The sequence below is a fragment of the Chrysemys picta genome, chromosome 4 (genome assembly GCF_011386835.1).
Source record: "Chrysemys picta bellii isolate R12L10 chromosome 4, ASM1138683v2, whole genome shotgun sequence".
Lineage (NCBI taxonomy): Eukaryota > Metazoa > Chordata > Testudines > Emydidae > Chrysemys > Chrysemys picta.
This window is the reverse complement of record NC_088794.1, coordinates 7951269-8052581: the sequence shown is the minus strand read 5'-3', so window position 1 is coordinate 8052581 and position 101313 is coordinate 7951269. Positions and strand designations below refer to the sequence as shown.

Here is a 101313-nt window from a genome sequence, read left to right as displayed (position 1 = left end):
CTGCATTGCTGGTGTAGGTCTTCTTCAGATATAGGGAGGAGTTTTGGAATATCATACAACATCCCAAATATACTGCTGTGTTCCTTGAGCTGCATGAAACATTATTCAACTGACTGTATTGCACAATCTAGCACCTGGTTAAAGAATTCAACTTTGAATTCTTGTTTGGGGTCTCTTACGGGCTTATCCCATGCCTCGTAATCCAAATGTCTTCTTCTTCGGTGACTCTTGTATTCTTGAATGGGTGGGAAAATAGCTTCAGTGTGAAGTTCCTCTGCCAACTTCTGTGCACTCTTCAGAACGTTTTGAAATCCCTCATCTGACCGGTAAGACTGTATGTATGACTTTGCTTTGTCCAGTTGTTCCATTGCTCCAGATAGATCAAGGTCAACACCTTGGAGTCTCTTGCGTACAACATTTATTTCAAACAGTATATCATGCCACAACACTAAGCCACGCAGAAATGTGAAGTTATGTATGTTTCTGGTGATGCCATTTCCCTCTGCCACTGTTCTCCCAAGAACAGTTCCTGTCATAGCATTATCCTCCATAATGGCAACTATGGCATCATCTAGCTTCCCAATTTGGTGTTTGATAGGCTTTATCGCTTCCACTTGACTTTCCCATCGTGTGGCACTCAGTGGTTTCAGTGTCAGAGAGGATGTTCCCAGATGTTCCTTCAAAATTTGCCATCGATGAGTTGATGCAGCGAAAAATACATAGATGCTTTGAATTACATTAAAAAATTCAGCAGCCTCACTAGAAGCTGATGCTGCATCACTGACCACCAAGTTCAATGAATGAGAACTGCATGGGACAAAAAAAGCTCGAGGGTTTAACTCTCGGATCCGTGTCTGCGCTCCTCTCTTCTTTCCTTTCATGTTGGCACCATTATCGTAGCCCTGACCTCTCATATCAGCTATCGCAATTCCCGTATCTGCCAGCTTTTTAAGAAGCACATTTGTCATACCTGCTCCTGTAGTATCATCAATGTCAATAAATTCCAAAAAATGCTCTCTGACAGCCACCATTGCAGGGACATTTTCACTAGGTTCTGTTGTTGTTACAAAACACACCACTAAAGTCATTTGTTCCGTACAGCTGATGTCGGTGTGCAGTCCAGAATAACAGAGTTATATCTTGCTGACTTCAGATCTGCCACAATCTCCTGTTTGACTTTTGTTGCCAGTAATTGTATGATCTCATTTTGAATTGTTTTTCCAAGGTCGTGGGGTGTGTCCATTTCTTGGGTGGTGACTCTTCTTAGATGTTCCTGGAGTACAGCATCAAACTCAGCCATCAACTCCACAATTTTAAGGAAGTTTCCATTGTTTGGCACATACAGCTGATCTGAAGTGCCACGCAGTGCTAGGTTTTGGGTAGCAAGCATTCTCACAGTGGCAATGAGCCTTTTCAGAACATTTTGCCAGTAAAGAGACTCTGATGCAATCTTCTCTTGAAGCTGATCATCTATGGTGGCCTTTAACCTTAGTCTCATCTCAAGCTCTTTCCACCTATGGAATGCTCTCTCTTGATTTGCTGCCTTCTCATGGCATGCCAGATTTCTAGCCAGATTTTTCCAGTCCTTTGTTCCTGTAGAACCCAATGTGGCTGGAACATTAAACTGGAAGAGTTTGCAACAAAAACAGTATGCAGCATTCTGGGTTTTTGAGTACATAAGCCATGGCCTCTCCACTTTGTCACCATTGGGGATTTCACGCCAGTAATGTGTTGGAAAGAAACTTCTATTTTCATTGTCTTTGGGGAACATGACGTTTTTCACCTGCTGTGGCCCATGCAGTACAAGGAAGTCCCTCAGGCTACTGCTCAAGTGGGTCCACAGTCCTGGATCATCTAGATTTAAGGAACTAAACTCAGCAGCAGCTGTTTCTTGCGCCTCCACCCCACTCTTCTCTGATCTACACTTTTCTTCAGGAATATTACAGGTTTCATCCATTGGAGATGGAGATATGGATGCTGCAGTAGCTGCCAGGTCACCTGCACTCTGACTAACTGGAAGATCAGGCATCTCCTCACCACTCACATCCTCACTGGGGCCGGAAGGCTCACCGTGAACATTTGTGTCTATGTAGCTCAGGAGAGCTCCTTCCTGCTTAGATAGAAAAGCTTCTTTTGCTTTCTTTCTTTTTCTGAATGCTGCCCCAGAGGACAAATAAGCAGGCTGGTAGCAGGACCTGAGTGAGGGAAGATATCAGCGTCTTAAGGGCCTAACTGGCTCCTACTACCTCAATTCACTGCCTGTTCTCCTCAAGTGGGTTCAGGGAAGCAGCAGGAAACAGGAAGCTCCCTCACAAGCTGGTGTGAATCAGTCCAGGCTCCTGGGGGTGCTAGAGAGGTACATAAGAGGCTCCTCCTCCTCTCTCTAGGGTGACCAGATTTTATCGGGACTGTCCTGATATTTAGGCATTTGTCCCATGTCCTGACCGATGTTTGGTCGGGACACAATTCGTCCCAATATTTCGTGGCTTTTTTTGTTTTTTGCTCTACCAGCGGCACTCCGCTTTTTTTTTTTTTTTTGCTCTGCCGGCACCTCCCCCTCCCCCCCCCCCGATGTGTCCCGATATTTTCTTCCTCTCATCTGGTCACCCTCTTCCTGCAGCTCCTGTTGCTTTCTGTTATTCCCTCTCACCTTTTCTCCTGCCTGCCTGTTATGTCTCTTGTGCCCTCCTTCCTCCAGAACAGCACTCCACCATCTCTGTGCATCTAGAGCAGAGAGAATACATATGCACCAGCAGCAGACACAATTTTCTACACTCTGGGTCCTAGTGGCACACTCCCCCCCGCCCCAAGTCTGGCACCTGAGGCAGCCGTCTCAGTTCGCCTCATGGTAAGGCCAGTCCTGCCGTGCCTGGCCCCACGGCTGGGGCTCTGTTCTTGGCCTCACACATGGGGTCTTGGCTCCGCTCCTGGCCCCATGCCCTCCCCCAGCTGTGGCCTCAGACCCCTTACCCCTGTCCGGGTCCCCCCCTCCTGGAGACACAACCCTGTTCCCGGCCTTGGGGTGGGGTGGGCGGCAGATAGGTAAGGGGGCTGGCTTTCAGCACCCCCACTACTAAAAATGTTCCAGTGCTACTGGGTGCCAAGACAGGCAGGCAGTCTGCCTTAGCCCCCCCCACCCCACTGTGCCACTGACCGGGAGCCGCCTGAGGTAAGCCAGTGCCCTAGCCCTGAGCCTCCCCCCCAAACCCAAACCCCCCTCCTGCACCCCAAACCCATCATCCCCATCCCAGAGCCAGCACCCCCAGCCCAGAGCTCTCACCCCCTCCCACCCCCCAACTCCCTGCCCCAGCCCGGAGCCTCCTCCCACACCCTGAACCCCATCATTTCTGGCCCCACTCCAGAGCCTGCACCCCCAGACGGAGCCCTCACCCACTCCCGCACCCCAACTCCCTGCCCCAGCCCAGTAAAAGTGAGTGAGGGTGGGGGAGAGCGAGCCACCGAGGGAGGTAGAATGTAGTGAGCAGGGGCGGGGCCTCAGAGAAGGGGCAGGGCAGGGGTGGGGCTTCAGAGAAGGGGCGGGGCTAGGGTGTTTGGTTTTGTGCAACTAGAAAGTTGGCAACCCTAGGGGGAGGGGTCTCATGCCAGGCTATGGGGGTGGCACCATGCCAACACTGTGGGCACAGGAATGAGTAAAGACCAGATGACTGCAATTTCCCTGGCTTGGGCAGTCCCAGGATGCATCATCCCCAGCACTGGGCCCCAAGTGCTTCCTGATTCAGCCCCTCCTGGAGAGGGAACGGGGGCTCGTGATGCATTTGCTCGGCTTTGGGGCTGCTGGACAGACACATGCTGAGAGGCAGAGGGACACACACACACACACACACACACACACACACACACACACACACACACACTCACCTGTCCTGCTGCTGCTGCTGCCTGGGGGCATGGAGAGAGCAAAACTCCCAAGCTAACCGAAGGAGGCAGCCATAGCTGATCAGACGGCTCCCCTGCCCCAGAAACTAGCTCCTAGCCCATGGCAAACAGCCCTCCTGTCACATGCCCCAGAGGCATCAGGATTTCAACAGAAACGCAGCATCAACAAGGGGGAAACTGAGCCACAAAGAGGGGAAGAGACATGCATTACGAGACAGAGGAAAGGCTAGGAACCCGGACGTCCTGACTCACAGGCTGTCCTCTGGTCTAACCCACAAGCCCCACAGATCCCTGTGGCTAGAACCCAGGAGGGCGGATTCCCCATTGCTTGAACCAGCCTGAGTGTCCACCGTATCCTGGGGACCTGGCAGGGACTCGGCCAGAGGGGCAAGGTGGGTGGGGGCGTTTGACGAGGCAGCCGGCCAGCTTTGAGTCAGAGTCAATGAGCTCATGCTGAGAGGCTGGGCCCAGCCCTAAAGAGGCACTGCCAGACCTGGACCGGGAACTCACTGGTGTGCGGACAAACAGGCAGAGGGAGACGGGTGCAGCTGGGATCCCAGGCCAGGACCCTGCCACCAGGTGAGACAATTCTCCCATGGGGGGTGGGCTCCTTCTCCTGAGGGGTTTGGGCTGCAGGAGGGGGCTCCGAGCTGGGGTGTGTGGCCGAGGGGTTCGGAGTGTGGGAGGGGGCTCTGGGCTGGGGCACAGGGGTTGAGGTGTGGGAGGGGGTTTGGGCTCTGGGCTTGGGGGTGCAGGCTCTGTCGGGGGGGCCAGAAATGAGGGAGGGGGTTCTGGGCTGTGGCAGGGGATGGGGGGGCCTCTGGGATGGGGGTGCAAGGTCTTGGGTGGGGCTGGGGATGAGGAGTTTAGGGTGCAGGAGGAGGTTTGGGGTGTGGCCTCTGGGTGGCTCTGGCAGCTGCAGTTCGAGGGGGCTCTGGGAGGCATTGACCTCAGGTGGTCACTTAGCAGACCCACCAGCGCTGCCCTGGCATTTCCCGGGAATGGAGGAAGTACATGCGGCTCCCAGGAAGCAGTGTTATGTCCCTCCGGCTCCTAGGTGGAGGAGCGACCGGGGAGCACCACCCGCAGGTGCCCCCGAGTGCCGGCTCCGCAGCTCCCATTGGCGACAGCCACCGCGCCCCGGATTCGCACCCACCATGGCTTCCCAGCTAATGGGACCTATAGAGCCGGCACTCGGGGTGGGGGCAACGCACGGAGCCCCCCGGCCGCTCCTCCACCTGGGAGCCGGACATGCTGTCCGCTTCCTGCGAACCGCGAGGAGCTGGGCAGGGAGCCTGCCTTAGCCCCGCTGCGGCCAGCTGGCCTTTTAACGGCTTGGTCAAATGTACTGACCAGAGCTGCCAGGGGCCCTTTTCGAAAACCAGACACCTGGCAACCCTAGTCACAGCTAAACAGGAGGAGCAGATAGTTTAGCACAAGCCATTGACACCTGTGCTAAGGGACCATTCAAGATGAAATGGCCCGTGAGTTGGAGGGTGTTTGAAATGGAGAGAGAGAAATTAGACCTGGGGAGGGGAATTGATTGTGAACCAGAGACTGGGGGGGACTGGCTGGCTCCTGGAGCTGCTGGGGACCCTGGCACCCTGATTTCCCTGCCCAAGGGAAGAGCTGGAAGCACACTGGGACTGCAGCAGCCGAAGCGGGCAGGGCAGGGCCATGTGATTGTTCATGTCTCTGTCCTGTAGGTGCCCCCCATGGCGTGGATCCCAGTCCCACCCTGGGGGAGCCCTCGGTGCCCCATGGCAGAGGAGATGGCACTCGGCGTGTGGAACAGCTGCGCTGGGAAACCCACAGGGGATGAGGCAGAGACTGTGGTGATGAAGCAGGCGGGAACCTGACATCCTCAGACACCTGCCCAGACCCTGTGCCATCCTGGTGCTGGAGGTTCCTGGGGTCTGGAATATAGCAAGGGAATAGGGCTGGGTCTTGGTGGCAGAGCTTCCTGAGAGCTGGGGTATGGTGGGGGGATAGGGCTGTTTCTTGCTGCCAGGGGCTCCCGGAGTTGGGTATAGTGGGGAGGGTGGGGCTGTGTCTTGGTGCGAGAAGTTCCTGGGGGCTGGGATATAATGAGGGGCCCCACAGGGATCAGTTCTTGGCCCTATGCTATGTAAAATTTTTATGAGTAGCCTGGCACCAAACAAACTCCTCCCTGATAAAGTTTGCAGATGACAGATTGGGGGAAGCAGTAAATATAGATGAGGAGACGTCGTCGAGTCAGAGCAATCTGGATTGCCTGGTAAATGGGTTGCAAGCAAATCCTGTGTGTTCGAATACAGCTAAGTCTCCATGTGTAGATCTAGAAACACAGAACGCAGGCTCTGCGGAGACCGTGAGCCAGGCAGAGCGTGCAGGGGCTGGGTGTGGAGCAGGCAGGGCAGCGTGTGGGGTGGGCTGGGAGTGGGGCACAGGGCAGAGTGGAATGCAGGGTGGGCAGGAGGGCATATGGATTGTGCAGACACACCAGGCTCTACACTATATGGGACTAGGAAGAGGGGTGTATGTATATCTCACACACACACACAACACTCTAAAGGGCAGAGGGAGGGTAGCATGGAGTCAGAGGATCTGTGCTCTGTCCCGTCCCGGCCATTAATGTGCCAGACACCCAGGGCTCCTGCTGTACCACCAGGGCAGGCCCCATACCCATCCCGAGGAGGTCTTTGAGCTCCAGCACCCCGTCTCTCAGTAGCGAAGCCAAGAGAGCAGCTTCCCGAGGGAGCGATGCAGCCAGCAGAGTATTCGCATGACGCTGCATAACCTTTTCAAACAAGGCAGCAGCAGTTAGTCACCTAGACGCCAGCATGAGCAAGGCCTTAGGGCGGCATGGACAAGCCAGGCTTCCAAGAGCCCCCACATTGCCCTTCTCTTCTGAGAGCCATCCTGGCTCCCTGGCACACACCTTGTTCCTTTGTCATTTCCCCCCATGGGATCATGGCCCTTCCTCTGCCAGCACAGGGTCTGCCCTTCAAGGGGTTTAGATTCCAGCCAGTTCTGGGCTCAACTCAAACCCTAGCCCTGATCTCCCCCAGCCCAGGGAGGAGAACTCTTTCCCCCGAAGGGGTGGCCAGACCAAGTGGGAAGAGGCCCTGAGGCAGCCAGATGGGTCATAAAAATAGCATTAAAAAATCCCCCTCTCCTCCCCCTCCCCCCCAGCAAAGCAGCTGCTGTCATGCACCCAGCAGTGCCATCGAAGGCACAGGCAAGTGTCAGCTACCTGGCTAGGGCATGTTACCAGTACGGTGATGGATGTGTCATGCCCCCAGCTGTGCCACGCAAGGGCACAGGAAGGCGCAACTGATATTGGAACCACACGTATCATCTCTGGGGAGCAGGGTAGTTCACATGTAAAGCCTGAAAACCTCCAAAAGGCACTACAGTGAGCCAGGCCAGACAGTCTGAAGCACACACTATTCACAGCCCCTTGTAGCAATACAGGGGATGGGTATCTGTGGGAGGTTCTCACACCTTCCTCTTAAGTGGCTAGTACTGGGCACTGCCAGATGGGATACTGGGCTAGATGGCCATTGGCTCCGAGCCAGTCTGGCTGCCCCTATGTCCCTTCTCAAGGACATGCTCTAGCTTGGCCATCAGATACAGGGGTCGACCCGGGAACTGTGGCCTGGGCTGCTCCAGATGGGGCTGTTTTACAGAGTCAAAGCCCAGGAGTCCCACAGAGCATCTACTCTGACCCACTGTAGAGCACAGGCCATTAAATCCAACCCACTTCCCCATGTTGAGCCCAACGGCTTTACTTAGCCCAAAGCATTTCAGTCCTCTGCTGAACCCCCGAGAACCGGGGGGTGGAGGGGTGGGGAAGACAAGTGAAGTGCCCAAGCCCCTTGAAATGGCAGGAAATGCCCACAATCCCAGTGCGTGAGCATGCCAGGCTGCGGTGGAAGGTGAAAAGCACCGTGGCAGGTCAGATGAGACAGTCATAGCCACGAGGGAAGGCTGAGATAGTGGATGGGAGACGGGAGGGTGCAGGAGGCACAAACCACACTGCAGAGGCCGGGGCTGTGCTGGCGGTTTTTCTTTTTTCTTTTTTTTTTAAACACTTTATTCATAGCATTATTCTGAAGAAAGATTACATCGGACCTCTGTACACGTTCTGAACATGCTTCAGTAGGAAAGACAGCTCCATGGGAACACTTCCCCCCCCAGTCCCTACACCCCCTGCTCCCCAACCACACGCTCCCCCCCCAACCCCAGAGAACCGCTGCCGCCCCCAGTCCTGCCACGGAGGGGGGAATGGTGTGCTCCCCTATACAAAATAACCTTTGCATAGATTATGTTCAAAAGAACCTATTTTACAACAAGGGCTGTACATAAAGAGAAAGGTGGGGGGGCTTGTGTGTTGGGGGGGTCCAACCAATCAGAGCCCCAAGAGTCCTTGGAGCTGAGAGTCTGAAATGTACATAATTAAAAAGAGGACAATTTCTCCTGTGTGTGTCTGTGTGTTGGGGGGGCCACTGCACCCCGTGTTCCAGTCTGTCCCCAGCGGCCAGATTTGGCTGCCCCAGCCTGACAACCTGGCTCCTGCATGGAAGAGCAGGAAGGAAATCGAGAAAAACCCCAGGCGGGAGTGGGAGGCCGCGAATTTGGTCGCGTCAGTTAAAAACCAACCCAAGCTAGTTAAAAAGAAAGGGCGAGTTTTTAGAATTCGGGGAGGGGGGGTGGAGCTCCCTCCACTGGGGGGTGGGGGGGGGGGGTGGGAGGATTTGAACCAGCCCTGGATTGGGCAAGAGGATAGAAATAAAAAAGGGGGTGAAACGCCTGGCCCAATCCAGCCAGGGCCTTGGGCTAATCCCATGCCCAGAACCAGGTGGAGCTACGTACAGCACCCGCCTTGGTTGTTGCCCTGCCTGCTCCGTGATGCCAAGGAGGGGAGCCCTGTTCCCTCACAGAATACTTCTTCCCCAGGGCGGAGCAGCAGGGTCACCCCAGGCTGCCGAGGCTTGCAGCTGGGTTAGCTTGTGCCCAGAGCCAAGCGTGTGTCGGGGCCAGGGGAACCGGACAGCTATGCCACCAGCCCCTCCCGCGGTCAAGTAGTGGTTTAACAGTCCAGACGGGGATGGCAGAGATGTGGGACGCCCAGAGTGGCTGTACTGCTGCCCGAGAAGGGCAGGGATGGGGGTGGGTGGGTAGGTGAGCTCCGATCTATCCCAATGGGAAGAGACTCTGGCATCTCCCAGGCTGTGGTCACGTTTTGGGCTTGCGGCCTCTGATACTTAGTGAGGAGGTAACCATGGCGGCAGGAGCAGCAGTGGCCGAGGGGGTGGGGGCTCCAGCCACCCCCCCCGGCGTGGTGCCGGTGGCCGAGCGGGTGTTGCCAGCTGGGGTGGCGGCGGCGCTTCGCAGGATGCGGTCGGCCGAACTGCCCCGTGGGCACTGCCGCCTCCTGCTGCCGGTGGTTCGGCCTGCGTGGCGGCGGCGGCGCTTGGGCCGCCGCTCGCCCTCCTCACCGCTCAACTCTGCTGAGGACTCTGACTCGCCACCTCCGTCGTCCTCCGATGAGCCGGCAGCCCCGGGCGACTTGCCGCCCTCTGACAAGCATCCCCGCTTGCGCCTTTGATGCTCCTGCTCCAGCGGTGGCACCAAGCTGCCAGGGCGCTGGCGGGTGGAGCGGGCCGGGGTCTGCTCGGAGGTGCTGCTCTCCCCTGACGAGATGCCGTCTGGCTCTGGCTTAGGGGCAGCGCTCTGGGATGGGAGCAGGGCCGAGCACTCGCTGCCCGACTCCAGCTTCTCTTCCTGCCGGAGACGGGCCAGCCGGGTGAGGGGGCGGGCCTCCTCGCCATCCGACGAGCTCTCGCTGGGGGCCTGGCCAGGCTCTTCCTTCCTTCTCCACTTCCTCTTGCGGCCAGGTGGGGGCGGCTCCTTCTCGGCGGAGGTGTCACGGTCCGAGGTTGAGCCAGGGCGAGGGGCTGCTGTCTCCACGCGGGGGGAAGCTGGGTTCTTGGGGGGCCGGCCCCGCTTGCGCTTGGGGGGTGACTCAGTGCTGGGAGTGGCGGGGGCCCATTGTGCCTTGGGGGGCCGGCCCCGCCGGCGCTTCTCCAGGGGGGAGTCATTCTCACTGCTCTCTGTCTTGCTCCTGGGCGAGGCTGGCTCAGGGACCTTGGGTTCCAGCTTCTGGGCACGTGGCTTCAGGGTGCTGGGCGGTGGCCGTGCCTCCCCCTTGCATGGCTGCTTCAGGGTCTTGGGTGAGGATGGCTCAGGAGTCTTGAGCTCTGGCTTCCTGACGCGGGGTACATGGGTGCCGGGTGGTGGCTGTGCTTCCCCCTGGCTTGGCTGCTCTGGAGACTTGTTCTTGGGGGGCCGGCCCCGTTTACGCTTGAGGGGCGGCGGGGGCAGGCTGGGGGGCAGCTCCAGCCCAGATCCCTCGTCTCCCCTCTCCTTGGCGGCCCGGCTCTCCAGCTCAATCCTGCGGCGGGCGGGTAGGTCACGGAGCAGCGGCAGCTCCTTGCTGGAGGGGGACAACTCCAGCTCGGAGATGCTGTGGGCTGAACTGCTGCTGGGGCTCACCACGGTGCTGCCGGTGGTGTCCAGCTTGTGGATGCGGTTGCGCCGGCGTCGGATCAGTTCTTTTTCCTCCACCACGGTGACCAGGCGGCCTGGCAGCTTGCGCAAGACCTTGGCAGCCGGGCCGTCCTGGCCCTGGTGGTTCTGCCGGATCTCCACGTCAGCGCTGGTCCGCCGGCGCGGTGTTTTGGCCGGCGATGGGCTGTCCGAGGAGGAGGTCGTCCCTGGCTGCATTTCCCCCAGCCCCAGGGAGGCGGTGTTGGCTGCACTCACTCCGTCTGGGTGCTTGGGCTGGTCTTCCTGGTCCCCCAGCCCCCTCTTGGACACCTCCTTCAGGCTGCTGCTGCACCCAGTGGCTATCTCCAGTGGCTCTGTGGCACCCTGTGCCAGCTCTCGGGGCTGGGGCTCGGCCAGGCTGTTGGAGAGAGGGGAAGGCCGCTCTAGCCCGTTGTGCTCCTTGCTGGGGGGCAGCGTTTTCAGTCGAGGCAGGGAGTTGGCAGCCTCCAAGGACTGGTTCAGGGAGCCCGAGAGAGGCCACGCTGGCTGGGGCTCCACCTCTCCTGGCCCTTTGCCCTCTGTGGTGGAGAAAGGCTCAGCAGTGGGTGGTTCGACCCCCGTCCTAGCAGCGCAGTGGGTAGGTGTCTCCGGGGGGAGCTCTGCTGCGGGCCTATCGGGTGCCAGGCTCTCCGGCTCCTCTAGGGCACGCCTGACTGGCTCTCCCCTCTTCACGGCCACACTGTCCAGCTCCACTGGGCGTTGGGCCAGCTCTCCGGCTACCTCAGCTTTGCCCAAAGATCCCTTGGCTTTTTCAGGTGACTCCTCCCCAGAGGCTGGCGTCTCTGGGCTTGGCACCGGCTTGTGGGGGGCTGGGATCTCCAGGCTGCAGGGAGCTGGTAGGGGAACTTTCTCTGAGGCAGAAGATGGCTCCATGCTCATCTTCGCTCCTGTCGCGAGCTCCATGGATCCCAGCACCTTTTCCCAAGTGGGTGGGGGTTCCACCCTCAGCATGTGCTCAGCAGGTGGCTTCTTTGAGACTAGCTCCCCTGTGGGTGCTGTGCTCTCATGCCCTAGCAGGGCTGGCGCCCCCAAGACCATCCCCATCTCGGTAGCTGGGAGCGTTGGCTGGGGGGTCTCCTCTCCGGCAGGTGCTACCTCAGGTCTTGGCTGGAGGAGCTTCGCACCTGCTGGTGCCTCAGGTCTTAGGTCCTGGTCCCCAGCAGGAGCTGCCTCTGGTCTGAGTGGGGCCAGCCGGGGCACCCTGTCCCCAGGGGCTGGAGCGTCTGTTCTTGGGGGGGCGCTCCGCAGCACCCGCTCCATGGCAGCCAGAGGTTCTGCTCGCTGTGGGGCACCTCGTAGCACCCTGTCCCCGGGGACTGGGGTGTCTGCTCTCTGAGGGATGGCTCGGAGCACCCGCTCTATGGTGGCTGGGGGCTCGGCTCTCTGGGGGGTGCCTCGCAGCACTTTGTCCCCGGTGGCAGGGGGTTCAGGTCTCTGTGGAGAGGTCCGGAACACCCTCTCCCCGATGATGGGGACCTCTGTTCTGTGAGGGATGGGCCGCAGCACCCTCTCGCCAGCCCCGGGGACCTTGGTTCCCGACTCCTCCCTCTTGGCTGCGGCCTTGCGGGTCAAAGCTGGCGTCTCCTCCCACACCAGGTCCCTGCGGATGGCTGCGCCACGCGTGTTCTGGGCCACCAGGGACAGGTGGTCTTCTGCCTCCTCAGCCTCCAGCCTGGCATGGTGGCCCCGCAGGTGGCGCAGGCTGGGGAGCCGGGCGTGGGGCAACTTGGCATCCACTCCATCTGCCTCGCGCAGGGAGAGGCGAGTGCCCCGCAGTCGCTCACTCATGCGTGTGCCAGTGCGCTCTGGGCCCGCACGGCTGGGCACCTTGGCCTTCTTGCTCTTTTTGATGTAGCCTTCCTCGCTGAGCCGACCCTCGTCCTCGTCGTCAGGCAGCTTGAACACCACCTCATCCTTGGCTTGGTCTATGTCCTTCCGGGCGGCCTCCACCTGCTCCTGTAAAGGAGAGAGACAGCGGTCATCTGCCAGGCAACCACAGAGCATCTGGTCTGGGCCAGGGGGAAGGATACTTGGCCAGATGGGCCCATTGGCCTGATCAGGGCAGGATATTGGGCTAGATGGGCCCATGGGTCTGAGCTAGGGTAGCAGGGAGGAGGCAGGGTACAGGGCTTGAGGGTCCTGTGGGTCTCATCCAGGACGGGATATGAGAGGGGTGTTTGTACCTCGATGGTCCCATGAGCGTGATCTGGGGCAGAATACAGGGGGATAGATAATCCTGTGGGTGTGATCTGGCATGGCAGGGGGGATGGGATACCGGGCTAGATGGACCCCTGGAATGTGATCTGGGGCGGCAGGGAGGATGGGATACCTGGCTAGAAGAGCCCCTGGATGTGATCTGGGGTGGCAAGGGGGACAGGATACTGGGCTAGATAGATTTACACAATGCCTCAGTGCCCCATGGTCACCCCCATCTCCCACGCAGCTGGTGCCCCAGTGTCATCTCCATGAAAGGTCATAAGCCCAGGGGAGTGGGGCTCATAACAGCCTGGGAGATGGTTGCTGTGCGGCCACACCACCGAAGCTGCGTTGCATGGGGGAGCCACGCGCTTGAGGTTTGGAGGTGCTGCCGAAGCCAAGGCTGTGGACAAAGCTACTCTGGCCAGCCAGGATGAGATCCCCCACCCGGCCCCAAGCGATGAAGGGGCTAAAGAGGGTTGCATTCACCTCTGCCTGCTTCAGCTCCTCTCGGCTGATGTCCTCCAGAGAGGCCTCCAGGAAGTTCATGGCATAGCGTTCAATGGGGGTGAGCTGCAAAGGCAGGAGATGATGAACAGGAGTTACCAGAGAGATTGGGGAAGTCAGGACTCCTAGGTTCTATCCCCAGCTCTGGGAGGGGAGTGGGGTCTGCTGGACTAGAGCAGCAGGGGGCTGGGGGTCAGGTCTCTTGGGTCCTATTTCACATAAAAGAGCCCTGAAATGGTGGGCACATATGGTTGGCTAAACCCAGAGTGCAGGGTCTGCTGGAAGAGCTTATGAGATTCTGAACCCACCCAACGAGAGCAGGGCTCATTCCCTCCAGTAGGTGGCAGCAAGGACACAGCCACCCGCTGCTCCCCCAGCTGAGATACACTAGGGTTCGCTCTGCTGCAGGGTAGGAGCAAGGGGAGTGACAGGATGCAGGGTGGATCTCTTTCTAGCCAATCTGCCCCCGCCCTGCACCTGCTCCATGAGCGAGGCGATCTCCTGCTCAGCTTTCGACATCTCCTCCTCCTCCTCCTTGCTGGGCCGCTCGTCCGCGTCCAGGGGGATGTTCTCGTTGAACTCGGCCAGCTCTGCCACCTGCTCAGCCTTGGCCTGCGTGGCCGCCCGGATGTCCTCAGGGTCCTCGGCCTTGCACAGCGCCTGCCGGCCAGACACACTTGTCTCAGTGGGTGGGAAGGTGGAGCTGAGGGAAACCCAGCCCTCCCCGTGGCTGGGTGGGGCTTACCTGCTCCAGGATCTGGGTCTGCTTGTTGGCCATGGGATCCTCCTCATCCTCCTGCGCCATGGTGAGGACCTCCCCTTCCTTCTTGGCTGGCTCATCCAAGGGCATTTCGAAGAGCTCCCGGATGGTTTGCTGAGGGGCAGACACACACAGGTTAGGCAGGGATACCCTCAGGTTATACTGAGCTGTGACCTGCTAGAGTGAGGGGCTTTGTAAGAGCAAGAGCAATGTACTCAGCCAGATTTCTGGGATTGGATTATTTTTTTCACACAACGCACAGTCAATCTGTGGAACTCCTTGCCAGAGGATGTTGTGAAGGCCAAGACTGTAATAGGGTTCAAAAAAGAACTAAATAAGTTCATGGAGGATAGGTCCATCAATGGCTATTAGCCAAGATGGGCAGGAATGGTCTCCCTAGCCTCTGTTTGCCAGAAGCTGGGAATGGGTGATGGGATGGAACACTTGATGATTCCCTGTTCTGTTCATTCCCTTTGGGGCACCTGGCATTAGCCGCTGTCAGAAGACAGGATACTGGGCTAGATGGACCTTTGGTCTGACCCAGTATGGCCATTCTTATGTTCTGTTCTGGGCAGGGAGTGGTGTCTGTTGGGTTAGAGCAGGGGGTGCTAGGAGTCAGGACTCCTGGGTTCTCTCCCCAGCTCTGGGAGGGAAGCTGGGTCTGGCAGGTTGGGGGTGCTGGGAATCTCTAATCCTGGGACCCAGCAGGGAGTTTCAAGCTTCCAGCCCATGATGTAGCTGGTCAGCGAGGGCTGCAATGCAGCAGGGAGTGCGACGGCTGCAGCAGGACCAGGTACCTGTTTGAAGTAAGCTGTGGTGAAGTTCCCGCCCTCAATGGCCATGTCTCCCAGCATCCTCTTCTGATTGGCCTTCTTCAGGATGTTCTCCTCCACTGTCCGCTCGCTGATCAGCCTGCAGGGGGAGGCAGAGAGGCAACTTACCCTCTGGGGCAGGGTCAGCCACACAGAGTGGGAGGGGAGGGGACAAGCACTGCACAGGCTCCCTCTGCTGGACAGGAGGAGTCAGAGCAGGTGACACTGGACAAGTGGCTGACCTGTAGATGTGGACATCGCGGGTCTGGCCGATGCGGTGGCAGCGGTCCTGGGCCTGGGCGTCCATGGTGGGGTTCCAGTCGCTGTCGTAGAACACCACAGTGTCAGCGCCCGTCAGGTTCACCCCCACGCCTCCGCTGCGTGTCGACAGGATGAAGCAGAAGATGCGCCTGTCAGCGTTGAAACGCTCCATCAGCGCCTGCCGAGGGGGTGGGGGGGAAGCCACAGTGAGGGGTAGCAGACAGGATATGGGGCTGGTGGGGTCTAGAGGTTCCAGAAGTGGGGCTGGGAGTCAGGACTCCTGGGTTCTGTCCCCAGCTCTGGGAGGATGAATAGCAGGAGAGGCCTGGGGGCTCTGAGGAGTCCCTAGCCTGGCTGCTAAGGGAACCCCCAGGACACATGGGCTCAAGCAGCCGGCGATACCTGTCTCTGCTCCACGCGGGTGCTGCCGTCCAGGCGCAGGTAGATATGCCCATGGTAGTTCAGGAACTGCTCCAGCACGTCCAGCATGCGGGTCATCTGGGTGAAGATGAGGACCCGGTGTGCCCCAGCCTTCAGCTGTCGCAGCAACAGGTCCAGGGTCTGGAGCTTCCCTGCAGGAAGGAACGGGGATGGTGACCAGGCCAGCCAGGCAGGGGTGGGGACCAAGGACAGCCTGGCCTCTCTGATTCTCCCTCAGCCCCTGCCTGAGCAGAGCGTCTCTGCCCAGCCTTCCTGCTTCCCGCCCCTCCCCTGGATCGGCCAGGGGCCTAGCTAGCCATGGCCCCCACTACCCGGTCCACCCACATACCGCAGTCGTACTGGATGAGGCGCAGGTCGGGGAACTGGGTGCGCATGTTGCAGACGATGCGATGCAGGCCGCTGGCGCGGGGCGAGATCTCCCGCCGCAGCGTCTCCTTGAAGATGGCCTGGTGGAGCAGGAGTGACGGGGGCGGATGAGAGGTGTGAATGGTGATGGCAGGTGCCTCCACGGGAGGCATAGCAAAGATGAACCTGCAGATACAACGGGCATGGCTGAGGGTGTGAACAGCCATGGCACAGCAGCAGGCCAGGGGGACAGAGGACGCGCCTCCACCGTTGTCAGCTCCGGGAGGGGAGCGGGATCTGGTGGGTTACAGTGGGGTGGAGAAGGGGCCTGGGAGTCAGGGCTGCTGGGTTCCAGCCCCAGGCCTGGAATGGGGCAGGATGGGCCTGGGTGCCAGGACTCGAGTTCGAACCCCAGCTCCCCAAGGCAGCTGCACAGATCCCCGTTCCTCACAGAGGGGCCCAGCCGCGCCGCCGGGCGGCGTTACCTCTCAATGATGTCTGCCAACTGCTCAACCCTCTGCTGGGGGATCAGGATGGCCTGGGCAATGGCTGAGGCCCGCTGCCAATACGCCTCTAGGTGCTGGGGGTCCCGATGCACCTGTGCCATGTAGCAGTGGCTGTAGCTGGCCCCCCTCCAGCCATCCAGCTCAGGTGCCACTTCCTGCCCCTCTTCCTCCTGCTCCCGAGGGGGGCCGGGAGGGAAGAGGGTGCAGAGGTGCAGCACCTCGGTGCCATAGATGGGGGCCAGGTTGCAGTGCTGCTCGTTGAGGCGGAAGAGCCGGTCCAGGCGCTCCTCCTTCTGCTTCTTCCGCTTCTCTTCAAGTGATTCCTGCCACCAGGACCGCACAGATGAACGGACGTCAGTGCTGGCGATGGGACGCCCCCTGAGTTGCCTTGCACCTGAGATCCTCTCCCCTCCATCCCGGCCAGTCTGGGCTAGCACAGCTCCCACCTCTTCAGAGATCCTCCCTCCCGCCCAGCTGGTCCAGATCCTTCTCCTCCCCCTCTCCTGGTCCAGTCCTATCCCTGCCCCACTGCACTGAGATCCTCCTCCCCATGGACTATCCCAGCCCCTCCCTTTCCCCCAAGCCCAGTCCCAGGCTCCCCGCACATTCACTCACCAGATAGAAGGGTGACCGGGGCGGGGGAGGGGGCTGCCGTCTGTGCCGTGGAGCCCGTGGCGACGGGGGAGGCGGGGTGGGCGTGGTGGAGCGTAGCATTAGTGTCTCGGGTTCCTCCTTGGGCACTGGGCTGGGCGCGGCTGCAGGCCGGGGAGCCAGTGCGGGGCAGACAGCAGCAGCGACGGTGGTGGCAGGGGGGGTGGGAAGAGGGGCAGCCATGGCGGGAGAAAGTGGAGCCGGTGCTGGAGCTGCAGAGGAAAGCCAAGTGGGGTTAGTGTGAGTCTTAGGGCACAACGCCCCATTTGGAAGGCAAAGACGACCTGCTTACCCGACTGCTCCATGCTGGGCACTGGCGCCTGCACCACCCGGATCATGGGTCGCACCAGGGCCTGCAGTGGGGTGGGTGCCCGCACTGGAACCAGTGGCTGAGTGGGCAACCGCACGGGCGGCATGGGTGCCACGGGGAGCTGGGCTCGCTGTGCCATCAGGGCGGCCGGCAGGCTAGGCAGGGTGGTGGCCGTGGTTGGGCGTGGAGGCTGCTGTAGGGCTGGGGTAGGCACCAGGCCGTCCCGTGGGGCCTGCCGCACCACGATCTTCACCACACCAGAGCTGTTCACCATGGAGGAGGGCACTGGGGGTGAGGAAAGCAGGGTTAGAGCTTGGCAGACATCTTCCCCCACACACAAATCACTGGACCCCACTCCCTTCCCAGAGCCGGGGACAAAACCTAATTCCCAGCCCCTTCTGCCCTAACCCACTAGCTCCACCCCGCTCCCAGAACCGGGGCTAGAACCCAGGAATCCGGCCTGCCGCTCACCCTGATCTGCCCCTAGGCCACTGACACTCACCTGGCGTGGCAGCTATGGGGACGCTGATGGCTGATGAAGTGGCAGCTGCCGTGGTGGCAGAGGCTGGGGCGGGCAGGATGGTGGTGGGCTGGGGGCCTGACATGGCCTGCACCCCGCCCTGTGCCTGTGCGCCCTGCTGGGTCATGGCCTGGATGAGAGCCACCTGGGCCGGCTGGCTGATGATGTGGTGCTGACCCCCGGCAGAGACCAGGTGAACTACATTCCCTGCAGGGGAGAAAGCATGAACAGCTGGCACGGGCGAGCTTCCCCACCAGAGCACGCCCACCCCCTCCGTCCCCTGTGCGCCCCCCTGCAGCGACCCGGCCGGGCTGGCATTGGGGCCTTACAGCAGGGTCAGGCTTGGAGTTTTGCTCTCTCCCTCGGGTCAACAGGCGCCTCACGGGCAGAGACGGCTGGAGCTTAGAGGGATCCCACCCTGGGCGTCTGCCCTGCCATCCCCCAGCACTCCCTTATGGTGCCCCTCTGCTCCCTGCCCACCAACGGCCCTCGGTTCCCCACTCCCCACCCCACCGGCATCCCTCCATGCACCACTGCCCATCCCACCCCACAGCGCCACTCTGCTCGCCCCCAATCAGCACCCCACGGCTCCTCTTGACCCAGTGCCTGTCGGTTCCCTGCTCTTCCTCACTGTGCCCCATGGCTGTTCCCCAGCACCCCATTCCCCCAGATCCGTTCTTACCCACCCACCAGGGCCCTTGGCTCTTCCATCTCCTTCCCCAAGTGCTGCCGTCTCTCGTGCCCCCTCCCTCCACCCTGCCTCGTCCGGTCTAAGAACGAGTGTTCAGCAGAGCTCTGGCTGAGTGGAGGGGAAGAGGAGAGAAAGCCGGTGAGCCAGCCAAGCGGCCAGGGCACAGAGACAGTGGGAACAGCAATGGTGGAAGCCGGGGAGCGAGGGTTTGGGGCAGGGAGAGGGCTCTTAGCGGAAGGATCTCACTGTACAGGGACTGATGAGATGCAGCCACCTCTGGGGTGGGGTCTGGGGGCTGTTTATGCAGAGATCCCTCACCAGGATGGCAGGAAGGGATGGGGGAGCAGAGGTGCCTGGGGGCCACATGGGAGGGGAGGGGTTTACCTACTTTGCAGCTGTCGGGGCTGGGCCATGGTGACCTGCCGCACCTGGGTGCCCGTCAGGGTCAGCTTGTTGCCTTGGATCTGGAAGGTGAGGGGCTTGCTGCCGGGGGCGCTCTGCAGGGGCCGGTTGGCCAGCGAGGCCAGTTGTGCGATGCTCACCACCTCGCCCGCTGCAGAGAGGAGACGGGGTCAGTTCCCAGGACACCCGCTGCCTTTCCCCCCACTCCCTGCAGCGCCCCTTGTACTCACAGGGCAGCCGGGCCTGCATGTCCGGGGAGAGCAGCAGCCTCTGTTGTACAGTGCTGGTGGCCGGGAAGTTGTAGCCAGGCAGGGTGCTGGTGGTGGAATGGACTGTCACTGGCTTCATCATGCTCCCCACGGCGCCCGGGTTCAGGGGGTTGGGGGCTAGCCGCACGGCGGGGGCTGGCACCTGGCCGGGCTTGAGGGTGGAGGCAGCAGCAGCGGTGGCAGGGGCCGGCAGCATGGGGGGCTGGGGGGCATTCGGGACCAGCTGGGCTGCAGGCATCAGTGTGGGCAGGACTGTGGGAGGAAAGAGGGGCTGGTTAGAGGGGAGAAGTCAGACAGCCTAGCTACGCCCCCATGGAAGGGAGAGGGGGATACCAGCCCAGCTCCTCCACCCTGGGAAAGGTGGGGCAGGGCCCAAGGAGGTGTTACCTGGCCCAGCCCTGCCCCCCAAAAAGGAGAGGGGAGGGAAATCCTGGCCACACCCCCTCAGTAGGGCATTTCAGCCCTAAGGCAGAGGAAAGGGCCCCACTCCAGGGGATCCCAGTGGGCACCCAGCCCCGCCCCACCCCTCCCACTGGGCAGGGCCCTTACCCTGCGGGGCAGACACCGGGGCCTGGAGCACGGCAGCAGCGGCGTTGTTCTGGCTCAGCGTAGGCACTAGCGTTGGGCCCTGCGGCCTGGCAGCGGGAGGCACCGGCACTGGGGATGGTGGGAGGGGCAGGGGCAGCGAGATGGGTACGGCCATGGGGTGAGGGAGCAGGGGAGGCTGAACGGGCCCCGGGAGAACCGGGCCCATGGGGTGCATGGGGGCCAGGGCTTCTGGCAACACAGGAGCCATAGGTCTCTGCAAGGGGGTCACGGGGCGAGGGCTGTTCACCAGCACCACGGTCCGGTTCTCTGGCTTTGGCACCGGCTGCAGCATCCTGCAGGGAGGGGGGACAGACAAGGTTAAAGTGGTGGTGGTGGAGAGAAGGGAATTTGCCACTCCCTGCCGACACCCCCCCCCCCCCCGCAAATCCAGGACTCCCCTCCAACCCCCTGCTCTGCGCTATGGCAGCCCACCCCCCCAAGAACCCCCCTGGCATCGGCTACGGAAGCCTCCTCCACTGCCCCCGAGACCCCCCTGCCCAGGCTATGGCAGCCCTGTGCCCCCACTGAGATCCCTATTCCCCCAGCCCTGGTAGTCCCCTGCCCGCACTGAGATCCCCATCCTCCCAGCCCATGACAATGGCAGCCCCCTTCCCTCCCCACTGGGGGCTGCGGTACCTGTTCACTTTCATCTTGACAGGCTTGGGCCTGGGCGGGGGGTCCGGGGACTCGGCGATCTCCTCGATCAGCTTCCTTGTCACCTTCCACTTAGGCAGGAAGGTGTCGGCCTCGTAGCGGGACACGCGCCCCTCCAGGTTGATGAGGTCGAAAATGCCCATGTCCACATGCTGCAAGGGGCCAGGCCCAGTTAGGAGAGGACCAGCCCTCCCCATGGCTCCTGGTACTTCCCCCCACAGCAACACTAACATGAGGGCAGGCGGGAAGGGGAAAGGTCCTGTGTCCCATTCCCATCTCCCCCTTGAGCGGGCCAGTCCCTGGCAGAGCCGGGACCCCTAGAGGAGAAAGGTCCCACCTCTTCCCTTCCCTTCCACCGGTCTTCCCTGAGCCAGCCAAGCCCCTGTCCTGGGGCTGGAGTCCCCTAGAGCCCTGTGTCCCACCCCACCCCCCTTAAAGGGCTGGGGGCACCTGCCTTAAAGGGATCGCGGTTGAGGGCACACAGGACGAGGGAGGCGGTGCTGAAGCAGATGCCCTGGGTGATGAAGGGCGAGTGGATGGGCCGGGGGTCGAAGAGGTTGGGATGGTTGCACACCTTCCGCAGCTGCATCAGGATGTTGATGACGCTCATGAAATGCCCTGTGGCCAGAGTCTCCTTGGTGCTGAGAGGAAACCAAGAGCGGAGTCACTAGCACTCCTGGCTGCCACCACATGCTGCATTTCTGGGCTGGCGGGTGGGTAAGAACCACCCAGCAATGCCACCCTGGGATCGACCACCTAGTGCTGAGATGCGGCCACTTCTGGGGTGCAGCGCAGCAGCTGGGTAACCACACCGTGACACTGCACAGGGACCCCTCAATCATTACTGAAATGCAGCTACCTCTGGGGTAGGGAGCAGTGACTGATTAACACTGCAGTGCAACAGAGCAGTTTGGGACAGGAAGTGAAGGTGGATTCTGTACCCAACTGACACTATGGGCACGAGTTAGAGAGGCAGAATGCAATCACCTGAGTTGGGATCTGGCTCCACTCCCTCCCAGAGCTGGGGACAGAACCCAGGAGTGCTGGCTCCCAGCCCCCACTGCTCTAACCCATTAGACACCCCAAACCCCCAAGAGCCAGGGATAAACTCAAGCATCCTGTCCCCTCTGCACTCACGTGGCCTGGGCCATGAAGTCGTCGTAGAGATAGCGCTGGCGCTTGGACAGCCGGCACTTGATGACGTGCTCGTATTTCTTTGGCATTTGCTTCTCCACATCCACCTTCACCCTCCGCAGGAGGAAGGGCCGCAGCACCTGCCGGGGTGGGGTAGAGCCATCAGTCCGAAAGCCAGCCCCGCCCCCAACAGTCCTGATCGCCTGCTGGAAACGCCCAGCCCAGCCCAACGGGGAAAGTCTGCCCTCACACCCTGGCCACCACTGGCAACCAGAACTCTGACCCCTCCCAGAGGCACCCCCTATGAGGATCCTGCTTGGGGACAATGCCCGGCCCCCACCGATTGGCTCGACTGTACTATTTAAACCAGGAGGCACAGAAAGTTGTCTGAGCAACCTACTGACTTCCTGACTGGTTCCCGATTCTGCCCCCCTGGCCTGGCCTCTGACCACTATACCTGTCACCCCTGCTCTGAGCACAAGATCAAACCACCTATGTCCCGGTCCTGACCCATCCCCTCTACCAACCCCAGTCCCTGGCAGACCCCACCCCAGGCCTGATTCCTAGCAGCCCCTGCTCCCCACTCCTCAGCAGCTCCCTCTCCCCTTCCACTGCAGCCCCACCCTCACCTTGTGCAGCCGCTTGACCAGGCTCTCGTTGTACTCCTGGCTACCCTCGATCATGCCTGTCAGGGGATTGGAGAACCACTCCTTGAACTCGCGGTGCGACTGGAAGACGTGGGGCATCAGGAAGTGCATGAGGGACCAGAGCTCCATCAGGCTGTTCTGCAGGGGGGTGCCTGTCAGCAGCAGCCGCCTCTGACTGGAGGAGACATGGGGAAAGGAAGGGCAGAGCAGTGAGCGTGCTGGGCCACACTGGGCCAGGGCCCTCTCCCCCCTCAGGGGGAGTACCACACCCACCTGTTGAAGTTGAGCAGCGACTGCCAGCGCTGGGATTTGAAGTTCTTGATGTTCTGGGCCTCATCCAGGATCAGGTACTTCCAGTTCTTGCGCCGAAACGCCTGGTGGTCCTGCAGCACCAGCTTGTATGAGGTGATGCAGATGTGGAAGGCATTGGGTTTGGTCCAGCCCTAAGGAGGGGAGCTGGGTTACATTGGGAGGGGCCAGAGAAGATAGGCCATCCAGATCTCCTTCCCATCCCCAAACCAGGTGGTTCCACAGCCCAGGACCAGACTGGAGCTGGTGCCCCCAAAGGGGAAAGGCCCCGGGTCCATTCCCTGATGCCCCTGAGCCAGCCAGTATCCTGTGCAACCCTGCAGAAGCCTGCCTGCTCATAGAGCAGAAGTGTGCTAATGATACAGACCTGGGAGGCACTGTCAATACAGAAGATTGGAAATATTATACGGGAAGATCTGACCTTGAAGCCTACAGTGACAGAAAGGGGATGAAATTCAGCAGGACAAAAGTACAAGGTCCTGCATCTCGAGTCTAATAATAAGAATTTCTGTTACAAGCTCATCAGTTGGAAGCAAGAGAGGAGAGAGACGTGGCTGTGGCGGGGAGGTCTATCACAGGATGACTATGAGCCACCAACGTGATGGAGCAGTGACAAAGGCAAATGTGATCCTAGGATACCTCAGGAGAGGCAATTCCGGTAGAGAGGGAGAAATATTAATGCCATTGTCCAAGGTACTGAGAAGACCTCCCTGGGAATACTGTGCACAGTTCTGGGCCCCCTGGTTCCAGGGAGATGAATTCCAGCTGGAACAGGTGCAGAGAACAGCGAGGAGGGTGACCAGGCAAGCGGAGGCCAACCCTACCAGAGGGGATTGGAAGAGCATGGCTTATTTAGTCTAGTCAAACAAAGACTGAGGGGGATCTGACTGGGCTCTATAAATACACCAGGGAGTGGGGGGGTGCAAATACCAGGGAGGGCGAAGAGTTATTGAAGCTAAAGGACAAAGTTGGCACAAGAACAAACGGCTATAAATTGGCCATGAACAAATTCAGGCTGGAAATGAGAAGGCGGCTTCTAACTATCAGGAGGGTGAGGTTCTGGAACAGCCCCCAGTAGGAGTTTTGGGAGCAAAAATCTTCATTAGTTTTAAGAGAAAGCTGGAAAAATGTATGTGTGCGATTGTACGAGGGGGTTGTTTGTGCTGGCAGGGGGCAGATTTATTTCTTATGTTCCTAAAGCTCATGCTTCAGGGTTTCAACCAGGAGCAGGAAGGGAATTCCTCCACGTATTGTTTTTGTGAGGCTTTTATCATCTCCTTCCTCTGAAGCATCAGGGATGGCCACACTGGAAATGGGACATTGGGTGGGTGGGTGGGCCAGGGCACTTGGGTGGCACCAAGTAGTCTCTCTCTCTCTCTCTCCAGTGCTTGGCTGACTGGTTCTTGCTCACAAGGTTGGGTCTCACTGATCACTGTATGTGGGGTTGGAAAGGAATTTTCCCCCAGGTCAGACTGGCAGGAACCCGGGGTTGCGGGAGATGACTTCCCCTTCCTCTGCAGCGTGTGGGTGCAGGTTGCTTGCTGGGGTCATCTGGGGATCTTGCACCTAATCATTTCCCTGCTGGTGCTGGTGCACCAGTCCCTCCTATTCTGCCTGTGGCACACAACAGTCTAGTCAATACATTGGCCACATTTCGCTGGCTGGATTAGTGTGCGGGTGCTGGTGGTGGCTTGTGCTCTATGTGGAAGTCAGACTAGATCTAGTGGTCCCTTCTGGTTTATACTCTATGACTCTCGTCCCCAATGCCAGCAAGAGCGGATAACCCTCAGCCATCGTGGGGAGACAGTCCTGTATCCCAGCTGGGGGGTGCACTTGGGGTGATGGAGGGGCCTCTGGTTCCTCACCTGCCGCTTGAGCTTGCGTTCCTTCTGCGCCCCATAGTAGGTAAGGATCTTGAAACTGGGGCACCAGCGCTTGATCTCCATCTCCCAGTTCAGCATCACGCTGGTGGGCACGATGATCAGGTGGGGACCCCAGCTACCTGTGGGACCAACACAGAGCAGGGCTGCTCTCAAGCTGCGGGCTCAGGGATCTTGGAGCGCCAAGGTGGGCAAAGCCTGGGCAGTGGCATGGCAATCTCTGCCACACACCCTCCTCACCAATGAACCTCCCCAGGGGAAGGGAGCTCCATCTCCATGGTCTGTCAGCCCTGGGCCTCTCTCCACATGCCACCAATGAGGCAGGTGGCTATTGCAATCCAGGCATCTGGGCCCATCTAGCCCGTCCCCACCTGGGGCAGGATTGTCCCCGTCTATCTAATACCCGGCAGCCCCGTCCCACCCGCTCACCCTTCTCGCAGGCCAGGTGAGCCAGCAGGGAGATGGTCTGGATGGTCTTGCCCAGCCCCATCTCGTCCGCCAGGATCCCGTTGAGCTTCTTTTCGTACATGGTGACCAGCCAGTCCAGGCCGATGTGCTGATACTCCCGCAGGGTCCCCCGCAGCAGGTAAGGGATGGGCGTCTTCACCTGCGCAAAGGGGGAGGAGGTTAGTCTGGCTGCCTTCCCTCCTCCAACCCCCTCCCCACTACAGTCCCACTTACCTGGGTGGTGGCCAGGGTGTAGCCCTTGGGCTGCAGGCTCTCGGCAGTGGCTGCGATGTCTGTGATCTCCTTCTTGGGCCCCAGGGCGGGGGCTGCGTCGTTACCCCCCTCTCCCCGATCCTCATCCCTTTTCAACAGGTACTCCACGCCAAAGTCTTCCTCCCGGCTCGCCGCCGTCGCTTCCTCAGCGAGGGCATCCTCCTCCTCCTCCTCTTCCTGGCTCTCCTCCTCCTCCTCACTCTCCTCCTCTGCGGTGGAGTCTGGGGCAAGATCCAGCCAGCATCAGCCCTGCCTTAAGACACCCACCCACTCCTCAAACCACGCTCCCTCATCCCTCCATACCTGACTGGCTGCTGCTGTCCTCGTCCTCTGACTCCTCCTCATACTCTGAGGTGCTGGGCTCCGAGGCATCCGAGGAGCTATCCGACTCATCCATCTCAAAGTCCGAGGCGTAGGCGCCGGCGTATCTCTGCAGCAGCTCCTCCATGGGCAGCTCCCCTGCCAGAGGAGCATGGGAACACGCAAAGGGTGGGACGGAGCAAGGGTCATGTCATGTCCCACCCCCGCCCTGTGACTAGATGTCTCTCCAAATCTGTAACGCAGCCAGCACTGGAAGGACCTGGCTGCGGGTTGCAATGGAGAGGTTCCTCTGAGCACCAGCTACCAAATCCCAGCCTACGGGGCCAGGCAGAGACCTGTTTAAGTGCTCTCTGAACACTGATCACATGACTTGGGGGACAGTTTGCCAGGAGCCCTAGGGATGGTGGGACAGAGAAACTGACCCTGTGTCCCTGAGAGAGATCCAGGCCACGTCAAACATCAGCACTACATAGCTGGAATCAGTCTCCTCCCACCCCCTCCATACCTTCCTGGGCCAAGTCATCCAGTTCCTTCCTGTGATCCATGTCCCCTTCCAGCTTCTCTTCAGCATCGATCGTCTCCTCTTCATCCTCAGCTGAGGAAAAAGGGGGCTGTGTTACCACGTGGATGGGAGAAGGCCCCGTTAATCCGTCACCCCCATCAGCCACCAGTGGCAGCCAGGTCCCTCCCATCCACCCAGAGCCTAGCTGCTTCAGCAAGTCCCTTGCCATGCTCACCTTCCTCCTCGTTGGCCGTGAACTCCTCATCCTCCTTGTCAGGCTTCCACGGCCTTTTGTTCCTCTGCATGACGGACTTTGCTTTCTCCTGCTGGATGCATGAAGGAGAGGGCTGGGAGGAGAGGCTGGGGCCAGGCCCTCCCACCCCAAAAGGAGAGCCCTGGACCCCCCCAAGCCCTCCTACCCTGGCCTAGCTGGGACACACAGATCATGCAGCTTAAGGTATCTGAGTGCAGCTGCCTCTCCAGGTCAGTGGCCTGCAAAGAGAGGTGCTTGCTCTGAGCAAAGTGCTGCCTCAGTCAGGGGTGTCCTGTCTACCGCCCCACAGACTCTCGCCGATCACCAATCCCCTTTGCCTCCCTGGCAGGTCTGACCCACCCCTCCACCATCTTTACGATCTTGGATTGTTTCTCTACCTCCTCCTCACTCTGCCCCGCTGCCTCCTCCTCCTCGTTGTTGGAGCTGGAGATGGAGGGGGCAGCGCTGCAGGAATTCTCCAGGATCTGGGCGGGCAGGGACTGCAGCAGCTCCTCCAGGGGCAGCTCACTCTCCTGCTTCAGCAGCTCTATCTCACGCCGGTGCGTCTCCGAGTCGTTCCCTTCCTGCTGCTCCTCCACCTCAATAGTCTCCTCGTCATCTGACTCCTCATGGGGCTGGAAGTCCCCATCTGTGGGGGGAGGAAGCAGGGGGTGAACCATACACCTGGGGCACTGACAGGGCAAGTGGGGAAACCCTGGGACTGAGGAGCCCTGGGAGTGAAACCTGGTGTCTTTCCCCTGTAGGGGGCGCCAGCTGATCTGACCCTGGGGGGATGGGACTGGAGGGCTCAGGGAATGGGACATGGACTCTTTCATCTCTAAAGGGTGCCATCTTCCAATCCAGCCCCAGGGCAGGAGAGACTGGCCAACTCAGGGGAAAGGGACACAAGACCTTTAACCTCTAGGGGAGGACTGGCTGGCTCAAGGTGAGCAGGGAATGGGACGCGGGGTGTTTTGGTTCCCTACCTTCTTCGTCGGTGAGGTGTGGAGGTGGTGGGGGGCTGGAAGCGGTGGAGCCGGCGTGGGAAGAGCTGATGTGGGAGGAGGAGCCAGTCTTGCTGGCCATGGGGAAGGTCTCGTTGAGGCTCTGAGTCAGCAGATCTGAGTACTTCTCCGTCTGGCCCACGATGAAGTCCAGCTGCAGGTCCAGGGCCTTCTTCCTCTTCTCCTCCAGGCGAGACTGCTGCTTAAACTGCACTACCTGCCAGTGGAGGGCCAGGGGGGTGGACAGGGACATCCAAGTGAAAGAGAAGGGTAAGAGGGAGGTCTCAATAGGCAGCATATTGTTAGCCTGTCGTACTCGCTTCTGAAGAACCTTCCTGCTGTGGCCCAGCTGAGGGGCAAAAGGAAATCTCCCCTCTGACGACTGTATTCTACTGCTCAATACAAGACATTGTGTTAGTGAAACCCACCCTGGAGCAGCGGAGAGGCAGGGACCTCGGGCTAGAGAGTCCTGATGCCCAAGCTGAAATGACAGAGAGCAGGGAATGCTGGGAGAGAGAAGCCCAATAGCCTGAGCTAGAGCAGCGAAGAGGCACGGATCCCAGGCTAGAGAGGCCTGTATGTTATGTGACAATTCTTATATGAAGAAGGCCAGGCCCAAAGCCAGGCTGAGCACTCCTTCTAGTGCTGCACGCCCTACGCACCTTCTCCACGTTGCTCCAGAACTGCTTGACCTCTTTGGCGATGGAGGAGGCGATGCGCCTCAGCTTGGCCTGCTCCTCCCGCTTGGCTCGCTCCTCCTTCTGCTTCTGCTCCTCATGGTGCCGGATCACCATCCGCACAACCTAGGGGAGGGGAGGAGGAGGGTGAGAGGCACGCGCGGGGAGAGGGGGCTGCACCGACCCAGGGCAGACTGTATTGGGGGTGGGGGAGATCTCTCTAGCTGCCAACCAACAGCTGGGTCACCAGCCACAGTTTGAGAAGGGTCAAGGAGGTTTCCGTTCAGCACCTACGACAGACAGAGCAAGCCTAGATGGAGCACAGGAACATGGATAGACAGATGGGCGCTTGGATGGATGGACAGGCAGATGGCGCCTGGATGGATTCCAGAGCCCTTGGAAATGCTATCTCTTAAGCCAGAAGGTGTGCTCTCTGAGCAGAACTCTTAGTAAATCCCCTGGAAAATGTGCCCACCAGTCACAGAGAGCTGCTGAGGGCAGGACTTGAACTCACAGCACCTGGGAGCCATCCAGCTACCCTGATACCAGGCCACCTGCAAACCCTCTGCCTTGCAACAGAGACGCTGTCCTGCTGCACATGTGCCTTTCCACCCTCTTTGGCATAGCATGGTGAACAAAAATCTATGCTTTTTTTAAATCAGATTTCCAACATTTAAATTAGCTATAGGTTTATATTTTAAAAATAAACCTATTTAAAGTTAAATTTGAAATGACAACCTATGTTAAGACCTCAACTTACTATAATCTATTGAGTCTATAAAATAATTAAAATTAAATACAAAAATTAGCAGTTCATATTTGTTGCCAAGTTTTAAAGAAAGACAAAGCACTGAACTGGTGGAAGTCACAGGCAAAGCACCAGGAACCAGAGTTTGTTGTAGTCTTAAACTAGCTTTTGACACAAGTAGGCTCTTCTGCACCTGCAGAATAATTTGCTTCATTTCAGGTTATCCAACTAATTCAGTTCAATGACTAGATAATTCAGTTACGAAATGAGCTGGGTATTGAAAAAGCAGAAAAACTTGTTTTCTTCTTCCAATCTATGAATAAAAACTAGGCATGAGAGGATGTGATCTACTAGTTCTAAATTTCTGAAGGACATGGTGACCGAAACCACAGTTCAATGCACTAAGTACTTCCTTTGTTTAATAAATCAGTTTTCAACATAAAACATATTTTGATAAACTGTCTGATAAACTTTTCTTGTTTATCTAGCACGTTTAAGACAGTTTTATTTAACTATTTAAAAAACTGTTTTTGTGCATTTTAGTTGACTCTCCATCCAAATACAGCTTGGCACAAATCACATGTAAAAAAGAAATGCATCATTCACTGTTTTCTAAACTAACAAAAATGTAAAAATTAAGAATCAGAGTAAATGTAAGTTAAACTATGTACTTGCTTAAATGAAGGTGTAAGAAGCATATTCTCCTGGTTAACTAAAAGAAGCACCAAATTTAGTATAAAGGTTATATTTGGTAGTAAATCAGTAGACCTCTACCCCAATATAACATGACCCGATATAACACGAATTTGGATATAATGCGGTAAAGCAATGCTCGGGGGGGGGGGGGGGAGGGCTGCGCACTCCGGTGGATCAAAGCAAGTTCGATAGAACGCAGTTTCACCTATAATGCGGTAAGGTTTTTTGGCTCCTGAGGACAGCGTTATATCGAGGTAGAGGTATATGTTGTAATGGTTACCAACCAATGAGAATCAACCTTTCTTTAGGAAAGTAACTAAAAAGTACAAATGCAGAACAAGAGTAAAAAATGATTTAAATCAAGGCTTGCAGATTTAAATCATGATTAAAATCAGGCATTTAAATAGCTTTGATTTAAATCAATCCACCCTGCATTGTGGCTTGACCTATGCTGGAATTCCCAAATTTGGCCCTCAATGACTCTTGTGCTATTGATTTCCCAGAGGGCCAGTGGGTATGAAATGCTGGCTGAGATCATTCCTGAGTGCGGGAGGATCACAGCAATAGGTTTGAGCCCCAGATGCGTGTAAGAGAGAGTTAGAAGACCCAGAACATTTTGATGTCATGGGATACTTTCACAGATCTATCTCAAACGCCCCCAGGTTTGGACCATTTACCCTACCCTATGGCTCCTCGAGACACAGCAATTTCCAAGACAATCCAAACCCACCTTTGGGCTTTAGGGGACTTAATAAACCAGTCAGAGCTGTTTCAGGGAGGGGCAGAGCTCACCTTCCTGGCCACACCCCTCTTCCAGCGTCGCTCCTGGGCAAAGTCTGCCGAAAGCCACTGCATCTCCTCACAGAGGTAATCCCAGTGTACCTTGGGGCGAACTGGCTCCGGCACCTTGGAGAGCCTCTTCAAAGACCAGAACCCCTCCTTCTTCATCTCCGCGATGCGGTTCTCAATCTCCGCCTCCTGGAACACAGCACCAAGTCAGCAGGGATCCCAGCCCCCACCCATCACGGGAGATTGGAAGGCAGGGGTAAATCAGGGAGACCAACAGCAACCATCCTCTGGGCCGAGACCCATCTGACCCTAAACAAAAGATGACCCAAAGTGACACAGATGTAAGGGACCTAGAGGGGCTCTGAGTCACATTACCCCTCCTCCCCAGCCCCACTTCCTCCCACCCCCAGCCCTGGCATGGGCTCCTTGAGGGCATCTGGGTCATGGCCCTGGGAGCATGGAGGGCTCCAGCCCAGGGGACCCTTCAGACACAGTCAGCTTCTCACATGCTTGGCCTGCTCAGCGATCTCAGCGTGCGTCTTGTCCCACATACTGGCCGGGTCCGAGGCGTAAACTCCTGGGGACGCCAGAGCTTTGCTTTGCAGCCTGGGCACATCAAAGCCCAGGTGACTGTCCAGAGAGGAATCGTGAGTGAGGTGTGATGGCGAGACGCTGCCACTGGAGGCAGGTGACCCCGAAGAGGCCGGTGATACAGGATTGCTCCCCGTCATTTTGTCTGGTGCAATCTGGGGGCGAAAGAGGATGAGGTGACTAGGACAGCCACTGCCAAAGCTACATATGGAACCAGTGAACTCAATAGCCCGTTCAGACTAAGGACCGTAAAGTGCTTTTTCCCATGTGTATGCACAAGAAAGACTTGCCTGGTGCTGAGACACAGCTGTCTCTGGAGTGGGGAAAGGGGCTGTTTATACAGGGATCCCTCACCCAGCACCCAGGTGCAGCCAGCTCTCAGATGAGGCATGGCCTCTAATTATCAGCTGCACATAATAGTTTTGGATGGGAAGTGACAGAGAATCCCATATCCACCTGAAACTGCAGACGGAATTAAGGAAGCGGAATGGAATTACATTTAAGATTTGGACAGGTCAGTAAGATTAATACTCCAAGTCTTGAAAAAAAAAGAGCCAGGACCACTTTAATAGAAAGGGGGGTTGACTTATTTTAAATCTCTTAATGCAGAGATACTCAGACCTCAGTGGTTCAGGAACCAAATTAGCGATCAACATTACCCAAAAAAGCCGCAGTAGTGTGAATTCATGGTTTCATTTACTATAGTAATATAATATAATACATAAAAATAATGAATTGGTTAATTACTTAGACTGGTTAATAATTAAATCACACAATGTTTTAATATCATGTGCTGCAAAGAGTCGCAGGAGACACTTTAAAGAGCTACATGCGTCTCCTAAGCCTCAGTCCGAGTATCACTGTCTTAATGAAAGACCTACACCAGCAAAGGCCTGCTCCACACTACAGCCTTGCGTTGACCTAGCTGTGGAAGTTTCTTCACTTAAATTTGGCCTCTGCCGACGCAAGTGCCTCTCTACGCTGATTTAGTAACACCACCTCCCCGAGCGACATTGAGTCACAGTCGATATAATTAGGTCGACGCAATGTTACTGGCTTTCAGGAGCTGCCCCACAATGCCCCACACTGATAATACAACCGATACAAACGCTCCTGGTGAGAGCAGGCACCGACAACACAAAGAGCCAAGTGTGCACCCACACAAGCGATATAATAACGCAGACATAGGTAGGTCGACATCATTTTGTAGCGTAGACATAGCAGTAGTGACTGTCAGCACGGCATTGGGGCCAGCACTCACTGCAAGGGAAGAGGATCCCCTACTGAGCTTCCACCCTGCTCCATACAGCACAGCGCCCCTTAGCCTTGCACTGAGTCTGAAGTGAGAGTGCTCCCTACCCTGCAACACAGCTCCCCCAAGTGCTGGGGTCAGCACTGACTGAAGGGAGGGAGACCCCTAGTGAGGCCCCACGCTGCTCCTTGCAGCACAGCTTCCCCAAGCACCACACTGGGGTCAGCACTGACTGCGAGAGGAGAGCGCCCCCTTCTGAACCCCCAGCAGCATTCGATTTCTCCAGCTCTCCCACCCAGGCAGCAATGCAGCGTGTTCCGGATCAGCTCCAAGGCCAGGCTGGGAGCCCCTACCTCACTGCGCAGTGCATGGTGCTGTTGGGGAGGATTGCTCTGCATTTTACTGCTCCCTTGCTCTTCGCCTCGCGCCCCGATAGCTTTGCTCGTGGCCGAAGTGCTGTCGTCCTGCTCCAGTGCATGCTGGGAACCGGCCTCATTCTGGTCAAGCAACCGCTGGGACGAACTGTCCAGCTCCTGGGTCCCCTGGCAGCCCAGCCTGCGCTCGGGGCTGCCTGTCTCTGAATCACCTGGCAAGAGATGGGGAAGTAGCCATCAGATGTGTATTCACGCTGCCAGCTGGGCGATCTGAAGGGACTCCTCTGCTACCGAAGGCTGCCCATACTCAGAAGGCAACGCCCATCTCCTCTGGGGAGACTCACCTTGCAGAAACAGAACTAGATGAGAGTATGTCTAGTGGTTAGAGCAAGGGGCTGGGAGTCAGGACTCCTGGGTTCTAGCCCTGGCTCTGGGAGAGGAGTGGGGTCTAGTGGGTTAAACAGGAGGGAACAGAGCCAGGATTCCTTGGTTCTGTGCTGTGGCGTAGATGCTCATCTTCAATGAAAAAGAAATTAAGTTTATAATGGGGAAAAACTCCCTCCCTGACTACACTGCCTTTTGCTGCCAGTTCTACCTGTCAATCAACTACCAAGAACTGGGAACTAAGCTCGGGACACACGACACTTTATTTTCAATTGTTGTTCATATTTTAACAACTGCTGAAGTTGGGATAAGCAGGAATTTGGCCTAATCTAAGTTAAAAAAATCTGCACTGATTTACATTACACCAATCGACATGCACTGTGGAAACTCCATAATACAGACACAATCTACTGCCTTAAGTTGAACAAGTTGATCAAGAAGTTTCCAAGTTCAGCATCACTAGTATAAGTGCAATTTTAATGCATCCAGGACTGAGTTTTGCAGCTGAAACTAATTTACTTAGCAAGAATGTTCATATACTATCTTATTTATATTACTACAGTAGCATCTAAATGCGTGAGTCACAAACCAGGACCCCATTGCACTAAGTGTCGTATGACAACAGAACAAGAAGACAGCAGCATGGTGTTAAAGTTTCCTCCTAACAGGAAACAAAAACATCTTGACGTCAACAACAATATTTTGAAAGAGTTGGAAATACACCTTCTTTGTCAGGATTCCCCCAAGAATGGCTGCTTCCCAGTTTGACTCAGGGAATCCATAACCGACCTCTGCCCATCTGATCCCTCAGCCCTTTTCATCAGTGAGCTGTGTTTTTCCAACACTGTTGAATCTGGGATCTCAAAAGGGTTTCTTACAGGGGGAAGGATTCACTTGCCCGCTGCTGAAATGCACCTGCCTGTGTGGTGAAACGTGACACAGCTCTGGAGAACATCCAAAGCTTTCTGCTGCAAAGGCAATGCTACACTGCTGGCTTCCCCCAAGAGGGGGGCAAAGCCCTGAGCCACCAGAGAGTATATCCCAGCCATACCTGTGTGAGCTGAAAACTCCTCCTCCTCGTCAGACTCCACTTCCACGGTTTCTCTTTCCCGGGGAAGACTGCTCCTGCAACAAGATGGAACAGGATGGGGGCCTGGGTCCAGACTTCCTTCTCCCTTCACACTTTTCTAAGAGGTAACAAATACTCCATCCCAGCCCTTTCCTTGGGAGGGTATTCCACAGGGATACAGACGACCCTCCCCCGTCCCTTCCAGTTTTCCCCGCACTCTTGGTCCAACATGGCTCGCACAAACCAGTCCTTGGGTCTAGCTAAACCTGTCTCTCCGGGCCTGAAATGCAGCCGGCAGACTATGGACCTAGCTGCAGGATATAACGGAGAGTTTTCTCTGAGCACCAGCTACCAAATCCCTGCCTATGGGGAAAGGCAGAGACCTGTTAAGGGTGCTGGGGAGAGGCAGGGACGGGGACACCCTGTCTGTCCAGTGCAGAGCCTGGGAGTCGGCTGGCCGCCGGCTGGTATAACCCCTCTCCACTTAGCTCGCTGGCTTGGCTCGTCTGCAAGGGATGATGTCCCAGAGGGACAGGGTGGAGTCAGGAGCCCAGACCCTTGCATTCTTTCCTCTAATCCTGGCCACTTCCCTGTCCGCCACCTTGCTCCATGCTGTTGCTGTAACGTATCCCTTATCCCATATTAGCCCTTCACCCCTTTCTAATCTCCCACCCCCTGATCTATTGATGCCCTGGCGTCCCTATTACACCCAATCTTGGCCCACTCTGTGATCCCTTCCTGACCCATTCCTTGTCACTCCATCCCATTGTCATTACCTGCTAACCCCTGCCCCTCACCCCACTGACTTCATCCTGCTCACATTACGGCACCCCCACACCGCAACCTGTGTCCCCTCCCCTTCACAACCCTGACCCCCATAAGCCCCAATCCTATTACACCTTCCTGTTTCCTGGTCCCATGTGCCCAGCTGTTCCTTGTTACCCCATCACCCCATGTCCTGTCCCGTCCCTGCCAATCCCACAGCCCCACTTCCCCACCCCATCAGGCCAGTCGCCCTGTGTCCCACCACCACCAGTTCAGTCATTCCCTGATCCTGCTGTGCCCACCCCTGCCTCTGGTGTCCTGTCTTTGCTAACTCAGGCACCCCCTGACCCCACTTTGTGATGCTGTGCCCTGGAACCCCCCGATCATGTCCCGACAACCCAGTGAGCCCGTGCCCAACCACCTCCAACCCTGTCACCCCCTGACCCCGTACTGCCAACCTCCTTGCCCTGTATCCCTCCATTGCCAATCCCCACCCCACGGATTCTGTCACCCCAGGTCGCTTGCCTGCCAACCCATGACCCTGTCCTGCCAGCCCCTGCACACCGTGCCCTGACACCACCAACTCTGCCAAGGCCTGACCCTGTCCCACTAACTCCCTCACCCTGCGCCTTTCCAATGCCAAACCTGCCATCCTGAGCTCCACTGCCTCTGTCACTCCCAATACATGACTCTGTCCCTCCTGCCCCAACCCCTCATATCCTGCCGTCCCTGCCACCCCACGTCCCCATCTCACTGCCCCTTCCAACTCCAGCACCTCTGGACTTTGTCTCAACAACTCAGCCACTCTATTTCCCACCACCTTCAACCCACTAAGACCCCGATCCCGGCCTGCGAGCCCTGTCACCCCTTTTCCTACCATCCCAGACGCTTCTACTACCTCCTTACCCAGTCCCACTTTTGCTTCCAGCCCCCTTGATACCTGAACCCATCCTGCCAAGCCTGTCACATCAGGGCTTTGTCCCACCATCCCTGGTCCCGCCACTACTACACCCTGGTCCTGTCCTGCCAACCCTACCAACTCCGTATTCCTGTAATCTGTGTCCTTCAAGCCTGATACCCTAGGTACCGTCACCAAGTCCACTAACCCACTCACCCGCTGACCCCGTCCTATCACTGCATATCCCTCTACCTCCAACCCCAGCACCTTCTGACCCCATCCAGCCAACCCGGGTACTCTGGATCTCTGTATCATTAAACCTGCCAAACCCATTATCCTATATCCCCCCAACCCCATTACCTCACAACTCCGTCTTGTCAAGCCTGTCACCCCAACACCCACCATCTCCCTCTTCCCAAGACCCCGTGCTGCCGACTCCCTTTTGTCAACCACCTCTGTCCTGCCTGGAGACTGTCCTGCCTCCACTGTCACTACCAGTCTTGGCACACTGTGTCCCAGCGACCCCTGACCCAAACTGACAAACTCCCATTCCCTCTGATCCTGCCCCACCAGCCCTGGTGCCCCCGGATCCTGCCCCACAAACTCCATGACTGCCTGTTGTGCCAACACCGGTGTCCCCTGCTCCACTAAACCCCTGACTGCCTGCTGAGCCAACTCCTGATCCTGTCCCATCAACCCTGATGCTCCCTGCCCCACTGACCCAGCAACTGCCTGTTGCACAAGCTCTGACACCCCCTGACCCTGCTCAGAAAGCCTCAGATCTGCTGCCCTCTGAGACAGACCCCCTAGCTGTGCTGCCTCTGACTCCATAGCCCCGACCCACTTCAACCCAAACCCTCTTGCCCTTTGACCTCTAACCCCTGCCCTCCCTCAGCCCCTAACCCTATTCCCCCTCGATCCTGTCAGCCCCAGCCCAGCCCCCTCTTGCCCCTTGACCCCCAGTGCCTAACCCAACACCCTTTGACCCCCCCACCCCTTCCCAACACCCCTTGACCTCTGACCCTTTGACCTCTGACCCCTACAGCCCATGCCAACACCCTTTTGCCCCTTGACCCCTGCACACCCTAACCCACCACCCTTTTGCCCTTTGACCCCACCCCCGTTGCCCAGCACTCCCCAGAGCGAGGCTGCCCTCTCTAGCAAAGGCGGCGGTTAGTGCCACACGGGGAGGGGGAGCGGCCGTTGGCGGCGCACGCGCTCCCTCCTCCCTCGCGCCCCCTCCCTCCCCAAGCGCATCTCGCGCCCCCATGGGTAGGGGCGGGGGGGGGGGGAGTGCGGAGCCCCGGCCGGGCCGCCATCTTACCTGGGTGGGAGGGGGGAGGAGGGAGGGAGGCGCCTCCTGCTCCGCCTCCTCCTGCCGCCGCCTCAGCCCCAGCGCCGCCGCCGGGCAAGATCCGCCGCCATCCGCAGCCCCCCGGCCGCAGCCACCCCGCCCGTCCCCGCGTTCGGACCCCGCCGGCCCCGATCAGCCCCGCGCTGGCCCCTCCCCCCCGAATGCCGACCCCGAACCAGGCCCCGCCGAGCCGAGCCGAGCCGCCGCGGCAAAATGGCGGACGCCACCACCTCCACCACCAGGGCCAGCCCCCCCCGCCCGCTTCGCCTCCCGCCAACTCTCGCGAGAGCTGACAGAGAGACACAGTCAGAGCCGCGAGGGACGACGGGAAGTGGAGTTCGAGCAGGGCAAAAGGGATAGGGGACAGAGCTGGACAAACGCCGCCTCGAAGTCTCGCGAGAGGAGGAAGCTGGGGAGCGCGGGATGTGAAGTCCCGACTCCCAGCGAGGAAAGAAAGAGCGCTGAGCTCAGGGAATTGTGGGAAATGGAGCTAGGGCGCAGGGGATGACGGGAAAAGTAGTTCCATGGACGGGGCGGCAGAGGCGGGCGTTTGGAAATGTTATTCCATAGAGCCGGGACAGAAGGGGATGCTGAGAAATGGAGTTCCATGGGACAGGCCGGGCGGGAGACAGGAAGATGCTGGGAAATGTAGTTCTCCAGCAGAGTGCCGAGGAGGCTGCTGGGAAATGTAGTTCCAGGGGCAGAGGCGGCTGCTGGGAAATGTAGTTCCATGGAAGGGTGTCAAGGATTTTCCCCACCAATTTTTGAGGGGGTATTTCCCTTGAACGCTTCATGAGAACATTGGACCTGAACCATGGTGGATTGTCAATATCTACCGTCTGGGGAACTTAAACAAAACCTTGTGATCATTTTTCCCTGCAAAATTTTCTGCCATACCCCTTTCGCTGGTGCTCATGTGCGGATGTGATCGGCGCCTTCGCCTACATGGAGCCATGGGTGGGCTTTACAGAGAGAGATCGCGAGCGGACGGGCCTGTGCTATCACTTGCTAAACACATGGGGCCAGGAATTAGCCCCCATTAGATGATCTAGCTGGAATCCCACAGGGTTGGGAACCTCCCCCAATGCTTCCTGCATCCAGCCCCACACCTCCCTGGCTGATCTAGAGCAGAGTTCAGAAAAAGACGTCTTGTCTTTATTTAAACACTCCACCTGAGGAAGAATCCACCCTGTTTCTGCATAAACAATCCCAGTAGCTAATAGACAAATGGAGCGGTGATTAGAGTAAGCGGGGTGTAGGGCTGAGTGTATGGAGATAGATACATGGGGGTGGGTGGGAGGATGGATAGAGCGGTCCATATGGGGATGAATGGATGGCAAGATGTGCATATGAAGGGATGGATATAGATGTGTGTGTATGGGAAGGGATGAATATAGAGGGCCACTGTATGGGGATGGATGGATTGGGTGTATTCGGAAGTAAGGAGAGGTTAGGTGGGTGTGGATGTGGACAGATAAAGGGGTTGTGGATAGAGAGGTGTGGATGTGGAAGGAGGCGGGAATAGAGGGGTGTGGATGAGGATAGATAGATTGGATGTAGGAGGGATGGACAGATGTAGATGGGTGTGCAAGGGGAAGGAGGGATGGATGTAGGTGGGTGTGAATAAAGATAGATGGGGGATGTGGAAGGGGAGGGATATGTGGAGGGAGGGAGGGGTGTGCATGGGCAGAGGTGGAGAGAGAAGGATATATGTGGACAGAAAACTAGCTCTGGAGCTCCAGTCAAATCCCATTTCAAGGTAATGGGATGCTATCAAATCATACATTGCAAACAAATCCGTTCCCTCTGCTGTCTCACTACCGCCCCCTGGGGACAGCAGTCAGCTGCACTTGAACCATCCAGCGACTCTTCCCCAAACATCCTGTTTCCTTCTGAATTAACATAGCAGGATCCTTTAGGGCTCAGCTTCCCCCTAGTTCTGAGATCTGGGTTCTTTTCTGTTCCCATTTGAACAGGCTTTGTTGAGTATGAATGACATCCCCTTCGCTCCCTTATTGCTCTTGGCTCCATCCACTGGGGGAAATGGGTCAGCACATCACTGCACAACAGGAGGCATCCCTCCCCTAGCTGCGGGTTCTTTTGGGTCAGATAGTGCAGGCCCATTCTAAATGCTTGGGGCCAGGAATTACCTCCTTGGCTGTAGAGCGTCCCAGCCTGACCGCAGTAGATAATTGTTAGTAATCCTCTAACATGGAGCATTTTTTCTGTTTGCTGAACCCTTGAGGCTCCCAGTGCCTCCTGCTCTAATCAATAGATGCTATTCCCCTCCCAGAACTGGGGATAGAACCCAGGAGTCCTAGCTCCCACCAATCCTATTTCATTCCTTCTGTACACAGAACCTCACTTAAACACCATTGGCTCTGGGTTGGAGCATCATGCCCGACATGGAGGAAGCCCAGGGTCAGGGTTGTGTCAGCAGCTGGTGGTTGTGGAGAGCAGCCCCTCATTTTAGAAATACCTAGACCCCTCTGCTGCCACCAGGTCCCCAGCAATAAAGCACCTCCTGCTGGCCTGGCTGGTGCTGCAGGCTTCCACAGCTGCTCCTGTACTCCGCTCGCTGTAGCAGGATCTTGGGGAGAAAGAGCACCCATGTGCCAAACACACCCTGCAATGCACTGTCACGGCCCTGCCAAAATGCAACTGTCACGGGAGTGAAGCACAGAGAAAATCTAGGGGCAGGGGCCAGTGGATCTTCCCTGCAAAGGACGGGGCAGGGAAGCAGGGGGCTTCTGCCCCTTTCTAGTTTTGTACCAGTGGAACAGGAGGGATGGGGGGTTTGGGTTTGGGTGGAGAATGCTCTGGAAGCCTCCCAGAGCTGGAGGAGAGAGTGTCTCTCCAGCCATACAGCAGGGATTAGGAACGGCCAGCAATCACGCAGACCCCTCTCCGACCCGGATCAGGGCTGCTGTTGCATGAGGGGCAGTGTGGACCCCTCCCCAACTGGGACTGCAATATGCCGGGGGCCGTGCGGCCCTTTCCCCACATAGGATCGGGGCCGTGTCACACTGGGGGCTGCACAGATCTATCCCTGCACAGGATCAGGGCTGTGTCACACTGGGGGCCGCATGGACCTCACCCCACATGGGATCAGAGTTGCCATCGCCCAGGCTCTGCCCAGATCCCTCCCCGAATGAATCAGGGCTCCCACTGTGGTGGGTGCTGCCCAGACCGCAACTGAGACCGGGGCCCCCATTGTGCTGTGTGCCGCAGAGAGAGAGAATACGAGTCCCTGTCCCAAGAAGCTCACAATCGAAATCGACAAAGGGGAGGACAATTCTCCCCATTTTACAGATAAGGCCCAGAGAGATTCAAGGACATGCCCAAGGTCCCCCTCAGCCCGCAGTGGAGCCAGGAATGGAACCCCGGTGTCCTGGATTGGTGCCCAAACCCCAGATCAGCCCACATATGGCCTCCCTCATCTCACTGCGTCAAGGCACCAGCTGCCCTCTCCTTCCCGGAGACTCTCAGCCCTGGGCCTGAATATTTCATCACCGGCATGTTCCGATCCTGCAGTCATGGATTATAACCCAGATCCCTCACCCACCCCCACGTAGAAGAAATCACAAAGAGGAATGTATCCAGAAGCACCAATCTGGGGTTTAATTAAACCGGGAGGTAGGGGTTGGGGGAAGGTGGGGGGCAAAGAGGAACCGGCAGTGTCCAATGCAAGGGGCGGGGGGTCTCCAATACCCTTCCCCTGCAGCCGTGTTACCCCTTTCCGATCAGGTCCAGTGGGGAGAGGGAGGGGAGCATCACAACGTCGATACAGGAATAGAAAAAGCGCGGTACATTAAAAATGAGGGGAGAGAAGAGGGGCGGGGGGATCCTTTAAAATCACCACCTCAAACCTGATATAAATGTACAAAACCCAGCTCACCTGAGGGAGCAGGGGCCTATTCACACTAGACTGGGGGCCCCAGCTCCACTCCTGCCCCCCAGTCCACAGGAGCAAAGCAAGAAACCCCCCGAAATCCCCACTTATGGGGAGATTTGGGGAACCCGAAGCCCAGATTCCTGCCCCGAAACCTCATGAGCTTGGGGAGATTGCCCTTTAACCTCCACCCGCCCTGGGGTGATCCCAACAACCCAGACCTAACCCCCCCAGGCCATTACAGAACACCCCGACAGCTGGTCTTTCTCCCCCAAGCCCTCTCCATGGGACAGCATAGGGCGCCCAATGCCAACCCTCCTTCACCTGGACGCAGCCAGGCCAGGGGCAGATGGGGAGGCACAGCCACACCCTGAACCCCACTGTCCTGCCCCCCCCCCTTCTGAGCTTGTGTCTGTGTAGCGGCCGGGGTGGGGTGTGTGTGTGGGGAGGTTCCTCAGCATTCTCACCCCTGATCCTGGCCAGGCCAAGGGATGTGGGAGGGGATGCTGCACCTGATGCCACGGTGAGGGGAGTGGATACCAGTGCTGAAGCCAGGTGGGAGGGATGCTGACTGGCCTGGTGTGGGGAGGACATACTGCCCCTGATGCTGGGGTGGGCGGGGGAGAATGCTGCCCCTAATGGCAGGGTGGGGGGATCCTAGCCAGCCCAGTGTGGAGGGGGATGCCATCTCTGATGCCAGGGCGTGGGACCCACAGGCATCATTATCTGGAGTCCCGGTCCTTGTAGGCGGTGGTGAGCTCTCGGAGGTCCGGGGCACGGCGGGGGGAACTGGGCCGGGCGCCGGGCACGGCGGGGATGAGGGGTGGAGGGGCACCAAGCAACCCCTCTGGGGGTGGGGCTTTGGCCAGCAGCGCAGCATGGCGGGGGTAGGCCAACAGCCCCGGGGGATGCGGCCCCAGCCCATAGAGCCGGGCGCGCTCGTAGTCCTCGGGCAGCTCACGCTCCAGATAGCGGGGCAGGGCGTAGGGCTCCCGCCAGGCCTCGAGGGTGGCATAGGGGGATCCAGGGGCCGGCCCAGCCACCAGGTATGGTGGCCGCTCGAAGACGGCCAGCGGCCCCAGCGAGTGGGGGACATGCAGAGCCCCAGGAAAGGGCCCGCCCGCCCGTAGTGCCCCCTCCAGCACACCCAGCTCCGGCTCCTCCTTCACCTTCACTTCTTTCTTGAGGACAGGGTCAGGGTAGGGTGAGCGTGAGGCCCGGCCCCTCACCGGGCTGCCGTAACGCTGCTCCCGGCCTGGCTCGCTGTGTGCCCGCATGGGGCCGTCTTCCAGCCCCAGGGAGGCGGGGTGCTTAGTGGAGAGGGGTGCCGGCGAGGCACGAGGGGGGGGCCTGGAGAAGAGGGTGTCCCTAGAACAGAGGTGGGGGTTAGTGCCACAAACTGGGCTGAGGCCCGCACAATCCCCAACTCGTCCCCCTCCTCATCAGTCCCCGATCCCCCCTCCTCAATCTCCAACCATTCCATCCCCTTCCTCCCCCACCCCCACATCAGCCCCGATCCCCCCCCCAATCTGCCCCCCTTCCCCAAAATCAGTCCCACCCCCGCACCTGGACCTCATTGCCCAGATCCCACCCTGACCCCCCCACAACCCTCAGCCAGCCCTGCAACCCTCATCCCCTGCCCTCTTGCATTGACCCCTGCACCCCCAGCCGCCCTGCCCCCACCTCATACCTGTCCTTCTCGTCCTTTATGGCAGGCACCTCCCGCTTGTCCGGCTCCTTGTCGTGCTGGGCCGGCCCGCGCTCAGCTGCGTCACCAGCAGCCCCTTTGGGCCAGGCGGGGGCAGTGGGGAAGGAGGGGGGCGTGCGGTGCAGCCGGTTCCATGGGTCGTGGGGGCTGCCGTAGGCCTGGGCCCCGGGGCTGTCCTTCTGCCCAAACATGGAGCTGGAGTCTGGGATGGGAACACAGCGAGCAGAGCATGACATAGAACGCCATACACATGCTCCGCCGCTCCCAAAGTAGGCTCCGTCCCCAGGGCTCTCCCTACAAAAGCCCCATCTCTGCCAAGGGAGGCCCTGTCCCCATGTCCCTTCCCTATCCAGGCCCTGCCTTATCTCATGGGGGATTAGCCTACAGAGGTTCCCAGAACAGGTCCCGTTCCCCAGGTGCAGGCCCTGCTCCTCTTCCCCCCCAGAAATCCCTAGGGCTCGCCTGCCTGCTCCAGCACAGGCCCTGCTTCAGGGCTGTCCCTCTTGGACACAACCCCTTCCCCAGGGCTCACTGAGGCCCTCCTCCTCTCACATGGGGGTCTCACTCCCCAGAGCTCACATGCCTCCACAACTTTTCCCTCCACCCCCAGACTCTCACCATGCAGGTCCTGGCTCCCTCCCAGGTGGGCTTTGGCCCCCAGGGTCACCCCACATGGGGCCTAGAACAGCCCTCCCTCTTTCCCACACCGGAGTCCGCCCTCACGCCTGTGGCCCCGCCCCCTCTACTCACTGAAGGCGGGGTTCCCCAGGCCCCCGAAGGCCCCGTTGGAGAGCGCCATGGGGAAGCTGGTGGGGCGGCTGAAGGGATCTGAAAGGCAAGGAGGAAAGGGAGGGGTGAATGGGCGCAGTGATGCCCCCCGGGGCCCTGGTGCCTCATCCCTGGTGCGCCCTGCACAGCCCATGTGCCTCATGTGCAGCCCCTGACTCCATGCCTAGTCCTGGTGCCCTGTACCCTGCCCCCAACTCTTACCAATGTGTGCGCTGGGGCCCAGGAAAGAGCTATGTGGCGCGCTGGGAGGCCCAAAGGAGGCACCAGAGCTTGCCTGGACGGCGCCTGTGGAGGACAGAAAGAGCATTAGATTGGTTGAGAGGAGGTCATCCCTACTGGCTAGCCCATCTGCCTCCCTCCCTCCCTCCCTTCCCCAGACTGAGCCCCAACCCCCCACAGCCCCTGGGTGGCCTGTCTCTTCCCTCCCCCAATCGGCTCCGATCTCCCCACGTCCCCCACCAGCCCAGCACCCCCCCCCCCCCCCCCCCCAGATAGGCCAACTCCCATGGCACGCTTATGCCCAATTTTTCCAATAACCTGGGTACCCAGGGCTGGGAGGGGGGCAGTGGCTGCAGGATCATGGGGCCAGGAAGGCGCTGACCTGCGGGGGTAAAAAGCGTGGCTGGGCGCGTAAGCTCTTGGCCATGAGCGAGGCTTCCAAAGGTCCCTGTGCCAGGAAGGCAGGTGATCAAGTCGTTCCGGAAATCCAGCTTGTGGGGATCACCCTGCATCAGCTGGGGAGAGGGGAGAAAGGAGGTCAGCAAAGGGGGAACCTAACTGCATCTCACAGGGCCCTTCTAGCCCCCCCCCCCAGGCAGGGTCACCCCCAATGGTTACTCCCCAGGGCTCCATATGGCGTCAGCCCCCAGTCTCACATGCCTCAGTGCTAGGGAACGGGCCCTCCTGGAGTTCTGGGAACCCTGGGCCAGAGCTGACAGTCTGGGAGCACGTGTAATTCTGGGGAAAGTTAACAGCAGAAAGGTGAGGGAGGGGTCATCCGATTTGTGTAAAAAAATCTACAGAATCCTCATTTCACTGGTATCAGCCTCTGTGAGGGAATCTCAGTCCCCCCCCAGCTCTAGGTCCTCTGGTTAGTGGAAGTTTGGATTAGACGTCATCAGCAATGGGTCGAGTTGGGTATCATTCCAAAGCCCTTTCTCCCTGCACACAACGGGCCAAACCGCGAACAATTATGTAGTTTTGGATTAGAGAAAAATATTGAAAACCCAAAAGGGTCTTTTAATTCTCCTTTAACCCAGGGATATGAAACATGCAGCCCTCCCACAGTGAAACTGGGGCCCTTGCCTGACAATACCGCGGTAGTAGTTAATGCTCAGAACACAAGACCGGATTCATTTTTCTAAGGTTACAAGAAAGGGAAGGAGAGAGCTTCCAGCTGATTTGGCGTCAGCGGCAAAAGAGAAGTGGTTCATTGGTGTAGATCATCACTGTTATCAGCTTGGATTAGGAGGCCAAAAGAGGTGTAATGGGGCAGTGGTGAAGATATCCAGCCACAAGTCACTGGGCTCCATCCACACACTGCAAGCCTCGGGCAAGTGTGGAGCAGCACCAGCAGGGGCTGTGTTTTGCGACGGGTGCCTGGACCGTGGTAGTGCAGGTGCTGGATGGCAGCTGGTGGGAAAGGCAGGGGGATGGGCTACGTGGCTGGTTCCTGGTGAGCTCTGTGTAGCTGCTGGAGGTAGACTGGCTGCACCAAGTGTCTGGAGGGCAGGGGGTGCAGGAGGGGAGTGCAAGGGCTAGGGGAGAAGGGGCACAGGAATCCACTTTGGCCTTCCAGAAGCGACATGTCCCAAGGGGGAGGGAGGGGACGACACATGGGGTTACGTGGACCCCCCCGATTTCTTGGGATGCCCAGCAGCGAGGAGGCAGCGCTCCCCTTGGCAGCTGCTCTCTCTGTGTCCCCCTAGGAAGCAGCAGGGCGGCTTGCTGAGCCCCCCGCTCCGACCCCTCCATGAGGCTGCTTCTCCTTCCCTGCTGCTGGCATGCCTGGGCTGCTGCCTGCTTTGGAGACTGCCCACTGAAGTGAGTCAAGGAGTGGAGGAAGAAGCAACATGTGGGGTGGTCACATGCCCCCCCCCGAACCTTTCAACTGTACCCCCTGCTAGCCACAGTTATGTGCCGCCTACCACCCACTTCTACCAAGGTTCTGGTGCCCTTGACCGAGTAACCCTGGCTGGACCATCCCAGACAGTGGCTTGTCTAACCCATTTTATAAAACCTCCAGTGCCGGGGATTCCACAACCTCCCTCAGAAGCCCGGTCCAGAGCTTCATTACCCTTAGTAGGAAAAACTTTCTAACTCTATTTAACCTACGTTGCCCTGGCTGCAATTTAAGCCCGTTGCTTCTTGTCCTACCTTTAGTGGACATGGAGAACAACTGGTCATAGTCCTTTTTCTAACAGCCCATATCATATTTGAAGATTGTTAGCAAGTCCCCTCTCCATTGACTTTTTGCTCAAGACTAACATGCCCGGTTTTTTTAAACCTTTCCTCCTAGGTCAGGTGTTTTAAAACTTTTTAATAATTTTTGTTGCTCTACTCTGGACTCTCTCCAATTTGTCCACATCTTTCCTAAAGCGCGGCACTCAGAACTAGACACCATACTCCAGCTGAGGCCTCACCAGTGCAGAATAGAGTGGGAGAATTGTCTCTCTTGTCTTCGCTATGACACTCCTGTTAATACACCCCAGAACAATATTAGCCTTTTTCACAGCTGCATCACATGCTTGACTCATTCAATTTGTGATCCACTCTAACCCCCAGATCCTTTTCAGCAGTGCAACCACCCAGTTATTCCCCATCTTGTGCCTTTGATTTTTCCTTCCTAAGTGAAGTACTTTGCACTCATCTTTCTTAAATTTCATCTTGTTGAATTCAGACAAATTCTCTAATTTGTCAGTGTTGTGTTGAATTCTAATCCTGTCCTCCAAAGTTCTCGCAACCCCTTCCAGCTTGGTGACATCTGCAAAATTTATAAGCATACTCTCCACTCCATTATCCAAGTCATTAAGGAAAATATTGACTAGTATCGGACCCAGGACTGACTCCTGTAGGACACCCCTAAATACACCCTCCCAGTTTGCCAGCAAACCATTGAGAACTACTCTTTGACTATAATCATTCCACCTTATGGTAATTTCATCTAGGCCACATTACCCTAGTTTGCATATGAGAATGTCTGGTGGACTATATTAAAAGCCGTACTAAAAATCAAGATAGATCACATCTTGAAGGAAATTCATTTGGTCTGCCATTATTTGTTCTTGATAAACCCATGCTGGCTAGTCCTTATAACCCTATTATCCTCCAGGTGCTTACAAACTGATTGTTTAATTATTTGTTCCAGTATCTTTCCAGGCATTGAAGTTAAGCTGATTGGTCTATAATTCTCCAGGTCCTCTTTGTTCCCCTTTTTAAAGATCGGTACTGTGGCTGCCCTTCTCCAGTCTTCTGGGAGATCACCCTTCCTCCAGGAGTTCTCAGAGATGATTGCTAATGGTCTAAGATTGCTTCAGCTAGTTCCTGAAGTATCCTACAATGACTTTCATCAGGCCCCGCCTACTTGAATACATCTGAAGTATCAAAATATTCTGTGATGGTTGCCTGGTTCCTTGCTGAAATAAGAGATGTAGAAAATACGGGAGGAATTTAGAAAAGGAATTTGGGTTGTTAAAAGGTCGCCAGTTCCTTTCTGTGCACTTGGTTCAGACGAAGACCTAGAACATGAACACGGAGCATTGAAAGTCACTGGAGGATCGGGGGGCAGAACAGTATCCTTTCCTGGTTTCTCTCACAACGACAGGACTCCATTGAATTTCGCACACTAAGCATGGCTGGGATGACTTTCCCCAGAAGTAGCCAAGCATCGTCTAGATTCGTTAGGTGGTGTTAAATGCCAAGAAGGGGTAACTGTAAAGCTACATGATGAGCTTATTTGCATTGGCAATCTATTTGCATAGAACGGTCTGGAGCTCATTAATAGCATGAGATAGCTAAAGGTGTCGGTCGAATGGATACTTTGGGCCATGACGTGCATGAAGCCTTCAGCACCCAAACACTTAGCCAAGACCACGTCAATCTATAGGCTCCAATCAAGAACGGTAGACTAAAGCGGTGCTCAAACGCAAAGAAGGAAGTCAGAGTGAAAGGCTAACCAGACAGGTCACGGTCTGCTCATCTCCTGGCTGTGTCCAGATCGCAGCATGATGTTGATCTACATGAGACTTTGGGAACGAACGAGTTCTTTGTGGTACCACAATCTATGTTTGAACGCGACAGAACAATGCGTATGTACCAGGCAAGAAGCAAACTAATGCACATCTCACATGGGCTTCCTAAGCCAGCACCTACCGACAACGTGACCGGTGCCTTACACCAGCAGAGTAAGCGAAACAATCAGAGATGGTATGGCTGAGGTACAAGCTCTTGACAAACCAGAACCTGGTAACACCTGCCAAGATTTGGCTGAACATTTCATTAGGAGGCTACAGAGAAAATACTGGACCTATGATAAACTCCAGCTCATGTTTGACACCTATGCGGGGGAATCAATTAGCAGTATTACCAGAAAGGAGATACTGCCCCTGTCCACAAACATCTCCAATTTCACACTGAAGAAGCTACTGTCTCATACTTGCACAAAGGATGAGTTAACGGCGTCCATGGCAGAGACAACGCTGCAGCACGCAAAGAACTGGTGGAAGAATTTCATCGTTGCATGGTGTAATGAAGCAGCCGCTTTGCACTGTTCAGTGGAGTTTCTTCGTGGTTCCCATGAGGTGGCTGAGACTAAAACGATCTCGCCTGCCATCAAAGCCACAGAGAAAGAGGTGCTACTAAACTCCAGAGTTTTGCACAAGACACAGATATTCTAGGTTCTGTTTTTGTGCCTCCTTCTGAAGAACAGAATCACTGTATATCCCTCAGAGATGTGTTCCGATCACTCGGCCCATTAAATGCTATCCACTGGCAGGTTTCCATGCCCTTTCAAGATGTGACACTACTGGAAGGTTGACTGGGAAGACCAAATTATCTTACTGGAAGACATTTGATTCACCTCTCTCCTTGTCCAAAGGTGCTCGAAACAGCTGTGACAGTCACCGATGAGGTTTTTAAACTAAGGCTGGAGAAAAAGCCAACAGGTGCAAAGGAGCACATGGTTTGGACAGAGACATCCCATAGGGAGGATCTATTAGCCGGGATTCTCTATATTCTAGTAAAGAGGAGAGGATAGAAGTTTATAAAGTACAGGTAGGAACAGAAGAGAAACAGTCAGATGAAAAGTCGTCCCATTTAAGTACATCACATGAAGGCAGACAACTAAAAGGTGATACATTTTATAAGTACTTGTATACAAATGGTAGAAGTCTAAATACTAAAATGGGTGAACTTGAGTGCCAAATATTAAATGAGAATATTGATATTATAGGCACCACAGAAACTTGGTGGAACAATGACAATCAATGGGACAAGGTAATTCCAGTGTGCAAAATATATTGGAATGAGAGAATAGGTTGTGCTGTGGGAGAGTGGCACTATATGTGAAAGAAAGCACAGAGTCAAATATAGTGAAAATCTTAAATGAAATAAATTGTACTATAGAATCTCTATGAACAGAAATTCTATGCTTGAGTAATAAAAGTATAGCAGTAGGGATATACTACCGACCACCGGACCAGGATGGTGACTCTAAAATGCTCAGGGAGATTAAAAAGGCTATTAAAATAGAAAACTCAATAATATGGCGGATTTCATCTATCCTCATATTGACTGGGTACATTCACCTCGGATGGGATGCAGAAATACCGCTTCTAGACACCATTAATGACTGCTTCTTGGAGCACCTAGTCCTGGAACCCACAAGGGAGAGACAATTCTTGATTTAGTCCTATGTGGGGCACAGGATCTGGTCCAAGAAGTGAATATAACTGAACCACTCAGTAATCGTGACCATAATATAATTAAATTTGACATCCTAGGGGAGAGGGGGGGGAGAAAAGAGGAATACCAAAGAAACCCACCACAGTGGTATTTAAATTCAGGAAGAGGAACTACACAAAAATGAGTAAGCTAGTTAAACTGAAATTAAAAAGAACAGTCACAAGAGTAAAATGCCTGCAAGCTGCAGGGAAATATTTTAAAAACACAATAGAGGCTCAAATTAAATGTATACCCCAAATTAAAAAGAATAGTGAAGAGGACCCAAAAAATGCCACCACAGCTAAACAGAGTAAAAAAAGTATCTAGAAGCAAAAAGACATTCTTTAAAAGTTGGAGGTCAAATGAGAAAAATAAAAAGGAACAAAATCTGGCAAATAAAGTGTAAAAATATAATTAGGCAGGTCAAAAAAGAATTTGAAGAGCAACTAGCAAAAGACACAAAACTAACAGCAAAATATTTTTTAAGTACATCAGAAGCAGGAAGCCTGCTAAAAGTGGGACCACTGGAGGATCAAGGTGCTAAAGGAGCACTCAAGGAAGACAAGGCCATTGAGGAGAAGCTAAATTCATTCTTTGCATTGGTTTTCATTGCAGAAGATATGAGGGAGATCCACACACTTGAGCCATTCTTTTTAGGCGACAAATCTTAAGAACCGTCCCAGATTAAGGTGTCAATAGAGGAGGTTTGGAAACAAATTGCTAAATTAAACAATAAGAAGTCACCAGGACCAGATGGTATGCATCCAAGAGTTCTGAAGGAACTCAAATATGAAATTGCAGAACTACTAACTGTGGTTTGTAACCTACCATTTAAATCAGTTTCTGTACCCGATGACTGGAGGATAGCTAATGGGACGCCAATTTTTAAAAATGGCTCCTGAGGCAATGCTGGCAATTACATGCTGGTAAGCTTAACTTCAATACCGGGCAAATAGTTTGAAACTATAGTAAAAAACAGCATCATCAGACACATGGATCAACACGATTCGTTGGGGAAGAGTCAACATGGCTTTTGTAAAGGGAAATCGTGCCTCACCAATCTACTAGAATTCTTTGAAGGGTCAATAAGCATGTGGACAAGGGTGATCCAGTGCATATAGTGTACTTAGACTTTTAGAAAACCTTCGACAAGGCTCCACACCAAAGGTTCTTAAGCAAACTAAACGGTCACGGGATAAGAGGGAAGGTTCTCTCATGGATTAGTAACTGGTTAAAAGACAGGAAACAAAGGGTAGGAATAAATGGTCAGTTTTCAGAATGGAGACAAGTAAATTGTGGTGTCTCACAGGGACCTGTACTGGGATCAGTGCTGTTCAACATATTCAGAAATGATCTGGAAAAAGGGATAAACGGTTGAGGTGGCAAAATTTGCAGATGATTCAAAATTACTCAAGATAGTTAAGTCCAAAGCAGACTGCAAAGACACACAAAGGATCTCACAAAACTTGGGTGACTGGGTGACAAAATGACAGTTGAAATTCAATGTTGATAAATGCCAAGTAATGCACATTGGAAAACAGAATCCCAACTATACACATAAAATAATGGGGTCTAAACTAGCTATAACCATTCAAGAAAGAGATCTTGGAGTTATTGTGGATAGTTCTCTGAAAATATCCACTCAATATACAGTGGCAGTCAAAAAAGCGAACAGAATGTTAGGAACCATTAGGAAAGGGATAGATGATAACACACTAAATACCATAATGCCGCTATATATATCCATGGTATGTCCACACCTTGAATACTGCATGCAGTTCTGGTCACCCCATCTCAAAAAAAAGACACATTAGAATTGGAAAAGGTACAGAGAAGTGCAACAAAAATGATTAGGGGTATGGAACAGCTTCCATAGGAGGAGAGTTAAAAGACGGGGACTATTTAGCTTGGAAAAGAGACGACTAAGGTGGGGGGGGGGGGTATAAGAGAGGTCTATAAAATCAGGAATGGTGTGGAGAAAGTGTTTTTTTCCCCCTGCACATAACACAAGAACCAGGGGTCACCCAACAAAATGAATAGGCAGCAGGTTTAACACAAACAAAAGGAAGCACTTCGCACAATGCAGTCAACGTGCGGAGCGCGTTGCCAGGGGATATTGTGAAGGCAAAAAACTATAAATGGATTTTAAAAAGAATTTAATTAGATGCGTTCATGGAGGATAGGTCCACCAATGGCTACTAGACATGACAGTCAAGGATGCAATCCCATGTTCTGAGTATCCCCAAGCCTCTGACTGTCTGATGCTGGGACTGGACAACAAGGGTTGGATCATGTGACGATGACCTGTTCTGGTCATTCTCTTTGAAGCACCTGGCATTGGCCACTGTTGGAAGACAGGCTACTGGGCTAGGTGAACTATTGGTCTGACCCAGTATGGCCGTTCTTATGTCATAAGTGCACTGGAGGTGTTCATATGCCGAGTTTACCATTTGAAGATCCACATTACAACACTTGCAGAGTTACAGTGTCGATGTTTTCCGAGAAGCAGACCAACGAACATAAATTGCCACCGACAAGGGGTGCATTTAGACCTGCTACCAGAAGGGCAAATCATCAAGCAATGGAACGGCTCCAAGATGATCACGTGCATCCAAAACTACCCTCTTCCTATCAGGCACAGACGGCCTGACCACACCAGTTGTGTGTAAAATACCGTGTGCTCCTGATTTCATCCTTAGATAATCCAACGCTCACATGCAAAGCCCAGATACTCATCACCCTGCAAATGTCTGGCCAGCAGATTGCCTTGTACAGAGACGTGCGAGTGCAGCATGGACAACGATCAGTGTGACAACGTGCCTAGATGGAGAGGACCTCGATGATGACTTAGATGAAAACATGTTTTCAGTCCTACATGTCAAGGCTAACTTCCCTAGGATTACCAAAGAACCAGGTTTTTTTTATGTAGCCAATGCATCCCCGGTTAAAGTACAGTTAAAAAAAAAACCCGTTACCTTTATCAATCAAACTTATAATCTCATTCAAAAAAAGATATTTGGTTAGTTTGACAGGATCCATTTAAATGTTCTGGGTTTGTTACGTTTGGTACTGTTGTGTTCGAGGGAGAAAGGGCTTTTGAATGATACTCAACTGGACTCATTTCTGATGACACAGTATTATCAAAATTCCCACCAACTGGAGGATCTAGATCTGGGGCCGGGGGCAACAAGTGCCCCCTGCCATGCCGCAGAGGGTGAAGCCACTGAATTTATAATTCTGGAGATATTTAAGACTCAGCTGACACCTCTCTTGCCTTTCTATGGCTAAGGTGCCCCCAGAATGAGTTTTTACTACATTATGCTCCCAGACTATGAGTGCAGGATCCCAGATGTGCTCTCGCCCAGCACCGGTACTGCAGGGGGCGCTACTGGTCAGGATCTGCTGTCCCCTGCAGTGCCCACTGGGGCCTAGAAAGGGCACCACCACGACTCTACCTTCATCTTCTCCTGGTGCCGCAGGATCATGTAGGCCACGCGGACGTGCATGGAGCACCATTTGCCAGGCTTCTACAAGAAAGATGGGAAAGCATCAGCTCCTGGGACACACCAGGGCAGTGCCCCCGCCTGGGCTATTCCCCCTTTGTGACCCATTCCTCACAGCGCCCCCTGCTGGGCACAAGATGGGCTATTCCCCTGCCCCGTGACCCGTTCCTCCCAGCGCCCCCTGCTGGGCACGCACTGGCCTATTCCCCCCCATGACCCATTTCTCACAGCATCCCCTGCTGCAACAAGCGAAGTCACAGGATTGGTACACGTGGTTACTTACCCTCAGGGAGGGTCTGAAATGGTCCGTGAGCTACAAAAAGACAGAGAGCGGGCGGTTAGAGAGGGATCTGTGCCCACATCCCACACCACGCAAACAGCCCACTGCCCTGCTCACCTGACCCCCTTTCTGAGACAAAGAGGGGGCGACAGCTCCCAGCCGCGATGGCAGCTCTGGGTTAGTGCTCTGGGGAGAGAACAGGGCATCAGGAGGCTACAAACAAACAAATCCCCCTACCACAGCCAGAGCCAAAACCCGGATAGAGTCCTCCCTCCCCCACAATTAGCTAGACTCCCAGCCCCCCCCCACTCTAATCCAGGAGATCCCACTCGCCTGCCAGAGCAGGGGATAGAACCCACGAGCCCTAGATCCCAGCTGCTACCCCCGTCCCCTGCCAGCTTTAACCCTCTAGGCCACACTCCCTTCCCAGAGCTGGGAATGGACAAGGTCTACTTCCCCACTCACCTTAGGCTGAAAAGCCCCCTGCAGGGAGCCAAAGGAAACAGCAGGGGGCAGGACAGGTTGGATCCCAGACACGGGAGGGAACGTGGCATAGAACTAGGAAGAGAGAGAGCATGGAGAGCTCACTGAGTGGAAAGGGAAGTGCCATCAATGCAGGGGTCTGCTAGTCCCTGGGGAATAAACAGCACCCTGGGACCTCAGACCTCAACCCCCGGGAACACCCAGCACTACAACATAGCCCAGCCTCCCCACCACTATATTCCTGCACCTGGGAACCCCCAGCACTGAATCATGTCCCCATCCTCCCGGTTATATCCCAATCCCCAGGAACCCCCAGCCCCGGCCCCCCACCGCTACGCCTCAGCACTGGAAGCCCCAGCACTGAGAAACAGTCCCGTCCTCTGGCTATATCCCAGCCGCCGAGACACCCTGGCACTGAGACACAGCCCACATCCTAGCCACTGGGAACTCCCAGCACCGAGACGCAGCCCCGTTCCCCACCGCTATAGCCAGCCCCCAGGAAGAAATGGTTGCTCACCCTGGGCAGTAACTGTGGTTCTTCGAGATGTGCCCTCCGGGTGCTGCACTCTAGCTGTGCTTGCGCCCCCATGCCTCTGACTGGAGAGTTCTCATGGCACTGCCCCGGGCGTCGTCATATAGCACTGCACGGGCGAACCGCTCTCTCTACCATGAAGCCCCAAAACTGAGAACTCTGAAGCGGAGGGGAAGGAGGGTGGGCAGTGGTGCACGCATAGGGACACACATCTTGAAGAATCACAGTTACTGCACAGGGTGAGTAACCGTCTCTTCTTCGTTGAGTAGTGTCCCTGCAGGTGCGCCGCTCGGGGGACTACCAGGCAATTCCCTCTAAGGTTGGGGGGGGAGGGGGGAGGGCCTTTGGAGTCGAGTCCGGTACGGAAGAAAGTACAGAAAACAGCATCAGAAGCAGCGTCAGGAGTTACTGACTAGCGTTCAGCGAACGTGCATCTAGAAGCCCAAGTAGCAGCCTTACGTATTTCAATCACAGGCATGTTTTTGAGAAATATTGTAGAGGTGGAAATGGACCTCATAGACTGAGTTCGTATGTCTGGAGGTGCCTGAATATTACAAGATTTGTACCAAGAATGAATGCAGTCAGATATCCACTTGGCAAGTCTTTGATTAGAGATTGCAGGCCCTTTTGATCTAGCTACGAGGGAGACACACAATTTGGGGGTCTTTCTGAAGGGGTTAGTCCTATCCAGAGAGGAGGCCAGGGCTCTCCCAATGTCCAGGGTGTGCAACAATGCTTCTTGTTTATCTAGGTGAAGTTTGGGGTGGAAGATCGGCAGGTGAATGGGTTGGTTAATATGGAACTCAGAGGAAAGTTTAGGTAAAAATTCAAGGTGGGATCATAATGTGACCACCTCCTTAAAAAAATCTGTGAAAAGGGGCCTTTGTGGCATGTCCCCCATTTCCTCAACCAGTTGTGCCGACAAGATGGCTACCTGGAATGTTGTTTTCACTGATAAACAGAGCAGGCAGCTCAGTTTAAACTGTGATCTTGTAAGGCATTTAAGAACCAGATTACGACAACTGACTGACTGATTCTGATTTCTGAGACGTCTGAGGAACCTCAATATTGTCGGGTGGGCAAGAACAGAATAACCCTCTATTGGAGAATGGAAAGCTGGGATGGCTCTAATGGAACTCAGAAATAGCCCTGAAATTTTTAGAGAGTTAGGATATAGTCCAGTATATCTTGCAGCGACGAGGTCGGTGGAATATGTCGGAGGTCACACAAACAGATAAATCTTGTCCATTTGAGAGTATGTGTAGCGAGTAGACTGTTTTCTGCTGTGTAACTACTCTTTTTACCTCCTCTGAGCAGGCGGTCTCTAATCCCATGAACCATGGAACAACAGTACTTTAAGATGAAGCACTGCAAGGCTGTGGTGAAGGATCTTCCAACCCTTCCTGGGAGAGCAGGTGAGGAGCAATGTGGAGAGCAGTCGGTGAGCAAACGAACCGCTGTATTAGGTAAAAAGAAACCATGTTTGTCTGGGCCCGATCAAACCTATTTGGATGACTCTGGCTCTGTCCTTTTTTATTCTGAACAGAACTTTGGCTAGTAGAGGAGTCAGTGGGAATACATGCACTAGATCCGACGACCAATGAAGGCATCTCACAGGAGTCGGTGACCCAGTCCGCCTCTGGAGCAAAACTAGGCACATCTCTTGTTTATTGCTGGGATGGATCGGAAATCTCAATCCACTAATCGAGCATCCTTCTCCAGTTTGGGACCTATCTGGGAGGTGCCCCATTACCGGAATATGTAGTGTAATATGCTGGAATCTATTTCTGCACTCGTGGTCTTGGAAGAAGTGCCTGCTGAGAGTATCCATTGTCACATTCTGAGCCCCTGGAAGACGGGCTGCTGTGATGACGCTCTGATTGTATATGCATCAATTCCAGAGCTTGACAGCCTCAGTGCAGAGGGAGGGGGATCTTCCGTCTCCTTGCCAGTTTATGTAAAACATGCATGACATGTTGTCCGTCACAACCTTTATGTACTTGCCCCGATTAGTGGTAGAAACCAGAGAAAGGCGTATCTGACCACTCAGAGTTCCAGGAGGTTGATGTGTAGCATGGTCTCTTGTGACGTTCACTTGCCTTGGGCCATGTGAACATCCAGGTGCTCTCCCGACCCTCGCATGGAGGCATCAGTCATTATGACGAGCGTTGGGAAAAGACGTACAAATGGGAGTCCTGCGCACACGCCGTGATGGTCTTTCCAACAATTGATGGACGGTTTTATGCAAGTGGGTATGGAAAGAAGCATATTTAAACTGTGTCTGTTTGATGACTAAACACTCCTGAGCCACCCTTGAAGGCGGTGTAATCGGAGTCTTGCGTGATCGACTGGCTGCCATGTGCCCCAACAACTGAAGACAGTTCTTGACCGAAGTCTGGGTGCTGAGCTGGACTGTATTGGCTATGTTGGAAAGGGCCACACACCTGCGCAGAAGAAGGTAGGCTCCTGCTGTTACTGAATCAAGATGCGCTCCTATGAACGCTAAGCTGTGCACAGGGGTCAAAAGGAGATTTTTGAATGTTCAGTTGTAGGTCCAAGTTGAGGAAGAGATCTATGGCTTCGGAAGTGGCCCCTGAAGTCAGTTCCAGGGAGCAACCCTTCAGCGGCCAATCATACAGGTAAGGGAACCCTAAAATACCTTTCCTGCGGAGCTATGCTGCTATTACTGAGATGACTTTCAAAAAGACCCTCGGGGCAGATGACAGGCTGAAAGGGAGCACCTGGTACTGACTGTGGTCCTGGCTGACAATAAAATGTCCATTGTGAGATGGCTGGATCGCAATGTGGAAAAGCACATTCTGAAGGTCAAGGGCTGAGAACCAATCCCCTGGATCTAGTGACAGAATTAACACTGCAAGTGTCACCATTTTGAATGTTTGTGCCTTCACCTCAGTGTTGAGTAGCCTCAAATCTAGGATGGGTCTCCCAGGGCCATTCTTTTTTGGTATTAGGAAGTGCCTGGACTAAAACCCCTTTCCTCTGTGCTGCATGGGAACTGGTTCTATAACACCCGATTGTAGGAGAGAGGCTATTTCCTGACAAGGCAAGCTCCCGTGAGAGGGGTCCCTGAAAAGGGACGGAGAGGGGGGTTGGTCAATGGAAAAGATGTGGAGGGGATGGCGTACCCTGTGGAGATGATCTCCAAAACCCATCTGACTGTAGGGATCAACTCTCAAACGTGCCTGAAGAGGTAAAGGTCATCGCCAAAGGGAGGAAGGCAGTGGAACTGGTGGAGTTGGTAAGGATGAGGGTGGTAATTCAGAAATCTCAACTAGCCCATCAGAATTGCTGTGCAGAGGTGGAAGGGTGCAAGGCAGAAGGCTGAGAGTTGGATGGTTTCTTTCTCTGGAATTTGGGTGTCTTCTGCTATGGTTCACACAGCCTCTGGGAGATGAGGAATTGAGCTGTCTGGGATCTCGGAGCTGTCTGGGACTTGCTAAACCATCTCTTGTAGGCAGATGTATAGTTCCCAAGAGAACACAACGTAGCCCTAGAATCCTTTAATGTGCTCAGAGATTCATCTGCCCCGTCTGCAAACAGTTTACATCCATCAAAAGGAAGGTCTTCCACCGTATTCTGCTCCTCTTTCAGAAATCCAGAGCTGGAGCCAGGAAGCCCTTCTCAGAACTACTGCTGCAGAGTTCGAATGGGCAGCAATATCGACAGTGTTGAGAGAGGCTTGTAGTGGTGTTCTGGCAAGAAGCTGGCCCTCCACAATAATTGCCTGGAATTGCTCTCTCTGCTCCGCCAGTAAGCGGTCAACAAAAGAGTTCAGTTTGGTGTAATTTATATGATTATTAGGCCCTACCAAATTCACAGCCCATTTTGGTCAATTTCACGGTCATAGGATTTTAAAAATCGTAAATTTCATTATTTCAGTTCTTTAAATCTGAAATTTCACAGTGCTGTAATTGTAGAGGTACTGACCCAAAAAGGAGTTGTAGCGGGGGGGGGGGGGGGGTCGCAAGGTTATTGTAGTGGGGGTTGTGGTACTGCTACCCTTACTTCTGCGCTGCTGCTGGCACCGGCGCTGCCTTCAGAGCTGGGCAGCTGAAGAGCGGCGGCTGCTGGCCGAGAGCCCAGCTCTGAAGGCAGAGCCGCCGCCAACAGCAGTATGGAGTAAGGATGGCCTGGTATGGTATTGCCACTCTTATTTCTGCGCTGCTGCCTGCAGAGCTGGGCCCTCAGTCAGCAGCCGCCACTCTCTGGCCGCTCAACTCTGCAGGCAGTAGCACAAGAATGATGTGGTAGGTATTGCCACCCTTATTTCTTATTTCGTTCACCTGCACATCTACCAATGTGATATATGCCATCATGTGCCAGCAATGCCCCTCTGCCATGTACATTGGCCAAACCGGACAGTCTCTACGCAAAAGAATTAATGGACACAAATCTGACATCAGGAATCAAAATACTCAAAAACCAGTGGGAGAACACTTTAACCTGTCTGGTCATTCAGTGACAGACCTGCGGGTGGCTATATTACAACAGAAAAACTTCAAAAACAGACTCCAACGAGAAACTGCTGAGCTAGAATTGATATGCAAACTAGACACAATCAACTCCGGTTTGAATAAAGACTGGGAATGGCTGAGCCATTACAAACATTGAATCTATCTCGCCTTGTAAGTATTCTCACACTTGTTATCTAACTGTCTGTACTGAGCTAGCTTGATTATCACTTCAAAAGTTTGTTTTCTCTTAATTAATTGGCCTCTCAGAGGTGGTAAGACAACTCCCACCTGTTTATGCTCTCTGTCTGTGTGTGTATATATATCTCCTCAATATATGTTCCATTCTATATGCATCCGAAGAAGTGGGCTGTAGTCCACGAAAGCTTATGCTCTAATAAATTTGTTAGTCTCTAAGGTGCCACAAGTCCTCCTGTTCTCCTTATTTCTGTGCTGCTGCTGGCGGGGCGCTGCCTTCAGAGATGGGCACCCAGCCAACAGCCACCGCTCTCCGGCCACCCAACTCTGAAGGCAGCGCAGAAGTAAGGGTGGCAGTACCCCGATCCCCCTAAAATAACCTTGCAACCCCCCTGCAACTCCCTTTTGGGTCAGAACCCCCAATTTGAGAAACGCTGGTCTCCCCCGTGAAATCTGTATAGTATAGGGTAAAAGCACGCAAGAGATCAGATTTCCTGGTCCGTGAAGCATTTTTCATGGCCGTGAATTTGGTAAGGCCTTAGTGATTATATTTCACCATTAACACCTGATACTTGGTTATTTTAAGTTGTAAGTAGGCTGACGAATAAGATCTTCTACCAACGAGGGCTAAACGTTTATCATCTTTCATGGGATGTGGATTTAGCACAGTGCTGCCCTCCATATTCGTTAACTGCGTCGACCACCAAAGAAGTAGGAGAGGAATGAGAAAACAACAAGTCTTTTGCTGGAACGTAATATTTCTTATCCGTTCTCTCACATGTAGACAGAATAGTGCCTGATGATCGCTGCGGGGTCCAGAAGGGCCTTGTTGACAGCCAAGGCTATGTGGGCAGATGAGGGTGAATGAAGGACACCAAGCAGCTTATGATGAGGTTCTTTAACCTCCTGGAGAGAGATCTGCAAGGAGTTGGCAATTCTCTTGACCAGATCCTGAACTGCTTAAAAAATCATCCACCAAGGATGGAGGAGGAGGCATGACTGCTTCATCAAGCGTTGAGATGTGGCCAGAGGAGAGACCTCTTCACTGGCTTTAGTTTCTTGCTCCTCAAAAATTTCTTCTTGAGGATCAGGTCTCCTAGAGAGGGCAGGCGATGAAGGTTGCCCATCTTTGTGATGGGTGGTGTTCGAAGCCCTGGAAAATTGTTAACGATAGGCTGCTTTGGTACCAAGGACGCAGAGGAAGAGCTTTTCTTGCTGCTCTGGTCTGCTAACGGTACCAACGATCTCGCTGGGCCTGAGGCTTTGCCATCTTTTGGTCCAGTGGTGCCCTCGGAACCTGAGGAACCTGCAGCCTCACAGGTACCAGATTGGAGAACAGATAGCGCTGAAGTAGCTGAAGATACTGACGACCTTGGCTTTTTTAAGAAATTCTACCTGGTAAACTCAGGGCATGACCTTTGGAAGGCTTATGAGAGGAGTCTTGCATCTTCCTCCTAGATGCCATCGATGAGAGCAGTTGAGAGATCGTGGAGGTAGCATATTTTCCTGGTGTCCAGGAGGAGTCCCTTGGCCTGGGTCAGAAGCCAGGCGTAGTGAGCTCTCCATCATCAGGAGCCGAAATTTGATCTCCCAGATTTTTCTGGCTCTAGATGTCAATGCCAGACAGAATTTACACTTTCGGGCAAAGTGTGATTCCCCGAGGCAACAAATGCACTGAGGAGTGCCCGTCACAACAGACAACATTTGACACCGGGAGAACCGGGCATAACCTCCCAGTGAACACAAACTACCTTATCTACTAACTAATATCTATCTAAATGTAACAGATTTTTAAAACAAATATTAATTATTTTTCATAACTAGGAAGCTAAAGCTACTACTACCACTTGTTAACTAATTACACTAACGTTAAACACGACAAACTAACTACTACAACAACAAAGCAGGACACAGTTGAGGTAATCTCAACGGGAACCACTGCCAGAGTTCTGTCTCCAGCTGAGAAGGAACTGAGGGTGGTTCGCTCACGCAGTGCTACAGAAAAGCAGCACGGGGCACGAGCGGACCAGACACTGCTATGAGAAATCTCCGACCAAAGGCGCAGGGGGTACAAGCGCACCTACAGTGCAGCAACCATAGGGACACTGCTCGAAGAACCACCCCTGGGATTGAGACATGACCCCGTCCCGCCCCGACATATCCCAGCGCCCAGGAGCCCCGGCACCTAGACACAGCCCTGCCCTCCCACTCTCTCCCCCCCCCCCTCAATATACCAGCCCCCAAGAGTCCTAGCACCTAGACACAGCCCTGTCCTGCTGCAATATCCCCAGCACCTAGACACAGCCCTGCCCCCACCCATATCCCAGCTCCCAGGAGCCCCGGTACCTAGACAAAGCCCTGCCCCCCTCCCCAAATATCCCAGCCCCCAGGAGTCCCAGCACCTGGACACAGCCCTGCCCCCCGCAATATCCCAGCCCCCAGGAGCCCTGGCACCTAGACACAGCCCTGCCTCTCCCCCCGCCCCCAATATCCCAGCCCTTGGGAACCCCTGGCACAGGGTAGTGGCTGCAAACGCCGCACTCACGTTATGCCTCAGAAGCCCATCAATCTTGCCTGGGTATTTCTCAAACTGGAAAAGAAAAAGTGGGATATAAGGGGAACCCAACGCACCAGTGCTCTCTAGAGGGGAAAGGTCCTGTGTCCCTTTCCCCGCTCCCCCTGAGGCAGAGTTTCCTGCCCTGGGGTCGGACCGGAGCTGATGCCCCCGAAGGATCACTCACCATGGCGGGGGCGGGCATCATGCCCGGCGGGAAGGGGGTGAAGTGCTGGTGCGTGTGCTGGTGGGTGTGCTGGTGCTGGTGGTTGTGCTGATGGAACTGGAAGGCCAGCGGGCGGATGGCGGCTGCCCCCATGTCGGCCCCGCCCTGCGCTGTCAGGAACCGCGAGCTCAGGCCTTGCCGGATCAGCTCTTGTTCTGAGCAGGGAGAGGAGAGAGCAGGGGATGGAGTTATCTGGGGGATATGGGACCCTCTTGTAGCCCCTCCCCCTCAACCTCCCAGAGAGATGGGACCACCCCCCACCACCTCTTCCTGAGAAATGAAATCCCTTCCACAACTACCAGCCACCTCCGCACCCTCCCAGAGAGATGGGATCCCCTTGCCGGCCCCTCTCCCCTGGAGATATGGGAACCATCTTCTGCCAGCCTCACCTTGAAAGATGTTCCCCTCCCCCCTCCACCAACCCCTTCCCAGAAGGGATGGGACTGGCCCCACCAGCCCTGCCATGCACCCTCCCACCCCCAGTGCCTCCCTCCCAACTCACCGGATAAGGCTGCGGCTGCGGCGGGGTGCCCAGCGACCTGGAGCAGAGGGGGTGGTGGGGGCAGGCCCGGAGAGGGGGGGAAGAGAGGTGGGTGATGGTGGGTGGGGGGGCGCAGGGTGGAAGGGAAGGCATGGGGGGGCAGGGCCAGCGAGGGGGTGGAGGGGCGGGGAGGAAGCTGCGAGGAGGAGGAGCACGGGGGCAGCAGGGGCTTGGCGTGTGCGCTGCTCCGGCTACACCTGCAGAAGACAGAGAGGAAGAGAGAAAATCAGCCCAGGGGAGAGAACGAGCGAGACCGAACGAGAGGAGAGTTAGTGGGGGGAAAATGAGGGGGTACGGAACATGGAAAGGAACGGGGGAGGGGACACACACACGATTGAGAGAGAGCAAGAAAAGAAGGGGGGGAAAGGCGACAGAACGAAGGGGGACAGAACGAGGCAGGAATGCACGCCCTAGCTCACTCACCCGGCGATGCTGAGGTCCAGCCCTGCTCCATAGGGCCCCGGCGGCGTGGGGCTGGCGAAGGGTGCTCCCTTCCCATGCACAGTGGGCTGGGGCAGGCCGTGGGGTGCCTGGCCCCCCTGCGGCGCCGGCGGCTGGCCCCGGGGCTGGGGTGTGGTGCGGGCAGCAGCCGGGTTGGGTGTCCGGGAGGGCGGCGGGGCTGGAGGAGTAGGGGGCCGGGCCGGGGCCACAGGGAGGGCTGGGGCTGCCTGAGAAAGGGGGTCCTTGGGCAGGAAAGGCACTAGCAGGGGGTCCCCGTCGGCCTCGTGGCTCCGCTCCTGGCTCCGCTCCAGCCCTGAGACCTTGGGGATCACAGAGAGTTTGGCTGCACAGCTCCCGTTCACGGCACCAACTGGGCCCGAGGCTGGGGAGAGAGACAGCACCCAGTGAGAGACCACCCAGCACCAGGGGGCACTCCCCGGGCTGCCAGTGCTGCCCTGATGCTCCAATGCAGCGCTGGGGGTGGGGTGGGTGGGTGCTGCCATGCAATGAGCAGGGTGGGGGGGCTCAGTAGGAGGCACTCTCCCCAGCAGTCAGTGCTAGGGGTGTGTGACAGACTGTACCCCATGTTCACGCTTTTCAACAGACTATGATAAATTGTATACAAACGTATGCCTTGTGAGGTGGTATTTGAAAACTCAATCTGCTGAACATTTTTGTCCTGGTAAAATATGTGTGGCAAAAATGTATGTGAAGTTATAAGATTCTACAGTATCACATTGTTGTAACGTGTTCCAAGTTTAGAAAAGCAGGCCCAAAACAGTTCTTCAGAGACAAAAGACACATTGTCGTCCCGGCCAGGTAACCAATGAACCATCACATACTAGATAAGCGGCCATTCTTTGGCAGGGTGTGAGCGAGAACTTGACAAAGCCACAGCTGGGGGGTTCCGTGTAAACGGACTGCCTGTCGCCTGAACCCCAGCTGGAGATAATCCTCAAAGAGGGAAAAAGGGTATGAGAAACAGTGGCCTCCAAATCATCTCTCTCTCTCCATATCTCTACTCACAGCAGCAGTGAAGTTGGAATGACAAAGGCAGCATCACTGAACTGGGGGGAAATCCTAGCTGAAGCAATCCAGCCAGACTGCTGTAAGCTTATGGTGAGAAAAACATTTTTGCTTTAAGTTCTCTTAGCTTGTTAAGGTAGGTACTTCCTTGTAAAAGGAAGTATTTTTTCACACACCGCAGAGTCAACCTGTGGAACTCCTTGACAAAGGATGTTGTGAAGGCCAAGACTACAATGGAGTTCAAAAAAGAACTAGATATATTCACAGAGGATAGGTCCATCAATGGCGATTAGCCAGGATGGGCAGGGATGGTGTCCCTAGTCTCTGTTTGCCAGAAGCTGGGAATGGGTGATGGGGTGGATCACTTGATGATTACCTGTTCTGTTCACTCCCTCTGGGGCACCTGGCATTGGCCACTGTCGGTAGACAGGATACTGGGCTAGATGGACCTTTGGTCTGACCCAGTATGGCTGTTCTTATGTTAGGTATTAGTTTGCCTTTTTGATTTTTATTTTCTTTGTAACCACTTCTGACTTTGATGCCTCATTACTTGTAATCACTTAAAATCTTTCCTTCTGTTGATACGAAACTTGTTTTATTGTTTTAAGAAACTTGTTTTATTGTTTTATCTAAGCCAGTGTGTTTGGATTGAAGCATTTGGGAACCTCCACTTGAGATGGAAAATTATATGCATATAATTTTCCATTGATGAAACGATTGACTTTCTGTGAGCTTGTATTGCCCAGCTGGGAGCTGGGCAGTACAAGACGTCCATTTCTGGCGGACAAGGCTGGGACCGGGAATTTGCTGGTGTCGCCCTGTATGTAATTCATGAGTGGCTGGCCAGAGTACTCTCCTGTCGTTTAGCTGGGAACGATTCTGCAGGCTAGGGGCTATGAGTGAGTAGGACCAGGAATGGCTGTTCTCACAGCAAAGTAGTGCAAAAGGCACCACAGGCTAGAGAATGAAGGGGACGCAGTTGTTCAACAGTCCGGATTGTACCCGGGGTAATGTCACAGGGGGCGCTGTGCTGCAGCGAGCAGGGTGGGGGTGCTCGGTAAGGGGCGCTTTTTTCCTTTAGCACCCACCTTTGTTGGTTGAAACAGTGAACGATTGATCCAGGTCATCATTGGAGGCCTGATAGGGAGAGAAATGAACTCATGTTATTGCTGGCTGTGGGGAGCCCCCTGCTGCCAAATACACGCCAGGCGCCCCCCCCCCCCCTTGATTCTCTGAGCTCCCCAGGGAGGGCTCCCCTCCCAAACACGCCTGCCCGGGGGAGGGCGGATTCAGGGATGTGGGGGCAGGAGGGGTGGGCTGGTGGAGTTCAGGGGGTGGGGATGGGAGGAGGGGGCAGGAGGAGGGGTGAGGTTCAGGGCCTCTCACCTGCTCCCCTGGGTCACTCTCCATGTCGCACTGCAAGGGAGAAAGACAAAGGTGGGATGAGCAGAGGGCGAGCTGCCCGAGCCTGCCCCTAGGGGGTGCCGTGGGCCAGACAAAGGGGGGAGAGGCGGAGCGCGAGGGAGCCACTTACTATGTATCCTGTTTCCAAGTAGGAGCGGAGGGAGGCCTGTGGGAAAGAAGGGGTACGATTGGCAGCACCGCCCCCTGATGAGCAGAGTTGAGATGCCCCTGCCATGTCATGAACACCCCCCGGCCTGCATCCCAAAGTCCTCATCCAACCCCCACCCTCCCTTGCACCTCCATGCTCCGTCTCCCCGCACCCTCCCTTGCACCCCCAGCCTTTTCCGCGACCCAGCCCCTACTCTTCCAGCATCCCCTGTCCCCCTTTCACAGCACCCACCCACCCCTGCAATACCCTGCCATCCCCCTGCCCAGCTCCCCACCCTCCCTTGCAGCCCCATGTCATCCAGCCCCACAGTTCTCCCTGCCCAATCCCACACACCCCTCTCCACTCACCTCTTTCCTCCTCCTCTTGCTGCGTCTCCTCAGCGCCCGCTCCCCCGCATGCCGCCCACACCCCTTCTCTGAGCTCTCATCACGGCCCTCCTCCTCCTCTGAGCGGCTCCCCTCGTCCCGCTTCCGCTTCCCCGAGTGCTTCAGCCGATGCTCCAGCCGCTCGGGGGTCCTCAGTGTCGTGTCCTTCTGTGGGGAGGGGGAGATGGTGAAGCAGCTCCTTGAGGACAGATGACACCTGCCCAGCCACCCCTAATGAGTTCCCTCACCTAGCGCTCAGACGCAGCCACCTCTGGGGTGGAGCTGCTTATACTGGGATCCCTTGCCCAGCACTGAGATATGGCCACCTCTTGGGCAGGGCACAGGGACTGTTTACATAGGGATCCCTTGCCTGGTGCTAAGAAGCAGCCACCTTGGGGGCGGGACGTGACAGGTTACAACTGACCTTTACTCTGGGGTACACGCCTTGATTCCTAATCAGTCCAGTCTGACAAGAGGAGCGAGCATGAGTCACCGCAGAACAGGAACACACTGAGACTGGGGAGCTCCCCCCCCTGCATTGCTGAAACCTGGATTCCCTGCTTCACATCTTAACCGGAAGATGTCTTACGGCATGTCTACACTGCCCACGTTACAACACGGCCGCGCTGTGCCGTGGGCAACGGAGTCACGCTTTATCGCCAGGGGAGAGCTCTCCTGGGGATAAAAAATAACCACCTCGAACAAGGTGTCTATACTGGTGTTTTTTCACACCCCTGAACGAGTGAAGTTTTGGCAGTGTAGACACAGCCTTACTTGCGGCCTGACACAGCACCGCTTCCCAAAGGAGAGCAACCATCTTGGACACAGCGCCCAGCATCCCAGACAAAAGTCATGACCCCGTTCCCCCGGCTATATCCCAGCCCTCGGGAACCCCTGCCATTGAGAGATAGCCCCATCTCTCCCACTATATCCAGTGCTAGGAACCCCCAGTTCCAACGCACAGGCATCCCCGTCCCCCCCAGCTATATCCCATCCCCTGGCACTGCGACACAGCCCCTCCGTCATGCTATATCCCATCCCCTAGCATCAAGATGCAGCCCTGTCCCAGCCCCTGCCCCACTATATCCCAGCCCCCGGAACCCCCCATCCCCGAGACATATCCCTGTCTCCCCAACTATATCTCAGCTGACAGGAACCTCTGGCACCTAACTACGTCGCTCACTATATTCCAGCCCCCGGGAACCCCCAGCACTGAGACATGGCCCCATCTCCACGGCTATATGCCAAGTACTCCAGAAACATAACCCCATCAATCCACCCTATCCGGGCTGGGCTGCCTATAATTGTCTGTTTTGGGTGTGGTGTACGTGTGTCGCACACCACTGTGCTTCGCCTGGAATGGGCTCTGCTATGTGTCTCCTGTGCCCTATAGTGCCTGTGGCTGAGAACGATTCTCAGCCCCTCACCTCCAGTGCCTCCAGACTGATGAAACTAGCAATGGCGAAGCCGTCAATCAGATCCTCTTCCTCCTCCTCCTCCTCCTCATGGCTGCAGGAGGAGCCTGATGGCCTCGTCCTCCGGCGCAAGGGCCGGCGCCGGGGCTTACCGGGCGCCACAGGGGCCGGCGGGGCGGGACCTTCGCTCTCTGAGTCTGAGGAGGAGGAGAGGATGCCCCGGTGGGCAGGCTCCCCTGGGCGTCCCCCCCGACGTTGGCTCCGGCGGCTCTCGCGGTCCCGCCGCGAGCAGCGACGCAGCCTCCGGGCCCTGCCACCTCCCCCGCTCCAGCAGGGGGCAGGAGCTGCCGCTGCTTCCATGCTGCCCCCGTCCAAGCCTCTTCCTGCGACGCCCTTCACCCCTCTCCAGCCTGCTGCATGGCAGCTGTTCTGAACTGGGTCCTCTCCTCTGGGCGCTGATTGGTGGAGAACCGGAGGGGGGAGGTGCTCCCCCAGGAAGTGGAGGGGATGTGTCTTTGTCCTCCCCTTTAAACACTTGCTGGCAACCTCCCCTTTAAGGGGGATTTTGACACACGGTGGCAATCTTCCCCTTTGAAATCCGATTTAGGGCCCCCCAACACAAACTCCCCGTGGCAGTTTCTTTGGGGGGCCTCCCCTTCAGAACGCCACAGCGGCTGCTCTGTGCGTCCTCCCCTTTAAGGCAGGCCTGTCAAATAATAGAGGTTCAATGTCCCTTGACATAAACTCCAAGACAGGGAGGGGCCGAGGTGCGCCTCCCCTTTAATTCAGATTAACTTGCTGCGGGAGGCTACAACCCTCTTTCCAAGGACCTCCCCTTTAAGGACAGGCTTCTCGCACAGGCCTCCCCTTTAATCAGGCCTCACCTCACCCCTGCGGGGTTGGGGCCCCTAGATTTAAATCCCGCCCCGCACAAACTGCAGCGGGGGCTGGGCGGCTTCTGGGCTTTGGCCTCCCCTTTAAGTGTGCGGGCTCGACCCCCCCAGCACAGACAGTCCCTTTGGCAGGCGGCCTGCGCGCGAGGCAACTTCCCCTTGGAGAGTCCGGAATGAAACGTCTTCAGCCCCCAAGCACGTCGGAGGGGAGGAGTGACTTCCCCTTTAAGACTCCAGCGTCCACTTCTGCCAGCAATGGCAATGGTCGATGGGCCGAGGGAGGAACCTCGCCTTTCACAATCCAGGGGCACAACTGCCCCCGCCAACGCGTCTGGCTTCGCGGGGGTCGCCTCCCCTGTACGGATCCAGATTGATCGGCGTCTGCCTCCCGGCGGGGCGGGGTCACGGCCCCTTTAAGAAACCGGACTGAAATCGCTTCTCGGAATTCATGTCGGGGCCACGTCCCCTTTAAGAACCCGGAGTTTAAATCTCACCAGCCACTTCCGTAATTAGGCCAGCTGGCGTCCCCTTTAAGAACTTGGCGTCAAACTCCTCCGACAAGAAACCCCTTTCCACAATGGGGCAGGAGCGAACTCCCCTTTACCAGCTCCGGGCTCCCTTTAAATCCATTGACAGGCGCTGGGATGAAGAGGGGGGTTGTTTTCTTCCGGCAGAAATCCCCCTTGACGCCTGACGTTGCTCTGTCCCTTTAAGAAAGCGGGCGTAGAGGGCAGGAATCCGTTGACGGGGCGGGGAGGGGGCTCTCGCGGCCGTTGCGGGGAGCGGGGCGTCTCGCGACCCCCGCGCTGATTGGCCGCGAGGCTCGTGCCCAGCGCTGTCCTCGTTGCCCCCCGTTGATTGGCCGGAGCGGTGGGGATGGAATGGTTCAGTCCGAACCAGTCTCTGCTTCCCTCACGGGAGGGGGCCCGGTTGGTCTCGCCCTCCCCCTCCACGGGCCGCGCCCCGCTCGCCCCTGTCCCCCGACTCTCTCGGCTGTCTGTCTCTGCGCGTCGCTGCCGGATCCTCTTCTCTGCGCACGGCACGCGACGCAATTCCGTCCACAGCGTGCGATCCCTCCGCCATCTGATGAAAGCGCAGAAAGAGGGAAAAAAATCCCTCAGCTGGAAGTAGTCCCTGCAGCCCCTCCCCCACATTGTGATGTCACAGCGTCCCCAGGAGACGCAACAGCCTGGTGATGTCACAGTCCCACAAACTGCAGCATGATGTCACAGCACAGCTTGATGACATCACATCATACTGTAATGTCATAGCCCTGCCACACCACACCACAATGACACCTGATTCCATCACCCAGCCTTGTGATGTCACAGCCCCAGTGCCCCACCCAACCACAGCACCATGGCACGGCCAGGCCTGCTCTCAGAGTCCCATGTAGTCACACCAGGCCAGTCCAAACCCAGCTCCATCCCTCCTCCACCCCAAGCCACAGCAGTGGGGAGGGGGTATGACCCGGGATATCTCATCCCTATCCAGTGCCGGCACTCAAGGGACAATCACTTTGTTCATACAGCACCAAGCACAATGCAGACCTGGACTGTGACTGGGGCTCCTAGGTGCTACAGTAAAGGAGTTGCCTTAACACTGGCCTCCTCCCATCTCCTTTCCCATGCATGGAAACAGGAGCCTTTTCTGCTGCAGCTCCCACCCTCTTTGGGACCCAGCTCCCTTAAGAGATGGGTCGCAAGCAGGGCAGACTCTGGCAAGGCATTGCAGTGGCTATGGCAGGCTCAGAGCTGCCAAATAAGCCTGAACAAGCAAGGCGCAGCACTCAATTAGTGCCAACAGTAGGGTTCAGGGTTAACAGCCTGGGCCAGTTAGTCCAGCAGCTCCAGGTGGACATATCTCCCACCCACAGGGAACGGAGGTTGAGGGCTTACCTCCCATCAGCTTCCTCCTGTACCTGCTACCTCTCAGATCACAGCCGAGGAGCTCACTGCAGCACAGCACCCCCTAGTGGTGTGTAGAGATCAGCATTGCCTGCAAAGGGAGAGTGCCCCCTTTTGAGCTCCCCCCCTGCAGCACAGTGGTCCCTAGTGCCAGGGTCAGCACAAATGAAGCAGATCAGACAACAGGCTGGATGTTTTTGTTGAAAAGTTTAATAGAAATATAGATCTCAAAAAAAACCACACACATAAAACCAGCAAATATCCACTGACTGACCCAACGGGGCCCAGCCCAGGAGACAGCGCCCGCCCAGGGCTCCTACCAGTGCCCCCGAGGCTGCAGTCACATGTCAGAGGGGAAAATGCCCTCCTCCTGATACACACAGGGAACTGATGCCACAAGCCCCCTCTCCTGCCCTATATCCCAGCCCGACTGGACAAAGGCCACTTGCCCCCCAGGAACCCAGTGGGAGGTGATCCTAAAATGGCTAATACTGCCCCCCCCCCCACTAAACAATCTACCCCCTGGTATGTTCAGCCCCTGGGGGGCGGTAGACAGAGGCACCGGGAGGATGGAAGCACCAGGAGGATTTGTGCGTAGGCAACTGAGTGCTGAGAATGGAAAGGTTCATCACACCTGCTGGACATTCATCCCCCCCACCCCGCTCCTGGACTGGACCTGGAGCCTGTGAGGGGAGCAGTGGCAGAGGCAGCTTGGCGATGGGCTGCAGGACGGCTGCCTCAGCTCAGGCAGATCTGGGAGCAGCCAAGAGCTGCCCCCAGGGAAGCAGCCAATTCTGGGTGGAACTAGGGCTCAGGGAGGAGATGACTCCGCCTGGGCAGCAAAGGATTCTGGGTAGAACTAGGACATCTCTCTCCCAGAGAGATCTCTGCTTGGACGTGGGTCCAGGAGCCCCAGGGGAGCAGAGGATTCTGGGAGTACCCCATAGGACACGATGGCTCTAGGAGGATCCAACAGCAGACCATTCTGGGTGTACCCCCAGGGGAGATGCTCCCTGGAAGAGCTGAGGCTTCTGGGAGTATCCTGGGAGGTAACTACTCTCCTAGGATCCCAGAGGATTCTGGGAGCTCCCCCAGGCCAATGAGCAATACCAAGGACAGAGGGGCCACTCAGTCTCTGGCTCAATCCCCAGCATGGATCTGGACAGTGCACAGCGTCCCCTAGTCCCCATCAGCTTCAAACAGGGCGTCCAGCTCGGCCAGGCGCTGGCGCAGCAGTTCCTCCAGGTCAGGGTGCTGGGGTGGGGCCCGGCGCCCACCTGGTGCTCGCCCCGCCAGCCTCCCCCGGGGCCGGGCACGGCGCTGCTTGCGGGGCAGGCTGCTGTCCTGGAATTCCATGGTGCGCTTCAGCTTGCGCTGGCTGGTAAGCACCAGTGCCCCGTTCCGCTCCCGAGGCTCCTCGAAGATCGTCTCGAAGGTCCTACGGGGGGAGGAGAGGGGGCTAGACGGGACCCAGTGCCCGAGTCCACCAACCCACCCTGTATCCCAGCTGGGACGCCGACAGCACAAATGGGGCCCAGACACCTCGGTCCTCACCTACTGTGTCCCCCCAGCTGGGACACCCTCAGCACAAGGAGTGGGGAGAATGGGGATCGGACTCCTGGGTCCTCCACTCAGGACCAAACACCTCCTGCTGTTTAGGGGGGCAGCGAGTTTGTGAGCTGGACCCCTGGGTTCCCAGCAGCAAGAACCAACCACGGCTAGATTTAACCTCCTGCATCCCTCCACAACTCTGAAGCCAGGCTTTCCCCTTCCTGTGAGGTGGAAGAGGGGGATGTCCCCCCCATCGTAGCCACCCCCAACCCCTCACCCCCTCCAGCAGCAGCACCCAGGGCCCTCTCACCGCTTCTCGGTGGGAGTGCGATAGTTCTTATTTGTGTAGATCTCCTCCAAACTGAACTCCTTCTTGTCCAACCTGTTACAGGGAGACCAGACTTAGCAACAGCGCACGGAAATCCCTTGTCCGTGTGGAGACTCGGCAGCCTCGGGGGTGGGACGTGGGGGCTGGACGGCCGCCACACAACAGGAATGGAAGAGAATCCTATGGCCAGCTGTAACCGCTGGGTAGATTCAGAGCAGGGGATAGAACCCAGGAGTCCAGACTCTCAACCACTCCCCTCCCCCCAGAGCTCCCAATACCTGACCGGCCGGGGCAGGCCCATTGGCGTGAGGTTGGCTTGCTGTTTGGCTGGGGTCTTGCGGATGCGGAAGCGGGACACTTTCCCTGTGCTCTCTTCCTGGGAGCACTGCAGGGAATGGGGAGAAAAATAGAACAGGATCAGGAAAGATTCCCTGTTATGTACACAGAGTGGAGAGTGCCCCCCGCAGCACGGCACCCTGCCGAGCCACCTCCCTGTTCCTGACAGCACGGCACCCCCCTCCGAGCCCCCCCGCTCCCCGCCAAGCCCTCCCCTGCTCCCGACAGCACTGCGCCCCCGCTGAGCCTCCCCAACCCCCCGCCACTCTCGACAGCACTGCGCCCCCCACCGAGCCTCCCACTGCAGCACGACACGCTCCTGCCAGCATGCCGCCCCCACTTCCAGGATACTCCCAGAAGCCTCAGCTGTTCCAGGGAGCATCTCCCCTGGGGATACACCCAGAATGGTCTGCTGTTGGATCCTCCTAGAGCCGTCTCCTCGGGGTACTCCCAGAATCCTCTGCTCTACCAGAATCCCCTGCTGAGCCCCCACCCCACTCCCCGCAGCATGGTGCCCCCCGCCGAGCCCCCCCGGCCAAGCCCTCCCTTGTTCCCGGCAGCACTGCGCCCCCCGCCGAGCCTCCCCCTGCAGCAAGACACCACCCCTCCCGCTCCCACCAGCATGACGGCCCCCCTCCCAGGATACTCCCAGAAGCCTCAGCTCTTCCAGGGAGCATCTCCCCTGGGGATACACCCAGAATGGTCTGCTGTTGGATCCTCCTAGAGCCATTGTGTCCTCAGGGGTACTCCCAGAATCCTCTGCTCTACCAGAATCCCCCGCTGAGCCCCCCCCCCCCACTTCCTGCAGCACGGTGCCCCCCGCCGAGCCTTCCCTCTGCAGCACGATGCCCCCCCCGCACGGAGCCCCTCCCCCGCCAAGCCTGCCCCCCGGCAACATGGCATCCCCCGCTGAGCCCCCCACTCCCCACAGCACGGCGCCCCCAGCACCGCACTGGGACTCTGGGACCAACACTGCCTCCCATTGGTCCACCTCACCTTGGCATCTGTGTGTGACAGGAGAATCCCGCCTGTGGTGACGCCATGGCCCCTGTCCCCCTGCTCCGGGCACTGGGAGCCGTCCCTGTGAGGCAAGGAGACCATATGGACCAGGAACCTCTCAGGGCCGTTTCTGGAGGGCCAGGCGATGCCATGGCACCGGGAGCCCAGATGCTGGGGCAAGGCAGGATGGCAGTGGGACGACCTAGGCCACAGCAGGGCGGCAAGAGGGATGGGGCAGGGGTTACCTGGGACAAGGTGGGGTGGCGAGGTGGTGTTAGGGGCAGGCAGGGGATAGCAGGTGGGGCAGGGTTACCTGGGGCAAAGCAGGGCAGTAGCAGGCTCCTCGTGGTGGGGTGGGCCCGGGCAGGAGGAACGGGCCTCGTCGCAGCGGGTCATGCACACCACCGGGCTGAGCAGGTGGCGGGAGGCCGGGGACGGGAAGGGGAAGACCTCCTTGCGCAGGCAGGGCAGGATGGGGGGCGAGGGCTGGCCCCGCAGCAACTCCCGCGACACCTCCAGGCTGCAGACCGTGTGACGACGACGGCGAGGCGGGCAGGGGGCGGACGCTGGCAATGGGGACGGCATGGCCCAGGGGAAGTCCGGGCAGGAGTAGCTGCGGCCCAGGCGGGGCTGGCTGGGGTCCTCAGGGCTCAGGCGCCACTGGCAGATGGGGGGTCGGCGGCTCACAATGCTGTCCCCCTCCCCATCATCTTTGGCCTCGCCAGGGCCCCTCCTCTCAGCTGGCTCAGAGATGGCAATTTTCACCTCGATGTTCACCCCCTGGCGCGAGCTGTGCGCCCCCTGCTGGCTTGGCCCGCTCCGGCTCTGCGCTGGCTCCTCCTCGGGGCGGAGAGGCTCCGCCGGCTGCCCCCCACCCTCTCCCTCGTCCGGATGAGGAGACGGCGGGGGGCGCAAGCGCGGCTTGACCGGGCTCAGGAAGATGTCGGCGAAGGTCTCCAGCTTGGATTTGACACTCTGGAAGAGCGGGGCGATGCCCCAGTGCCGCAAGGGGGGGACTGTGGCCCGGGGGCGCAGCAGCGAACAGATCGGGGGAGGCCAGGCGGAGGAGGAGGAAGGCAGGAGGCTGCCAGGTGGCTCGGCTTCTTCTGGGACAGGATCTGCTGGGAGGAGGCACAGGGTTCAGGAGAAGTCAAGGGAGGACCACATCCCGCGATGCACAGACAGCCCCCAACGGTACTGAATCCACTAAACCCTCAGCAAGCTCCCAGAAACCCCCCGCCCCCAAAATGCACACACTTGCCTCCCCAGACCTATTTTCAGAACAAAAGAAGAAATGTTGACTTCCCACAAAACGAGACTTGGGGAAAGTCACATTTCGAGCAGAAAGGTTTCATTCCGATAAAGATCTAAATGTTTTTTGGACTGATTCAATCTCTTTAGAAGCTTCTCAGCACGTCTTTTTCTATAAAACAAAGAAATGGTTGCTAAACAAGAAAATGATACTCTCAAAACATCCAAAATAGAATATTTTTTTACTGAAATTTCATTTAAATTAATGTTTCTTTCTCAACAACATTTTCGGTCAAAAAACGTTTTGAGGAAAAGTTCAACCCTTGCTTCCCATGGAGCCCCACCCCTGTGTCCAAGCTCCACCCCCAGCCCCACCCCTGCATGAGTTGGAGCTCCGCCTACCTGGCTGTGGGCACTGCTCCCACTGGTCCGAGGAAGAGGAAGATGCTGTCAGCTGATCAACCCTGACAGGAGAGAGAGGGGAAGTGAAGCTCTGGGCCAGCGCCCCCTAGAGGGCCCTGTGTCCCACCCCAGCTGGTTGGTAGGGACGTGCACTTACGTGCTAGGAGGCGACGGCATCAGCAGATCTTCCTGCTGAAGGCTGGCATCCTGCCAATGAGAGGTGGCATCTGAGCTGGGGCACGGGATGAGGTCCACCCCCCGCACCCGAGGCTGACAGGACAGCGGCACCTGGTCAGGGCAGCTTCCTCCTTGGTCGTAAGCCCAACCCCTCCTTCCATTGACCTATCTGGGATAGCACCCACTGCTGAGATCCCCACCCATCCCTCTCCCCTCTGGGCTGGGCTCTGGCAGCCCCCTCCCTGTCCCCACAGCTCCTTCCAATCCCTCCCTCACCCCTGTCTCCATCCCCAATCCCTCCCCCGCCCCAGCCCCTCTGGCCTGGGCTCTGGCAGCACCCCCAACCCCATCCCCTCCTCTCTGGGCTCTGGCAGCTCCCTCTAGCCCCCCACTGCTCACTGCTGCCATGGGGCACTCCTCCAGTGCCACAGTCAGGACGCGCTGCTGGGCCCTCTCCATGGGCGACGTCACCAGCTCCTTCCCCTGCTGGGAGATGGAGGGAGATGACCCCGGCCCCCGGCTCTGCTGCGGCGCCCCCTGCCGCAGCAGCCACCGCTTGCCCTGCAGCCGCTCTGACTCGGACCCGGCTGTACCCTGGGGCGGCCAGCACGATGCGGGGGCCTTATTCTCAGGCCTCTGGCAGATGGGAGACCGGTGCTCCTCGGGGGAGGGTCTGGAAGAACGAGACGGGGCCACGGACCCCAAAGCCCTGTCGCTCACTGGTACAATCTTTGCTCCCCAGGATCTTCAGCCCCCCAGAGACTCCCCTCCCCCCCAAATCACACCACCACCAGCACCCACTCCGAGATCCCACTCCCTGCATCCCTGCCATCAGCTCCACTGAGACTCCCGCGACGCCCAAAGCACCCCGCTTCCCCACAGCCCCCCCTACTCCCAAAGCACCCTGCTTCCTCACAGCCCCCCCTACTCCCAAAGCAGCCCGCTTCCCCACGGCCTCCCCAACGCCCAAAGCACCCCGCTTCCCCACGGCCCCCCTTACTCCCAAAGCACCCCGCTTCCCCACGGCCCCCCTTACTCCCAAAGCACCCCGCTTCCCCACGGCCCCCCTTACTCCCAAAGCACCCCGCTTCCCCACGGCCCCCCTTACTCCCAAAGCAGCCCGCTTCCCCACGGCCCCCCCTACTCCCAAAGCACCCCGCTTCCCCACGGCCCCCCCTACTCCCAAAGCACCCCGCTTCCCCACGGCCCCCCTTACTCCCAAAGCACCCCGCTTCCCCACAGCTCCCCTTACTCCCAAAGAACCCCGCTTCCCCACAGCCCCCCTTACTCCCAAAGAACCCCGCTTCCCTTTCCCAGCCTCCCACATGTTGCTATATCTCCCCCGTCAGACCCTCCAGATCCAGACCCTGCTCCAGAAGCTAGCGATCCCCTCCCCCGGCAGACACCCTGCTCAGTATTTGGAAGGTGCCAGGACAACAGGTGCCCTGACACGTGATCCACCCCCGCTCACCTGTCCATGGCGGGCTCCTGATGCCTAGGGGTCCGATCCGAACCAGGCAGAGGGCTCCCAAGAGGGGGCAAGGCCTTCCCAGGGAGGGGGTGGCCTGGGAGGGAGGGGGTGGCCGGATGAGCTGAGGGGGAGTTGCCCCTTTGGGAGACCTGCTGGGCAAGAGACACCATGGGGTTAAACATGAACCCCATCCCTTCCCCCCAAACTGACTCCCAGCTCCTGGCACCCCCAAATTACCCTCCTCAAGAGCCCAGCCTGGTCCCCTCCCATGTGTAATGGGGGCGCAAATACCAAGCGGTCCTTCCCCGCCCCCCCGAGCTCAGCACAGGAGTTACTGGGCCATCCAGGGGCAAACCACAGCAGGGAGAGAAGGAGGGTACATGGGGGAGAGGCTGGCTGGAGAAAGGGAGCAGGACGACAGGGCTGGGAGGGCTCAGGGGAGGTTGGGGGGGCTCAGGCCATCAGATCTCTAAGCAGGGTCCCCCAACCCCCAGACCATCCCTCCCCTTCGCACTCACAGCCCCTTGTGTGGTGGCAAGACACTCCTCCAGGGTAATGGCCAGGACCCTGTGCCGGGCTCTCTCCATGGGCGAGGCCACCAGCCACAGCTCCGCCCCCTGGCCCCACTGAGGCACCCCCTGCTGCAGCCGCTGCCGTCTGCCCTGCAGCCTCTCCGACTGGCGCCTTGCCTGAGGAGACCCAGCCCTGCCCCGGGGCAGCCAGCACAGTGGGGGAGCCTTCTCCTCAGGCCCCCGGGGGACGGGGGAGCTCTGCTTTTCAGTGGAGGGTCTGGAAGAGAGAGATGGGGTCACTCACGGGGGCCATTGACCCCAAATCCCCCTGATTACTGGCATGATGTTCGCTCCAGGACCCAGAGACCCACAGCTCCCCCTCCCCCGCCCAAATCCCCACCCGGCCTGGCTCAGACCACTGCCCCTCATTGTCTGCCACCCACAGCCCCTGAATCTCTCCCCACCCAAACACACAGTCCTCCCGGCCACGCCCGGGGAAAGAGGAAGGGCGCTGCCCCCGGTGAGGTCTGCCCAGAGTGGGATGGACAGGCCCTGACCCCAGAGGGGAGGCCGCTGGACAGAGGTGAACCCCCCCACACACACCTGTACACGATGAGCCTCTGGCGTCGGATGTTCCGCTCCGAGGCAGACAGCCTGGTGCCGCCCCCTGCCAGCGCCCCTCTGGCCACGGGGTGCTCCATGGCTGGCTCCAGCTGGGATGTAGGGGGCAGCCCCCTGGGATCAGGGGTTCAGAGGTCGTCCCGGGACAGCCTCCTGCCTATTCATCCTCCAGCATGGCCGCCTCTGCCCAGGAAAGAGAATCCAGATTTACAATGAGCACTGCAAGACCCCCGCCCTAGCCCAGCTCTAGGGGGCACCGGCTCTGGTCACACCTCCTGCATCCTAGGGTGGGCAGCATGGCCACAATAGCAGAGGGTTGAGCCGTGGGGGATCAGACTGGTGTGTGTGTGTATGTGGGGGGGGGCTCTCCCCAATGCTGTGGGGAGGGGCTGCAGAGGTGGCACATTCCCACCATGCAGGACTCAGAGATCACAATGGACAAGCAGAGCAGGGAGCCGCTGGGAGAATAATTACAGGGCATTAGCAGGCAGGCAAAGCCATTGCTAGCGGTAACCAGAGAGCCCCTGCGCAGCTCAGGTGTGACCTGACACCAGCTTGGGAGCAAAGGGGAAGCTCGGGAGGTGTGGGGGTTGGGATCCATCACCTAGAGATGGTTTCCCAGGCCACGAAGGACACGCATGGATCCTGGGCAGTCGGGGACAGGCTAGAGGGGCCCTGATGGGGCATCTCCATCTTTGTCCTGCCTCCCAGCACTGACCCTGCCTAACTCTGCCCCTAGGACTCCCCCACCCTGATTCTCTCCACCCCGCTTCAGGTTCCTCCCTTCTTCCCCAGATCCTCCCCACCAGCCCTCTCTATTTCCCTCTCTCAGTCTCCCACTCTGATTACTCCCAAATCTCGCCCCCACTGGGTCCCTACCCCAAAATCCATCGCCCCAGTTCTAGGTCTCTCTCCTCCCCTTGAGTCTCACCCCCCCCCACTACTCCCCCTTTCCCTCATCCACCCGCCTCTCCCTCACCCCTTTACTCTCATCCCCTCCCGCAGGTCCCCTCTTCCCCCAGCTCTCCCCATGTTCGTTCCCCTCCCATGCTGCACCCCTCTTCACTCGCCTCCACAAATTGCCCCCCCCTCCCTGTAGGTGCCCCCTCACACCATCTGCTCTCCCCCTGGGTCTTCCCCCACAGCTCCCATCACTGGTCCCCCTAAACTGCCCTTCCACCAGGTCTCCCCCATTGGTCCCTTTCTCCCCCGCTGCACTCTGGCTTTCCCCCAACAAATCCATCCACCACTTCTCTCACTGTCCCAAATCCCCCAAGCCATCCATCCCTCAGGTCTCCCCACACCCCCACTGCCCTTCCCCTCCTCCCATCCGGCCCCCAGTATCCTACCCTCACTGATTCCCCCCCCCCATTGTCCTGCCCCATGAGTCCCTCCTCAAAGGCCCTCATTGCTCCCTAACTCCCTGGATCTTCTTCCTCCCACTGCGCCCCCCCATTGCCCCCCTCCCTCCCACTGCTCTCCCCACTGCCCCTTTCCGTCACTGCTCCCCCCCCAAACTCCTCCATTGCCCCCTCCCTCCCACTGCTCCCCCCACTGCCCCCTTCCGCCACTGCTCCCCCTCCCACTGCTCCCCCCATTGCCCCCTCCCTCCCACTGCTCCCCCCACTGCCCCCTTCCGCCACTGCTCCTCCTCCCACTGCTCCCCCCATTGCCCCCTCCCTCCCACTGCTCCCCCCACTGCCCCCTTCCGCCACTGCTCCTCCTCCCACTGCTCCCCCCATTGCCCCCTCCCTCCCACTGCTCCCCCCATTGCCCCCTCCCTCCCAGCTCCCCCATTGCCCCCTTCCCCCACCCGCTCACCGGCTCTCGCCCGCTCCCGTTCGGTCTCCGGCTGCGGCTCAACCTCCTCCCGCCCCGCCCCGTTTCTGCCGAAGCTCCACGGCCTGACCCCCCGTGGCCAATGGCAGCGGGCCTTGCTCCCGTCCCCCCGCAGCCAATAGGCGCGCGCCTTGCTGCCCGGGGGTCCCCGGAGCTTGAAGCCGTGGGGGCCGCCATCTTGGCAAAGGGCGAGAAAGAAAGCCGTGTCACGGCTCAAGCTGAGCCGCCGCCATCTTGGGGTGGGGCAACCGCGTAAGGTGTGTGTGTGTTGGGGTGGCAAGGGGACATAGCGGTGCCGCCATGCGGTGCTGCCATCTTGGATAAGGGCATCGGAGGGTGTGAAGCAGTTTCAGGGGGAGGCCATCTTGGATGAGGGCGAGAAGCTGGGGATTTAAAGGGACAGGCGACCCTGGGTGGTGGGTGACGGAGGCTCCGGCCAATCCCCACCGTGGGGGCGTGGGGCCCTCGTTCTTTGTTCCCTTATGGACCCGTTTACACCGCGCCGTATTAAAACACGTGCCGAGCTTCCCACCCATGCAGCTGGCTCTGACTCAGCCACCTGGCCTCTTCCTGATCTACCGCTCGTCTCCTCCCAGCGCGGGTCCTCTGCAAACTGGGCCAGGGATCCCCTTATGTCTCCTTCCAACATAGCGTGGGGCCCAGAGCCGATCCCTGCAGGGCCCCCTGGAAACACCTGGCCAACGAGGAGTCCCCTGTGCCACGTGCATTTGATACCAGTCTAGCTTTTTAGTCATGGGGCTGATCCAGGGAGGGGTGCGATACCAAGCCAGATGGGCCCATTGGTTTAGAATCATAGAAGATTAGGGTGGGAAGAGACCTCAGGAGGTCATCTAGTCCAACCCCCTGCTCAATGCAGGACCAGCCCCAACTACATCATCCCAGCCAGGGCTTTGTCAAGCCGGGCCTTAAAAACCTCTAAGGATGGAGATTCCCCCACCTCCTTAGATAACGCATTCCAGTGCTTCACCACCCTCCTAGTGAAATAGTGTTTCCTAATATCCAACCTAGACCTCTCCCACTGCAACTTGAGACCATTACTCCTTGTTCTGTCATCTGTCACCACTGAGAACAGCCAAGCTCCATCCTCTTTGGAACCCCCCTTCAGGTAGTTGAAAGCTGCTATCAAATCCCCCTCACTCTTCTATTCTGCAGACTAAACAAGCCCAGTTCCCTCAGCCTCTCCTCATAAATCATGTGCCCCAGCCCCCTAATCATTTTTGTTTTGGCCTCTGCTGGACTTTCTCCAATTTTTCCACATCCCTTCTGTAGAGGGGGGACCAAAACTGGACACAATACTCCAGGTGTGGCCTCACCAATGCCGAATAGAGGGGAAATAATCACTTCCCTTTATCAGCTGGCAATGCTCCTACTAATACAGCCCAATATGCCGTTGGCCTTCTTGGCAACAAAGGCACACTGCTGACTCATATCCAGTTTCTCATCCACTGTAATCCCCAGGTCCTTTTCTGCAGAATTGCTGCTTAGCCAGTTGGTTACCAGCCTGTAGCGGTGCATGGGATTCTTCCGTCCTAAGTGCAGGTCTTTGCACTTGTCCTTGTTGAACCTCTTTTGGTTGAACTTTCTTTTGGCCAAATCCTCCAATTTGTCTAGGTCATTCTGGACCCTATCCCTACCCTCCAGCATATCTACCTCTCCCCCCAGCTTAGTGTTATCTGCAATTCATCCCATCATCCAGATCCTTAATAAAGATGTTGAACAAAACCGGCCCCCAGGACTGACCCCTGGGGCACTCCGCTTGATACCGGCTGCCAACTAGACATCGAGCCTTCGATCACTACCCGTTGAGCCCCACAATCTAGTCAGCTTTCTATCCCCCTTATAGTCCATTCATCCATTCCATACTTCTTTAACTTGCTGGCAAGAATACTGTGGGAGACCATATCAAAAGCTTTGCTATAGTCAAGATATATCACATCCACTGCTTTCCCCTCATCCACAGAGCCAGTTATCTCACCATAGAAGGCAATCAGGTTGGTCAGGCATGACTTGCCCTTGGTGAATCCATGCTGACTGTTCCTGATCACCTTCCTCTCATCCAAGTGCTTCAAAATGGATTCCTTGAGGACCTGCTCCATGATTTTGCCAGGGACTGAAGTGAGGCTGACCGGTCTGTAGTTCCCCAGGTTCTCTTGTTGCTCCAGTGAGGCAATGACTGTGTTTGTAAGGACCCCTTTTTACATAGTCACTAGTCTGACTATCACTGTGATGGGATACCTGTGCTGGGCCTAAACCCTCACACTGCCCGTGTGTAGGGGGGATCCCTCTCCTACAGATGGTGCAGGCCATCTTCCCCCAGGCATTTCGGTACCCAAAAGGATCCCTATGAACATTTTCCCTTTGCTCAGATCCCACATCCCCCTGACAGGGAATAGGGCTGGGGTTAAAATCAGGGCACATTCTCTGTATAAGTTCTTGGGGGAGACTTCACCAAGCGCCACCTTGCCTGCTTCCTTCCCCTGAGCAGGATTCCCCGTCCCCAACCCAGCTGTGATCTCCCAGATGGAGCGAAGGGAAGAGCCGAGCATCCCAGATCTCCAGGGCTCTGAGGAAAGGGAGATCCCGAGAGGATCCCGGACAGATGAGGAATGAGTGACACCGGCTCAGAGACTGTCTGGGACTGAAGGGAAAAGCTGGGATCCAGTAAGGCCGCCAGGAGCCCCCCCAATTCTGTCTCATCTTGCTCAGTATCATTCCCAGCAGGTCCCTGTTCTCAGGGCAGCCGTCACTCCTGGATCCCACCCCTGGCAGTAGCCCTCCCCTCCCCCAGCCTTTATCTGAGGCCTTTCCTGGGCCGTTGGGACAGACCCAGCCCTTCCTCTCCCCTCTGGGAAAGGGTTTGGGGGGATTCGCTTCCTGCCCATCAAATTTTCTTCTCAGTGACAAACCCCTTTGCTGCCCCCTCTCTCCCCAGCGCAGGAAATGAGCCCTGGCTGGATTCTTTCAGTCTCCCAGCAGGTGCCAGGATGGAGGAAAATCACCAGCAGGAAGGGCCTGCAAGAGCAGAGCCGCATGGGATGTCCCGGAGCCTGAAGATGCCAGTGAGAGTCAAGACAAAATGGACCCCAGGCCAGGGCCAGGGGAGGAAAATCTTGCTTAGAAGAAGAGAGAGAACACGAAGAGGTGTCCAGAGAATAAGTCTCGTGAAACACCAGCACATCCACATGGGTGAGCACCCTGACTGATGCCCCGACTTCGGGAAGGGCTTTGGGGGAGCGCGATGCTGGCTCCCTACCACATAGTCCACACTGGGCAGAGACCCCATGCATGTCCCGAGTGTGGGCGGTGATCTGGGCAGAGATAGTCTCTCTCCAAGCTCCAACGTGCCCATGCGGTGAGGAGACCCCATCAACATCCTGACTGCGGGAAGGGCTTTGGTGTCTGCTCCATCACTGCCAGACCCACCTGGGTGACCCACCCCTACAAATGTCTGGACTGTGGGAGGAGCTTCAGCTATGCTCCAACCTGGCCACCCACGGGTCATCCCCACCGGAGAGGCGCCCTACAAGGGCACCAAATAAGGGAGGAGCTTTGCTGAGAGTTCCCATCCCTGCAGCACCAGCATACCCCCACCAAAGAGTGGCCCTCCTGGTGCGGCTGCGATGACATGGCAGCTGGAGGAAGGGCTTCTGGTTGGCCTTGCATTTCACTCAACACTGGAGGACACAGTGGGTGCCGAAGCAGCACTACAAGTGTCCCGAGTGTGGTAAGGGCTTCAGGGAGAGTGATGGGCCGGTCGAGTACCAGTGCAGATAGATTTTAAGTGATAGCAAACAGATCAAAGTAGATTACCTAGTAAATAAACAAAATCACAAACTAAGTCTTATACAAACTAGAATCAGCAACATCTCACCCTGTCTGATGATACAAGCAGGCTTACAGATTCTTCAGGCACAAGCCGCATCTGCGTTGCAGCTTGGGTTCCCCTCCCCCATTCAGAGTCCTTTGTCTCCCAGGGCTTCTTTCAGGTGTTGAGTTGTGGGGGAGTGAAGACCAAGTCATGATGTCACTCCTCATCGTGCAGAGACTTTCCAGCAAGCTGGAAGAACCTATAAATGTGACATGGGGAGTCCACCCCATTGGCCAAACATTCTCCATTGCCTACGTGCTCCCTCCGAGGAAACTTCCTTATACAGACTCCCTGTGCTAGTGGATTCTTCGCTGGATAGGCGTTGATGACAGCAATTAACACGGTCTGGCTACTCCATTGTTCTACCTGAAAGGCTAGTTGTGGGTGTTTTCAACTTCACAACATCTTTCAGTAACACATACATGGCAAAACTTTGTAACGTCACATACAACGATAACACCTACAATCCAACAGGATATTAATGTTTGACAGATCAAGACTTTTAGAATGATACCTCAACAAGGCATGTACAAAACATATTAAAATTCTATGACAGTGGTGAATATGGGGATGTCAGGATGTCAAAGGGATAATGATACTACCCTCTCCTGTAAAGTGACCTGAGATTTACAAATGCACATAAGAGCTAGGAATTATTATTACTCTCATAATAAAAATCTTGGTCTTGACGGGCCTGGAGTGTTCAAAACTCATGAAATATATCCTAAAACAAAACCCATAACATTGGTTTAAAAATTGGGAGGGATCTCTGTATAAACAGCCCTCATGCCCCATACCAGAGGTGGTTGCATCTCAGATTCAGGTGCAGGATCCTATAGAAACAGCTCCCACAATCCACCTCAGCGGTGACTGCATCTCAGCAATGGGCGAGGTATCCCTGTATAGACAGCCCCACACCCCTCTCCGAGATGGCTACATCTTAGCAGCAGGTGAGGGATCCTGTATAAACAGGCCCCACATTCCACCCCCGAAACAGCTGTATCTCAGCACCGGCTGAGGGATCCATGCGAAACAATACAAACAGAAACACCATCAAGCAGCGCTTAGACCCTCACAAGCTTGTCCGATAATGTGGTCTCACATTACTCATAATTAGGGCCCTACCAAATTCACAGCCATGAAAAACACATCATGGACCGTGAAATCTGGTTTTTGGTGTGCTTTTACCATATACTATACAGATTTCATGGGGGAGACCAGGGTTTCTCAAATTGGGGGCCTGACCCACAGGGCACTGCAGGCAGGTTGCAAGGTTATTTTTTGTATGGGGGTCATGGTATTTCCACCCTTATCTCTGTGCTGCCTTCAGAGCTGGGCAGCCAGAGAGCAGCGGCTGTTGACCAGGTGCCCAGTTCTGAAGGCCGCGCCCCACCAGCAGCAGCACAGAAGTAAGGTGGCAATACCAGACCATGCCACACTTACTTCTGCGCTGCTGCCTTCAGAGCTGAGCGACCAGAGAGTAGCGGCTGTTGACCAGGTGCCCAGTTCTGAAGGCAGCACCCCACCAGCAGCAGCAGAGAAGTAAGGTGGCAATACCATACCATGCCACACTTACTTCTGCGCTGCTGCCTTCAGAGCTGAACGACCAGAGAGTGGCGGCTGCTGACTGAGGGCCCAGCTCTGCAGGCAGCAGTGCAGAAGTAAGGGTGACAATACCATACCAGGCCATCCTGACTCATGCGCTGGACTCCCGGCCAGCAGCCGCCGCTCTCCAGCAGCTCAGAAGTAAGGGTAGCAGTACAACAACCCCCCCCCCCCATAACCTTGTGATCTCCCCCACAACTCCTTTTTGGGTCAGGCTGCCTACAACACCATGAAATTTCAGATTTAAATATCTGAAATAATGAAATTTACTATTTTAAAAATCCTTTGACTGTGAAATTGACCAAAATGGACTGTGAAAATGGTAGGGCCCTATTGGTAATCTCTCCTCTTGTATCTGGATAGCACAGGTGTAAGAAAGCTCTGTTACATACTCTAGGCCCATTGAACGTCTTAACTACAGTGGGTTATTGTGTATATTCATCACCTTTCCTGGATCTCTTTTGTCACCATCTGCACGTCTCACCTGGTTGTGTGGTAGTTTTGAGGAGTCTTCTGCCTAGATAAGAATTGAATCGGTGGGTCAGGACTCCTGGGTTCTAGCTTCTATCCGCAGGTGTGGGGGGAGAGGAAGTGGGGTCTAGTGGCAGTCAGGACTCCTGGGTTCTACTCCTATCCCTAGCTCTGGGGGGAAGGGAGTGGGGTCTAGGGGGGGTCAGGGCTCCTGGGTCCTGGTCCCAGCGAGGAGAAGAGCGCGAGCTAAGCACTGTAGAAAGGGGAGCGGGGGATCGGAAGTGACTCTAACCAGCGGTGTCTCTGCAAGGCCCGGAGAAGAACGGGTTAAATCCCCCGCTCTCCTGAACCTTCCGCTTCCCAGGGAGCTGCCAGCCGCGGGGCTGGAGCAGCGCAGGGACCTTCCTGTCCAGCCCCCCCGGAGCCCGAGTCCTGGCCCGGGTGTGCGCAGGGCTGAGTCCCCGCTCGGGGAACAGCAGCAGGGGCAGGAAATCGCTGCCCGGAGGGGACCGGAGCGGAGCCCAGCCCGGTTGGGGAGCCCGGTTCTCCCCCGCGATCTCGCTGCCCCGAAGGGTCCCCGGCCTGGATCCGCTTCCCCCGCAGCAGAGAGCGGGGCCGGCGGGGCCAAAGCCCGGGCGCGTTCTCTGCCCCGGGGGGAGATTTCTCCAAGCGGGATCCCCCGGCCCGGCCGCGATCCCCCGCATGGAGCCAGGGGCAGAGCCGCGGGTCCCGGATCTCCAGGGCTCCCCGGGAAGGGAGCTCCCCAGAGGCGCCCGCACAGGTGAGGAATGAGGGACACCGGCTGGGAGCGAAGGGAACAGGTGGGATCCCAGCCAAGCCAGCGGGAGCCCCCCAGGTCTGTCTCCCCTCGCTCAGTATCGTCCCCAGCCGGGGACAAGGAGTGTCCCTATTTCTGTCCCTCCTCCCCAGGGGACAAGGGCACCATCGCGTTTGGCTTCCAGGCCCCATGGGAGTCCTCTTGGCTTCTGGAGATCTAGCCAGCTGCAGGCTCCTTCATTTAGCCTTGGCCAGGTGATCCGGCCACTTGCCCCCCATATGGGTCTTCCTCAAGTACTCGACCTGGCTGCTAACCTCCCCGCTTCGCAGTGAGGATGCTGGCTAAGCCCCTTGCGGGCCGCTAGTCGGCTGACGCCTTCCCATCATCCCCATGTGCCCAGAAGGCCAGGTGGCATCTCCCAGGATGCACTGGGAAAGAATCACCGAGCAAGCTCAGCTGAGTGCAGCACAAAGCATTGTGGGACGTGCTCCCCAGAAGCCCTGGCATTGCAACCCACCTGCATGGGGGAAGGCAGCACCAGAGGACGTGGTGACTTGGACAGAGCTTGGCAGGGGGGCTGCTCACACTGGAGCAGACGTACCCTCACTCATCCTCCACACCTCTGCCTCTATAACTAGACGTGGTGGCCTTGGTCTGGATGGGAGCACTAGATAAGCTGGGCCGGGGAGCATTCCTAAAGGCTTGTGGCAGGCTGATTAGTGTCATGGATTGGAAAACCAGAGGGGACCATCCATAGATCCCTAGATGGTTGGCCAAAAGTAACCATGATGGTTGTCCAGCCTGCCCTTCCTGCGTAGCCCAGGCTGGAGAGCATCGCCGTGGGACTTTCATAGAGGAGGGCTCGTTTCCCGTTTTACAGATGGGAAAACTGAGGTACAGAGAGGGAAATGGACTTGCCCAAGGCATCCCAGTAGCAGAGCCAGGAATAGAACCCAGGACTCCTGGTGTTCTATCCAGTAGGCCGCACTGTCTCCGTAAAGAAAGACAACCCTGTCTCCATGTAATGGAAAATCCATCCCATCCCCTGGTAAGGCTGTTCCTCTGACTAAATCCCCTCCCTGTTAAGAATCAATATCTTATTTCCAGTTTGAATTAGTGCAGCTTCAATTCCCAGCTGTTGGGTCTCGTTCTCCCTTTGGCCAGTAGATTAAAAAGCTTTCTTGTATCAAAGATACCGCAGACCTGGGAAGGAGTGACTCTGAAAAGGACTAGGGGAGGGTGATGCCATTACTGTAGACTGTCCAGTTCTGGGGTCCACACTTCAAGAAGGATGTTGATAAATTGGAGAGGGGTCAGAGAAGAGCCACAAGAATGATTGAAGGATTGGACAACCTGCCTTAGGATGATAACTCCAGGAGCTCCATCTATTTAGCTTAATAAAGAGAAAGTTAAGGGGTGCTTTGAGCAGTCTAACTACATATGTGGGGAACAAAATTTTAGTAGTGGGCTCTTCAGTCTAGCAGACAAAGGTCTAACAGGACCCAAAGGCTAGAATTTGAAGCCAGACAAATTCAGACTGGAAACAAGGTGAACATTTGTGATAGTGAGGGCAATTTGCCAATGTGACAACTGACCAAGGATCGTAGTGGATTCTCTACCATGGGCAATTTGAAAAATCAAGATTGGGTGGTTTGTTTGTTTTTTTAGTTGTTTTTGTTTTTAGAAGACCTGCTCTGGTTCAAACAGGAATTATCATGAGGGATGTCCTCTGGCCTGGGTTGCACAGGAAATCAGACTAGATGGTCCCTCCTGGCCTTAGAATTGATGATGATATCGTCTTCCAGTGACCGTGATCAAGTCACTTCCCTTTGATAGGCTAAATCAACTGAGCTTTGTATGCTATAAAACAGGTTATCCAGAACGGACAAATCATTCTTGTTGCTCTTCTCTGAGCCCTCTCCAATTTGTTAACACCTTTTCTGAAGTTGTGGACACCAGACCTAGACCCGGGATTTGGATGAATGGATACCATAAACTGCCATGGGATAAGGGAGGATTCACAGATTAGCATAGGAGGAGTAGACACAACACAGAGAGGTTAGGGTAGATAGGTGAGGTGACTTTCTCCCTTTCCCCCGTCCTTCACAACCAGATTAAACTTTTCAGACATATCAATGGGTGAATGACAAATTCCTTTGCTGGCCCTTCCTCTCCCCTGTGGGAAGGGTTTGGGGGGTGGGGGGTTTACTTCCTGCCCATCAGGTTTTCTGTTTGGTGACAAATCCCTTTGCTGCCCCCTCTCTCCCTGTCACATAACTGGATTTTCTCTTTCTCCCAACAGGTGCCAGGAAGGAGGAGGAGAATCCCCAGCAGGAGCCACACAGGCCGTCGCAGAGCCCCGAGCAGGGAGAGGCCAACAGGGTGGGACGGCAGGCGGGAGACCTCCGAGGGGTGGAAAATGGATTTGGGCTTCTCAATAGCATGTCTGTCCCCCAGAGACTGACCATCTGTGGGCAATGTGGGAAGAGCTTTAGCCAGTATTCAGATCTTATTAAGCACCAGCGGATCCACACGGGGGAGAGACCCTACAGCTGCTCCCAGTGCGGGAAGAGCTTCAGCCAGAGCTCCCATCTCACCAAGCATCAGCGGATCCACACCGGGGAGAGGCCCTACAAATGCCCTGACTGCGGGAAGGGCTTCAACGACAGTTCCTACCTCCTGCAGCACCGCCGCACCCACACGGGCGAGCGGCCTTACGAATGCCTAGACTGTGGGAAAAGCTTCGGAGATAAGTCAGGCCTTACCCGCCACCAGAAGGTGCATCACGGTGAGAGACCCTACAAATGCCCTGACTGCGGGAAGAGCTTCAGCGACAGCTCCTACCTCATCCAGCACCAGCGCATCCACACGGGCGAGCGGCCCTACAAGTGCACCGAGTGCGGGAAGAGCTTCAGCCGGAACTCGCACCTGGTTCAGCACCAGCGGGTCCACACGGGGGAACGCCCCTACAAGTGCGCTGATTGCGGGATGAGCTTCAGCCACAGCTCCACCCTGATTGGGCACCAGAGGACCCACCGTGGCGATAAGCCCTACAAATGCCCCCAGTGCAGGAAAAGCTTCCGGCACAAGTCAACCCTGGTGAAGCACCAGCGGACCCACACCGGGGAGCGGCCCTACAGCTGCCCCAAGTGTGGGAAGAGCTTCAGCTGGGGCTCGGCTTTCATCAAGCACCAGCGCACCCACACGGGGGAGCGACCCTACCAATGCACCCAGTGTGGGAAGGGCTTTGGGGACAGCTCGGCCCTGATCCAGCACCAGCGCATCCACACCGGGGAGCGGCCCTACAAGTGCTCCGAGTGTGGGAAGGGCTTTGGTGACAGCTCCACCCTGAATCAGCACCAGCGCACCCATTCGGCAGAGAAACCCTACAAATGCCCAGAGTGTGGGAGGAGCTTCATCCTCAGCTCCCACCTTGTCCGGCACCAAAGGGTCCATGTGGCCTAGAGTCCCCATGTGAGGACAGTTCTGTTCACTGTTCACATCTCTTTAGGGACCTTAGAAACCAGGCTTCCTTAGAGACCAGAAACCAGGCCTCTTTAGGGACCAGGCCTCCTTAGAAACCAAGGACCTTGGAGACCTGGGACCAGGCCTCCTTAGAAGCCAGAGACCAGGCCTCTTTAGGGACCAGGCCTCCTTAGAAACCAAGGATCTTAGAGACCAGAGACCTGACATAGTTTTTCCCCTGGGGCAAGGCACAGCCCATTGCAATATGGATGCAGCGTGTGTATGGGGGGAAGGGGGGACGGGAATGACTGAGGGGCCCATGGGTGGAAATTAGTTGAAGTGAGGAAGGAAGTGAACGTGGGGGTCCCTTCTGGCCCAGTCAAGATGGGGCTATTAGAAATGCTTAGAGGCCACACGGCAGGGTTCTCACCCTGGGATCGCTGCCCCAGAAAGGAGGTCATGGTAACCCTACCCCTTCCTTGTTGCTAAGGGGGAGGGGGGAGTTTCCCGGCTATAAGGCAGTGGGATCCTGGTAGGGAAAAGGTGAGAATCCCCGTAATAGTGAGGGAGTGATCTCTGAAGGACTTGGGGGCTTTTGTCTGTGCCCGCTCCTAGGTGGGGTTGGGGGGGACCTGTTCCTTCGTTCCCCTGGAACTCCACAGCTCTGGGCCTCACTCTCTGCTCCTTCCCCTCTCCCAGGGGCTGGGGGGGGGGTATAGGGAGCCATGGGGAGGGGTGCGTGAGACTGCTGGAAACTGGAGGAGGCTGCTCTCAGAGGCCAGACAGACGTATGCTCCCATACAGCTGGGCGGGGGGGGGAGGGAGTGCCTGATCTCCTTCTCCCTGGTGGCGTCTCCAGAGCCTGGCTTCTCTTTCCACGGTGCACAGAGTCCACTGGCACCTGGAGAACATCCGTTCCTGTGCTTGGTGCAGCTGGCATCCAGCCAGCCCCACCCTTGGCTCTCGGTTCCCATCAGGCCCCTGGATCCCACCCTCCTGCTTGTTTTTGGTGATGACCCAGTCTCCTGTGGTGTTAGTCAATTGTATCTGTAGGAAATAAACTTCCCCACCGGGATCTGCCTCCCCCGTCTCTGAGCTGAGGGCCCTGTCTCAGGGCTCAACATGGCCCTGGATGTGTTGTTCTCGCCTGCAGGGAAGCTCAGAAGCTGCTTGGACTCCCAGTTATCACGATTTGCCGCTCTGATCCTGACATAAACCCCTGCAGAACGCCGTCTCGTCTGCCTGACCCCTGGCAGGAGCCCTCCCCTCCCCCAACCTTTCTCTGAGGGCCCAGAGAATCATAGCCATGTAGGGCTGGAAGGGACCTCGAGAGGTCATCAGGTCCAGCCCCCTGCGCAGAGGCAGGACCAAGTAACCCTAGACCAGTGGTCTCCAAACTTTTTTGATCACGCACCCCTACCAGTAAAAAAACTTTGAGCACGCACCCCCTGCCGCGCCGAAAAAAAACAAAACAAAAAACCCCTCGGACTCACGCCTGACGAAGCAAAAAAAAAAGTGCTCCTCCTGCCGCGCACCCCACTTTGGAGACCACTGCTCTAAGGATCCTTAATTTCATTTAACGACAAGCCTTTTGGTATCTTGATCGCTCCGCCTCTGTTTAGAAACAAACTCCCTGCCCAGAAGCTGGGACCAGCACAGAACTTAGGGCTAGTCTACACTGGCAACGCTACAGCGCTGCCGCGGCAACGCTTTAACGTGCCACGTGTGGTCGCGACGCAGCGCTCTGAAAAAACCACAACGAGCGGCGCTGGGGCGCTGTTTACACTGGCGCTTCACAGCGCTGAAACTTGCTGCGCTCAGGGGGGTGTTTTTTCACACCCATGAGCCAGAAAGTTGCAGCGCTGCAAATTGCCAGTGTAGGCTTAGAGGATCCTGAATACGCTGCCAGGCACTCCAGTTAAAAGATAGGAAACAAAGGGTGGGAATAAATGGTGGGTTTTCAGAATGGAGAGAGGTAAATAGTGGTGTCCCCCAGGGGTCTGTACTGGGCCCAGTCCTATTAAACATATTAAAATAGTCTGGGGAAAGGGGTAAACAGTGAGGTGGCAACATTTGAAGATAATACAAAATTACTCAAAATAGTTAAGTCCAAAGCTGACTGCAAAGAGTTACAAGGGGATCTGACAAAACTGGGTGACTGGGCAACAAAATGGCAGATGAAATTCAGTGTTGATAAATGCAAAGGAATGCACATTGGAAAACATAATCCCAGCTATACATATAAAAGGATGGGGTCTAAATTAGCTGTTACCTGTCAAGATAGAGATCTTGGAGTCATTGTGGAGAGTTCTCTGAAAACATCTGCTCAACGTGCAGTGGCAGTCAAAAAAAGTTAACAGAATGACGGGAATCATTAAGAAAGGGATAGATAATAAGACAGAAAATATCATATTGCCGATATATAAATCCATGGTACGCCCACATCTTGAATACTGCGTGCAGATCTGGTCACCCCATCTCAAAAAAGATATATTGGAATTGGAAAAGGTACTGAGAAGAGCAAGAGAAATGACTAAGGGTATGGCACAGCTTCCATATGAGGAGAGATTAATAAAACTGGGACTTTTCAGCTTGGAAAAGAGACGACTAAGGGGGATATGACAGAGGTCTATAAAATCATGACTGGTGTAGAAAATTTGAATAAGGAAGTGTTATTTACTCCTTCACATAACACAAGAACAAGGGGTCACTCAATGAAATTAATAGGCAGCAGCTTTAAAACAAACAAAAGAAAGTATTTCTTTCCAGACAATCTGTGGAACTCATTGCCAGGGGGTGTTGTGATGGCCAAAAGTATAACAGGGTTCAAAAAAGAACTAGATAAGTTCATGGAGGATAGGTCCATCAATGGCTATTAGCCAGGATGGGGAAGGATGTAACACCATGTTCTGCATGTCCCTAGCCTCTGTTTGCCAGAAGCTGGGAGTAGGCAATGGGGGGATGAATCACTTGATGATGACCTGTTCTGTTCATTCCCCCTGAAGCACCTGGAATTGGCCACCATCAGAAGACAGGATACTGGGCTAGATGGACCATTGGTCTGACCCAATATGGCCAGTCTGATGTTCTTATATGGAACCCAGATGTATCTGCCCCACACTGTAACCCACTAGTTCCTACTCCCCTCCCAGAGCTGGGATAGAACCCAGGAGTCTTGACTGGGCCTCTCTCTCCGCAGAGTTAGTAACAAAGTAAGAATATACATTACAATTTTAAACTTAACTAGTGTCCCTTCAGTGATTTGCCACAAGATGTCAGAACATGTTAGTGTTAGCGCTGAGTGGGTCTAATATTTTATTTAATTTTCTTTCTTTTATATAGGAATTAGATACAGGGCTCCTGTCAGCTAATTGCTAAGTTACCTGCCAAAAAAACTAGTTTTCAGGTGCCTAAGTAGCCCCTGGAATCATGGTTAAAGTTGCCTCCCTGACCAAAATCTGAAATGGCGCCTCTGCACAACTGGACTATTGTCTGGTGTCCCTGGCCTACTTCCTATGACCCCACTGCTGTGTACTGCTATCTCGTGGGGGTTCTCCATCTCTCCGATGCACGTGGTCAGCCGTCAGCCAGCCCAGCAGTCCTTCTGGGCCTCAGTGCCGCAGGGCTTGTCCTCGGGCCTGGGGCTCAGCACAGGTAGGATGCATCTGTCTCCTTCACCAGCTCTGGCCCAAAACTGAGCTGCTGGGCCCGCCTCTTAAACGTCCTGTCCCACCTTTCTGCTTCCGGCTGGCTTGGCTCCACCCACCAGGGTGAATGGTACCTCCTCCCTATCAGTCTCCAAGGGAGGCTATGCCCCCTCTCTACATTTTCCCACCCCATTGGCCGTGAAAGGGTTAAACTAGAAGCCCAGAGTGCCCACAGCCTTGGCCACTGGGGCTGGGGGGAGAGACTCGAAGGTTTCAGGATCTAGGACGGCTGGATGGTGGAGTCCCATGTCCCAAGGACGGGCTCAGACAAGAGGTCTGAGCCTGGGGATGTGCCCCATAGACCCAGAGCTGGAAACAGGGACTAGACTCTGCCCAGAGCCAGGGGACTTGAGAGCACATGGGATCCAACGACCGGGGCCCACTGGCAATGGATGGGTGTCCACACAGAGGGGGACTGGGCCAGGTTAGAATGGACCTCTGACCTGTGGAGGGAGCACCGAGCTGGATTGCTCTGACACACATGGATGGACTGATTGATTGGGCAGATGGAGAGATGGACCAATCGCTAGCTGAGTGAAGTGAGGCCCCACCCCGAACTTGGTGGCATGAGACACGAAATTGATTCCAGAACTCCAGGGAATGTTCACAGCATTGCTGATCAGACCCCTGGGGATTTTGGAGAAGATCAGAAAACCGGCCTGGGGGAGCCACCCAGAGCCCCCGGCATCCGGTTAGCAAAGCCTGCAGCTTCAGCCAGGCCTGTCGTGGTTTGGCTAGAGAGGAAAGACATGGCTGATGGCAGTCATGGATGCCTTCCAGCCTCACAACATTCCCCCAAGCCAGCTCGTCCCAGAGGCCCAATGGAGCGTGGCAGGTGGCCACCCACATGACTGAGCCCTCAGACGGGCAGGCAAGAACGAATGTACAAAATTAGAAATTGCCATGGAGGGAGCCGCTGGGGCGGTCACTGAGCTCAGCTGATAGGAGCAATGAGCTGTGCAACTGGCACTGGGGGGCGAAGACACCCCGAGACCCTGGCAGAGGGAAGGGTTGGTGGGGGGAGGGGTTGCAGGGAGTTCCTGTCTTCCTCCCTTTCCCAGGCAGAGCCCATCTCATGGCGCTGTCCAGGGACCTTCCTGCCCCAGCGCCCCGGCTGCCTGGGTCCCGCATGTGCGCCAGAGCAAGTCTCCCTACGCAGGCTGCAGCCCCAGGGCAGTGAGCGGGGCACCGGGTGCAGCGAGTCGCAGCAAGAAGCAGCCCCAGGGAGGGGGAGACAGGAAGTGGCCGCAGGGCCAGGGGCATTGGAGCCAAACTGGGACCGGAGAGACCCCCCCCAGCCAGCTCCGGGGCAGCCCGGGGGTCTGTGCTGTTGGGCCAGCCAGGGACCCTCCCCCCCAGCCCGCTGGGCCTTCGGGGCAGCCCAGGCCCCTCCTCTCCCCCATGGGGCAGGGGTTGGGGGGTTCGCTCCTGCCCGTCGGGGTCTCCCTCCCTTAGCCGCCCCGCTCTCCCCGGCGCAGGGAAAGGGCCTGGCTGGATTCCATCCCCCAGCAGCCACCAGGACGCAGGAGGGGAGCCTCCGGGAGCTGGGCCGGCTCCAGGTTTTAGCCCTGTGGTTAGAGCCCAAAACGTAGAAGGCCCAGGTTCAAATCTCCCCTCTGCCTGATGGGAAGTGAACCTACATCTGCAGTTAGTGCCCGAACCACTGGACGACAGGATGTCTGGGAGCAGGACTTTCTCGGTCTCTCCTACTGCAGCTGTTCCATGGGGCACAAATAGTTCAGTGGAACCTGTAGCACCCACATTCCAGCTAACCCTCCTAACAACTGGGCTACAAGTCGTTCTTGCTCTGCGTCTGGCCCAGCGAATATTTGGGTCCTGGCTAAGGGTGCTCCCTCAGCATTTGCTATTGGCTGGCTTACGCAGCACTCAGCATGCTGGCATTTGTGGATCCCATTCCCAGGCACCTCTCTCTGCCCCCGCACTGTATAGAGAGCCTGGGCCCCTAACTCAGGGCTGTGGATTGAAGGTTGGTGCCATGGGGTGGCCGCCTGTGAGTCTTTCTCACCGTAGGTACAGGCCACCTTCACCACCACCGGGCTTTATTGTACTGTTTATTGGGACATTAGGTGGGGAGGGCTCTGAGTTACTCCAGAGAATTCTTTCCCAGGTCTCTGGCTGGTGGGTCACACCCACATGCTCACAGTCTGATTGCCATATTTGGGGTCAGGAAGGAATTTTCCTTCCACTCTGATTGGCAGAGATGCTGGGGCGGGGGGGGGGGGGGGGGGTTCGCCTTCCTCCGCAGCATGGGGCACAGGTCACTAGTGTAAATGGTGAATTCCCTATAACTTGAAGTCTTTAAACCACGATTCAAGGACTTCGGTAGCTCAGCCGGCAGTTAGGGGCCTATTACAGCAGCGAGTGGGTGAGGTTCTGTGGCCTGCGACGTGCAGGAGGCCAGACCAGATGGTCCCTTCTGGCCTTAAAGTCTATGAGGGGCTATTTACATAGTTAGCAGTCCCAGGCAGCGTCCCCTCTTCCTTCTCGGTGAAAGGGAGCAGCGCTAGCAGCAGCAGACAGCGCAACCAACCCACCCACCCACTTTCAGGGCTTCCTTCCTCTCCCTCTGTCTGCTCCCAGCTGCTGAAGTTGCTTCTCCCCTTCCCCGCCATCTAATTAGCCTATCAGCTTGTGGCTCCACTTGTTAATTGCTCCTCCCTTTAGATCCCAGTTAACCCAGACTGGTGGGGATTTGAGTGACAGGGCACCGAGGCAGCTCCTTGGCCGGAGGTTTTCAAACGGAGGCTGGACAGGTCTCCGTCTTGGATGGGTCAGACACAACAAATCCTGCCGCTTGGCTGGGGTTACACTAGATGATGCTCGCGGTCCCTTCTAGGCCTATGGTTCTGTGTTCCTCTGAACCCCTGTTGCAGGTGCCTAAGAGCTAGGCCTTGCAACGATGAGGCTAAGGCCCCTTGGTGGAGACAGCCCTTTGGACCTCTGCTGTTGTTTCCTTGCCTGAGGGATTAAGGCAACAAGTGCTGCCCCTAAAAGCCAAGGGCAACGAGGCCAAATCTTCAGCGCGGGCCACTCTGTGCCACAGGCGTTCGCTCCCCCCCTGCCTTTTGCGTGGTGTCTGGGGCTCCTTTGGGAAACACGAGGGGTGTGTGCCCCGGGTCTGTGCTGGGCGCTGGGGATGGGCATGCTCAGTTCGTGGCGCATGCACACAGCACTGAGACTGCAGGACGGGAACACCCGCTGGGATGAATGGAGCAGGACGCACTTCTCCGAGCTATTGTTACAGGCTGTAGTCTTCTCCCTGGGGTGTTCTCAGTGCCCTGAGGTGAATGGGCCACTTCACACCTCTCCCATGATGCAGATGGACATGTGTATCTGGGACAGGCATTTGGCATCTCCACTCTCCTGCCCCCAGCTGGGCCGTGTCCCGCACAGCCTCACCAGCTCCCCATGGCCCCTCCAATCTTACCAAGGCATGGGGCAGCACGGAGGAGGGGGAAAGCAGCAGTTGAATGGTGACGTGTGCCCAGGATTCCCCTTTTCACACACAGATGCCCCCAATCCCGCCCCCTCACTGCTACCGGCACTTCCTCAATAACAAACAAGGGAAATCCCCTGCCGGAAAAGTTACCGTTGCCCGCAGCTGATGGAGGGGGGCTAAAATGCAAACTCTGAAAGGCAAGGAATAGATTTCTGGGCGGCAATCTTTAATAGACGTGCCAGGGACCCAGAGGCTTGGATGCATTTTAAAAAAGTCATTCTAAATAACAGAGCCCTCGGTTACAGCCCCTTCCCCAACCCGCGTGGCCTACACCAGCCTCCACAAACAGCCTAGATGTTTGAGGCCATCAGCTCATTTAATCTCACTTCCGTAGAGCACAGGCCGGTACTATTTAAGTCCAAAGCCCAAAGCATTTCAGCCCTGTTGTGAGCAACAGGCAGAGAGCACGAGAAACCAATGAGCCGTCAATGCCTGAGGTCACTGCGCTGGCAGGGAATTGATTGGGTGAGGCCATACTCAGAGAGTAGTTATCAATGGTTTGCTGTAAAACTGGGAGGGTGCATCTAGTGGGGTCCGGTACTAGTCAATATTTTCATTAATGACTTGGATAATGGAGTGGAAAGTGTGATAATAAAATTTGCAGATGACACCGAACTGGGAGGGATTGCAAGCACTTTGGAGGACAGGCTCAGAATTCAGAATGACCGTGCCAAATCGGAGAATTGGGCTGAAATCAACATGATGAAATTCAATACAGAGAAGTGCAAAGTTCTTCATTTAGGATGGAAAAATCAAAAGCACAACTAGAAAATGGGGAACAACTGGCTAGATGGCAGTGCTGCTGAAAAGGATGTGAAGGTCACAAATTGAGTATGAGCCGACAATGTGATGCCTCTGCAAAAAAGGGCTATCATCATTCTGGGGTGTATTTACAGGAATGTTGTAAGGCATGGAAGGTAATTGTCCTGCTCTACTCAGCACTGATGAGATCTCAGCTGGAGCACTGTGGCCAGTTCTGGGCACCGCACTTTAGGAAAGGTGTGGTCAAATTGGAGAGAGTCCAGAAGAGAGGAACAAAAACGATAAAAGGTTTAGAGAACCTGACCTAGGAGGAAAAGTTAAAAAACCCAGACATGTTACTCTTGAGAAAAGAAGACAGAGGGGGCACCTGATAAGTCTTCAAATATGTTAAGGGCTGTTATAAGGAGGACAGTGATGACTTGTTTTTCATGTCCACTGAAGGCAGGACAAGAAGTACTGGGCTCAATCTGCAGCAAGGGAACTTAGGTTAGTTATAAGGAAAAACTTCCTCACTCTCAGGGTAGCAAAGCTCTGGAAGAGGTTTACCCAGGGAGGTTGTGGGATTCCCATTACTGGAGGTTTTCAAGGGTAGGTTACACAGACACCTGTCAGGGATGGTCTTGGTCCAGCATCAACGCAGGGGGCTGGTCTTGATGACCTCTTGAGGTCCCTTTTAGCTCTACAACTCTATAATTCCATGCCCAGATGTTCAACAGCTGGCGACCCACACCCCACGCTGCATGGGAAGTTGACAACCCCCCCATGGCCCCAGCCAATCTGACCTGGGGGAAAATTCCTTCCTGACCCCTAATCTGTCATTCCAGAGCATGCGAGCAAGACCCACCAGCCAGGCAGCTAGAAAGAAGATTCTCTGGACCACCCTAAAACATTGGTCCACCCCATCTGGGATCCAGTGTTCAGATGGGGCAGATCTGTGCTGCTTCAGGTTCAGGCTGTTCTCTTCCCAAGGGACTGACTGACCCAGGATTTCTCTGGGGCAAGGTATCATGTACATACCTTGTAACCCATCTGGCCCGAGCTCTTAGCCAATAGCCAGGGCCTTGCAAGACTGGTCCTCTTCGGACAACACCTCGCTGAGACAAGGCAGGTCTATTCCAGGTGTGATGGTGTTTATTTACAAAGACTGCCCACCGTACCCTGTTTCCCTATACACCGCAGAAAACAAACAGCAGGCAGGTTCCCTGCAGCACAGTCCCCACCTTTGCCCCTCCAGTGGGCTCTGTGACCAAGAAGCTCTGTCTCTCTGCTTCCTGTCAGAGTCATGCTCTCATCTCCTTCTCTTGGCTTGCTGACTCCAACCCACGCTGATCTCCTAATGCTCGTGTTTGCAACCAGCTCAGTTCTGACCCGCCATGTCTCTTGGCAGTCGCTTCCTTTCTCGGTGGCTCTCTCTACTCCATACAGGAGCCAGTGGCGCGAAGGAGGTCTGCGATTGTCACCTGATAGCAGCCGCCAGTGTCTTTCAACATCACATCCCCTACCTGCACAATCTGTGGGTCGGCTGATTGTTATATTGAGCCATAGAACATAATTCTGCATCTAAGAACAGATAGATACACTCACGCTCTATTTCAAGGTGCTTGGAAAAATACACGCACACTTCAGATCATTTTGAAAACCTCAACATCAGGGCCAGGGGGACATGGAGTGGAGCTGCTTTTCACATTCTAACAGGTATGACCCAGCTCTACACCTGGATGACCCATCGATCTCTCCCTGTGTTCCTTCTTTCTCCTGGTATGATCCACCTTTAGCCCCCTATAACCCATCCCTAGCTCTCTTCCCCAGTACAATCCACCCAGCAAACAGCCACAAAGGCCATGCCTAGAGCCAGGAAGATGCAGCACCTTGCCCAGGAGGGTGCCCATGGGCCGAGCCGGCTGCATCCCCTAGCCCACGGCGTGGCTGGCACGGTGCCGCCGCAGGCTGCCGTTGGTGGTGTAGCTGCGCCCACAGTCATGGCACTGGTAGGGCCGCTCCCCGGTGTGGCTGCGGTAGTGCAGGTAGAGCTCCGAGCTGCAAGGGAAGGCATCCCCGCAGTGGCTGCAGCGGTAGGGCCGCTCTCCAGTGTGGGTGGCCCGGTGGTGGGTGAGGTGGGAGCTCTGCCGGAAGCGGCGCCCACAGTCGGGGCAGGGGTAGGGCCGCTCTCCAGTGTGGATCCGCTGGTGCGTCTTGAGCAGGAAACTGCGGGAGAATCCTTTCCCGCAGTCAGGGCAGCGGTGGGGTTTGCTGCCTGCGTGGCTGCGCCGGTGATGCAGGAAGCGGGCGCGGAGCCGGAAGCCCTCCCCACACTGGGGGCACCGGTACGGGGGTTCCCCGCCCGGATCCCCATGGATCCTCTGGTGAGCAGTGCAGTGGGAGCTGATGGCAAAGCTCTTCCCGCAGTCAGGGCATTTATAGGGTCTCTCCCCGGTGTGGGTGCGCTGGTGGGTAACCAGAGCCGAGCGCTGGCTGAATCCCCTTCCGCACTGGGCACAGCCGTAGGGGCGCTCCCCGGTGTGGGTGCGCTGGTGGGTCAGGAGGGAGGCGCTGAGGGCGAAGGCCTTGCCGCAGTCAGGACACCGGTAGGGTCTCTCGCCCGTGTGGGTGCGGCGGTGCCGGATGAGGCTGGAGTGCTGGGAGAAGCCCCGGCCGCACTGGGCACAGCTGTAGGGCCGCTCCCCGGTGTGGACGCGCCGGTGGGTGACCAGGTACGAGTACTGGCGGAAGCTCTTCCCGCAGTCGGGGCAGATGGTCAGAGCGTCGCCCATGGGGGCTCCCGGCACGAGTCTCCCCCCAGGCAGCTCCGCTCTGCAGGCCCTGCTCCCGCGGGCTCCCCGCCTGCGTCCTGGTGGTTGCTGGGGGGCGAAATCCAGCCGGGCCCCTTCCCTGCACCCCGCAAGGGAGGGAGACTCCGAGGGGCAGGAGCGAACCCCCCAACCCTGCCCCGCGGGGAGAGGAGGGGCCGGGGCTGCCCCGAAGGCCCAGCGGGCTGGGGGGGGGGTCCCTGCTTGGCTTAGCTGCACAGACCCCCGGGCTGCCCCGGAGCTGGCTGGGGGGGTCTCTCCGGTGCCAGTTCGGCTCCGATCCCCCCGCTCCGGCCGCTGCCTCCGGGCAGCGATTTCCTGCCTCGGCTGCGGTGAGTGTCTCTCGCTGCGCCGCGCCGCGCCCGGGATCCCCGCGCCCCTCTCCCCGCCCGGCCGGGGCTGCGGCGGGGCTGGGACAGGAAGGTCCCTGCGCTATTGCAGCCCGGCCCCATGTGCTCTGGGGCGGGGGAGACGGGGTGGGAAAGCCCTGCGCTTAACCCTTCCCTGCCCAGCACGCTCCCGCCTGGCCTGGCCGCCTTCCCCACAGCGTGAGGCGTGTCTGAGCCCCTCCCCCGGCTGCAAAACACTGGGAGATCCCTGGTGCTTTGAAGTCGCCCCAGCTCTCCAGGTACCGTGTTACAAACTGCTGCCCTCCCACTTAGCACAAAAAACCTTGCATCGCTGGCAAGCTTGTCGCTGTTTGCTGCCTCCGCCTTTCCCCATTCTCTGGTCCAGGGGAGAGCCAGGTGTGCCAGATAGGGGGAGGCTTGTCACAATTTTGCTACCTCTCTGCTTTCCCCATCTCCTGAGTCCTGGCAACCCCTTGGTGATGGTTAGAGGGGCGACTTCACACTGTGCTCCCTGGTGAAGTCTCTGTTTTAAATGTGGACACCCATAAAGAAAGAATCATAGGACGTCAGGGATGGAAGGGACCTGAGGAGGTCATCTAGTCCATCCCCCTGCTCAAAGCAGGACCAATCCCCAACTTTTCTTTTTGCCCTAATCCCTAAATGGCCCCCTCAAAGATTGAACTCACACCCCTGGGTTTAGCAGGCCAATGCTCAAACCGCAACACCACCACCCCCCAACCTGACCCGTTTTTAGGTCAGGACCCCCACGGTTACAAGACTGTGAAATTTAAGATTTAAATATCTCAAACTGTGAAATTCAAGATTTTTAAAATGTGGTGACCGTGAAATTTACCAAAATGAATTGTGAATTTGGTAGGGCCCTAAAGATAAGCATTGCTACCCCCCATCTTCCCAGGTTTGTGATTCCCCGGGGGACATTGGCAGCCAGATGCCGAGGATAAG

General features: G+C 56.4%; 5 protein-coding genes across 21 annotated transcripts; 1 reads left to right on the top strand and 4 right to left on the bottom strand.

Annotated features, from left to right (window-relative positions):
- Positions 1-7933: 7933 nt before the first annotated feature.
- Positions 7934-37018, bottom strand: SRCAP (Snf2 related CREBBP activator protein). 4 transcript variants are annotated; one of them, XM_065594213.1, is made up of 34 exons: positions 36742-37018; positions 33737-33810; positions 32281-32513; positions 30591-30830; positions 30088-30273; positions 27837-27977; positions 27157-27391; positions 26569-26819; positions 26153-26264; positions 25921-26010; positions 25398-25553; positions 25056-25315; positions 24804-24981; positions 24360-24496; positions 22459-22628; positions 22168-22360; positions 21542-21678; positions 20859-21045; positions 20387-20556; positions 19712-20043; positions 19124-19414; positions 18880-19044; positions 17783-18007; positions 17263-17565; positions 16935-17182; positions 16299-16642; positions 15797-15999; positions 15430-15599; positions 15009-15205; positions 14752-14866; positions 13940-14068; positions 13672-13854; positions 13177-13260; positions 7934-12447 (listed from the first exon to the last, which is right to left on the bottom strand). In XM_065594213.1, the coding sequence occupies exons 3-34, from the start codon at positions 32323-32325 to the stop codon at positions 9118-9120; spliced, it is 9207 nt and encodes a 3068-aa protein (XP_065450285.1). In that variant the 5' UTR covers positions 32326-32513; positions 33737-33810; positions 36742-37018; the 3' UTR covers positions 7934-9117. The 4 variants fall into 4 exon arrangements, with proteins under 4 accessions (XP_065450285.1, XP_065450286.1, XP_065450287.1 ...); XM_065594214.1 differs by having other exon boundaries at positions 26153-26243; XM_065594215.1 differs by having other exon boundaries at positions 26153-26240.
- Positions 37019-40369: 3351 nt separating this feature from the next.
- Positions 40370-68665, bottom strand: FBRS (fibrosin). 5 transcript variants are annotated; one of them, XM_024111951.3, is made up of 18 exons: positions 66722-68665; positions 65277-65459; positions 64891-64926; positions 64743-64772; positions 64445-64493; positions 62313-62712; positions 61851-62086; positions 61310-61503; positions 61114-61158; positions 53349-53441; positions 53001-53069; positions 52887-52916; positions 52556-52627; positions 43762-43894; positions 43362-43445; positions 43122-43199; positions 42354-42573; positions 40370-42031 (listed from the first exon to the last, which is right to left on the bottom strand). In XM_024111951.3, the coding sequence occupies exons 1-18, from the start codon at positions 67067-67069 to the stop codon at positions 41386-41388; spliced, it is 2946 nt and encodes a 981-aa protein (XP_023967719.2). In that variant the 5' UTR covers positions 67070-68665; the 3' UTR covers positions 40370-41385. The 5 variants fall into 5 exon arrangements, with proteins under 5 accessions (XP_023967719.2, XP_023967718.2, XP_042699674.2 ...); XM_024111950.3 differs by having other exon boundaries at positions 65277-65462; positions 66722-68660; XM_042843740.2 differs by lacking the exon at positions 43362-43445 and having other exon boundaries at positions 65277-65462; positions 66722-68663.
- A 1036-nt stretch (positions 68666-69701) lies between these two features.
- Positions 69702-79222, bottom strand: PRR14 (proline rich 14). Of its 8 annotated transcripts, none has more exons than XM_024111953.3 (12): positions 78979-79213; positions 77140-77340; positions 76714-76813; positions 76025-76173; positions 74953-75226; positions 74534-74583; positions 74377-74438; positions 73037-73844; positions 72721-72805; positions 71667-71773; positions 71371-71442; positions 69702-70947 (listed from the first exon to the last, which is right to left on the bottom strand). In XM_024111953.3, the coding sequence occupies exons 2-12, from the start codon at positions 77235-77237 to the stop codon at positions 70689-70691; spliced, it is 2064 nt and encodes a 687-aa protein (XP_023967721.2). In that variant the 5' UTR covers positions 77238-77340; positions 78979-79213; the 3' UTR covers positions 69702-70688. The 8 variants fall into 8 exon arrangements, with proteins under 8 accessions (XP_023967721.2, XP_008173713.3, XP_005294268.3 ...); XM_008175491.4 differs by having other exon boundaries at positions 76543-76813; positions 78979-79209; XM_005294211.4 differs by having other exon boundaries at positions 73037-73841; positions 76543-76813; positions 78979-79206.
- Positions 79223-85296: 6074 nt separating this feature from the next.
- On the top strand, positions 85297-90279 carry LOC101951146 (zinc finger protein 629-like). 3 transcript variants are annotated; one of them, XM_024111963.3, is made up of 2 exons: positions 85297-85742; positions 88042-90279. In XM_024111963.3, the coding sequence occupies exons 1-2, from the start codon at positions 85664-85666 to the stop codon at positions 89202-89204; spliced, it is 1242 nt and encodes a 413-aa protein (XP_023967731.2). In that variant the 5' UTR covers positions 85297-85663; the 3' UTR covers positions 89205-90279. The 3 variants fall into 3 exon arrangements, with proteins under 3 accessions (XP_023967731.2, XP_042699694.1, XP_008173712.1); XM_042843760.2 differs by lacking the exon at positions 85297-85742 and adding an exon at positions 85762-86633; XM_008175490.4 differs by lacking the exon at positions 85297-85742 and adding an exon at positions 86643-86787.
- Positions 90280-98302: 8023 nt separating this feature from the next.
- ZNF768 (zinc finger protein 768) lies at positions 98303-100592 on the bottom strand. The gene has a single exon (XM_024111969.3). The coding sequence runs from the start codon at positions 99962-99964 to the stop codon at positions 99104-99106; it is 861 nt and encodes a 286-aa protein (XP_023967737.3). The 5' UTR covers positions 99965-100592; the 3' UTR covers positions 98303-99103.
- Positions 100593-101313: the final 721 nt, after the last annotated feature.

Bases quoted from the DNA above. Each gene is read 5' to 3' on its own strand.
- LOC101951146 (XM_024111963.3), top strand. From the start codon at position 85,664: ATGGAGCCAGGGGCAGAGCCGCGGGTCCCGGATCTCCAGGGCTCCCCG. The intron at 85,743-88,041 runs GTGAGGAATGAG...TTCTCCCAACAG, and splicing joins CCCCAGAGGCGCCCGCACAG to GTGCCAGGAAGGAGGAGGAG.
- SRCAP (XM_065594213.1), bottom strand. From the start codon at position 32,325: ATGCAGAGCAATCCTCCCCAACAGCACCATGCACTGCGCAGTGAG. The intron at 19,045-19,123 runs GTGAGTACAAGG...TCCTCTCTGCAG, and splicing joins CATGCAGGCCCGGCTGCCCT to CGGGCGAGGTGGTGAGCATC. The intron at 17,183-17,262 runs GTAAGCAGGTCG...TTTCCTCTGCAG, and splicing joins GCCCAGCATGGAGCAGTCGG to CTCCAGCACCGGCTCCACTT.
- PRR14 (XM_008175491.4), bottom strand. From the start codon at position 77,237: ATGGAGCACCCCGTGGCCAGAGGGGCGCTGGCAGGGGGCGGCACCAGG. The intron at 74,439-74,533 runs GTAAGTGCACGT...CTCTCCTGTCAG, and splicing joins ATGCCGTCGCCTCCTAGCAC to GGTTGATCAGCTGACAGCAT. The intron at 71,443-71,666 runs GTATTGGGAGCT...TCCCTGTAACAG, and splicing joins GGCCTGCCCCGGCCGGTCAG to GTTGGACAAGAAGGAGTTCA.
- FBRS (XM_024111950.3), bottom strand. From the start codon at position 67,069: ATGGAAGCAGCGGCAGCTCCTGCCCCCTGCTGGAGCGGGGGAGGTGGC. The intron at 65,463-66,721 runs GTGAGGGGCTGA...CCCTCCCCACAG, and splicing joins TCAGTCTGGAGGCACTGGAG to AAGGACACGACACTGAGGAC. The intron at 43,895-52,555 runs GTAGAGTCGTGG...CCCTCTCCCCAG, and splicing joins GGCACCAGGAGAAGATGAAG to CTGATGCAGGGTGATCCCCA.
- ZNF768 (XM_024111969.3), bottom strand. From the start codon at position 99,964: ATGGGCGACGCTCTGACCATCTGCCCCGACTGCGGGAAGAGCTTCCGC.